Raw genomic sequence first — 144,179 nt, forward strand, 5'->3', positions numbered from 1 at the left:
GTCATGCTGTTTCTGTCAAGTCAAACTATAACCTAGAGTGGCCTTTGCAAAATTTTACTTTTTGAGCCTGAAGCAAAACACATTTTCATATTTTTTCATGGCTATTTTTTAATTAAATATTGACAAACGAGGGCAAAGTCAGTCACTGACAATAAGACTTTAGTCACTTAAATGTTTTTGTAATTTTGTTTTCATTCTATTATTTTTATACTTTCTTAAAAGACAGTTATTATTGATGGGTGTTCATGTTCATACAGAATGGGGTATGGGCAGGTAGGGGGAGTGTATATGCACTTTGTATGTGTTTGTGTTTGTGTACGATTGTGTGTGACCTACTACGGGGTGTGTTTTAATTTTCTGTTATATACTTTGGTGTGTGAAGGCTTTTAAATTTTGTTTTTAATGTGCATAATTAGTTTTTATTATGTAAGCACTTTGTGTTGCTTCGTGCATGAAAAGTAAATAAAATTGATTTGATTTGATTTAATTACAGATGTATTGTAAACTAATTGCAGTCAAAGAAGCTGTTTTTCTGAATTAAAGAGGTAACTAAAAAAAATCAATTCAGTTTTTCTCAATCATTGTGAATAACTTTCAATGAAAAGTAATTATCTTGTCATAAATTATCATTATTTATTTTTCTATGTTTGACTAAGCAAGGTCCACCTTGATGAGTAGGGGGTATTTCGCAGTTCTGGCAGCTGATGCTTCTGGATAGTGGTATTACTAATCTGATTTTTTTTACAAAAACTACTTCGTAGGACTACAAACTAAAAGGTTGACACTACTTACTGTGAGAGAATGACAGCCCCTGTACTTTTACCTTAACATTAACCATTTTGATATGTTACCAAGTTGAAAGTTGCAAATGTTTTTAACTGATATCTCAAGAATGTCAGAAGGTGAAAAAAAGGTCCCAAAAATGTGTCTGTGGTCTTTAACTCCCCACTCTGCCCTGCTACTCGTCCTGTCTTATCTGAGCTTCCCTCTGCATTTCTGTTTTAAATCTAAACTATGCTGAACCATGGATCTGATCAGCTGGTCTCTCAATGAAATTGACCAAATTGCTTGTCCTGGTGGAACGTTAGCGGCTGGATATGTGATGGATTCCTGGGGGGGTGTGGAAGGGCAAGTGTCTGTCGATTCTTTTTGTTGAGGATGCAGAGGACATCTATACATTTGGATTTATGATAACTGAGTTTCTGCTGTTTGGAGCGGGCGATTCCCTGGTGTATCGCAAAATTCGGACACTGGCAAGCTGCTGGATTTCTGTGCCGGTGTGTGTCGAGCTATGAACAATCAGAATATGCAGGAGCTCAATCGTAAATTGGATGCTATTCTAGCTCAGAATGGCAAACTGGTCACGGTTCCGGAGCTTGTATGTGGGGTGGACACCAACTTGGAGAAGTTGTCGGCTTGGTTGGGGGGAAACTGATCCCAAAATTCGAACGAATTGGAGGCGCCATGAGACCACTGAGAGACTTAAGGCAGACAAAACATGCTCTAGCCTGAACCAAAACAAATGCTGTTATCTTAATCGGGCTCCCAATACTGACCTTGGATGGCTGGTTCTCAAGTTCCCCTGGAAATGCTATGCAAATGGACGCTCCACCTCCCCCATGATTTCACTGCCTTGGTTGGTACCAATGTAGGGAAACGGGGATATTTCTGTTTCTTTTTGCGTCTGTGTAATTGCCGTAGGCTCAGCGTAGCTTCGCAGAGGCTCAATGCGCACCTTTTCCAGACCTGACGTGCACCCCCTGCTTCGCAGATGGTTACGCAGAGGTATGATGTGATTGGTCAGTTTGGGAACACGTGTTGCCAGATATCTGGATCTTCTCACTGAATTTGTATGGTAACCACCGTTTTTAAAAACGATGACCAGTGGATCAAGTTGATGAGAGGCTGATTGAATTATTTCTTTGTTTTCTGCCACAAGCTAATAAAGAACTGAACCATACTGGACACCATTGTTGTTTTAAAACAGAAAATACCTACCGAACTGAAGTTAACCATCAAAATAAGTCTGACCTGGTGAGTTTACCGGCCAATACCACCTCTGCTGCCACCTTCGGATTAGGAGGAGAAAATGCAACACAACACCAAAACTACGTGTACCCCTTACACTCGAGTTTGAAAGCAAACTCACTAGCGTAACCTACGTCGTGAACGACCGCACTCAGACGTTGTGCGAGCAGAAATCCAGCTTAAGGTGCTGTGGAAACTTGATTGGTGATCATTTCTTGCTGCATAGTTGAGCTGTAAGTCGACTAGCTTTTATTCACACAGGTAAGAGCATGCAGAGAGAATTTGTCTTATTAAATTCAGAACTCAAAAAGCTGATTTTTGAACTCATGAAATTATCTTCTTAATTCAGAAAAAAACAGGATTTTTAAATGTTAAATGAGAAAGAGGCTGAGAAATTAAAAAAAAATGTTTGTGGACAGTTTTCGTGAAAACCATCATTTTTTCAATAATGAAGTGAAATTATTTGAACTTTGTCAGCAAACAATACGTGTTTTACCTCCAGCACCAGAAGGGAATAAAGAAGCGAGCAATGTGGACAGCACACATGGGACATGCAAGAGCTGCAATTTTATGCATTGTGGTGAATAAGGGTTATTTCATATTTACTGTTTGCTCACTTGCATCTTCCTTTTCTTCCGGGTAAGACCATGTCCACACTCTTATTAATAATAATAATAATAATAATAATAATAATAATAATAATAATAAAACTTTATTTGCAGACACAGGTCCATAAAACACACATACAGGATAAAATAATAAGAAAAGAGAAAACCAAACATGATTAGTGCACATTAATACAGGCAGTTAACCCAATGCTGTCTCAATTTAGAAGTGAATCGACAGCAGCTTTTCAAAGGGCTAGCTAGGGCTTGTATAATACAGTTTTCTGACTTATCCAGTCGACACACAGCTGCCTCAAGAGTGCCTCAATAGATAGACCCTTGTGGCCATAAACAACTGACTGGCACTATGCCACCTAGGGACACCAATTACCAACCTCATTGCATCATTGTAGGCTACCTTTAGCCTCTGCATACTCTTTTTCCTGTAGTTTGACCATAGCTGACCAGTATAAAACATTGTGACAAATGTTCTGAACAAGGAACACTTCACAGAATTAGAGCACATAGAGAATTTCCTTATCAGTGTGTTAGCTTGAGCATAAATTTTACAACGCTGACGATGGATGTCTTTGTCATCCCTCCAGTCATCAGATGACATGACCTAAGTACTTAATTTCCTCACACACAGACTGTTAGACAGATAAAAGAAAGGAAACAAAAATGATCAAATCCCAGTTTTTTCCTCACAAATTAGCTGCAGAGCAGTAAACTCATGAACACCGGCATTATTCCAAAACTGCTTCTAATGAGGCCTTGCCATCTTTCTGCCACTGCTTTACAGCTAATAATCAACTTTAGATTATCTAAAACCAAAAAAATCCACAAGATGAGTTTTGAGAAACTCAGACTTTAGATACAGAAACGAACCATCATGAGTGAGTGAATGAAGAGGATAATTAGGTCAGATGGCATTTGTCTCCCTTAATGCTGCTTTATCTAATTTGTAATTGGGTTTTAACCGTAAACCACCAGAAGTCAATACACATCACACACTTGTCAAAAGCAGGCAGAAAACCACAGCAGCACAAAAGGGGAAAAAAGTGGACTCCATTTCAATTCAACTGTGTGAATTAGACTGACAACATAAAGACTTGTTTTGATATGAAAATCTCTTCTGCATCTGCTGAAGCTGGCTCTTACATTCAGAGTTTCTCATCCACCATGGAACATTTATTCCAATAAAATCTTAAATATTGGATTTGATTTGCATCCCCATGTGCACAGCATGTATAGATCACTCTGCGTGGCATCTTGCATTTCACACATCTCTTCTCTATGGAGGAGAGAGACAGTGCCTGCGGTGAGAAGCAGCAGCTCCTTCCAGGATGCCGCTCTCCCCCATGATATAAATAAATACACAAATACACAAACACACATTCGCTCAGTCATGCTGACAGACTTAGAGCTGACTGTCAGTACACGGCTGAGAGAGAAAAAAAAAGGCAATACACGCTTTTCTTTTTGCTTGCTGAGTGACAGGTTATTGCACATCAGGTTTGCCGGGCTGACAGCTGAACATCAGGTGACTAACTGTAGAATCATGTTGTGATCAAACCTGCTCAACTTCCGCTGGTATCACATCTCATCAGGAGCGATGATTCTCCCCAGAATCCTCAGAGCCGTCACCTTCGGAACAGTGCGAGGATCCTCTGTTTGCACCAATGAGCTGCTCGTCGTCCTCATTTTTCATCACACCAACAGTACAATACACACAGGAAAACGGAAACCAGGAGAATGGTTGCTAACTGTCATAAAAGAAATTGGTCGAGTCTTTTTGTTTCCTCTCCCCTGCTGGTTCAGGATGCTGGGAAAAAACAACAACAACAAAAAACAAATACAAAAAACAAAACAAAACAAACAAACAATAAAAGAACCATCAATCTTGCATGTGCTGTTGACAGATTCCAGACACCTTTTAAGGAAGACTTTTTTTCTTTTACATCATTTTCCACAAATATCTACATCCCTAATAAGAAAGTCTGTTTATCCTCTTTTTATAAAGGTTTATGTTTTTCTTTATTTTAAAACTTAAAAATGGAAATAAAAATGTGGTTCTTCAAAAAATAACAAACATCCTATGGTGGCTCTTCATTAAAAATATATTTTAACTTGCCTTTTTTAAGGTCTTGTAACATTTGCATCTATAAAGGAGTTTTATTTAGCTGGCTGAAGGAAAAATGGCTCTTTGGACTGGAAAGGCTGCAGACCTCTGCACTAAACACATAAACAGGTTTAGCAGCACTTTTCTCTTTAAACAGCAACAGTTAAAATATTTCTTAATATTTATTTTTAAAATCAAATATTTATGAGAAAGTAGGATGAAATGTTCAGGATTCACTAACTATAAAGGATAAAATCAGCAGAATGAATTTAAAGCTGCGAACCTGCTTCTAAACACAGAAGGAACAATATGTGATGAATATCAGCATCAGGTAAACAGACAGAAAGCAGGATTAGAATCTCACAGCTACTAGATGGTGAGGAGAGAGAAATATTCACAATAACTTCCATCCATGCAGCTTCAGTGCTTCATTATCCAGATTTCTGGCCTATAATTTCTCTAACCTTTCATTCTTGACTGTTTAAAGTCCGAACACACACTGTAAACACGGATGGTGTCTCCCCCTGAACATGAACAAACGGCTACTTTCCTGAAAGCTCACATCTCACAGATTCCACAGCTGGAAGTTTCATCTCGCTAAGAGCAAGATTCACCCAACCAGAGGCAGAAGAAGGCCCGATTTATGCTTCACATTTGTTCAAGTCAGAAAGCATGTCTTACCTTTGCTGTCTTGTCTTAATTAAAACTGCATTTATTAAAAAAATAATAATAATAAATAAATAAAATGTTTGTCATTGTCTTTTGGGAGCAGCTTCCCATCCAAAAATCCTAATATTCTGCCACCTGTATGGGTTTAGACAAAGAGAAACATTGGTTCTTCTTCTTTCTTAAATTCCAGATAGAAATCATCTCTTCATGTTCATGAACCCCTCTTTCCTGATTACATCAGACACGCCACTGCAACAGGGAATAGAGACACGGACGCCATGTTTCTGTCATCAAAACCAGCGGCCAGCAAAAAAAAAACTTAACCCACAGTTAAAAATGTTATTGGCGTTGTTGGGCATGTTAACGTGCGATATATATATATATATATATATATATATATATATATATATATATATATATATATATATATATATATATATATATATAACTATTAACACATACTCAGGACAAGATACTCAATTTGCAGAGACACTATAGTGTGAGACAAAAAATGAGAGACAACAAAATGTGTCAGTGTTGTGTGAAGGACCCAAAATGCAAATATGCTCAAAAGTCAAGCAGACAAAGGAAGAAAACTTTGATTAAATTTGCTAATTGCTAATGAAAGGCATTAAAAGGGTAGAAGGTACAAAAGATGTCCAAACAAAATCAAACTGTGTTTCGTCTTCGTCAGATAACCACACACTCCACATTCAAATAAAGAATGGAAAAAAACTTTACATAAGAAAACATGAAAATAAATGCTTAGATGGATGATAGGAAGGGACATGTCAGTGTCTGCTTTGTTCATTTTGCAATGCAAAAGCAAGCGTCAGTGTAGTTGTGGCTGTAGCTTGGTTTATATCAGAACTGGAAATCACTTATCACTGAAATAAGACCCAAAGGCCAACATTATTTGATATTACCAATTATCTCCACTCTGCTGATCTAACTGGTTGAGTTAGTTGATGGAAGATGGTGATAATCCATCCATCCGATCACCTGACAGCGCCTGCCCTTTTTCAAACGATTCCCAACAGGCATTTAAAGTGACATAAAACAAATACACAGAAAAAATATAAAAGAGCAACTATGTTAAGCCTGTGTGTTTGTAAGAAAGACATTTAGAGTAAGAGGAATATCGTCATTGTAGCACACCCACTTTCTAAACCTGTTTGAACATTTCTTTTAATGTAATCAGTTCTGCAGTCTAAAATTATCAATGTTGAAGTGCCACCTCCCTTTTATCATTACACACTTAACTCTGGTCTTCTCAGAGTAAAAGTCTTATCAGGTATATGTGAAGCTTTATTTGACAGCTCCTCCATAGATGTGTTTTTTTTTACAGTAACAAGAAGCTGAATCATAACTTAGACAGCCAGCACCAGCAGCCACTGCACATGTCCGTTACCAGGCAAAAGGCAACTGGCTTTACTGCAGCCCAAAAACCACAAAACTGCCAGCAAAAATGGACACTGTCATGACGAGAGAGATTCAGCTGACAATTAGGAAGCTGTTGACGTTTTTCACTCTCAAATCACTCACATATGAAATTGAGCAGTGGTCCAGAAACAGAGGGCTGACTTTAGCCAGTTGTTTTCTCTCATTAGGCCGAGTTGATGCTTCACAGAAACTTTGGCCACCTGTCAATTCTTGCCATTGGGCACAACATGCAGAGGATGTCTGGCATGTTACAAGTTCTTCCTCCATATGACTTCCAGTAACACTGCCATGTTCGTGCAAACAGAAGCAGAGCAGCTGAAACAACAATTAGGAAGAAGGAAGAATATAAAAATACCTTTCCTCACGATGCTTGGATTTCAGCACATTTGTATCAGCTCAGAGGGTGAGAGAGACTTCTAATTAGGTTCCTGCTGAAACATGAATGAAGAGAAAAAAATGAAAATGCAAAACTGGTCAGAACTGATGCCTCAAAGAAAAATGTGGTTATTAGAAAGAAAACGTCTGAAACATGTTTTATTTAACAACCATTAACAGCCTAGCGGCTGAACAGATTTGCACTTTTATTAATGACTCAGGTAATTCTCAAACCCCTCACCTTAATTTCTAGTTAATTTCTAGGTAATATTCTCTAAGAGCAGCTAACCTGACTCTAACCATGCCTTTGTTTGTCATGTGTGTTTCAAGTCTAGCTGAAAGTAAACTGAAATTTGCAGTCTTTGTAGATGACTGAGAAAGAATTATGCTGTTAAAAGAGGAAAACTGTTGATCCCACATGGAAAATCTCCATGTCACCATGGAGATTAATCCAAGCAGGGGAACAACTACTAATAAATTTGTGGCTTTGAATTAAGGCATGTTTCTAGAGTTCCACCACAAATAGACACAACCAATAAAAACTGATTCAGATTTGTGCAAAAAAAAACCTTTAATGTTCGGGAGTTTGTTTTTCTACATTGTGTTTTAATGTGGCATTTTCTGCACATTTTAAAAACACAATGAAGCAAAGATCCTAGCAGAAGTAGCTCCACAGCTGAAAGGAAAATTAGAAAGATTTGAAGTTCAAACTGGTGTTCACGAACTGTATGTTCAAAATGTTTTAATGAGTTATTGCAAAAGGCTTAAATGGACAATGTTTAAGAATTATTACCATCTAATGTTGGAACTGTGTATCACATTCTAACGTATAGTGCATGCTAGCATCTCACTTTCTCAAACTTGTATTGCAACAATGGTAGCTACCGTTTCTCAAAAAGCCTTGACTACACCGATGAAAGCATGTCATCCAATAGTTAAGTGTTCACTCTGTTACACACACAGAACTCACTTCTGAAGTTGAAAGTAAACTTAACGTTCATATTCACAACATTTTCACAACAGCGCAGGTGAAGAGGTTCTCTCTGGATCGTAATTGCTCAGGGTGAAAACATCTAATGGATGGAAATTTATTGTCAGATATCGTTCCTCTGCGTTTAGAAGAATGGTTCTCACAGGGAAACTGGCCTTGACATAGCACGAACCTCCTGTCAGAGTAAAAGCCAGGTTATAAAGCCATCCCACCAGTTTTTAGACCTGCTTCACCGCAACTGAAAGCCGGCGTTTAATGTGACAATGAAAGCGACTGAAACCACATAAACATACACTTCTGAACCAACGAGGCTAATGTATTTTAGCAGAAACTACTTATGCTGCCCATGGTAACCATGGTAATGATTAAGTAAGTTGCTCTCCTTAATCTTCTCCTACCGTGTCCCAATCTCTGCAAGCTGTCTTGCAGAGAAAATGCGTACCTGGTGCTATTTGTCCGTTGCTGGCGGCTGTAGTTTCAAGATGGCAGACCATCATGGTGCTGCCTTATCAGCTTACCCGTCATATGCATGAATAAATCTAAAGTTCTTATTCACTTATGTTACGACCCCTTTCGAAAACTAGAACAAAAAAAATACAAAATACAACAAATGTCTCCTATTGAGAAAACCAAAACTCTATACAAACAAACTCAAATCACTACTCAAAAATGAGAGTGTCTCTTCTGTGCAAACAACAAAAAGGGAATCTAAAGCTTACAGAGCCACACAGGGTATTCACAAACCACAACCAGCGTCTTTCTCAATCCCAAATTGGCGAACTGTGAGTCTATGCAACACAGCTGCCTCGAATGATTGCAGTTCCTCCTTCCTAAAGACTTCTGATAGGCCCCTTTCAACGGAGGCGCGGAGCTGGCAGGTTCCAATCACAGAGGTGGCCAACAAGGTTGGTCCGGACTTAGGTAGAGCTGAACTGCCGCGGACCAATCCCAGTGGTGCAAGAGGAGGATGGTTCCAGCCCGATCTGCAGCCAATCACTATGTAGCAACCAAGCAGCAGAATTTACATACATATTCACAGGCGGTAGGCCTGGGGATGGGACAGCTTACGACAATGTGCCAGATCATTAGCATCATTAGGTCATAATACACCAATAATAACACATATATACATGCAGACATCTTTTTTGGCCAGTAAACAACAGAAAATGTTACAAAATGTCCCTTTAATGGCAAGTATCAGTGATGTATGAGACACGAACAAACCATTCAAAACTCGAGAATCATATTACTGACTCATCATGTCAGTAATCACGTCACGTCATGATTCTTAGTCTCAATTACCTTGTTCGCCGGCTTGTCCCTGGAACTGGTAGCTAACTAATTGCAAACAAAACAACATATACAATATCATTAATGTATTACTTATATTCTAGCAAGCCGGCTCTAAGAGATGATTCTTTGTACCCAGCCAGAAGAGCTAAATCCCACTGGAGAGTGTCAAAGCTTAAAAAGGGGCGGGACTTTACTTTGATTGGCATAAATTGTCGCCAGTCTAGTGAGAGAAAATTCCAGAGTCAAACCTTTATGTGTGCAAGTGACGTGATACAAGTCAGGTACACAGAAGAACAGAGAGAGATAGGGAGTTGAATTTAAATTCCAAGTGCATCGCAGAAAAGTGGCGAAATTAGTGATTCTAAAGTGTTATAAGATTGACCTTTATTTATTTGATTTGTTTTAAATTGTTCAGTTGTTGATTTAAAGCTTTGATTAACATATTAAATAGTAACTGTATCTTTTCACAAAAAAGTATTAAAATAAGGCCTATGTAAAAAAAAAACTAAATTACCCACATACACAGTTCATAACTGCTAATACTGATATTTAATGTAGTCGTTTGAGTGTTGAAAAGTTATCAAGGGAGCCGAGCTAAAAGAGCCAAATGTCCCATCACTATGAAAAGCAACAGTTCTGGTTTGTTGTTCCAGCTCTTCTCCTTTCCCTGGTCATCACTGTTTCGCTCCCTGCTATGAGGTGTGAATAAATTAATCACTCAGTTGCTCACAGTCGCACCCTAGTCCCACCCACAAAATAAAAAATTTATCCACTTCAGTTCACCAAGAGCGCACTGGTACTCTTTATTGCTAGGGGAGCCACTCCACCACCTGAGATGAAAGTCTGCTGAGAAAGTGAGAGTAAGTGCAGCTTGTGTGTGCATTTGGACTGCTGCACACTGGGTGTCTGACTCAGTGACTCAAATGACTGAAGAGCATGATTCTCTTTGGCAAGTTACAACAAACTGGACTTAGTATCAAGTTACTCATCACTAGTAAGCAGTGAAATTGAAAAAAACTAAAAATGTGATGAGAATAAAACTCTGACGAATTACAATGCACATGCCTGCACACACATCTGTGTGGCTCATTAAAGATAAACTAACAAGCTGAGCAGCCTAATGAACTCCACAAAGAAAGTGCTACTGTTTTCAATACACCCTTGCACACAGCAATACACCACCTATTTAAAAGTGGTGGACTTCTTAATAGGACAAGTGCTTGCTCTTAGTCTGGAAGTCACTGACCATCCAAGCATCCTCACGGTGCAACCTGGGTACCATGCTGCTCCATCCACAAATAACAATTCAACATTTCTCCAATCATTTTTAGTGCCCCTATTTTAAAAATGTAGAAATATCATATCATATAAACTGTGAACATGTTGAAACGAAGGATAGAAAACAAAACAATTTACCAAAGAGCTTAAAGTTTTCATTTTTATTTTCTACCATAACTGTACAATATGCTCATTAAGAAGGTTTTTGATTATGCCTGCACTCGTAAAGCTTGTTACATACTGTGGGAGAAGTGAGAAGTTTGTTCTCGTTCTTGAGGTGGCAAGAACAAGAAAAAAGTTTGTTTTGGTCCGGTCAATTCATACTCCACGATTTTACTGCGGGGGGGGGGGGGGATTACAGCTCAGCATTGATCAGTACATGGCCAGACTGGTGCCTCTCAGCAGCCAGGGTGAAAGGTTCCTCAGATCGGCGCACCTCCCGTTGTGTAGCTGCACCGGAGATGTTAGCCTCGTCAGTCTCCAACACTTATCTATAGCTGTAGATGTTGTGTCCATGATTCTGCGCTTAGTTTTCAAATTTTCTATGATGGTAGGGTGTCAGAAAGTTTCTCTGATGATGGAGTCCACTTGTGGGGTTATCACCGTCATGTCTGGGTCTCCACCTGAGGCAGCAAAACTCTACTCATATGCATCATTCCTGCTCTTTACATTGACTTTGATGTTGGACCATTTTTTCTTTATTTTGGCTGTGGTCTGATTCTGATTCTGCTACATTAGTGTGTGTGTGTGAGAGGCGATTCAAAGTAGATGTTAATAGTTAGCGACTGATTTGCACTCATAGTGTGACCAAATCCCTGCCCACAAATTTGATGTTGTCTGCTTTAAAGTTCTATAAAATGCTCAATCATTTCAAAACTATCAACGTTCACAAAAGTATTTGAACCTATCCCAGCAATAAGATTAACGTTTTGACATTTGGACTATTAAAGTGTGGAGGGGTAGTTAAGTGCCAGTGTTTTTCCAAAGTTTCTAAAGTTTATTGATGACGAATAATATTTCAGGAATATTCCTACAAATATTTGATTTATTAATTTCCTGAAAGATAATCAGCTTTAGCTGATTTAGCTTTAGCTTAATCAATAATTTTGTTTTGTAGCCTTACTTTTACAGAAGTGAAAATGCTAATATTTTTATTTTTCTCTTCTACTATTAGTTTGTTGCATGTATATAGATCTATGGCCTGAGGCGCAAATCTGTCTGCAGTCATGCTGAAAACCCTAGAATGGTTTTCTTTCTATGTGCTCCACACAATCCACAATATTCCTATAAATCTGAAGGGAATTTGATTTAAATATTTATCTCTTTATGCAAAGTTACAATAATCTGGCTTGCCTTAATTTCCTTGAAACTTTATCTCACAGTGAGGAAAAAAAAGTCTGTAAAACACTACCTGTTTCATTTTTGTATTTACAATCCATACACATCTTTCCTGACTCAATGACAACAGCTTAAACAATGGAAGATTCTTGCTGCAGAAGCTACTGATCAAGATTTGGGTCTATTAAAAAATCTGCAAAAACTCCAAAATCCACACAAATGTGTCCTTTATAACTTGACTCTCCGCCATCTTCTTTTTCCTGTTTGTTTATCTCACATCAAGTTTGTGGGCGTGCTCCATGTATTATTCTCTGTTGTTGGTGTTTTTCTGCAGCAACATTAAAGTACCACTTACAGACCTGGCATATGAACTATAACATTTTCATTGGTTTTATTTGGATGCACACATTTCTTGAAACAATACCATCTAAGAAAAGTTTTTCAAAAACAAAACTGTTTCTGTCTCCAGCTGCACAAAGCATTAATGTGACATGTTTGTGTTTGTGTTTCGGTAAAGACAAAGCAGACTGTGTCCTTTGTGTAGCCCGTAGTGCACCAAAATCAGCATGCACACCTGGCTGCCATGTTACCATCAATGCAAGTTGGAGTTGATGAATACCCAAGACTCCTGCAGAATCTTTCAACATTTAATTTTGTTAAAACATTTTCCATCTGCAGTCAAAAGTCAGATGTTAGGTGGTATAAGTGTTTTTTTTAGCTATGCAAAACAGCTCTAGGCTGGCTCACAACTCTTAAATAGAAGTGTCAAAAATAATTGTTTTATAGATCAGACACTTGGGGGAAACACAATTTTATATGTACCCTTATAAAACCTTTATGTCTCCCAAGACAAGAATGTGAGTTCAGGAACAACTTTACCCAGAGGGCTTAGTTGTAGTGCAAAATAAAATGTTTTTTAAAAAGAAATTCAAAAGAAAAACTGAAGTCTCAACTGGTCAGAAGTGATCTAGATGAAAATCCACAGATTCTGCTACCTTCCCAATTACTCTGTACATCCCAATCAGTAATGGTTTGCTTAGTTTCTCCGTGAAACCTGTCCTCCACTAGTTCTCCTCACATTATAAGTTACTTTTCCAGATACTCATAAACACGGGTGTTTTTCCTAATCCTCATTCTTTCTTGATTTCGTTGACACTTCTCAATTTTCAACAATGATAATGTTGTGGTCTGTTATGTGGATTCACTTTTCAGTATCTCCAACATCAAAACTCCTGTGTGAATTTCATTCATCTTGTACTATATTTGTCTTACAGAATTACTATGTAAATTACTATACTCATAGCATTACAGTTGTTATAAGAAACATATTTGGTGTTAAACCGAAAGCAAGATATCTACCCTCTTTCATTCCAGTTACCTATTTCTCCATATCTCTCTCTTTCTTTTCTCCCTTTGATTTGTTTAGTAAACCCTGATCTCTGGGCTGCAGTTCTTCTTCTTTATATTTTTTGGAGGTTGGCAAAAAGGAATTGGTGCATTACTGCCACCAAGTGCTCTGGAGTGTGGACCAAAATGTTTTTAAGCTCCCAAGTTGTCAAAACATCAGTTTGTCTGTTGCATTTTCCCAATCCCATGCACCCCCTCTGTCATGTTGCCGTGACCCGCCAGGGAGGCCCGCCCACCAGTTTGAGAACCACCGTTCTAACATATAAATCAACCCAGGGTCAGATGATCTGTCTAATTCATGCTGTGGCTGTTTGACAGTATCTATAACTGGTTGTAAATTCCTCTGTTCCATTAATGGTACAGTAAAATGATATGCATAAAACACAGATATGGAAAGTGAGTCTTTTAATATTTTCATTCAAAAATCAATTTCTGTAACAGCCACACCCTTAAAGTGAGCAGCTGAAGCATTAAGTCAGAAAAAGATATCCATTTGTGATATAGCCATTCATTAGGTTTAGACTGAATACACAAACTGTACTCTATGGTTGAGTTTCAGTTCAGCTGCAGTTCAGTACAATTCAGTTTACTTCATATAAAGACAAATTTCCTATATAGTGGTAACTTCCTAATTTCCTCCTTTATTATCTAACCATATTTATCTGTTACGGTTTCACTTTAGTACACAAAAACTTGAAGTTGTAATATCGGGATGCCTGTTAAAACATGATCATTGAAACTGAGTCAGTATGACTACTGTACATTCCTAGATGATCTGTAAACAATCCCGCATTATCACAAACATGGAGGCAAAGTACCCTGAGCCACATCATGACTTCAGGAAATCAGAAAAATACGAGGAGCTGGAACAAGGAAATGTAATGTCTATACAGACCTCATAATCAGGGCAATGTGTGAGTTATATATATATATATCTATATATATATAGATATATATATAGTGATGTTGTATTCATCATCATGGTACCCTGGTTGGAGACCAAATCCTTGCCTGTAGGCAGCTTTTAATTACCTCAATCTAAAACTCCAGCCTGTGTCCACAGCTGTGAGGCAGAGCAGCTCTGAGTAGGACAAGGACTGAAAAAAATCTCTGGGCAACTACAATACAGTTTAATGCCTCACAAGGCTAAGTCTTGCACCTGAAAGGCAATTTAATAATACACAGATGTGAAAATAATTTACAACCTTTTCAAATGTCAGTTTGTCACATTTGGGGGCATAACAAAAAAAAAAAAAAAAAAAAAAAAAACTGGGATAACATATGCCTTTCTATCAGTTGTTTGTAAAAAACTTTTTCAACCCTTATTGTTCCCATAAAAAAGGAAAGGGGTTAAGCTGGGCACACACTAAGATTATCGGGCTGTTTTTGACCCGATTTTGCACCTTTTGCCACCTGATTATCTTAAGTCTTATAAAATTATCCTATAAGATTATTCTACTGCCTGAAGTGTGTTAAAAAAAATTTGTCCCAACAGTCGGCTCCAAAACAGGTCGTGGCCAACAATTGCAGGTAATAAATATGTTCAGGATTTACGACCAGAAAAATCATCACGTGTGTGAGGAAAGCTGACGACTCCTGAACTGTGACTCTGTGGATTGTGACGTGGAACAGAATGTAGCCAATCAGAGAGCAAGTTGCCTTGAGAGCAAGGAAGGATATAAAGTCTGTGTTCACGTTGTCTCCAGTGTGTTTGTTTTATTTCAGTTCTGGATTTTTCTGTTAACAATAATGTCGAAACTACCATCATTACTTCATTATGTATGTCTTTTGCCATGCTGGGTGTTGTGTTTTCTGGTTGTTGCTGTTTCTTTTTCGTTTTTGTTAGATCACGTTTGCTCACACAAGATTTCTGGCTCAGAAGACTACATTCTAGATCGGTTGCGGATCGTTATGTGTGTGTTGTTCTGAGCTGTGATTATCGGACCACACTCTAAATCTCTTCAGATTTAGAAAATCCATATGTGTGTACCCACTTTTAGGATCAGCCAGATCCTGCAAATCATATACACTTGGTTAATTGATCATTAGCAATGATCTTATTGCTGCTCATCAATCTGGGATGATATTTAAATGCATTTCGAAACCATTTGGAGTCCAATATTCTTTAGTAACAAAGATTATTCACAAGTGGAAAACATCAAAGACTGCTGACAATCTTTCAAGGTGTGGATGAATCAGCAAGTTCAGTCCAAAGTCAGACCATTTAATGCTCAGATAAAAGGGCAAAAAACCCACAACATACATCTCTGAGTCTACAGGACTCAGTTAAAATGTTATGGTTCATGACAGAATAATTGGAAGACTGAACAAGTATGGTTTGTTTTGGAGGGGCTGGGGATGAAAGTCTCCTCTCTTTAAAAAGAGCACGACAGCACGGCTTAGGTTTGTAAGTTGCAACAAATCCCAAGACCTCTGGAACAATGGCCTTTGGGCAGATGGGACCAAAGTGGAGATATTTGGTCATAATGCTTAGCAGCATCTTTGGAGAGAACTAAACTCAGCAAATCAACACAAACATCTCATATCAACAATCAAGCTCAGTTGTGGAGGACTGTTGAGTTGGGCTTGTTTTGCAGCCACATGACCTGAACACATTGAAGTTACTGAGTGGACCATTAACGCCTCTGTATACTAAAGTATTACAGAATGAAATGTTAGGCCATTTGTGCAGCTAAAGCTTGGCTGGAACTGGGTCATGCTACAGGAAAATTATCCTGAAGGCAGCAGCAAATCTACAACAGAATGGCTAAAGAAAAAAAGACTCAAGGTGGTGCAATGATTCAGTCAATATCCAGAAGTCCGTATGAGTGAAATGATGTGTTGGGACCTCAAGAGAACTATGCATAAACAAATGCTGCGAAACTCAAAGAACAAAGGAAATGTGAATAAGAGTAGACCAAATTCCTCACAGTTATATGAGATTAATAACACTGATAACATCAGAAAACAATTACTTCAAGTTATTGCTGCTTCAAGTGATTCAGCAAGCTGTTAAATTGTGGGATGGACTAATTTATTCACATAATCCTTCAGTGTTTTATGTAGTTAATGATATGTAATAAGACAATAATGTCATATGTCTATGTTTTTACTAACTTGTAAGAACCATATGTTTTTTTTAATGTCCAGACACATGAAACCTTGGGTTTCTGCAAGAAATTACAATCAGCACAGGGTCAGGCTTTGAGGGGATTTAAACAAACCTTTTCTCCAGATGAGTTGCCATATCCTTAGTCCTTGTCTGTCACATCAGTCTGAAGACCTGCCACAGCCCCCCAAGCAAATATGAACAAAATGAAGAATAGATACCACAAAGCCTGAAAAAACATACCTACAAAACAGACAGCAGGAAAGCCTAGCGAGATTACCTGTACTGAAAAAAACACTGGTTCATGCCAGTGGCTCCAACTCCAAGTCCTCATCTACGACCTTTAAAATCAAGCAAAACCTATCTTTTTTCAACAGCCAGATCTTTAGCTGGGCTCATAGTAGTCCTCACTGGTCTCACAATGTTTTTTCTTTTCTTTAATTCTGCTTAATTCTGCATTAAGCAACATATTGCAGGTTAAAATCATCACGTTGCAATAAGTAGGAGATGAACATGGTCACATAGTGAAAATTTAGGTATATGTTGAGTGTGTATGTAAGCATGTAAGCTTGGCAGAAAGCATCTTAATGGAACAGTTTTTAAGCCTCTTCTGCAAAACTGTCACATTTTGTGCTTGATGGCCAACGTAGTTTTTTTTTTTTTTATATTTGTTGTCATGTTATTGTGTTGACAAAGGAGGTGATTGTGGGGGGTAAATATGAACCAAAAACGTACTTACATCTTTCAGTAATATTTGGAGTTGGAGCAGAGCTAGTGATAGCGAGATGTTGAACTGGGCAAGAGACAACAGACTGACAGAAATGTACCACTTAGGCTCTTTACAAGACGATACTGAACAGACCCTTTTTCCTGAAGAAGGTTAGGCCATTCAGCATATGCAGTAAGATTAGAAATCTGCTTTGGAGCCATCTGTTAAGCCAGCAGCATTAGAACCAGTGACTCTAAGAAACTGATTGAACTGATGAAGAAGGCTGGCTCTGTGCTGGAGACAACTCTGGAACCCCTGGAGCTGATTCTCTAATAATAACTTTTTAAAATAACTTTAACTAGGGGAGGTGGGGCAAGGTTAGTCATTGGGATTGGAAGTGGGGCTTTTTAGTCACAGGATCACAGGATGTTTTACGTTGATTGTCATTAGTACATGGACTTTTGGATACTTTTGTTTGTTTATATGATCAACGATTCCTTTGTTGGATATTAACAGATATTGTGAATAAACATAATATGCGTTTTTCCCAGGATTCCGTAGGGGTTGTTACCCCTTATTTCTACCTTGTGCATTACACCACGTTTTGTTCCGACCTCCATGGCGTGGCAATCTTCCCTGGGAGTGTGTCAGGTGTGGAGCGCCTGTGAGTGCAGTCCACCTAGCAGCATCCACGAGATCGCAAAATCACAGGAGAATTTTGTGATTCTCCACTTCCAGGATAAACCTCTCGTTGTCCATGATAAAAAAGAAAAAAAAAAAAACACACAGAGACCCCCTGACCGGTTGAACACATAATGTTTTCATGGTTCAGCAGCACACATCTGCACAAGAGCTTTAATTTAAAAAAAAATACCGGAAGCTTTTACACTGTTCCCTTGTCTGATTTCATGTCTTGCCCTATCTGAACTGCAGAATTAGATACAATCTGGGTTAATGCCATGTCAAAAATAGAATTAAATAGGCATAAATTTAGTGGAGCGCTACAACAAGGAGCTTCTGAGATGCTTCTGATACACACTGCAAAACACCCGGTGGAAACCAAACCAGTGATTGAAATGGCTGCGAATAGCAGCGGAGGACGCGGCGCAGCAGTAACATGGCTAAAATGCACCCGGTGGAAATCAGGGGTAACATGTGGTCATCCAGGTGGCGGGCTGGCTGGGATACGTGCTGGTAGGGGGTGGCTGGTCTTCTGGGTCCTTGGGCCCCCTGGGATGGCTCTGATCTTTCTGGCGGCCCGGTCGCATTTGCACAATCACTGATGACTTTTCATTCCTGTTATTTACCAACTGTGTCATGTTGCGGGTTTAATCACCAAAACTACAGTTTAGGTCATGTTTTTCTTTGTATTGCTGATGTTTTTGTTGTTGTGCTGTTTTATTTATTTTGTTTTTTTCTACAGCTTGTCTGTATTTTTTTAGGTGCTTCTGATGATTTTTAGTTTTGTTTTCTTAAATATGTTGCAGGTGTTTTTTTTTTTTTTTTTTTTTTTTTTTTGCTTACAGGTGTAGCGGTTACTTGTTGTTACCTTTATATCTGGTGTATCCTAGTCTTTTGTTCACTTTCTCTTTTCTTACCCCCTAACCCTCTTCTCAGGTCCAGCATAAATATGAAAATTTTAGACAAATTGAAAAATAAAGAATGATGCTTAAATTATCAAGAGGGGCCTTATATCCATAAAGCTTCTCTTGGCAAAGCAATTTTGTTCAGCACGACACAGGGCAAGGTAGAAGAAAAATAAATAAATAACTTTACACATAGACTGGGAACTTCTTGTAAGCGAAAGTGTTGTTCATTAATGTCTGATAATTTTGGGGGATTTTTATTTACACTACAACAATTTCATTTAAGTGAAGTTTAATTTATTTTTAGGATCAATATAGCATATTTAGTTTGATTATTAAAAACAAAACAAAATGGTTGTAAAATATTTTTTATGGGGAAACTTTTAAAATTTTGTGCTTTACAAAGTGTATTTACTGACCATGTCCTATCCATAGTACACTAGCATATGATATCTCAAACAGAGTCCACAGGTCAGAATATAGAGGTCAAGGTTACAGAAAAATGCCAGCAGCATTGCTAGCATTTTTGAGTAAGAAAGACTTCTATAAGAAAATAACCTATTCTGACCAATATTTATGGCTCCTTTCCCCTGACCCTTTATGTATCTGTAGCTCTTGCAACTCTCAGCTACCATGGTACACATTTTATCCATCCTTTTTGCTATCTACCTAACTATCTACCCATCTATGTCTTAACTGAGTTTTATCGATCTGTGTGTCTACCACGCTTGTTTAATTGTTTTCTCATCTCACTCTCTGGTGACATGTCGGCACGTCCTTATTATCACAAATGATCAATGTGATTTATAGGTTTAATGAGTGAGACATGCAAACTTTCTCATCTTTTGAGGATAAATCAGAGAAATCAATCACATTCTCTCGCTTTGTGAGAGCCAATCCAAACCTGATTACTTTCTCATTGTAGAAGCTCTTCAAATTTAGATACTGCATCATGGTGGTTCTTTGTCTCTTCAAATACCCAATTTAAGCCTTATACCTCAGTATTTGTGTGGATACTAAAAATCTACTTTTTTATCATCATGTTTTCATGAGTTTGTATTTTGTCTTTATCTGTAGTTTTTCTGATTGTTTTGCCATTTTGCTGTGCTCTAATGTTCCAAGGTGCTGATAGTCTCCTTGTTAACATGATCACATAACCATTGAGACAATTCTCACAAAGATTTCTTGGTTTTTGTTGTCTTTTTTTTTTTTTGTCTAAAGACCCCTGTTTTTGTTTTTGAATAGAATTTATTTCTTGAAGCAAATGGACTAAAATGCATTTGAAGATGATTTACTATATACTCACAGGTTGTTAATATTGATCTTACATGTGATTCTGGCTGTCTGATAAAGACACAAGGACAATAAGAGCCTTTCGCAGACGATCGGATTAACGTTGTTCTGATTTCTTTTTAAGTATCCTCCTACCCTTCATAATTCATTATACTCTACACATGCCATGCAGGTGTGTGACATTAAATAAACAAAAAATAAGTTGCACTGGTAACAGCATGGCTCAGACTGGATTGATACCAAACAGTTAGGCATTTAATATCAGCCTTTAGGCTCAATAGCTGAAGTGTGATGGGTAATGCATGCGGTTGGGTGGAAGCTGGCACGTCTGGTCGCCGCTACCCACCGGTAAAAGTTTTTAAAAGTTTTTAAGTGTTTTCTCTTAATTCCTCCATTCTTTTCGGATTTTAATCTTGTGATTTTTAAGCGTGGTCGATGGTGCGATCGATTTTAACACCGGTTATTTAAGTTTTGCTGTTGGCGCGATTGCACTTTATTACCTGCCCTGTCACCTCGGTGTCTACTGGTCCACCTGGCTATCTTGGCAGAAATGTGGGCCAGCAAGCTGTATGTCTGCCTTGTGCTCACCTGGTCGCTCCTGTTGTACTGCCTTCATCCAGTGGCTGGACTATACCGCTAAACAGCAGCTGAGTTACTCTGGTTCCACCGACATCAGCCTACTCTACTACCACCGGCCGAGCTTCACTTCCACCCGGACATCACTTTCCTTCCCCGCCGGAGATACATCCACAGTGGGTGTCGCCGCACTGTTCATAACAGCAGCTCCTCCACTGCAATTAAATCCATCTGGTCCACTTCTCGTCGTCCTCCTAGAAACACCAGCAGGGCTGCTAATCACGGGGTGTTAGCAAGCTCAACAACTCCACTGTCACTTCGGTCTGCTCAACATCCGTTCTCTCACGAACAAGGGTCATCTCATCCAGGATCTCCTCCCAGACCGTAAGCTTGACTTTCTTTGCTTGACAGAAACTTGGCAGTCATCAAACGACTTCTCTCAGCTAAATGAATCTACACCACCAGGGTTTGTTTACATCTGTCATCCTCGCAGTTGTGGGCGTGGCGGTGGTCTCGCGGTACTTCACTGCAAGAACTGGAAAGTCATGCCAGTCTCGGTACCCGCTTTCAGCTCCTTCGAGTGTACTGTTTTTACTGACCCCCACCACCGTCACCACAATATATCGCCCCCCAAAGCCGCATAAGGACTTTCTGGATAATTTCACCACTCTACTCACTCAGCTTTCCACTCTCTCTCCGAACATAATGCTCCTGGGGGATTTCAACATTCATGTTGACAATATCAATCTTCCCCTCACTCGGGATTTCCTCTCATGCCTGGACAGTTTTGGACTACAACAACACATCCACTTCCCAACACACACAAAAGGTCACACTCTGGATTTACTCATCTGCTCTGGCATCTCCCCCTTCAACCTCTCATCCACTGTTGTCCTTGAAACCGATCATTTACTGCTCACCTTTGACACTGCCCTCACTCTCACTTCCGTAAAGTCCCCTCGCCTCATTTCATTTAGGAATGTAAAGGACATTAATATCAACACTTGTTCCCGCGCCAAAAGAATCGAGGTGGAAAGGTTCGCCCATCACTTCGCGACTGGAGTCTCACTGGTCGTTAAAGATCCAAGAGAGGAAGCAACAGGACGTGAGCCTGAAAGGTCGGTCAAAGAACTGACAATAGGGTAAATATTCGTCAGCGGCTTTGACAATACAAACAATCAAAATTCTTTTCAATTATGTTAAAACAGCTTTAACCAAGCAGGAATTACCAGCAGCTTCTGAATTTGATTGTGTTGGTGTTGAAATCAAACTGTCCAATGAAATGTCTTTTACTTTTGTGTACATCATTCCCCAAATGCCAAGGCAAGTTTCTAACATGAGTTTAGGATATGCTAAACTCACTCCACCCAAACAAAGACATTTATCCTTGGTGAGTTTGACTTAAATTGGGATGACAAGGAAGAAATACTCTTACAGAAATTTTTAACCTAGAACAGTTAATAGACAAACCAACCAAACTGACAAGTAATTCACAAACAAGAATAGATCTTTTGTTTGCAAATAAACCTTATGGAATTACTAAGACTTACAATTATTCGACTGGCATCTCAGATCATAATTGTATTTTCCTGTCCAAAAAGCTCACGAATTCAAAATTTTCAAGTTCATCCAAAACCTCCCTTCCATGTTAATGCAATACCAAAGAATCAATTACAAAATTTTAGTGAGGCAGTAAACAAAATAAATTGGGAGTAAACTCTTACATCATATACTATAGACACTAGTTGCGATTCCTTTTTTAACAAAATCAAAGATGTAATGTCTTCATTTACTAAAAAAAAAACTTAACTATAGAGCCAAAAAAGGTCAACAACAACTCCTATGGTTAGATCAAACCTGTAAAGAGCTGATCCAGAGACATTCAACTTAAGCTCTATCTGAAAACTCACCTTTTTACAGATAGAATAAAATTCACTCATTTATGCAATAAAGTTACAGACTTTAAGGCAAAAGCAAACTTTTTCATCTCAATTATTGAAGATGCAAAGGGTAATGGGAAGAAGGTTTGGCAGACTTTAAATAAATTACTTGGTAAAAGAAGTAAATATGATAACACCCTTGAGTTAGAGATTAAAAACATCTTAAAGAAGAATCCTGAAAGAATAGCTAATCATTTTAATAATTATTTAAACAGTGTGCTCAATATAACAAAGCAGTTTACTCCCTTCTCTGTCACATCTTGTTTGCTTAACCATGACCTACCCATTTTTCAGTTGGAAAAAATAACAGAAGTAGTATTTAAAATTATTAAGGGCCTTAAATGCTCCAAAGCCAAAGATGTATATAATATTGATACAAATTTGGTTACATCACATACAAATGCATTAATACAACCCATCACCCATTTGGCTAATTTATCAGTTTATCATGAAACAAACAAATTAGGCCTTTCATCTCCAATGATGCTGCAAAAGCATACCTTCATTGCATGATTCTGTCTCATATTGAATATTGTTTTATAATATGGTCTTTTCCAGGCATGCTGCTGACGCTAATGGGGATCTCAATAAACATAAACCTTTGGAGTAATTTATATATATATATATATATATATATATAAATAAAAGCAATCAAAGTGTTTGCAAAGAAGCCAAATTCAACTTACCATTGTGAAATTTTAGAGAAATACCATCTTTTAAGTTTTGACAATTTTAAAAGTTAATATGCTTGCCTCATCTATAAAACTCTTCATGGCCTAGCCCCTTCTACCCTGGACGAATAATATGTAAGAATAGTAATCTTAGGACCAGATCTGCTTCTAGAGGGGACTGTGAGGTGACATTTAGGACAACGGCTACAGGACAAAACACTATTTCCGTTACGGGTTGCATGATGTGGAATAATCTTCCAACAACTGAGGTTTAATGTATATTTTTTTATTGCAAGTCTATTGTGTATTTATTGTAAAGGCTATTGGTTATTCAAAGTCAAAGTCACTTTTGTCAATTCTGCAATATGTACAAGGCATACAGAGGATCAAAATTGTGTTTCACTCAGACCCAAGGTGCAGACAACATTTAACATACATCTTTAAGTAAAAAAAAAAAAAAAAAGTAGACTGAAGAGGCTGTGTGACGGGTGGGTGGGGTCACCAGCGATGCCGAGAGCTTTGCAGGTGAAGTAGATGTCGTAGAGGGAGGGGAGAGGGGCACCGATGATCTTCTCGGCTGTTCTCACAATGCGCTGGAGGGTCTTGCGGCAGGACGCGGTGCAGGAGCGTACCACACTGTGATAGAGCTGGACAGAATGCTTTCCACAGTGCCTCTGTAGAAAGTCTGCATGATGGGGGTCGGGGCTCTAGCTCTTCTCAGCTTGCGGAGGAAGTAGAGGCATTGATGGGCTTTCTTGGTCAGTGCTGTTGTGTTGTTTGTTATGTTTTTAAATGTCTAAGGACCACAGATGGAAGATAGCTTCTAGCTAAATCTAGCATATTTACACAATGCCATGAAAATGTAAAAAGTATTCATTAATGTGTAAACAAATAAAGTAAAAGTAAGTAATTAAAGATCGGGAATGGGATTCTGCCCCAAGGGGAGGAGTTCACGTATCTCGGGGGCTTGTGCCAGGAAAATAAATTAATTCTCTCTGCAGTGTGGTCGAGCTCTCCTTTAAAGATAAGGTGAGAAGCTCAATGATCTGGGAGGGGCTCAGATTAGAGTCCCTGACCCTCCGCATTGAGAAGAGCCAAATGAGGTGGCTCGGGCAACTGGCCAAAATGCCTACCTACTGGATGCCTCCCGGGTAAGATGTTCCTGGCACGTCCCACCAGGAGGAGACCCCAGGGAAGACCCAAGACAAGCTGGAGGGACTACATCTCTTGGCTGGCCTGGGAATGTCTCGGGATCCCCCAGGATGAGCTGACGAATGCGACTGGAGAGAGGGAAGTCTGGGTTTCCCTGCTTAGACAGCTGCCCCTGTGACCAAACCCCAGATAACCAGTAGAAAATGGATGGATGGCTCATGCTATATTGAAATAGAATGGGGGAAGAAAAAAAAAAAAAAAAAAAAAAAAAAAAAAAGTTTAGTCTGAGGCTTCTATATAATGACTTTTAACTTTGAGAACCATATAAGTCACTCTGTTGGCCCTTGGAAAGAATGCAAGTTTCACTTTCAGAACAAGAGGGTACTTTGTTTTCTTTTTTACTGTATATGTGAGAGCTCACTATGAAATACATTTAACACAGGTGCCTATCAAGATCTGTGATACATTCAATGTTAATTAAATTGCTGGGGCCAGCAAGCACAGTCTGGACTAAAAAAAAGGGTGGGGTAAAGACTTTCTGTAACAATGCACTCCAGAAGACCCGGGAAATAAGCAGCACACTAGAATAAAAGGTAAGACCAAAAATAGGGTTTATTGAGCAACAGGGATGCAGATGCAGTCTTGTAGTGGTTACGCAAGGAGGGGGAAGTAGAGTCCTGTCAGTACTGGAGGGCAAGGAATCCAGAATCAGGGGGATCCCAGGAGGAAACAGTGGTGTTCCACAATCCACAGAAAGGCGAGGGTCAGACAGGCAATTGTCATAACAGCAAGATGAGAGGCAGATACTTATCGGGGCAGGCAGGGTGCAGTAGTCAGTCCGAAACAGAGGTCATATCCAAATAAGAAGCAGGCAAAAAGATCCAACAGGGGAACAGGCAGCAGGGGGTCCAAGGTACATATCAGGGTCGGCAACAGGAATCTAGAACAAAACAAGAGGAAGGCTGGATATCAATAGGAGAAGAGTAGTTGACCATCTGGCAAGGAAGCCTGAACAGGAGAGGGTTTAACAGGAGTGGGGAACAGGTGACAATGGTTTGGCAATCAGGGCGGCTCCAGGTGGAGCAGATGAGCCTGATTAGGAAATTGCAGGCAGCAACCATGACACTTTCTTTCTCAATAAGGTGCAAAAACTGGAAACAGTGACTTAAAGAACAAATTTGCACTCCAGACTGAAAAGATTTAAGAATGTGCTGCTAACATTTTGATACCAAACACCTCCTACAGGTCTTGAAAGTCAAGGTGTAAAAGGAACTTTTTGAGTGACATCAAGTATTGTTGTGCTCAAAGTTTTGCCTAATTAGTTTATCCTGAATGCTATTAATAATCAGGTTTCCTTGCAAATGTTTAACTCATGAGTTATTTTGGTTCTGTATCCTGAAAGGAAAATATTTAGAAGTAATCATGTTTTGACCATGTCCAACATTCAGTTACATAAGAAACCACTTAGCATTCATCTCAGTAGATTCAAAGCTTGTGAATGTCCTTTTTTCTTGCAGTGTTTCTCTTGAGCTGACAGCCTTGTTACATATATGAAGGCACAAGCAACCAACAAAGGCACATTTTTTGTCATCCTTACTTTGTTGTTTTTGGATTGTTGTGGGGTGCAACTGTAGTTATTGAGTATTTTGTTTTCTAACCACACCACAGTACTGTCATCATAGTACAATATGCGTTGAATCTAAAAAGACCTTTAGTGAGGATCAATGTTTGTCTATATCAATGTATATAAAAAAACTATACCTAAACATTTTGGAACAATTTGCATTCCTTAAAATTGCAAAGGCTTTTAATATTGTCTACTGAAGCTAACATCATTAAAAAAACTAGAGGACATAGCCATATCTCTGGTCACAGGGAACACAGCTGAAAATCTAGCTGTCAAATCAGGTGAGTTGCACCAGGAAAATGTCTAAAACCTGCAGGGGGTGCATGGAATTGGGAAAATGTAGCAGAGGAACTAATGTTTTGACAACTAGGGCTCTTGGAAACATACCTAAACAAATCAAACCATCTCGTACTGACCCAGACCAGCTGGTTTAAGGTTTAAATGATGTTTAAGGTACTGCTCAAACTCTTTTTGGGCTACAAACAACAAATCGTGATTGACGAGAAGGAGAAGGATGAGAGAGAGAGAGTGAGAGAAAGACAGAGAGAGAGGTGAATGAAACAGGTAACTGGGATAAAAGAAGGTTGATATCGCCTTCTTGGTTTTACAGCAAATCTGTTTAAAAACATTTCCTTTTTGAATTCCCCTCACGACACTCCAGTGTTTTTAAGATAAACTTTTAAGATGAAACATGAAATCCTGCTTGGTTTCCAGCAGCAGGAAATGCAGCTAAATAAAAAGATATAATAGCCCTGAGCTGGGAAAGATTATGAATGATATTAAACTGGCCCATCTCAGCCATGTAGTTGGTAAGATGAATGTATTACATTTTCAGCTTCGAACAGAGACCTACATGAACTATTTTTTCAACCCAAACTTGCGCCACGTGCCACTTATGTTAGGTAATATACTATGAGTCGACATCCGAGGTTATATATCCCAGCCAAATCTGGATGCAACCTGCTGACAACCTGCGACCTGAACCATTTCCGCACATGGAGGAAGTTTATTATCAGCTGAACTTGCTATGTATATTGGCGGAGGCCCTGGGAATGATTTTACCTCCAAAAGGGGGGCATGGTTGGTAAAGGTTTCAGAATCACTGATCTACAGGTTTTCTGAATTCAGCAAAGCAAAGAAATTTACCAGAGGAGGCTAGAGCATTTGTCATTTTAAGCTAAAGATCAGTGCTGGTACAGAATGCTGGTAGATAAACGATGAGTACAGATTTTAAATACCTTGGATTATAATGCAGTCTTCTATTCTGACCAGACAAATGGTGTCGCTAACTAAAAATGACTAACACGTTCCCTCTACAACCAGATGTGGTCGTGACGTGGGTCAGACCCAATACTGCTCAGGGCAAAGCAGATAGAGGCTGTTTCAGCCGGTTGCAATCAAGCAAAGCGTGATCAGCTGTGTCAGCTCCAGGTACTTTACCACACATCACATGGTGCGCTGAAGCGTCAACCATTGTGTAGCCCACTTCGGATGAAGACCACATAGGGTAACTACCTGCGAGTCCACTGAGCAAGGGCACGAGCTTAAACCCCCTCACTACTAAAGCAACGCACAATGTGCTTCAAACCCATACTTGTCAGACACGGGTACAGACCTAGACGTGTCACCCATAGACACCGCAATCCGCAAAACCTGTCCTTTCCAATGGCATGCATGTCTGCCACATCCTCTGTTACCTTCGGTCTCTGGAACTGTCAGTCCGCAGTGAACAAAACAGAATTTATCAGCTCATTGATAAATCTCAACATTCAGGTCCTAGCCCTGACTGAGACCTGAGGCCCTCTTCTCTTTTCACTATATCACTCGGTGCAGTCATTAGCTCTCATGGCTTCTCCTACCACTGCTATGCAGATGACACTCAGCTTTTCCTTTCTTTCCCACCTGAGGACACAACCTCTGCAGATTATCCAGAATGCAGCAGCACATCTTCAACCAGCCCAAAAGAGCTCATGTCACTCCGCTGCTAATCGCTCTTCACTGGCTTTTCGCCTCTGTTGTTCCCCAGCGGTGGAACAATCTTCCAAACTTCGTCCGATCCGCAGAGTCCTTATCCACTTTTAAGAGCAAGCTAAAGACTCGGTTGTTTAAGGAGCATTTCCACACTTAGCTCAACTCTTCTACTCAGAATGAGTTAGAAAGATTTGTCCAGCTCTTTGGCTCAACTAAGTACTGAATAAGCTGCGGGCACTTATGCCCAAGATGATATTGTTCAATAAAAACATAATCTTATATTTAAACAAAATTACTTACAAAAAACTAATATATATATATATATATATATATGTACTGCCTCTAGCACTACATGACAGCACTCACAGCAGTCTGACTACCACTTAATTATGATGTCCCATCTTGCTTGAATTCTTGCTTGTGCTGTTCTTACTTTCAAATGTAAGTCGCTTGGGATAAAAGAGTCTGCTAAATGACTGTTGAATAGAATAGAATAGAATAGAATAGAATAGAATAGAAAGTAACCATGGCCCTCTTACCAACCACATTTGTAATGAGCTGATACTTTCCTAATAGATTACTTTAAAATAGTACATTTTCTCACTTTGTCTTTGTCTTTGTTAAAATGTTTGGTTGGTGAGACTTGCAAATCATTGCATTATTAACTTTTACACAGTGTCAAAAGTCTTTGTTTTTTGAGGAAGTGGAGAATTTGTTTTGATTTTGAACAATACATTACAGATGGTTTCTAAATGCAATGAATTTGTCAAACTTAGTGGTTTGGTTTGTTATTTTGGGCTTTTCTTTTTCTTTTTGTTCAGCCAGGCAGAGGTTGTGAGGATGCAGCTGCAGGGATATACTGTAGTGGTGAAAACAAAACAAAAACAGTTTGAAGAAGGATTCACATCACCTGCTTTTAAAAGATGCACCATTTATTGCAGAATTGTTAAGGGATTAAATGCTTAATGTTGCACTTAAATCCCCATTACTTCATATAACTTGATTTGACCAGCTCCAATGACATCAAATAAGCTCAAAGGAATCATATCAGTCCATTGATTAAGGATAGTTAATTATTAATTTGCCAAGGGAAGGGGCATCTAAACATTTACTTATTCATCATACACACTTTTTTTTTTTTTTTTTTTTTTTTTGCCCATTATTATTTTATGAGCCAATTTTCAAATGTGTGCTCATGTGTACAGCATGCAATATGACCATCTGATTGCACATTCATAGTGGTTGTAAGTCCATAATCCTTTATCATAGCTTCAGATAGCTTGTTGATGAAATCCAGTAAAGTGCAAGGACCACAAAGTTAATAGACTATCACCCCCCCTAAAAAGAACTGATTGTACGACTGAGTAGTGTCACATACACAGTGAGAGGGGTCGCAGCCAACGGGGAACAAAAGAAAAACTGGGGAAAAGTGAGTGGAGCGAAAGAGTGTATTTTGAGTCCTGGGTTAATTCAGAGCCTTTCAGCTTCAATTGCCTTGTCTAAACATTCATGAGCTGTGCAGGGATGGAAGGAGGGAGGGAGGCAGAGATACGAGGGGAATGGATGAAGCAACAGCACAGCGCTCTGACACGAGAGCGAGAGCTGCTGCGTGAGCTCGTTCACATCGCTTTCAGCAGGTAGAGCGTGCACAGACACCAGAGGGAGAGGCGGAGGAAAGAGGTCTGCTTTTTCACCTGAAGATTACTTTGTCTCACTTCACTCAGCCCGAGTGCTGGAAGGAGCAGCGAGGAAGGAGCCGAGTTGATCAGGAGAGGTGTCAGCTCTTGTTGCTCTCTGTTCCCTTTTTTTTTATTTTTATTTTTTTTTTTTACCCTTTCTTCACTTCACAGAGGTCAGGTGGAGTTCTCTGTTCGAAACTGGTGTGATCAGACCCCACTGGAAAGATTGAGAGACAAAAAGTGAGAAAACCAAAGTGAATGTCATTGGCTACAAGAGGAAAGAAGTTGTGAGCGTCTCACTGAAAATCTACTTCAGAAAGGTAAGAACAGATTCAGTCCAAGGGAATCAGGGCAGAAGCAGCTATTTGTAGTTGTTTAATTTAAGTGAACCACATGTGGTGACAAGAAGTTGCAGGTACAGGTTAGAAGGGGATGAACACTGTATCTTTTTAATAATAACACAAGTAAAAACAGAGGGACGGATTAAACAAGAGATCGGAGGAAAGTGTAAATGAGCAGCAGGAGGCGGAGAAAGAAATACATGAGTCTTAAGGATAGTTGGACTGAGAAAGACTGATAGAGGAATAGGAAGAGGAGGAGGTATGGAGGGCTGGAGTGGCAGGGGCTTGCTGGCAGCCAACTCAGTAACCAAGGCAGCTGACATGAGGGAGAGCCAACAGGGGACAGTGGGATTTCTATTTTTCACCCTCGCCGTGATACACCAGGGCTGTGCCAAGTCCCCTGCCTCTTCCCCCACGGATAAAGATTTCATTGTGTGCCGCTGTGACCGAATTCATTAATGTACTCTCCCCTGGCTGCTCTACTCTCTTACGCTCCTTTCCTCCTCCTGAACTCCCTCCCCTGCTAATACTCTGTGTCTGCTCCTTCCCCTCTCGCTTTCATTACGCTCTCTATTGGCCCTGTAATCAGCTCAACTCGTGTTGCATCAAGAGTCCTCCTTTTTTAAAGCTTTGCAGTAAATGATAAACACACTCAAAAAGATTCTGGAGGGACACTTTATATCAGAAGGGACCATTCTGTCAAGACTTGCCCCGAAGTTTATCAAGCTTGCTTTCAGGATGCCACTTGGGGTCGCTGTACACACAGATGGAGTTCACAAGAGATTTATGACATGGCAGCTTGGCAACTTTCCTTCCATTGTGGGTATTTGGGGAGATTTTAAAAGCTAGAAAATGCTGTGAAATCCTGTTGGCTGAGACAAATGAACAGACTGAAGAGCTGTAAATGCAGGAGGAAACGCAACATTTATCAAGAACTACTCAAACTCATTACCGCTAGACACAACGGATTATATTATTATATATATAGTATATATTATTATTATATATTATAGTATATATATTAACAACCATCAATATTTTTGCCTTTTTGTGATTACATGCTTCAAGGATCTTTTTAGTGTCTTTTAGCTCATTGTTTTGCTTTTACTTTCCATTAAATTACTGTTTTAAGCCAGTGTTAGTGGTTTTTAGTTAAGACTGTATAAAATGTTGCTTCAACTGTGCTCAGAAAAGCCTGGTGAACATATTTTAGTGTTTAAAGCTATAAAACGTTATACAATTTCCATCAGAGGTAGTGGTTTTGAAAAAAGGCTGTGTCACTCAGACTGAATGATATTGCCACTCTTGCCCTGAATATGTGTAAATTTGAAAACCTAAATGACTGATACAAATGTTAGTTTAATAGTTTGTTTAACAATTGGGGCTTTTAACTAGTGGATGCAAATTTGTTTCAACATCTGTTGTGTCTTGTTGGATTTTATCTGGCACTCTACAGAGGCAGCAGTGGAAATGCCGTTATGTAGTTGATTGTAAGGAGATAAATCAGTCTTTTTATGCTATATTACGATTGCGATTTGCAATTTAACCTTTTAAATTCCAGCATCTGTTCAATGTTTACACAGAAATATATTTTCTTTATGAGATGGAGAATTACATCAATATAAACTGCTCTAAATTCTAACAAGGAGGCAAAGTTGGGAAATGAATGGCTTCACTTGCCAACTGCAAGATGCAACCTGTGGCCAAAACACTGAAGTTTCCTCTAGAACAGGTTTGTGCTTTGTCCTAATATTACAAGCTAAACAGCTAATTAGCTAATTTACACAAAAGTGCTTCATTTTGCTCTACATGTTTTTGGTACTGCACACGAAGGAGTTTCACCTCGATGCTACACACATGCCAGGCATATGTGTGTTTGATTTAACAACGATTTTTGTGAGCATAATTAGGTTTATTTTATCCTTAAAAAGGATTTTGAAGTGTTTCAATGCCTTTCTACCTCTGGTAAAAATGCACCCTTCATAGCTGCTTAGTTGGAATTTACCAGATATTGAAGTTGCTTGACGTTTCTTGTTTACTAACCCTTATTCCTTGGGTTTTTATGTTTAGTGTCATAGTCTACATCATTTCCATCCTATCTTGAAATCAGTTTACCATCTGCAATGTTGTTAGTGACTTCTATTTGTGCTCCATGCCAAGACAAGTTTTGCATTCTTACATTCAGTGTGTGTGAATTTTAATGTGAGGACCCAGACACAGAATCACCAACAGCAGGTAGGTGGAGATAAAAAAAGCACAAAAAACAAAAAGCTCCTTCTCATCCAAATCAAAAACAACCCCCCAAAAAATGCAGGACCAGAAAGACCTAGCACCTGGCTTGGCATCAAGTCAAAAAGGACATGAGGACAGAAAAAACCTTGAAGTACAGTTATTGGAGGATGAGATGTTTGACTATCCATCAGCAGTGGAAACTTTGGGTCAAATAGTACAAAAAGTGATTTTTCTTATTAACTTTTGTTAACCCCTTTAATAATGTCTTATTACATTTCTACCTTAAAATGCACACATGTGGTTCATGCAGACAGATATGGCTCATTATCACATTAAAAGAATATGCAACCTCCACTGGCCATGAAAGTAACTACTTTGAAGAATAAAAATGGTGTTCTTAAAGATGACAGTTGCTTTATAAAAATGAAAAAAAAAGAATATATTTTAGACAACACCAGAATGCATTTCTGTTCCTAATAAAATAAATTTACAGTTTAAAGCTCCAGCCAGGAAATGTCAACATCTTGTTGTAATGGGTTGGATTTGCATCTCTTCTTCCTCCTCCTACTTTGTGTCTTTGTTTAATGACTTGCCAATGGCATCTGTTCCAGTTTGGAAAAATGATTATTAAGCATCTTCCTCATGCTGCTTGTAGGGTGCATACTTTTATGGCACACCATTATGCATCAAATTTAGGGTTTGAAGAAACATCACATAGGACTAGTATAATTGAAGGAATTGTTGAATGTGACAGAAAATATCTCTTAATTATCAAAAGTTTTTTCTGTTAGCGTTTAAAGAACTCAGCCTGCTATTATCATGGCTGGAAACCAGATACTTCCAAGTCACTTTCACATTGGCAAAGAGTGAAATAAGTAACCTGCTGTTGTCATTTTCTAAGCTCTTTTCCTTGACCTTGTTGGAGAACAGAATGGGCTTAAGGAATAGATTGTAGAAGAAATTTAGAAGGTCTTAGGAAAAGGCGACTGCACTGAAACAAGAATCCGACCTCACTTACACTGAGCTGTGACGCAGGTCTGTAGCACTGAAACTACAGATGCTTAATGAATATTTGACAGCAAGTGCTTTAGATGCTTTATCTAATGCAATGTTATTACGGTGTTACAGACGCACTATGTGTCTTATTAGCGTGTAAAGACATTACGTTAAATATGAATTATCACCCTTAAGAAAGGAAAGCAAAAGGCAGAAAAGTTTAACATGTTGTCAAAGGCTGCTTATACTTCTCTGTTTTCATATTTATCCCCACAAATCATATTACAACTGGAGAAACATGCTCAATGTGATGATACAATAAGCATGGAGGTTGTTTAATTACTAATTGGAAAATTCATAGCTGCTGCTTATACTTTTTGGTCATTTCAAAATATATCATTTGACTGTACCATTAGTAAGGAAATTATTCATAAATATTCCCCCAAGGCAAATAGTTTTCTGCTACCCTGTGTAGATCTGCAGAAAAAAGAAAAAAAGTCCTATTCTTAGATTTCCCATGTTGTCAGTCTCTCTGTTAATTTTAAAGTTTCCCATAAAACCCTTTAAACATTAATAAAATTGTTTTTCTTGTAATTATCATTATTGTTTTAACTCTTGAAAGCCCCCCCCCCCAAAAAAAAACAACAAAGAAAAAAAAATGAGGAAAAAAGTCTTTAAAAAAAATCTGATATCTTTATTTAGTCTTTAAAAAAATCTCTTTTGTATATTTAAGCTTTAGTATGAGCAAATGGTAAATATTGTAGTGCATTATTGTATTATTATTGTATCCACCAAGGGGCAGAAGGCAAGAATCTAATCATGTAAAAGAGGGTTTTGAGCAAAGCTTTTACCATAAAATGTTGTAAAAGGTCTCAGAAACTCTCTATATAAAACATGATACATATGGTATCATAGGGTTAAAAGTGGGAGCTGAATTATAACCCCCCCCCCCAAAAAAAAGTAAAATTGAAAAAAAAAAACTGAATTCAGATTTTTTGTGTGTTCGCTAGCTTTAGTCTTTTAATGCCGCTCTCCACACCGAAGACCAAGTTATCACCCCTTTAGGTAACAGGCTGTTTTAGCCTTTATGGGCTTCTTATTGTTTCCAAGATGTGAGACACTACCCTTGTTGTGAAATCAATAGCCCAGTAAATTCTTAATTGAATGGCTGCAGGGCTTAGTGCCTGATGGGGCTTTATGGTCTACCAGAAGGCGCTTTTGAGAGGCTGCAGAACAACAAGCACCCTGCTGGTATTGTTGTGATGTGGGAAAGAACGTGATGTCAGTCAGCAAGGTCTGGCAGGCGATAGGGCGGTCGTGCTAGCACTTGTACACCTGCCATGTTATGCTCCAGTTGGAGCGGGTATCGCATTACGTAGAATTCGCTCTTCTTCCTTTTGAACACGGTTTGGCTCATTCGACCCTCATACAGCGAAGTGTTACTGGACACCTGGGAGCTGTGTGACAGGTGTCATAGAGATGGAAAACCTGCTTCAGGGTTTATGAGTAGAAACACAAAAAGATGTGTGTGTTTTTGCTCTGGCATTGTGTAGCAGAGCAAATTCTTTTGTTTGAGCTGTTTAAATCATCTGTCTGAGCTGATGATGGATTGACTGACCTCGGGGCTCTTGTAGCCACTTCAGAGGCAGGAGACTACAATACATTCTTTTGGTCAATTTGTATATGTCGCACGGTTTACACTGTAGAATCTCACACATCAATTTGTTAACCAGCTTATCCCAATAGAAAGCACATAATCTATAAAAGGTACCATGTCACTAATTTCTAGTTGGTCTTAAAGTGTAAAAATGGACTTTTATATTTGGACAATTTGGAGGATGATCACTTTCTATTGTTGTCAGGTGAAAAAACTCAACACCTGCAGCCACATGCAGCACTTTGCCAGGAGCACTGGTGGAAGAAGCAGTTAAAAATACAGCTGCTGCTAAAACTGACAGGACCAACATAGCTAACACAGCTCCAAGTAATCAGTATACTGCCTCGGGCAAGTTTAATTTAAAGACAAAAAAACAACTCCCTACCTTCCACAGTGGTTGTAAACTGCAGTAAAATTTAAAATCTGTGTTAGAATATAATCAACAGTGGCTGATCCTGATCATGCATCAGTTGATACTGCTTCATTCAAACAGTTATTTCAGTCTCTTCTGGTTTAAAGAAAGCAATCATGGTCATTTCTGAGATGATTCAGTGGGTTTATTCAAAACAAGAGTCACTTACAGAAACAGACACTTTACAGAGAAATTAATTTAAATTGATTCTCTATAGGGGTCTTTGCTCCTACCCTGCCAATGTTTTATAAGGGAAATTCAAACATTTAAGACAATATGTCAAAAAATATCAATAAAACTCTGCTGATCCGACTAATGAACTGTCTCTCAGCATGGCTCACACTTCTTTCCTTCAACAGTCCTACATGTGAAGCAAAGTACCTTTAGAAATTTTAATAATCTATTGCTCCTCTTTCTTCTGTAAAATTTAAATGAATTTTCTGGTAATATCTTCTCTAATTTATCATCCAGTCTTTAATTTTACCTGCTATCAGCTCTTTCTCCAGCTAAGACCTAGATTTTTGGTTACTCTGTATCTGGTGCACACCCCATTTTGGTGTTAAAGAGTTACTGTCAGTAATTTCTATCCAGACAAAGTAAGCTTGCGAAAAGTGCGGAGAGAGACGTTGTTTTTTTGTGCCTGGTTGTGCTTGTACATGTATTTATGGATGTTTCCCTCTCAAAATGCAAAGTGTTTCCCTGATGGCCACCAAGATTTTAGCTTTTGTACATCAGAAAATCATCTCATTCTTCACACAGATGCTGTCTGACTGCAATTTGCTGCACATAGGACACTAACAACTGATAAGAAACCCACTTCAAATAGCCCCATCTTAGAAAATAAATAAATGAACATTCCTTTGAAATGATTCCAAACCTCTGCAAAATTTCATGCCCTCTATTTGGTGACGGCAGCTTTCTACATAAGCTCTGCATGGGGTTGTTTTCTAAAGGCTGCTCCCACCTGCTGCTGTTGGATTTCTGACCACAACCCCCTTTCATGCACATTGTGAATGTTCACACAGTAGTCCCATTGATTTTGGGCTTCCTCACGATTACAACAGTGAAAACTCCAGATATGAGACATGCTACAGCTTTGTGTTTGTGCAGTAAAGTCTTGCTTAAATTTTCACCTTAAATTCATTTGTTGACTCACCACTTTGGTTCAAACTAGCTGAATACCAAAGCCAGTGTCTCAAATGAAATGGAAATGGAAGTGAATGATTAGGATTGAAGGATTTGCCAGCTGTAAGAGCCAATGGGTTGTTGCAAGCAAGTAAATACCTAGATAGCCAAAAAATGTTGGGCCCAAATATGTGTTTTTGTTTGGCCCAAATTTGGCCTCAACTTATGGTGTTGACTAAATGTGAGCATGGCTGCCAAACCTCAGTCACATGATCACCACATGTGGCCCAAAAGGAAATTACCATAATCTATCTTCAGGCAAGCGTCCTATATTAGGACCAATTCTGGCTCACAAATACTTGCCATTATCCACATCCAGCCCAACAAATGACATCTGGACCACGTGTGGTCTTCAGCCTCTCCTTCTCAGCTCTGCAGAGAATCCATGCAGGTGGGGGCGGGACCTTGGTTTGAAGGGCACATCACGTGCCCAATCACATGCAAGGACAGACTAAGATCACACCATTTTGGAAAAGAAGGAAGGGGTAGACACTCCAGAGACGGGGGTTGTAGTGGTTAACAGTGAGACTGAGAGACTGGGGAACAAGACTTAAAGTGAAATACATTGGAGGCAAAGTGAAGAAATAAACAAAAAACCAAAACAGAAGCAGCACCTGGCTGCATATTGATTGTACTGGAGACTGCAGAGCAGAGTGCAGAATTTGTAGTGAGGATCTTCAATGCAAAATTTGAGACTGAAAAAAACAAAAACCAAGTCAATTGATAATATTGTGGTAATAAAAATAAAAGCATAAAAGTGTGAGAACTTAAGTATTTTGGGGTTTGCAAAAACACTGAATAAAAAATTGCTTACCAACAAACAAACCATTAATAATTTCCAATTTAGAATCAATAGAGGGCTCAGAGGGATACTGAATAAAGAGCCATTTGGGAACCATTTCAGAGCCGTAAGAGCCAAATAGTCTAATGTTTGAAAAGAGTCTGACCCCATGTTACTAATGTTGGATATCATGCAGTGAATGACAGATACTACTCCTTTCCTTAAAGTCTAAAAAGTATGACTCAGAACAAAGACTTTATAACATGAACTGTCCACACAGTTATGGTTTGGTTACAACATGATGATATCAGGGTTTTCAGGCTGCCACATTAGTGAAATATCTACAAGCTTAAATCATGCAACAGCAAAATGTTCACAGTCCACCTATTCAAACACCTACCTACCCCGCTGTCACACTTTGGATTTAACCCTGTCAAAAAACACCTCAAATAAAACGTGACCTGCAATTAAATTAAAATTAAACATCGCCTAACCAATCAATCTCAAAGACATTGGCAAAAAATAAACAGCTCATCGACCTTCAGTGAAGGCCAAAATGATCATCACAATGCATAAGAAAAACAGGTCGACCTTGGTCCTGGCAGGCAGTGATTGCATTTATTGGGCCAAAAAAGAAGCCAAATACTCACGGATGTACTCTGCTGAATAAAATGAAGGGAGACGGGGAATGAATTATGGTGTCTGGAGCCGGTGCGCTCCAGTCAACTTTTTCTATCACATACCAGCGTTGGGGATGAGCTGCCATAAATCTGACCCAGAGATCCATTAGGGTTCTGTGCACTGCAGCTTCCAGCAGGATTCTGATCTCCCTGTTCATTTAATGGTGTATTTTTAAGCTATATATGCAGTGTGTAGTGTACTTGCATGCATGCCAATTCTAGCAATTAACAGTTTGAACTGCTGCTCTTCAATCTGTGCATGAATTTATACTATATAAATTCATGCAAGGGGATCCAAGGACAGTCAAATCCCTTCCAAAAGTAGAAGTGGCTAGATCTGAATCAAATAGCACGATACCTTAAATGAGAAAAATAGAAAGAGAACCCTGGCACCAGCAAGGCTGAGATGCACCACCAATTAGCAGGCAGCTGCCATCAAAAAGACTGATTGTTCCTTACGATTGGTTACACCATGCATTCGAAACTGTTTCAAGCCAGAAAAACCTGGAGGCTATTTCAACAATTTTAAAATATTCAAACTGTTGTTTGCAACTTGGGATGATTTATAAATGCTTTAAGCTTGAATACTTAACTTTCTGAAACAAACTGGAAAACTGCAGCCATTTAAGAGCTTTTAAGAACCTTGTAGGACTCTTTATGTGTGATTCCAATTTGTGAATGATACAATCTGTGTACAAATAAAGTTAGTAAAAGTGTGACTGAACCTGCAAGCTACAGTGGATAATTTGGGCATTCATGTGAGCAGATATTTAGATAACAAAAAGCAGACCTCCACTCAAAGAGTTCTATTCTATTAAACCATTCAAAAAACTTCTTAAAAAGTCACTTTCAAAATGTTGCCCCAATTCAGATGGATAACATTTGGATAAATTGGGAACTAAAATTTTATTTCAATTATAATTTTAAGTTAGCAAAAGTTTAATCCCTCATTTGCTGTGCTGACTCAGAGTACAGAGTATACACTGCCCTCATGTGATGTGTTCACACTGAGCCAAATGAGCTTATTGTGGACTGACACATCAAATAAGTAATGGATTTCTACAAGCAAAGCTTTGATGTTTGTCTGTATAATTTTACCTGTCAAAGAAGGAAAGCAATTAATAAGGCAGCTCAATTCTAAACAATGAACACTGTAGAGCGAGTGAATTGGTGGACAGTCTGAACACAGCCCCAGTGTGAATCAGGAATGGCAAGTGATCTCAACAGAATGCACAAAGAGAAGAAGTCCTCTAAAAAGTAAGGCTGAGTATAGTACCTAGAAATAATAAAAACAGACTGTTTAAAAAAATAAACCTCACCACAGAACAGAGCAGAAAACTAATAAGTAATCCTAACCCATAAACCATAACAGAAAAACCATGGATTATTACAGGAATAATGACTGACAATGCCTCCGATTTTTCAGGGAGGCTTTGCTCAAACGTACAGGTAAAATGATGTATGAACATTTCAGTCCCATCATTTTCTGTAGTGACTTACAGAGTTTATACTGTAGATTCAAACTTATTAATCAAACTTGGTTAGGGCTGCATTAAATTTTTCAGTTAGGATAAAGGATAAGGTGCAAACATTCTTGATTTCTGGTGGAAATTTGAAAGGAATTCAATCATGATGAACAGAAAATATGGAGTATCTTGAGTAAGGGGTTCTTTGTGGTGATATGTGCACCAGAAACTACCCACATCCTGGCTCATAACCACACATCCTATTAAAAACCAGGGAAAAAGACAGATTATGTACTTCCCCCTGTCGTCTTTGCAGGAACTGAAGCCTGTTTCAGTTCTTCTTCATGTCTTGGCTTGAAATGAAACCTACTACTACAGTACAGTCCTGCACACATGCATGTTTGTGTATAATACTTGGTCCGTAACTTGTAAGTAGGTATGTACGTGGGCATATGCGTGTGTTTGCATCAGCACAGATTGCTCATGAAATATGACCTCTGGAAAAGTTTCCTGTCCATGTTCTCCTCTTTGAACTCCAATCCATTATCTTCAGATATCAAATTCACCCCAACAGGTGTATTGTGGTAAATGATATGGGCTCATGGCAGCCTGCCACAGATGCAGGGATGAAAGAGAAGATCAGGAGCCGAGGCTGCCGGCTGCTCTGCTTACACACACACAAACACACTTGTATACCTTGGGTATTTTGCAGGGGCATGATGCTGCAATTATCATCAGCATCATCTGCAGCTGTTAGCGAAGTGAGAGGCAATCATCTGATGGAAGTGAAGGAGCTTTTCTTCTTTGAAGGAGATATGACAAGAGAAGATAGAGTTTGGTCTTTGGCTGGCAGGAAAGCTTCTATCTGAGCCGCCCTCCAACATCATTGTTTCTGTTTCATATCCTGAGGCGTTCAATCAATAATGTGAGAGACATGGAGACAATGAAAACAAAGTAAAAGAAAAAAAAAGTCAAACTTGCTTTTGCTTCATGCTGTTAGCTGAGACTGGCTAGGAATAGTGCTTGTATGAGATGAAACAATAAATCATTGTCTTTACTTTTTGCCTCACAAAGCTGGGTTAATCCACTGTGGACAAACCCAAGTCTACCACGATCAATTAAAATCTGATCAGTGTTGATCTGTGGACCTCCTTCAGACGTGGAGTGTGAAGCACTGCTGTTTTTTGGTTTTTCTTAAGACTTTTTGGATATTTAACACAGCTTTAACATCTGAATAAGTAGATGAAGAGTCAGACCTTTTTTGTTTAAAACTTTATGGAGGAGCACAACTACCCCCAACAGTTGTCTTATCAGAGCCCAACTTAAACAAATAGTCAGAATGGGAGTCTTACACTCCCCCAGGCCGCCCCAATGCATGCACATATGTTCACACACAGGCTGAGTATTTACTAAAGCTCAATATTCTATATAGACTGACATTCACACACAACTATAGTCCAGAGCTTTTCTCCCTCTTGCTTTCATAAAAGACTCAATACAACAGTCACAGCAGGACTCCATTATTCATATCATGATATTATGTTAACCTGAAACAACAAGATTGTGTCATTTTGTCAGCAAACAATTTAGATGCCAGTTTACCATAAATATATGTTAACATCAATATTCACTGCAACAGTAAAAACAAGAAGTGGTCAACAGCAGCTTGACCTGATCTGATTCAACTAAGATTATAAAATGAAAAAGTCAACTTCAACTGTAAAAGCAGCAACACATCTGTGGCGGTATGTTTGGTCCAGCAGGACCCAGCAAATATTTCATAAAGTAAAATAAGCCAACAAGCATAAAATGGTAAATGGTCCGTTTTTATATAGCGCTTTACTGTACCTAGAATGATACCCAAAGCACTTTATATTATACATCACACTCATGCAAGGCACTAACCACGACCCATCAGGAGCAATTTGGGGTTCAGTGTCTTGCTTAGGGACACCTTGACATGAGCTCAACAGGCTGAGGATTGAACCGGCAACCCTCAGGCTACAAGATGACCACTCTGCTCATTGAACCACACCGCCCCACGGATAAAAGGCTGCAAGCACATAATTTACAACCAGATAAACACACTGGACCTGGACTAATAAAATGTTCCTCATTGGCTCAGATTACAGCTGTTTCTGAGTTGGAGAAGGACAGATGTGGAGCCTATGTGTACAGACTAGTTGAGCTGAGCAGCTCTAGTACTGAAATATACACCTGTCACTTTAACACAGCACATAAAGTTAGGCTAATAGTTTATCTAGGAACCTCTGTATATCCAAGGTTGGAATAACCAGTAGCTTTTAAGTTTGGGCTCATGAGAGATGTAACGGTACAGCAACAAACCACAGCAGCATTACCAACAGAAAGAAGTTTTGATAAGTAGTACCAAGATCATTATTACAGCAAGTAGTACCAGAGTCATCATGACAGTTAAATATAAAGTACCATGAAGAATCTTAACTAGTGCTCATTATATTATGTTTAGATAAAAGTTAGCAGATTGTAACACACCAGCTGTCTCTCCTCTATCATTTATTAAATGTCGCTGGTGATTTGAAAATAACCAAAATTTTCACACTCTTGCCGTCTCCTCCTCAACTGTGTTCCCCCTTCCATCTTTGTATTCCGAGTCCATTTTGCCACCACGTTTCTCTGCATCTCAACTGTTCCACCTCCTCATGCTTTGCTCGTATTGATCATTTAAAGAAAATATTACCATCGTTTTGATCAGTTGCCATTATTAATGACAACTGATGAGCACAAATGATTTTATCTGTGTTGGGTGCCAGTGCCAGGCAGACCAATCAACCACACCAATGTAACGCACCATAGTTTATTTATTTATATGTTTTTTGTCAAGCAGGTCATTCAGGCAACTTTCACAGCTTGTTCCACTAAAAAGCTGCTGGGTTGTCTGTAATTGCTCATATCTTTACATAGAAGTGAAGTAAAAAAAAATATATATAAATATTTATATATATATATATATATATATATATATATATATGTAGCATGACTGGCAACTGGTCCAGGGTGTACCCTGTCTTTTATACTTGGGATAGACTCCAGTCTCTCCATGACTGAATTGGAATAAGGAAGAATAGTTAATGAATGAATGGAAGATTAGTCCATCCACAGTGACAGTTATTTTAAATCAGAATATTGAATTGGTCATATCATATCTTAAAACCAATTTAACCTTGTATGTATGTCATACGAATGGCATTTAAAGGATAAATTCTTTCTTCATTTTATTTGTCATTATTATACTTATTTTTGGCTCCATGAATCCAGCAAACTTTAATTCTCCAACCTCCACCACATAGATATTTTTGGAAAAAAGAAAGTCCTAACATAGTCTAATCAATTCAGTCTGTGAATAAACTGAAAATCAACTGATTTTTGTCAGCATTTTTTTTTTCTTTCTGTTTTTTACGTGCTACCAGACATATAAATAGCTCCTTAGATGAAGACTGTAGCACAGTGTTTTCTGAAACATCAAAATAGCTTTTGCTTTATACTCAAAAGTAAAAAAGTCTCCATTCGAAGGATGAAGGTGTTAACTGGTGTTATTGCATTTATACCTGTCAAGCTGTAAAGGTAAGAGCTGACTCCTGCCATGGACATAGCAGCTCTCAGTTCAGATAGATCATTTGCATCTGTACAGAAACTGTCAGAAATTGCTTTAACCTTTTGTTCTAAATTATGCAATTTCTTTCTTTTTCTATGTGACGAGTATGAGATGAATTTTCCTCTGATAAGAAGTTGGCCTGGATTTTCCAAAGATTTGGCGTGTTGTTCTATGGTTAATGTTAAGGATAGCATAATCACAGATTATAATTGGGTGTATTGTGGTTTCACAAAGACTGATGATGTGTTATTTAGAGAACAAGAAAATAGTCCAATCAGGAGAATAATTGTGTATCTTCAGTCTGTTGGGTGCGATGCTCTCCAACTACGCCCAAGGCCAAAATCCTTCATATACTGATTTATTATGTCTGTTGTCAGGTTTTATATCTTAAAGTAGACTGATCTGTCTCTGGATTCCATAGCTGGAGTCCTGTGCTTTCATCTGGGATTAATTTTCTCAAAATTTAACAATTAGTTTGACATAACTTTAGTATCCTAATGACATGCACTTTTCTCCAGTTTCGCAGAACCAAGTGTGAAAAGAATGCAAAGGCTCATGGGAAATTAATATTCAGCAGAAATTGAATCTTTTGTGATTTTTACCCTATAAATTTGAGTGATGTGCTTCACTGTCTGTGTTATGTTGACATTTAGACAATGTTGCCTGGATGTTCAGTTCTATCTGAATGAGTTTAGTGGGCAGTACAGGAAGTAACACCCACTACCACCACTGGTTCTAACATATGTGTTAGACTGGGAGTAGAAATTATGCTGGATAGGAACTTAAAAAACAATGTTGGATGAAATTAATTCAATCACTTGTTACCAATTGAAGTGAATTATTTAATTTGTTTCAGATATTCCGTTCGGTCAGTGTGGTGTTACCCCATGAATGAAAAGGGCATGGACGTACAGAATTTTCTATTTTTTGAACTAATGGAACTTTCCGTACAGTTAACAGTTAAATTGTCCTGATAATTTTCTGCCAAGACATTATATGATTTTTTTACCAACATTTTCTTAGAATGTATCCTGCTGAAAAAACCTGCAGCTCTGAATGTAACTTTGAGAAGACAAGTATTTAAGAATGTTTGAGAAGCCATGATGTTTGTCCACAACCAGGTATGCATGCTTTGTTTTGTTTTTTTTCTTAGTCTTTGTTTTTTCTCAAACATTTGTTTATTTATTTATTTATTTATTTTTAATTTAGGATATTAGTCATTGAGTTTGTAAGAGTCATTTTGTATTTATTAGTCATATTATTATATTTATTTATGAGAAGGGCTTCAGGTTATTGTTGTAATGATCTACATGTGAACTGAATACATATCCACTACAATCCAGTACAATGTATTTGGTAAATGAACTTGTACTTATATAGCACTTTTTCAGTCAGTTTGACCCCTTTACAGCTTTACACTACATATCACATTCATCCATTCACACACACATTCGTGCCCCGATAGACACATCAGAAGCAACATGGGGTTAAGTGTCTTGCCCAAGGACACTTTGACATGTAGTCAGTGGAAGCCTGGAATTGATCCGCCTACCTTCAGGTGGAGGACGGCTGATGAATAATAACATTCATATATATGCTATATTTCTTTTGAAATCATTTGCTTTTCTTTCTTTGGAGTTTCTTTCCAGTTTCTTTGAATTGAAACCGCTTGTGAAAAGATGTATTTTCCACCAGCTGAGTAATTCTTGTTGCTTAGTTCCAATGAGAAAACATTGTTCAAACTCAGCCCAAGTCTCCTGTGTTCATGCTGTTTGATGGGGTCGACATCATCGCTGCCTTGTTGCAGTGATGGGTGGGAGTGGAGGGGCGGAGCATCCACCATTTCCCCCCTTTACACACCAACATGGATGAGTTATTTGATCTCACTCTACCCAGGTTCAAAAGAGATCAGCCTCAGCCACAACCCTCTCCTGAAGACTGAACACCTGTCACCCCTCTCTCCCTTCTCCACACATCCTTATTCTTCCGTTTGAAATAAAATTACCTGCGTCCTCTTTGTGAGCCAAGAAGTCTGTAGCAGTAGATGAGACAGAATGCAAAATGTAGAGAAATAAAAAGAGGAAGAAGCCACACCAAGGGTTCATTATCACGTGTCTACAGAAACTTCCAGTCAGTTTCTCTTTTTGTTGGATTTAAAGTCTTGAATATTTCCTGAGGAAATTTATGTGTTTCATGTGCAAACCAAAAAATTAGACTTGAAGGAAAACTTTTCAACATTAATGTCACCCATTGGTTTGTAGATTTCTGTTTCCAACAAGGTGGCAAAATATTCTTAATAATAATAAAAGAAACATCACTGACAGCTATATTTTAATAATCTTTTGCTAATATAAATAATAAATTAAAGTAAACCCCATACAAACATTGACATTTAGGAAAAGTGAGAATATGTTGATTTAAATGCTACAATTTCTGATAGTATAATGTGAAAGGTTGAAGTAAAGGATTCATGTTATAACTGGTATTGATGAGCTTTTGGGTTTCTTGTTGGACCATGTAGATGTCTTGCAAATAAAAAGTAATTGTACACATAATGTGTGATTGTTTGGCAGGGTTTCAATGTTAGTGGAGGACAGAGCAACAGTGGTTTGGCATCCCTTCCCAGCATCAGCAGCCAGCCCTTTGTGACCATATGTTTGGGTAAATGCTTGTCTTGTGCAACAACCTGTCTCATCACATCGAGTGTTTGCTGTCACTTTTAATTTTAAAGTTCTAACTTTAAATATTTGAAGAGCCAGACACAAATTAAAAGCAAGTAGAAGAGAGGCAATATGGTACATATGCAAGGGTAAGAGGGCATTCATAATGAATGCACCTCTGTTCCCGCCTTTGATTTCAAGGCGAATGAACAGAACAGAATTTACCTGTATTATTCATTTAACATGTAATGTCAATGGACATTGTTAATTTATTTATTTATTTTTCTTTTTTTTTTTTGGTGTGTTGTTGTTTTTCTTGTTTATGTCTTGTTTGTTTTTGTGGGCTGCTTTAAGAATGCAAGGACTGCATGTCATGATTCTTCAAAGAGAAAATAATTGTCTTTTCTTTGGAGGTTAAACACTCAATGAGTTCAGGGTTTTTACCTAGCATTTTTTTTTCTTTTTTTTGCCTTTTATTATATAGGCCTACACTTTTTTCCTCCCCCATCTTGTGAATGTCAACCTCAGTTTGCTGTTTCTGACATTTCCCAGACTGCTTCTGGAAAGTGCTTGTCTACTTTTTGTATACAGCTGTAGGTTAGATGTGAACTATGACATTCGTCGCAGTCTATCATTTTTTTTTTTTTCTTTTTTGTCTTTTTATTCTTTGTTATGCTTAAAATGACTAAAAATACTGTCTGAGACTCTCAATGACACTTGGGTTGGGACAGTTTTATAGTTCACATGGTAGTTATCTCTTATTACTGAAGGAAATATCAGGATACTAACACAAATACATGCAAACAGGTGTTATTAAGTAAGTTATACTGTGTAATTTTCTGTAGACAATAGCAAATTACTACAAAGAACAGATTTATCATTTTCAGTGGTTGAAAATTCTGAAGCATGCCTCCCTTCCTCCCTGTCCACTGTCTGGTAAGTTAATTAGACAAAACTGCTCTAATAATGCATATTCCCCATAATATGTGCCTTTTTTTCATGAGCACAGTCATTGGATAATTACAATTTGAAAAGCAATTTAAAACTTCAAGGTCATGTTTGACTAGTCTGATGAAAGCTTTCATTTCTGGATGAACTTGATGCTTATTAGAGCAAATAGAGTAAATTACTTTAAGAAATGTATTACAAAGCAGAATGTGCAACACTTTTTAACTTGAATACCTTTGTTAAATCATAAACTGTAATTTTATGCAACGACTAGCATTTAAACACAAGATAATGGAAGACTGGGCATCCTTGCAAATGTGCCAAACTGAAGTGAAAAAAAATGTCAAAACACTGAGATCATGTAAAAAGTGAAAGTAATACACAGACTGACACAAGTAAACAAAGCAGGCAGAGAAAAAAAAACAGTTGGACACCTGCTGAGTGTCGGGCTGTAGATTTGTCTCCTCAGCTGCTGGCTAAGTCTGTCATCTGCTCAGTGGTTGAGTCTACATCTGGTTAAGTCGCATAAACACAGCTCTCCAAGCCACCAGGAGAGGCAGCGAGCGAGAGGGGGAAGCTTAGACACTCAACTGGATGTCATTGTTGTGATGCACCTATAGAGAGAGCAACACACTGGAGAAGTGCTAATGTATTTTCAGCACATCATAGTCTATTCTGGTGAAACTAATGGAATACAGAGCAGGTACCCTGCTGTAATCACATTACTGCTTCCTGTAATTGAGTAATATATTAAAGGTGTACTTTTATCATCACATTACATCTACTGATCCTATCAACAGGTCAGGACTCATATTACACATACAGCATTGTAAATAACCATGAAAGATCATACCTATCTAAATCTCATTCATTTAGGTTTCTTGGCTCTGTCCAAGAAGCCTAAATGAGAGTACACAGGAAGAAGATGCTTGTATGGAAGATAATAGGCAAGATTAGCCACTTTTTAGTTGTGCTTATTGGTTTAATTGACATTTTAGACATTTGCTGGGGTTGAGAGTGTTGTAAATGGACCTATGAAACTGTACAAGTCTTTAGCAGCACTAAGTTTCTTTATATATTACAAGAAAATAAGACAAGGATTTTTCTAAACAAATGCAAATATTAATAAAAATTTAGTTTGTATTATTGTAATGAGCTCTAAAATCATTATTTGGTTTGACAAGCTTTATTCTTCAACACAGCATGAACCCTCTTAGACAATCTTCCCTGTAATTTCTTTAAATAATCTTAAGGACTTGACAAACTTTTCAAAGCTCATATTTGAATGGTAGTTGCTTTTTCCTGTTCTCTGTCAAAATTATCCCATAATTATGTTGTAGTCCAGGCTCTGAGAAGGATTAAATCACCCATAAGACCTGTTGCCACTAATGTTTAGCACAGTTCTTGTGTCATTTAGCCTTTTCTTCCTGTCCCCCTTTCTTAAGTTGTAAAGGACGTCTTTCACAAACAAAAGATAAATGTAATTTTAAGCACTAATTGGTATGTATTTGACATGTACTTTACAAAAAACAAACAAACAAACAAGAAAAAAACATTTGCAATAGTTGCAAATTATTGATTTTGAAACATCATACAGATGTCTATACAGACATACCTACTTGCACATTCCTCCCTCTAACTCATCTCATTTAACTCACAAGTTAGAAAAACCAGGACATGCAAAACTGACTCAAAGCCTTCTCCAGCACATCCCAAAGATTCTTTATGGTGGTTCAGGTCTGGACACTGTGGTTAAATCCATGTTTGAAAATGATGTCTTATGCTTCCTAAACCACTCTTTCACAATCTGAACCCCACAAATCTGTGTTTTGTCATCTTGGAATATGCCTGTGCCATCAGGGAAGAAAAAATCCATTGATGGAATAAGCGGCTCATTCAGTATATTCAGGTAGTCAGCTGAACTCATTCTTTGGACACATAATGCAGTTGAACCTAGACCTGACCAACTGCAGCAACCCCAGGTCATAACACTCCCTCTTCTCTTCTTGCATTGATGTGTCCATCATGCTGAAACAGGGTGAATCTGGATGCATCAGACCACATGACCTGCATGACCACATACTCTTGTTTTCACTTTGAAATTTAGCTGAGTTCTACTGTTCTTTACCCAATTTTAGCTATTTCAACTCCCAAGATATTTTATTTTCTTGATTCCAATAATTTGAGCCTTCTGGAACAGATAAACATCTGACCACAGGATGTGTTTTCTGACATAGGTGTTAAGAAATGAGAAGCTACTGAGAAGCATCAGTTAGGGTTAAATAATGTGTTACCAGGAAAAATAAGGGAGTAGATAATAGTAGGAGTAGATAAAAGCTCCACTAACGTAGTTTGATCAAAGTGTTGTGCAGAACCAATGATGGTGTCAAAGTTGAGAGAAAAAAGTCACAGATTACCTCTTCAAATAAGTGTGCAGACAGTGTTTCATTCAGCCATCACTGGCCATCCTCAATGCATCAAGCTGTCGTTTCTATTTCTGGACAGCGGGAGAGAAAGACGTTCTATATCAGCGCCTGTTCAGGCTAGCTTTATGGGAGTGCTCCTCCTCCTGCAGTTCAAGTCAATTGTCAACATGATTTATGGAGATGTGAGCTATCTCTAGAACAGCTCCTCAATCTTCCACTGACGAATTGCTACCATCGGCCCATGTAACTGTCGTTTGTTTTCCTCGCTGGCCAATTTTCATCCAAGCTGACAAATTAAATCTGCCATGTTTTGAGGAAGCTATTTTCCCTCCCTTCTCCTCTTTTACATGTATGACCTGTTCGACAATTATCAGAGATATGAGACTGTCACCACAGAATGAACTTCTCTGAGTGGTTTAAGAGTCTAATATTCACAGCGTATCGTAACTGTTAATGTGGTTTGGACGGCATGTATTTCTCACTGATCATGTCGTGTAGCCCACTATCAATAATACAACTTGATTGATGTGACTGGCTTTTACGAGAAGGATAAAAGGCTGTGGAAAAGGCAATTATAAAACTGAATTATACTTTTCAAAAAACAATAGAAAGCAATTAACATAAGTGGTGATAACTTTTAAAAGTTTGGCTGTTTAAGTTTAGCTAACTCTTCTTCAGCACTCCTACAAAGGAAATATTAGTCCAATGAGCACTCAGCCACAACTTTTTCCAGGAAGTTTGCTAATGTGCTGCCCTGTCTGCAGATTTAAGGGGAATAAATTGCAGGTGGCAAAGTGGATTAAAGGTTGGAGAAAACTGAAAAGACAACAGGTTTGGCCCTGTAGTAATGTGGACATGTGGTTTACAGGTTACCGTTAGGGGTGCTGTTCGTGTGTTTGTGTCGACAGATCGACAAGCTGAAGAAGAGAAAGAATGAATGAATGAATGCACAACATCGTAACATTGTAAGTTACAGCAGTGTTGGCCAAGTTACTACAGACCCCCCTGCATTGGTCCCAGTTTCTGTCTGCAGCTTGTGAAAGCAAACAAATGTCAAATCCTGAACAGTCAACACAGCTAAACCACATGGTTTATACAGAATTGTAATCACAAAGTACACTTGTAAGAAAGTTGCTGTATGATATGAGAAGAACACAAACAAGCTGATATTTTCATTTAGTAATTTTCACATTTTTTGCTTATTGCTTGAATTTCTGATATGATGATGGCACCAAGTGGAGAATCGAGAGGTTAGGGGTAAGTTTAATGAGAGTAAAAAACATTATGATCCAAGTTTCAGCTAAGTTGTTGTTTCTGTTTAATTTTTATGCAATCCAAGGAACTGCACTTCAGACATGACAGGAGGATTTCAAAGTAAATGTGGACACCATGGGTGTTTGCACCAGTTTTCATTGAAAAACCTCTCATAATTTGTTGAATTATTCCATTCTTGACCATAGAAGTGACCTCACTGACAGATTAAATTACCTAGAATTATATTAATATCAGCTCGTAAGTACTGACTGTTGGAGTCTAGATTAATCCGTCGCCATCAATTTTTTAAATGATGTGTTGTCGAAATAGAGAGCAAAACTTTCAGTGTGCCAAAGGTAATTCAATAAAATTACAGTAAAGTTATTAAAAAGATTTTTTTCATATGTTATTGTTCAAAGTTACGTTCCGTGAACACATAAATACATGTTGAGACTTCGTGGTTGTGTCAAGTATTTCTGTAAGATTAGATCATTCAGAGAAGTGGGAAAAGTCTAAAGGTTAAAAATTTCCAAATACGTCATCTGTGAAAGGATCGTAGCACATTTTATATGCTATTCCAAAATACGGGACTCTCTTCTTGTCACTTACCAACGTTTAGGGAGCTTGATAACATTCAGTGAGCCTGTAAGTCAATTAATGGCGAGAGGGGGGCATCCGACGCCTGAGTATGAAATGCAGAGGGAGACTAAACAAGCATCCATATACGATGAGTAAGGAGTGAGAAGTTGCCAACGTTTGGTACTGCTACTTTCTTGTTTTTCTGTTGTCTTCCGAGCAGATGAGACACTTTGGTGACTTATGATAATGATAAAAAGGTGTTACAGTTTTTTTCTATTTTTTGCCATTTAACATAATGGGTAATGCATTTGTCCTATTCTGTTAATACATGTAGCTGCATTTTTAATGTTTTAAATGTTTCATTTTCAACACTGAAGACATAAAACACAGAGGAATAGACTCACTGAATAACCCAAAGTGTATGTGACAGATTTTATAGTTTGAAAATGTACATTTTCATGGTCATGTCAAGTTGTACCATGAATCTTAATAGAGGTGCACCTCACTGCTAAGAACAGTTCAGGTGTAAAGACATGGCTTAGACCTATTGTATGTTATCTTAATGGGATTTTGTCAATGTTCATTAAAATCTCAGGGAAATTTATCAAATTACTTGAATTTTACGTAGCTAATCTCCAACCAAATCTCCAAATGAATTAAGAATCAAAAATGAACATGTTTTCATATATTCTGGTTGAAACTTTCCACTTTCACACAAGCATGTAAACACATCAAAGTCCACTTATAAACCCTCTTATGAGCTTCACCGCCACTACTGCCAGCTGAGAGAGATGGATGAGGGCGGCAGTGGTTCCTGATTTAGTCCACACAATGCAGCTGAGTGATTTTCTCTGTGGAGCACGTCTAGATTCTCAAAAGCCATCAGGGAGGAAACTTACCCCACCACCCAGCCCCAGCCCTCATCTCCCCAACTGCTCAGACGATTAGCCCTTTTTTCTTCTGTGATTGGAGTGATAGCCTCTAATGAATACAGAGCCTTGAGTGCATTTAGGAGGAGAAACGCTAGCAAAGTTTGTGTTAAAGGTGTAACAGTCAGGAAATGCTGTTATACATGTCAATCCTAGGATCTCTATTGGCAAAGGAAGATTTTAAAATTTGCTCATTTTTATTTTATTATACCTTCTATTTCTCTTGCGATACATCATTCATTCTGTATTATTTCTCACTGGTGGGATAAAAGAGGGCTCATCAAATATAAAACAAAGATACATGATCATACATTTGTATATGCAGACACAAACAAATGTGTGCAAACAGTGGCATCTTTTAGCTCGCCTGAGGTTAGGGAACCCTCTTTGCTGTCTTGAACAAATGTCCCTTCAAAGCTGCTCTTTAAAGATGGGATGTGTCACAAGGGGGCATGTAAGAAGCCTGTCTGCCTGGAGGCAACATGGACGAATGGTCTGGAACAGAAGGAAGGGAGGAGGAAGTAAACACAACAGGCAGCAGGGACAATTCCTGACATTTCGCTACGAGCACTTATCTTAGCTTCAGCAGAATATATCATCAGAGCGGTAGAGGAATGATAAATAACCTGACAGGTGAGGTGGGGGGGTTACCCAGACCTCCAGGGGTAACTGTTACTGTGTCTGTTGGACTTTTCTCATTCAGAGAAGAATCAGATGATTGTTTTATGGTCTGAGTTACTAGAGCAAAAAAATAACCACATAAAAAATGTTAATTTGATCATGAAAACTCTGCCTCGGGGGCCTGAGGGTGATCTTAGAGCTCATTGTGCTTGGATTTCATGAACGTGTCAGGGATAGCGAGAAACTGGTTAAAATCAATGTCATATTTCTCCAAATTATCTGTTTTTTGTTTCTTTTAATTCCTATATGAAGGGGGCTCGTAATACCTTTTTAATAAATCCAAAATTTGATTTGATGACTTTAGCTTCGCAGTTTTAGCCATAATTCCTAACTTTTTCTCGTTTTGACCATTAGTTGATACCACAAAGCTGTGAGACGGTGGCAGCATGAGCTCCTTTTTGACTATAGAAACTTGTTCCCAGTTCCTGTAACTGTCAGAGGAAATGTACCCTTATATTTGTGTGCATACTGCAAAATTTGGGAATAATTATCAGAGCTTCTATCTGTGTATCTTTTTTTTTTTTTTTTTTTTGCGAGCAGTTAGATACGACAAAAAACAACGGTAAATTACTGATATGGTATAATGATTGATATAGACTGCATAAAGGCACATTTACCCCTCGACCCTGAATTGGAAAATTGCCTATATAGTCTTGTGTGTTTAATGTTGCTTTTATTGTTAAGCAATACATCCACTAGAGGACAGTGAAACGTTCAGAGTTCATTTATATCAAACATGGTGAAAGTGGAAGCGATCATGATAATGCACATTCTTAGAAAGATATGTAAAGCGAGGCAGTGCAGTAGCAGCAGCCATCTTTACACTTCTTGCAACTTCTTTGATGTTTTTGCCAGTCAAATGTAAAATGGTGAATGGCTGGTGTTTAATTAGTGCTTTTCTCTACCTGGAATGATGCCCAAAGCGCTTTAGATTATATATCACATTCACCCATTCACACACTGATGGCGGAAGCCGCCATGCACGGCGCGAACCACGACCCATCAGGAGCAATTTGGGGTTTTGCTCAGGGACACCTCGACGTGAGCTTGACAGGCTGAGGATCAAACCGGCAGCCCTCAGGGTACCAGACAACCACTCTACCCACTGAGCCACACTGCCCCCAATATAAAACATTTTAAGTTTGTGTGTGTGTGTGTGTGTGTGTGTGTGTGTGTGTGTGTGTGTGTGTGTGTGTGTGTGTTACACTTTTGTGCCACTTTTAAACATACAACATAAAAAAGGCACATTTTCAAGTTGATTCAAGTACATTTAAATCCAGGTTTAAAACTGGCACATTGAGCTGGATTTCAGTTCTATCACTCCTCCTGGAGAAAAGGTGAATAGAAAAAAGGGAAGTGAGCTTCTGAAAGTTTTCAGCTGTTGAGATTTATTTGTAAAACTTGTAAAGACTCTTAGGTCATGATATAAAACAGAAAAGGAGAAATCAATGCTTTTTGCTACCTTTATTTTTATCTTCTCTTGGTAAACTCCATATTTGCACAAGCAAATTTTCATATTTTATTTTTTTCCCTGATTTTGAAACGCTGAAACCCATGTTTCAAAGGTATCTTCTATCTAATTAAATATGCCTTTCATGAACAACCAGATAAAACCAAAAACAGCCATCTTAAGCTGGTAATTTGCCAGTTTTGATTTTCTTTTCATTTCTCTCAATTTAAGCAAAAATGTTTATTTTTTTTAATTTAGAGTGCATCTTTTTCATTTGTTTTAAAGTATGCTTGATTTTATGTATAAACCTGCCCAGCAATCTAAGGATCAATACTTTTATTTTAACGTTAAATAATCTGGAGACAACTGTAAAATGGCATTGGGTTTTATTTGTATTTTGTCTTGAAAATGAAAGCTTGGTGACATCTGTTTCAGTACAAATCATCTGCTCACATCGGTAAACACTTGAGAAAGCAAGAAGGACAGTATTGAGTCAATCTGTGCACCTGGCAGAGTAAGTGTTGGTTAATTTAAGAGTCGTTTTGTGAAATCTGACAGCATTGACAGCTGTATCAGCTTAAAATGAGTCAAACTAGTTTAGAAAGCAGCTGCATTTGTTTTCTTAAAACAAAAGAAATAATCTTCTATCATTTCTTTCTCATCAAACCATTTAGTGGTTTACTTTAAATAAAGCAATGTTTTATTTCTCCTTTTTCCAGAAGAATTAGAGGACTACGTGATTGAACTGTTTATATTTTTTATTGTTTTTATTCCTTCTCTCGATTTCATCTGTATAACGGGTTGCCTCAGAGGGCTGCCATGCTTTAATAGGTGAACATGCACCTATGGAGCTTCTTAAATGGTCAAACAGTAGCAGTGTAGTCAATTCAAGGTTTGGAGCTGGACACACGACCAGTGTGGCCAATTATTTCTCTCCTCTGCTCTACGTCCATTTCTGTTCCCTTTCTTTTTCACATGTACCAACACACTGATAAGTCCTGTATTGAAGCAGAAAATAAGTTTCTCTTGTTAGAGGCTTTAGAAAACGTGTTGGAGGAAGCGGAAATGTATGTTAGCAAGCTGGAAAGGTGTGGGTGGACAGCTTTCCATGTCTACATATCAGTTTTAACCATACTGACAAGCATCCTGGCTATTCTGTCAAATGCCTTAGCATTGGAGGAGGAAACCAACTCGTGCTGGCTTCAGTGAGAACATCTGAAAAATCAATGATGTTTAGATAAGTTGGCTATCACTTCTGACATCTGCTCTGCCTCCTCTTCATCATTTTCCTCTACGGAGTACAACCATGAAAACAAGCTTTTCGAGAAACTGTGCTGTGGAAAGCTTAATACTGGAGACGTTTGCATGGAAAGTTGCAGGCAGGGAACAACCACAATGGATTATGCTAATTTCACTCTAATCTGGCGCAGCACACCAATATTGGTGAGAATGGGTTGAGATCTGGACTTCTATTTGAAGCATTTGGGCAGGCTGAGCATATAAATATAGAAGTGTCAACAATCACATTGCTGCTACTTTTTTAAGTTCATGATTATTTTTATTATCTTATTTTGTTAGATATTCATTTAAAATCTTCATTTCTAATGACACTTTTTTAATTTCTTAATTGTTTTACTATTCTTTTTCCTTTTAATAATTTCTCTATTACAAAGGGAAGATAACGGTGTTTAAACTAGATTAAATTTAAGTGTATTTCTATAGTTTATAATACGTTTTTTCATAACTAATAAATATTGTTATTTCTTGTCCAATAAATCATTATATAGCTGTTTATTCTTCTTACGCCTTACACTAAATAATGTCTGCTGATTGTGGAAGTCACAAAAGATGAGGATCAGAAAACTTAGAACACAACAGTCGAGCCCAACTCCCTTTTATTCATTCATCTCCTATCAGCCTTACTTCAGATTTCAGACGTGCTTAGAGGGGATCCAAACCCAATATTCTCTCCCCACAGTTTCCCAGTCTGCTTTCCTCTATTTATGGAGGAACATAAGATGTGGCAGGAGATGGAAGATTCGGCTTCTGTGTAATAGAGTGGACCTCAAATTACTAGATAGTTTAGAAACCACATCTGAGGGACACAACAGGCTTCTTAGGGATCGGAAAAACCTGGTTTAAAGAGGTGCATGTCAGTGTTAGTGTGCTTGAGAACCTCAGCTGCACACGAGCCCAGTTGTCAGTGGCAGATGTGGAAGTGCTTGTTATAAGGGAGAAGGAGCACTTGGTGCTGGCTGGATGACTGGCTCCAGGAGTGATGGTCACTGATCACAACACGAGAAGCAAAGCAGTGCTCCCATGTGCAATTCAGAGTTTTGCAAAATCTAAGTATTTTGGATCAAACTCCCTCACCCCCACTCAACCCCAAAACATGGAAATCTCAGTCATTACATGGTTGAGTGGAGGGAGGTAGACAGAGGTCTACAGGACGAGTGAATGTAATCATGGCTGAAAAGCTGTGAAGAATATGAAGAGGCTGATGACAATCCAGCTGCACTGTCACAGCACTTCAGCATCAGTTCTTCAGTTTTTGTTTACTGGTTTTCAATTTAACAACTTTTTCTCAGACACAAAGCTGCTTATGAGGACAGAAATATTTTTTTTTGTTTTTCTTACTTTTTTCTTTTCTATTAATTGATTTGGAGACAGTTTTGTGTGTAAGCAGGCCAGTTAAGCTTATACTCTGTATGTTTAAAGCAAAGCTTTAAGAAGTCAAGCAGAATGAGGTTTGACGTTGTCCTTTTGAAAAAACCACAAATCCCAGGAAAAGATGTAATCTTGATCGTATTATTTAACTTCTAAAAAAATTCAAAGAGCGCCTCTGCACATCTGAAGTCATCATTGCAGTAAATGCCGATGCATGCGGGGATGCAACCTGAATGGTCGTTGCTAATGTTTCCAAAAGCAGCTGAAACATGGACTCATCTGACCACAGAGTACGTCTACTGTCCTTACAGAGAACTTAGTTGTGTTTCTGCACAGAATTGATAAATGGCTTTCTCCTTGTGTAGTACAGTTTCTGGTTACAATTCTGTGACAATTGATCTGAAGATGTTGAAAGACCAAAGTTCTTGGTAATGTTGCATTGGAAAAATTAGTTATGGAACTACAGAATCTCTACTGATCTACTGATATACTACCAATCTAATGATGAAGCTTGGCACAAAATAAATAAGTCATAACCCATCCTTGGCTGAAAATCTAAGCATTTAAAGGATATATTTTTATTTTATTATTTTATATCTAATCATGACACCCTCACCTGTCACCAGTTAATTTGTTGATTGAAAAACCTGTCAGAATGTTGATACTCTTTATTCAATAAAGTTTTTCTGTTTTTTTTATCACAACTTTCTTTTTAGTGTATTGATGACATTACATTTAACATTTTTTGGCTATCTATGCAATGAAATTGATAAATGAACAGCAGGAAATACATTATTGGACCCTTGTCAAGGTTTCAAACAAAGTAAGCAAAAAAAAATTATGGTTTTTGTTACTTTTGGAAATATTTCCAAACTCTTCTATAAATAGTTTGTCATCAAAGTCTTTAAAACAATTTTTGTGGCAAATCTGTAGACATAAATGAAAGTTTGACAGCAGTTGTATCACAGATTGACCAAAGCTAAACTTGGCGAACAGGCTGAACATATCGACACTGCCTCCAAACTTATTTACATAAGAACAGCCGTGAATCAAAGTTTGTTTTATGTGGTGAAGCTTAAACCCATTTTAAATAGTTAAGACTTCCATGTTCAAAATTTAAATAAATGATTTGACCTGGCAAGAAAATGAAGTGAACGTGTAATAGTTCTGCTTGGAGCAGAAGTAGAAATTGCAAGAAGAAAGTCATGGCACCCTACGAGCTTGTGGTTGTTATTTTGTTTAAACCCTGCTTCACACCAGTCTTTGTTCTCTTCAGGCTCTGTTTCACCAACACTTTCTGCCCAGCCAGATTTAAACATAATCCCTCTGTAGCATTGCAAAGCCAGAAGCTCAGGGTAAGGAGCATGTTTAACATCTCGGTTCTTCTTGTGCTACTATGGGGGAAGTGGTCTTGGCAACATTGTGCTCCAAGATCATCACAAGGTTGGCGGCCATCTGGTCTACAGCAAAGAAAAATCCTCAGATGGCCAATACCACCCACAGCTGTGGCTCTGCCTCTCCAACACAGCAATAGCCGCAATCACTCAAGCAGGCCGGCAGCCCCAGACTAAACTAGGGAGATCAGATCAAACAAACGATCCTGTGTGTGGGAAGGTGGTACGTCTCTTTAAACAGAGAGGTGATTGGACTTTGTGTTCTTTTATTTATGTCAGCGTTTATCTTTAGAAGAAATAGACTTTATGAAGGCCAGGAGGCTCAGTCATTTGAAGGAGTAGGGTTTGTGAGCCAGTCAAGGTTTTCCATGCTGGATGGAAAGGAGCTGCAAGCTAGAGTGCCATTATCCTCCTTCACTATAGTTATAACATGCCCTCTCTGGATCATCATGTCCACCAGAGTTGCTATAAATCATTTTTACTGCAATGGATACATCTATTGTGATTGCTTGCCCTTCTATTGCCAAATGTCATTGTCCTAATAATACCTGGGAGGGTTCGCTTTACTGTGAATATGAGTGCCACGCTGATGTGGCTAGATAGGGGCACCAAATAATCTGAATGAAGAACATCCTGAGGGGGCAGTTGACTTATACAGCAGCAACAAGCTGGGGAGCTGTTTATGAAAAGCTCTTTGAAACACTCGCCATAAACTGGAAGACGAGCAGCTCTGTAATAAATCTGATATGCATTTTCTTGATCATAAGCAATTCATTTTATTATTTTTCTCAATGTACTGAGCTATTTTTTGACATCCCGTCAGGACTTTTGTAATGTTTGAATCCAAATAGTGCTCTGGAGTTAAATATAAGGCCTGGCAGCAAAAGCTTGACTTAGTTTAGGTTATTGAGGAGGATGACTGAAAAGGAAAAGAAATGAGGCGTTACAATGGTCCACTCAAAGTCTGGAGCTAAAACTGATTGAAATGATGGGGAGGAGAGCTGAAGCAGCTTTGTAAAGCAGCGTGGGACAAATTTTCTCCATGTGAGAGACTGGTAGCAACATACAAAGGATGGTTTCACCAGGTTATTGTTGCTAAAGGTTATTTTATAAGCTGTGAATCATAGAGTGGACTTGATTTATTTAGTCACTGCTTCTACATTTTGGTTCATTTTTTTTTCTTTTTCTTTTAGTAATTAATGTAGTAACATTTTATATCATGTGTTATTCATGAGATTTTTACATAATATGAAGACCTACTAAGGAGCATAACATATTTTTGTAATTATGTTCTGACATAAAATTGTAAAAGGGCTTGTTTTTCAACTTTTCTTTAGAGCTTCTATCTTTTTGACTTCAGAGAGTTTTTCTCAGGCTGGGTCAGGCCATGTTTGTCAGTTAAATTTATTGCTCAGATCTGTTATGCACTGTAGAATCAAGGCACATACAAGCTGGTATTTGATTAAGTGTAATAGGCCACATCAAACAGGCAAATCTTATGAGCTTTATGCAAAAGAGAGAAATGTTCAAAGTTTAAACTGTGCAGCATGCAGACAGCTTCAAGCAGCTCTTTGTAAACTATCTTCCAGGAAACTAGCTGTCAAACATTAGCGTTTCTGCAACTGACAAGCACACAATGGAATTCTGTTGTTTGGGACCTGGGATGCATCATCCTGAGTTGAGGACATGTCAGCTATGAGGGTGTCTTCCTGCTCCCCCCCCAGACTTTTCACAATACCTCTGTAAAGTACTGTTTTTTTCTTCCGTTTTCAAGCGTTACAACCACATATCACATTGCATTTACTTGCCATCCTGAAACTCACAATCTGTTTCATCTCTCAGGTTGGCTGCTTGTAGATCAATCCTCTGCCTGTTTAGCTAATTGTTGGCAATTGTGAGTGGTGTGTAATTCATCCCTGGTTGTGATCCATCAGTGGGTCGATTGTATTGATGTGCAAAAGTCTCTTCGTCTCGACACGTGTTCATCACTGTGCTGTGGAGAACACATGCAGAGAGCGGCTGATGGATGTTTTTCATGTTGATGAATATGGAACAAAGTGAAGCCAAGGAGAACTTAACATGATTGTGACTTACAGGGTACTCAGTAGAATATTAACGATTACATTGGTTTTAGTCAGAATAAGGTTATCCTGGTGAATGTGAGGATCAACCTAACAATTATCCAAAAATAAAAACCAATGCTAAAACTTATTTATGGAAAAAAAAAAACAATGCAATTTTGATTAATTAAAGAAGAAACACCAAGACTGACCTTTAATCAGACAAAAACAGGCAAGATGAGGTCATTGATTTAGCTGGGCATACAGACATATTTATGACAGATTTACCATTTCTTTTAGTTAAAACATAAAATACAATCATTTGGTATCTAGACAGTGCTGAAATTTGGTAAATGTGTCAGCTAGTGTCTTCATGTTGCCATGTCTTCATGTAGGTGTATTTATGTTTATTGTATGCAGCGTGGTAGCTATGGAACCATAGGTAGCATGACCACATATAACACTGGCAAATAAATAGTATAAAAACTCTTATGGACTTTGCATATGCACCAAATGACGTGATACCAATTCTACAACCAAAAGTATGTAAAGCATAAATGAACATAGATATTGATCGATAATGGAAACAGCCTCTGTGGTGTGACTTACTGGTTTGTGAGTTGTTTTTTTGGAGTTGTTACCAAGATCAGCTGTTGGGTTCAGCATTTGGCCAAAATGATTTTACATCACAAAATAACCATGTTTGGGTATTACCTTTGGAATTTTATTCAGAAGGACCACACCGACTAGATGGAGTAAATCTTGCAAATGAGATTAGAATGACTTTATGGAAAATGTATTAACTTATTCATTACCATAGGAAGTTTATGGGTTTTGAATGGTAGCCTATTAGAGTCAGAGGTGTGTTTCAGCCAGTCATTAGCTGCCTTTAAAGCTATTACAATTTAAAGAATCGACTTCATGTCTGATAGTGAATGAATACCATTCATCCTGTGCTTGTGAATTATACCAGATTAATTTGAAACATCTGCATGAATAATTTATGGGTCTTTTCACTGTGCGAAAATATTATTTTTCAAATATGTTGTAAAACAATGTTGTGCAAGTACATTCTTCATTTTAACTTGTTCACAGTTCAGTTCCAGTTGGTTCACATTCATAGTTTGCCATTTAAATTTTGAACAAGCTTAAAGTTCAGTTCATTTCCATTTTTAGGTTAGATGTGAGAGCAAAAGACTGGACTTGAGAAAGAAAAGAATTCATAAGACATCTCCTCACATTGGACATATGCTTCAACTCCACGCTTTTTCTAATTAGAAGTTGACAAAGCTGATATTCTGACTTTTTTTTTTTTATTGCATAGAAATGTTTGATTTTGTTGATGATTCAAATAATAATGAGACGAAGCGATTGATGTGCTTGCAGCTCCCCTCTTTTTACCTGCACTTGCTGTATAGAGGAAGACTACACAGGTATTGCCACAAAGCATTGCTGGTTTGTTATTCTGAAGTGCGCAGTGCATCGCAAGTAATGTGGTGTGAAGTAGGTGTAGCTCAGGTTCAGGCTCTTTATTTATAAATATGTTTCACTCAGTTCAGCGTTCAGAGAAAAACTAATGTGTTCAATGAATGTGTCCTTTTGAACTCGTTTGCGCACAACACTGTTGCAATGACAGCTGTTGTAATAATGTTTTGTAACAATATTCACACAAGCAAATATTATCTTGTTTACAATGTGGTAACATTAGCTCATAAATCACTATGTTTGACCAGGTATTGGGGCTGGACTCATGCTGGTCAGCTTCAAACCCTCCTAAGAACTACTTTAAGTGTCATTATGTCTCTTTAAAAGTCTCTTATAAATGCAGAACTGTGTTTATGAACAGGACAGCAAACAGGATTCAACACATACTGTGTCAAGCGGCAGCTTGAAACACCAGCAAAAGATAGTTTAACACCTAACTATATTACACAGTTATTAAATCTAGTTGAAATTGACATTTGTGAATGCTACTCTTCGAGGCGCATTGGGCAACATTCACAGACATTACTGGTATATTTAAATATGAATCATGAGAGGAACACCAAGCTCATATTTTGTCCTTCATGCTTTGACTCAACAATCAATTTCAGTTTTTATTGTTCTCATTATAAATAAGCTGACTACAAGCTACACTGGCTCTGGGTTTTTAAATGTGTCAGTCATGACATATTAATTGGTGTGGTTGATCGTCATAGCCTCACCCTCTGCTCCTAACATCAACTATTCTTTCTGGACCTGCAAAGATTTGATGCTACTTTAGAACCAGTTTTTCAGCACTGGAGTCAATCAAAATGAAAATAACCATTTCTAATTTCTGTACCAGCACTGAAGCCAGTTTGGTGGAAAGAGCCTAATGTTAGCCAGACATTGCCATGGAAGTAGACTCTCACATGCCAAAGCCATTATCTTGCACTCGATAGACTTGATTTGGACAAGATTTTTCCAAGTTTGAAATGTTGACAGTGCTAAAATCCCTGCATCACATGTAAATCAGGGCATGAGTGCTAGTGAGAACGCATCTGATTCGTGGTTCTATCATCTGTTACCAAATTACTTGTACTGGGACATCTATTTTCTGTATTTTATGTCAATTTTTTGTTTTTGTGAAAAGTAATTAAGCAGAAAAAACATTGTGTATAAGCACACAATTAATCAAAACTTCTTATGCTTGTTTGTAATGACAGAAACTTAATCATATTAACAAAGCCAGGTGGGCCTTTCCTCTCCTGACCACCATATCAGGCTATAGAAAACCTGAAATTGTTCCCACAAATCATTATGTGAGTAATGAATACCAGGCCTAGGACTTTTTTTTTTTTTTTTTCATGGCGATGAATTACTGAAAAAGAAATAGAACGGAGCACCCCTCCATCCCCACCTACCCATATAAAAATAAATAAATGTATATAGAAAACATTTGCTCTTACACACACCAACTGATAAAACAGCCTCAGTGCTCAGGTCTCAAAGTCCAAGTCTGACAACAGAGTGGCAGTGTCTGCATTGGGTGACAAGTCTGATCCATTTGGCTCAGCGGCGAAGACACAACACCAGCTGTCTAAAGGGAGTAAGGTAGACTTCAATCAGCTAAAAGGTGATAAAACATAATTAATTCAATCACCCACACAGTCTCACTCCCCCTTCTCCCCTCCCTATCCACCGACAGGAAAGCTTTTCCTCCAGTGGGGATGCATTCACAAAGGCAAGTTAATGGGAAACTGTGCTTAGTTTCTTTCAAAGCCTCCTCTCACTATTTATCAGATACTCAATAACAAGCTCGCATCTGATTCTGTGTGGTATCACAATACAGCCCATGCCATTAAACTTGCAGTTACTCACACACCCACTATTACATCCACCAGATGAAAAGATGGATCTGTATTCATGCACAGCATGTTGAAACACCTTCACTCATTAACTGTAAGACCTGGAAGATAATAAATGGCTGGCGCGTGAGAGATAAAAGACTGCAGCATGAACAATCCTTTGTGTACTGCCCTCACACTGTCTTAGAGACCAGTAACACCCCAACCAGCTCAGCTTTTGTACATCAGGGTCAAGTAGGCCACAATTAGTCGACTGCACCACATCTCCTCAAAAGAGATGGAGAAACAGGCTGAGAGGGAGTAAAGAGTGGGGGAGGTGCGGACTTTAAAAATGAGCTAGCATCATATTTCTTGTTGGGTTGGTGTGAAATAGACACTGAGAAAATGGGTTGTTTGTCTGATCATGATGGCCTGAAGGTAGATGTGGAGAGATGAGAGGAGTGTGATCTTTAAGTATGAGTGGTGTGTGAGCAGGTAAAGTGTACGAGTGAGTCTGAGTGAGAGAGTTGATGTTCATTTGAGGAAGTATATCCCTGAGAACTGGTGCACCGGTGAAAGTAGAATCTACTTCCCCAAGGCACTTGTTTCCCACTGGAGCAAGGCGTGAGGAATGAGAACAATAGCTTTTGAAGGCAGAATTGTGTTTCAGCACAATTGCTGCCCACTGTAATGCAAGGCCACTGCATCCTGTCTCCCATGACAACTAAGCTTGACACTGTAGGGAGTGGATGGTAACACAGGAGAGGTTTGTCCTCCCTATTGTAACCAGACTACAGTAGATTACCAAAGTAAAGACAACGAGCTACCATAGCCAAGAAAGAAGAATACAGCAAATTAAAACATTCACTTGCTTTTTCACAGCTTTTATCATTCTGACTGTGTTTACTTAGATTTTGGTTGATATGGTTTTTTAAGTCTTGTTATTTCTGCAGCATGGCTTCTAGTTCGGTTTTGATCTATTTTTAAAGCTCCACAAATCAATATTCATGTACTGAACAAGTACTTCATATTAACAATAAATCAAATCACTACATATAGTGATATATAGAATAGAGTAGAATAGAATATGCTTTAAAGGAGGTATCATGCAGCTAATGAACCTGCAGATAATTGGGTTTAGACCGGGATATTACTTTTGTTTTAGTTTTCTAGAAAAGTAATATGTCTTCTGTTTATTTTTTTCAATACTGATGGTAAGCAACAAGCTTCAGTTTAGCCAAATATATTTATTGGGAGTTGGTAGGAAATAAAACAGAATGCTAATGCATCTACATGTCTGCTTGTTGAGGTTTTGCAAACATATTAGCTTAAATAGATCAACAATTGGTCAATAGTTCAAAACTTCACCAAATAATGCACATTTTATTCACAGTGAACTCGTTAAGGGCAGAAATTGGTTTCGTTAGCAGTTGATGAAGTAGCAGTCTTAACAGTTGAGAAGCTAGCAGTGACCAGATTAGCTTAAATGTAAACAGGTGTCTAATAGGAGGTTATTGTCCCGTGTAAAGTACTGTTCAAAAGTTAGCAAACCTCCATTTTATACACTGACTGAAAAACAGGACATATCAGCAGAGATTTTTTAAACATGTGTTAATGCAGTAAATAAGGCAAAAACAGTGTGACTGTATAGTCCTAACAAGTATTAAAGTGAATATCTGGTATGGCCACCTTTATTCTTCAACACAGTCTCTTCTTAGACAAGCTTTCCTGAAATTTTTTTAGCTAGCCTCCTTTGGAATAGTTTTTCTAGCTTTTTGAAGGATTTTCTAAAATTCTTGCTCCATTGTCTGTCAAGATGATCTCACACTGCGTAAATAATGTTGAAATGTGGGTTCTGTGGAGCCCACATTGGACTCTGTGGAGAATCATATGATTCATCTCATATGACCTGCTGTCACTGATTTTCAGTCCAGTTCTTGTCGCATTTGACTCTGTTTCCCTTCCTTAACAATAGCTTCTTAATGAAGGTTTAAAATTATGCACACATTTCACTCTAAAATAACTTGACAAATCAGTGTTGGTTTTTCTTTCATATATAACTAAAGTTATATTTAAATGGATTTTAAATGCCCTTTCTCTCCACCCAGTGAAAGATTACCTAATAAGCCGAGTCTGTGTCCAACACATCACATTTTATTCCCATTACAAGTTAAATCATTTAACACATATTCAGTCTTTTACCTAATTATGTTCTATTGAAACTGGACAAAATACCTGCTGGTCCTGATAATAAATATCTCCAGCTTTGGTACTGCAACACATCCAAAATGTCTGCGGTACTGAAGCTGTTTTTTCTTGTTATTTTTCTTGAGCATTCCTAAGCTCTGATAAATTGATTTAAAAGAGGTAATAAAAAAGTAATTGTAAACCTGTTTCAAAAACAAATTATATGATGATATTGATGCTTTCCACATTTAGAATCCAGCTCTTTTCCCATTGTTTTATTTTCCTTTGCACTAGTTGGTAATGTTTCTCATCAAGAAAAGAAGGGCACTGAAAATTATGGTTAAAAAACAGACACAATGACACAGTGGAGGGAAACACAGAGAGGTTTCTGTCTCAATGTGGATAATTACATTTCTACCTTTCTCTGGCAGTTGCATAGCTTTAATGCTCATAATTAATTTCATTATTTTTGGCCCTGGCTGTTGAGTGCAGATTAGTTTGCAGCGAGTTGTGGGGATAAAAACACGGTAATTGCTTATTGCTCTCAGAGCCTACATTAGATTATACTAAAGCCAACGAATTAGAAAATATCCAATCACCTGTAGCTAAAATTTTAAATCTGCCACTGTTATTGTCATTGTTTATTTGCATTTGTTCAATACATCCTCCAGTGTGTGCAAAACACTGGGGGTCAGTCTGCTTTCTAGTTTTGCCTTTGTTGTTTTAATGTTTGTGTTTTTCTCAAGACAAGACAAGACTATCTGCAGGCAATGCCTCAATGTACAAGAGCAGAAACTTACCAAAAGTTATTTTGATGATGAGCAAATGCCCTTTTTTTTTTTTAAATAACAAAATAAGACAGCCTTCCAATGGGCAACTATAATAATAATTTTTAAAGAAAAAAATAATCTTTTCTTTATTTCTTTGAAAGGCACATATTTCATTAGCTAAACAGAAATATGAATTAACCTGTTTACTGAGCTAAAATATATATGTTTTGTACAACTTTCCATCATGGATGCGAAAAGAAGAAGAACATATGCAAGCGCAGATCAGATCAAATCTACAAGTACAGTTAAATTCAGCCGTTTATCCTAACAGCTATTCATTGAGGATGGAGGTAAGCTCTGTTTACCATGTTGAAAAGTACAGCTGAAGCTGAAGGTCAGATGGTATTTGGTTAGAAGTGAGATGAATATGATCATTAAGTCAAACTGAGCATTCCCAGTAGGGCTTAGGCATACATGTGAGGCAAAAGCTGTGCAGTTATATAACTGACTTGTATTTTCAAACTTCCTGAGTTGGTCCAAACTCAAAGGTTTTATTTTGAGATTTTACAATTAACTCATAATTTGATCTGAGATTTGATTTTTTTTTTCATACATTCAAATCTAGTGATACATTACAAAACATATGTATAGGTTTATAAAAGCATATAACTTCTCTAATACAGGTGAGAATACTTACACTTACCTGAGATCTGGTGACTGTGGAGTGAACTCATTGTCATGTTAAAGAAACCAGCTGGAGATGATTTGAGCTTTGTGACATGCATGAAGGTGGATATACTGTGGTCATGAAGGGATGGACATAGTCAGCAATAACACTCAGGTAGGATGTGGGAATTTATAGTGATGCTCAGTTGCAACTAAGAGGCCAAAAGTGTGCCAGGAAAATATCCCTCACACCATTATAGCACCAGCAGCCTTAACTACTGATACAAGGCAGAATGGATCTATATTTTCATGCTGTTTTCACCAAATTCTGAGCCTAGCATCTTAATGTGGCAGCTGAAATGGAGACTCGTCAGATCAGGCAACATTGTTTCAAACTTCAGTTTTGGTGAGTCCGTGTGAATTGTAGCTTCAATTTCCTGTTCTTAGCTGACAGGTGTGGCACCTGGAGTAGTCCACCGCTGCTGTAGCCCATCTGCCTCAAGGTTGGACATGTTGTACATTCAGGAATGGTATTCTGCATAGCTTGGTTGTAACCAGTAGTTATTTGAGTCTGCATTCTCCAACCAGTCTGTCCAGTCTCCTCTGACCTCTGACGTTAACAAGACACTTTCATCCAGCTGCTGCTTACTGGATAATTTCTCTTCTTTAGACCCATTCTCTGTAAACCCTAGAGATGGTTGTCTTTAAAATTTCTGTAGATAAAACAGTCTTTCTAGTACCAACAACCATGCCACATTCAAAGTCACTTAAATCCCCCTTTTCCCTCATTCTGATGCTCAGTTTGAACTTCAGCAAGTCACCTTGACCATGCCTACATGACTAAATTAATTGAGTTCATACCATGTAATCGACTGATTGGCTCTTTGTGTTAACAAGTAACTTAACATGTGTAACTTTTAAAGTAGCCAGTGAGTGCTGTGGTATTTTATTTCCTTGGCATACAGAAGCAGTGTTTTTACTTTAAATACTGTATATATACAGTATTTAAAGTCCTCAAATCTGACATCACATTCTTTTTCTGTGATGAGCATCTCTCAGACTTAGGCCTTCGTATGTGGTTTACTTGTGCTCAAAGGCAGAAACACATTTATCTGTCAGCCATAGCAAAAAATCTCCCTGCAGCCTTTTATGAATAGGTCATAAAGGTAGCAACATGATCTTCACACAGACACCTTGTGCTCCATCAGGAAGGATGACAATGAGGGTAGGACAGCTGCCAATGCTTCTTTGTATGCAGCTATTTTCTCATGTGGGTCAGAAAAAATGTAACATAACTGAACTAAAAAGAAAGAATCACTGTGGCAACAAAAAACCTATACTGTAATTACAAAAGTATTTTTACAGTCTCTTTGCATTTACTTGTTGTAGATACATAAACTCGGTTGTAATGAAAATAATAAATCTCAAATCATTTTAATCATAAAAACATAGAAAAACATCCATTCCCTGTTGTCAGTCACTAGCATTGATAGTTAATCATTTTGCCCCGGAAGATATTCTAAATATGCACTGGTAAACACTGACAGGGAATTTTAACCATGCAAGTGCTGGACTTGCATAATGAAACATGACTCCATACATTTCTGATGTACACTATTTTCATGATGTGTAAACATCCCACTATTTGTCATGGATGAGCAGAGATCTATTGCAGGTGTATAGTTTGACAAAAACTGACATATTAAACAAGTTTTAAACAAGGTCTCTCTATGTTAAAATGTAGTTGAAATTCAATTACATATAAAACCTTGGGCAAGGTTGCATTCCATAGCTGAAAAATTACACAGAGTAGGAGTAATGGGGAGTTAATAGAAGAACTAGCAGCTCATTTTCGCCCTGGGGGCTCTCTGGCATATTAAAGCAGACTTCTTTCATATTCATTTTCAAGTTGTTTTGAGCATGTAAGAAAATAAAAACAAAGAAATTCATTCATCTGCATTACATTGTGATGGCTGGATAATCCTTGAAATGCTGGGCAAACAAATCCTTTAAAATATACTCTATTTTTAGGAAGTTGTCTACCTCTGTGCAATTAACTGTAAATTGTGGGGACATTTTGCTAACATATGGATCTTGATGAGGAAAAAATAAACATCAACTATTTCATGTAACCAAACTCTCTGCGCAGATAAAATCTAAACGCTCAATTCCTTGCTGTTAAGTCCACATATGTGTCCAAATGCAGGCTGAGTTGAGCGAGCTGAGATGCAGCGCATGTTAAAAGCCTCACTAAATTTTTTTCTGAAGAATCAGAGGAGCTCTCCTGGGATGCAGCAACCTGGCTCTGCCACAAAAGGTAATAGAGCCAGACAGCTGCGTATTAGCTGTGGATCATCTCCTTTGACACAGCCGCTGATCTCAGTGGCGGCAGCAGCAGCGCAGCATCCATACCTGTACCTGCCAGGCATATCTGTACCTGCTGCAGAGAGGGGACAGTGAGTGCAACCCCCTTTCCCTCTTTTTCCAGATACACGTTACTCCCCCTAGAGTCTCTGCATGGTGCTCGCCTCTTAAGACTTTATGCATGTTAGAGATGGCAGGAATGTGTCAGGCTTGTGGACACATAAAAAATTCTAAAAATACACCCCCCCCCTTAATCATTTGCTGTGTTAAAGGAGTACAGCTCTGTAGGACAGGCTTTAGGTTTTACATACACAGAAAATCAGACTGAGAGAGCTCAGCTCCCAAAGGGTCCTCATTTGAACAAGACAAACACAAGGTTTCTAATTAAAGATGTAACAAAAGGTCTGTCAATTGTTTCTCTTCTCATCTCCGGTGTGTCGCCCTGAGTTATGGCACAGGCTCAGTCTTGCGTGCTCCTGGACACGATGCTGTGGTCTAAGGCTCGGCTGTCTATGCATCCACAATAAAAAAGAACAAAATAGCAAAGCGTCCCCTGCATCTTTACCAGAAAAAACTGGTCTTCAGTTTCAGTGTTATTTTGTTTTGAGCTTCAGAATACCACGGGTGCAGATAATGAATTCCGCCATAGCTCATAGTGATTCATATTGCATGACTGAGCAGTTTGGGATTTGGTGTTTCGCTCAAGGACACTTTGACAGCACACGTGGCTGTTGATGGACATATAGGCTGGCTGTAGAGGGAATTGAACCTGTAAGCAGAGTAGTTTTTTGCTACAGACATTTGTCAGAAGATGGGGTTGCTTCAGAGGCAGACAGAATCTCATATAGAGGAAGTTAAAACTCAGTGATCAGAACCAAAAAATGGGCTTTACTTGTTTTGCATTGTTTTGTTTTATCACTTTGAAACTGGTAACAAACACTTAAATTCCTTAACTATCCCTTACTGTTTTGCTGTCTGTAGTGCTCATTTGAATTTTGTTCAATTATTTATGGTTTAAACAAACTCAAACAATAAAACACCCCATTTTTTCATATTTCCTTCCATCAGCTAGACTTTCCTGTAATGTTTGAACAAGGTCTTTACCAGTATTTTTTCAGGCTTTCTGAGGCTGCTCTTTTTTTTTCTTTTTTTTTTAACTCATTTTCAGTCCAGTCCTTTTAGCTGACCATTTTCATTTTAAGCTACTCAACACTGACCAAAGAAAATATGGTCCTAACACAAGAGATGAACTCACATAACAGACAATAACATCCTGTCACTAAGACATATAAATTGTTCAATTTAGTTGTGCCTACAAAAAAGGCCAAATATAACATAGTATGACAGACAGAAAATGGTGATCACCAAAGATCTAGAAGTGGATGAACAGCACCTAAAAGTGATGTCTTTAGGAAAGAGGAAAAAAATCCAGCAAATACCCGACACAGAACCTGAGAGCTGCATCTGGACCTTCAGTTGAACCATCTACCGCTGGCAGAAATCTCATCAGAAATAGTCTACACAGCTGTCATGACGCCATCACTAACAAAAGAAAATGAGGAGTTAAATATTTTCTTTCTTCTCTGCTCCTAGATTTTACTGTCATTACGAAACAATCACCAAAGACTAAAAATTTAAACCACACTTGTGATAAACTAAAAAAATCATGTGACAGTGGGGTTATAGCGTCCTGACTTCACCTTGGAGTAAATTTCACTGCAGCTGTGAAAAACTTCTTATAGTTAGCTATTACAGCAGAAGGTCAGTTGTCCAATTGTAACATTTCCAACCATGAAAACTGTCCATTATTAGATGATATTATGCCCTAAATATTCATGTCACACTGACTCTCTGGCTAAATTTGCAGATGTCACTTCAGTGAATGCGGAGGTGTCACATTTTCCATTTTTGTGCATAGAGGATGAATTATGGATTAATTTTGCTGCAGATAATGCTCAGATCAGTCCCAAAAGTGTCACATCTTCAAATACTCATTCAGTGAAGCAGCAGCAGCAGTGATGGCAATTAATTCTGACTTTAGGAGATTTGGCCTGCTTTCTTCTGTGTTCGTCAGTACCAAATGTTTCCACATTGTTGAAATAGTTTTTGTCAGCTTTGTAAATGAGGTATTAAAATTCTCCTTTGCTTTCTGGAGCTGTCTATCCAGCACAATAAAAGGGCTATCCTTTAGAAATAAATGACGGTGACGTTTCTCCGACGCCTCCAGATTCAGCAGCCCAGAATCCTGCTTCACTGTGGAGCCAAGCACAGCAGTAGAGTCATTAGAGCAGTCAGAGAGAGGATTTCAGATCAGTCTGCCACCAACTCCTGTGCTGCTACCCCAGTGTTGCTTTAATAGGAACATTATTAAATCAGCTAGAAAAACAGATGCCAGAATTTACAGTGAATCAAGCTGCCACTTAAACCTTTGTTTCATCCCACTCCTCCACCTTATGCTGCTTTCTCCCTGGTTTCTTATTTGATACAACTCCCTCTACTTGCAATGGTAACAGGAAATGCATCATTTAGTAAGGTACAAGATAAAAGGTTCATACTTCAACACACTTCAGATGACATGTCAGATTGAAAACAAACTTCTTAAACATTTATTTGTTTATCCTGAGGCAAAATGTAAATATGAAGTTCCAGCTTAGTGATTTTTTAAAAGCTTGGTTGTAAAATAGCCCAATCTCATAAATAGAAAGACAAAGGCAGGTATCAGCCTGAACCTAAAATGGAAAAGGTCTAAGATTAACGCATCCATCTTGGAACAGATATTTGTGTTCTTATTGGGTAAATGTTTAGGGTTGTCAATTTTTCTTCAAAGTTATTTGAACATAGGGTAACTCAATTCAAAGGAAAAAAAAAAAAAGATGGATATAGATGGATGCATCAGACCATTATAGGTAGTTTATCTTGTGATGTATGGAGCAGTAAATGGGCCAAAAATAGGACTTGCAATTTTACTGTGAATTTACAAGAATCTTGTATTGGAAGAATTGAGCACTCAACAGAGGCTTTGTACATATAGCAAAGCTATACAGTATATGCCTGCCAAAGCTAACTACTAATTACCAATAGCCAATGAGCTCTGTTATTAAGTGATGGCAAAGAAAATGAGAGGGTGAGCCAATCTGGGCAGTAACTCATGCTTCTAATGCAGCTATGCACTGTCTCATCTACTGTCCTAGTCGTGAATGAGAAGCGAGTGACTGTCATCTTTAAGCTGCTGACCTCCTGCGTTAGATACTCATTTGATTAAGCATCAGCATGGAGACCATTGACTGGATCAATAGGTGGTATCGACAGAGATAAAGCCTATTTCAAATGTTCAAATGTTCAATTATTCAAATATATTCAGTTGAATTAAACACAATTCTCTCTTTGCTCAAAATAAAACACTATAAATTAATTCATTCATTAACATTTTCTGACAGCTTGATAAATGATCCCTTAATTTTTTCTCTGATTCTAGAAAAAGATAAAGTCTGAAAATAGATATCAGCATGTGGGTAACGAAATAAAAGCAACGCTTTGATTGGTTGTGCTACTTTTGTGGTTGTTTTATGGTTACCACATGTATCATGATAAACTTGCAGCTTACTTGTTAGCAATTACTAGCTTGTCTTGTAAGTTTCTTACATCTTTATGGCAGCTGTTGCATTTTTAAGACTTTTGATGACCTAGTTTTATTTATTTAAGTATTTTTTGGTTCTTTTATGCAGCCATTTTGGATTAGAATACCATGAACATACTATATTATTCCCCAAACCATAGTTACCTTTGGACGTTATGTAAAATACACCATTCATTTGATTATCATTGCTTACTTTAAAATTGCATTTACAGTTTGAGGTGAAATATCTCTGTCTCAAAAGGATAGACTTATCTTAGCTAAAGTCAAACTGAAGAAGTTTATGAATGCTGACATGAAATAATAATTACAACATGCCAATTTGGAGAACCCCTTCCATTTTTCTCTTGAACATGACCACGGCAACTGGTTTTGTTGCTACAGATTATTGCCAAGAGGTTTTTACACGTATAATTTAATTAGCATCAAAGTCAAATTAATACATTTATAAACAAGGGCCATTTAAAAAGAAAAGCAAAGAAAAGAAAAGAAAAGAAAAGAAAAGTAAAAACATCATTAAGTTAAAAATTAATAGGCTTCAAACCACAATACAAGATGTGAACATTATCTCTGCAAAAGCAAAGCATCAACACAATTAGAGGTCCTACAGAAAGTACAGAAAGGTCTCTAAAATGGCCATTTGGGCACAGTTTGGCACCATCTGTTCACAAAGTCCCCGAATTAGGGGCCTCAGATTTTAAAAGGTTAATGTTTCAGCTTAAATCGAGGAGTATAATGTTACATTTCCTTAAAAGAAATATCTCTGTTATTTCTGATTTTTCACCTCATTGAAGCATACCAAAGAGCTTATTTTAAGTCTCTTTACTTCTGCCTTTTTTTTATTTAATCCCAACTATTTAGAGCTCATATAGGATATTTGATAGGAAGGCTTTCTTGTTTTATGCTGGGATGAGGGTGCACAGTGCACAAGGGCTGGCTGTTGTTTGAAAAACTACACAAACACACACAAACAACAAACACATATTATCTTTTATCCAGTAGTACCTTGTAAAGTATCATGGTTTCCACATAGTGTGCATCAATGCAAGAGTCATGCTCTTTGGTAAACAGGTTTACTGCAAAAGTCCAAGTATCTCTGACCACCAGTTTGTGGGGTTTTAAAAGTGAAACAGTGGCACAGCACAGATTTAGTGGATCCAAGCCCTTCTGAGATTAGCAGGTCTTTTGAAGCTTTTAGTTGCCAGGTGACAGAGAAACACACACACACACACACAATGTGACTGAGTATGCTGTTACAGATATCAGGAGTTAGACTGCAGGTGGAGGGAGGACTTCATAACTAACCTAATTGATTTTTTCATGCATCGGTAGTTACCAGCGACCGAGCGACAGCTTCATCTCCAGCCCAGCACAAGTTTTAGGAGATTATTATAATGGAACAAACAAAGTGCCCTGCTGCTGTTAACTCCTGCTCGGTCAGGTGTTATTGTGTTTAGCTGTAAAGAGAAAACTTCTCACACATGTAGCTTTCAAATGAACTAATGATATTTTTTTCCACTTTGATAAGCTAGGTTTGTTTCAAAGTGCAAAGAGAGTGGTGGTGGTGTTTAAACCCCCACTGTAGTATTTCTTCCTCTGATCACTGGATCAGTGTGGAACTACAAACACAGAAACCAACAGAGGAAACATTTACCCTGGGTGTGTTTGTTTCTGGTTAGCTGTGGCTGCCTGTGCATACACCTCCTTGCATACCAAATGGAGCATGCATACTCCCCCCTAGTTCTTGTTCTATTGATTTTGAAAAGTAGGGTTAAGGACTCAGCTAAACCTGATGATATGAGACATGTACAAATTTTACCAATCCTGAGCCATTTTAACAAGCAGTATCTATCAATTAAATTAAAGAAATTAGGAAGAAAATTTCTGAAAGTTGCCAATTACATAGTTTAAAATGCTCTAGACAGAAATGCTATTTTTCATTTGCAGAAACATGTTTTTCTTTCTTCTCTCTAAATTCATTGTGTTGGCTGCATGTAAATAATTGAGTGGGAATAACTTAGCAGCAGGAGTAATTCATAATTCAAACATCTCATGTTCTGTGTTCATCTTTGTTTGTTGCTTGCATCAGTCACAATGTATGCACTCATCCTTAATTTCTACTTCAAAAGTTACTCCAGTCTTTCATTTCAGATTCAACTGCAGGGTCGCAGGGATGAAGCAGAGTAGGGGATATAAGGAATGACAGAACAGGGAGGGGCAAATATCAGAGCAAGACAAGCTGTTCCTGAGGTTTGTGGTCCTGTGGCTTCAAGGCCCCATGTCTCCACCGCTCCTGTCAGCTCATCAAGGCCCGTCTCTGCCTATCCCCTCTGGAATACCGCATCAAACAGCCTGGGGAGCCTTTTATCCTAAACAGAATGCCGCCTCTTGTCACAGCCGAGGCTCTGCAACCAGCCGCACGCGGATGGCAAAGTTTAACACACAGAGTGAAAGTCAATACCCTGCTGAGGTGGTAAAGCTCAGACATGAGAGGGGGGAAATGGTGAAAAGGTCACAAGGAAAATAGGATCTTGAAAGATGCTGCTTGTCTGAGACAAGAGCACAAGAAGCAGCAAGCCAGTTGAAGCCAGGCAGGCACTTAATCTCACGGTTCACTCTTTTGACCCTGTGCCGATTTTGATGTCTCACAATTAAGGCCAAACATGTTATATTTGTCTTTCCACCAATTACTGTAAAGGTTACAGCAACTTGCCTTGTTTATACAAATACTTATTCCCATGTGTGCTTCCATCAACAAAGACAGGATGACTTCCCCGTCTAATTTCCCTTTGTTTCAACCTGTAGCCAAAATCAGACATGAAAAGGCTTGACTATGCACCCCAAAGACACAGAGGAGCTCTTTGTACTCAGGCTTGTTCTGCTCCATGCCATTTTTAATCTTAGGCAGAAGGGGAGAGAGCTTCTCCTCTTATCTTAGATGGCATGGAGGCTTTGCTCCCTCTGTCTGGAGTTCTCTCATCTTGTTTTTCTGAAACCAAACCCTCTTTCATTCTCTCCCCTAGTGGTGGCTGTGGTGGCAAAAAGATATGCTGAATGAGACTGGCTAATTTTTGTTTAGGTTATTCCATCTGAAGGCAGTTACATGATAAGTGATAGGGGAAGAGGCTGGGTGTTACTCTCCTAGTGTGTGTTTTCATTAGGTCTGGTGCACTTCACTGTTACCTTTTTGCTGGTTTAGCCAAATTGTGCAGATTTAGACGGAGCAGGCCATCTGAATTGTAAATCTGAGCTCAGACTGTGCTTAGTGAGTGTTTAACTCAAGTCCATCTGGAACTTTCCATTGCTCTGAAGTTCAAAGTCCAACAACACAAGAGAAATGCCATCAACATCTCACAAAACATGTTTCATTTTTACAGAAAAGGCAGGGACAACAGATCAGTCAAGTCACCCAAGTACAATGCAACAGGTCAATGTCATTTTCTGTTTCTAGTCTGTACCACTGTCACCAGCCACCTTAAACCAAGAGCATTTCCTTAAACTGTTTTCTTTGGTTTTTCATCTTTTCAAATCAAATCAAAATGATCTTTTGAAAATCTACAATAAAGAAATATATATATGATGTGTTTCTATCGACAAACTTAGAGGGAAATACACCAGAAGGTGGTGGTATAGACTATGTTGCTGTTGGTTGTAATTCAAAAGTAGAAGTAAAAGTAGCTGGAAGGTAGAAAAAAAAACTGCTGTAGTGGACATTCACAAGACCAACATAGAGGGCTCGTCTTCAGCTATTATTTTAATTTTGGGTAATATCTGAGATATCATTTCAAATCACATCATTTTAATCTTTGCAAGGTCAGGCAAAGGTTGTCTCCATTTCCTCGAATCAAAGTCTGATTGGAAACAGGCAAAAAACACTGTAAGCGAGTGTATCAGCTACTTTTCTCTTTTGTTATTCAGAGCGAGGGAGAGAAATAAAGTTTTTATTTTTTATTTTTACTATATTCATTCACCCTTTCTTATTCACATCTTCTAAACACAAATAAGCTTCAGAAGTTTGGCTGTTATTATCTTCATTTTCTTGAATAAGGTCACCTTGTTCTGCTTTTGGAGTGTATACCCGCTTATTGTAACAATGATAATGGAAACTAACATTAGAGCAGGTGAAAACTAAAATCACAAAAGACTGATGGGATTTGAAAAAAAACAACCAATTACATGACAATGTGAGACTGATTAATAGTAACAAAACAATAAAGTTCTGTGTAGGTCTAACAACCATGTAATCTGCTTTTCTCATGAAAGCGCTCAACAGTTTGCTTTTAAGTCGTGGTGAAAACTACTCTGAGGTAATGGAACAAGTCATGGCCTTTATAAACTTATTGCCCCCAGCCTTAAGAGGAGGTGTACCTAATCCGCTGTGTGAAAGCACCGTGTCCATATAACATCCAGCGTATTACCACAAAACCAAAGTCCAGCAACATCCAGAACACAACTGTATCCAATCTATTTCAATGGCAGATTTCGGCCTTTGTGAAGGGAGCCCAAAGGGACTTGTTTTCCAGACATCCACCATCATAAGGGACTCAAGAGGCAGAGGTCCCTCCATCAGTCCTATAGGTCCAATTTGTTCTGCCAATTATTATCCGCTGCTCTGCCACAGTGATGGAAGGTGCTGTTCAATGAGCCCGAATGCCACCCTTTCAATGTCCAGCCACAACAAAAAGGGAGCCCCTGCCTATTTTTGTCTTCTTCTTTTTTTTTCTGGGGTCCAGTCAAGCATTCGCTAACAGATTGGTAACCAGTCAGGTCTTCAAAGGGACAAAGACGACGGGCAGGGCAGCAGGGAGAGGAGACGGGGGGGAGTGGATGATTGTGAAGAAGAATGACCTGCCAAATGAGAAAGAAGACATATTGAAAAGGACAGAGTGGGAGAAAGAAAAAACATATTGAACCAATGGAGAAGTACAACCTTTTGACCATCTGCCTCAGTGGGTGACAACAGCCTTCATCTGTATTTTTAGGGCTGTACAACACACCAAATTACTCTGTCAGGAAGATTAAGGAGAGTTAAAGGGCTGAGTGGCAAAAAAGGACAGCAGGCTACCAATAGTGGAGAAACTTTGTACACTTGAGGTTGAAACTTCAGAACTTTATTTTATGCAAAAATGTATGGAAAGAATTCAGAAAAAAACACAAAACAGAAGCCCAAGAGCAGCACTGAAAACTTTCTGTATAATATATTCTCATTTCTGTTTAAACATGGTCGATTACATTTCCAATATGATTTCACTCCCCTCCTTCTCCTCTGAAGGTGAAATATGCAAGAGACTTGACTCTTTTTGCTGCATTAATTCCATGATTGCTTAAATGAAACACTGCTATTTTCTCACTCTGTACTAAACGAGGACCAGATCTCCATGACCATGACTAATCTTTTCCTGTTCTTATTGTGTGACTTGGTGTGTGCTTCATTTTTGTGGTTCTTTTCGCCAATTTGGAAAATTAATTGCTTTGAGCCTGACTGGGAAAGAATCGGAATATAATGCAAGTGAAAGCTTCGTCTTTTATTCCCATAAATCTCTCTTCATATCCAGGCGTATACAACACTGGCTGATTAAAATGCATTAGGGCAGGTTCATGGGTGTGAGGGGGGGTGTTATTTTTTTCCCTTACTCCTCATCCTTTTCAACTTCACTGGCCAGCAATCCTGCACCCCCGGCAATCTCTGCACTCCTTGCCAAGCTTTTTCTCCACGACGCTGGTTGCTTTATTCACTTGCAAATATCCCAAGATGAAATGGTTTGCCTTTGTGGTGCATGCAGGAGCACTTCCCTCCGCTACTCACCATCTACCACCTCATGCCTCTGTCCTCTCATTCCTCCATGCCATGCTTGCCTGATTTTTGCACCCACCCCCCTCTTGCTATAATTTCACCCCTATCCTGCTGTCAGTCCGCCCCCTCCTCCTCTACTTTCTCCACCTCCTTTCTGTCCACTGCTCGAGGTGGGAGATTGCTGGATTACGCCGGAGCCAGGAGGGAAGGTCGTCCCACTGATTGTAAAGAAGGAGAGAATTGGTCCTTTAGACTGATTGGGTCCCCAGATTGGAAACACCCAGGATGAGAGTGTGCAGACAGCCGTGAAACAGAGCAGAGGCAGCATGAGAAGATACATATTTATTTATATACAGATGGAGAAAGGGGAAACTTTACAAAGAGGCTAGTAAGGGAGAGCGTGGACTTAAAGTGACTTTAAACTGATGCACAGCTGGCAGAAGCTTTCACAACTTTTAGCAAGTGTGCAGGGAAAAGCATAAGAAAGAGATAATAGCAGAATAAAACAAGAATTTTCTCACAGAAGATCTGGGGGTGGTGGAGCTGAAACGAAAACAGGTAAGGCAGTGACTTTAATTTGGACTTTCTCCAGTCACGTTTTGAATACAGTCAATAATGTTTAAAAGATGAAAACTGTGAGGTATGAATAAGACATGAGGTGGGAACAAGTGACAGTTGAGTCTTGTGTTAATTAATATAAAGTATTTACAGAGACAAATATTAGCTTCTTAAAAGTAGGTCACAATGACTTTTTGCAGAAAAGGAAGGGTTTGACGGCACTTTAAAAAGTTTCTGAGGCTCCAATTCTCAGCACGTCTGCTGTCGCTACTTCAAAAAAGCCATGCTGAAGGGGTGGAATACCTATCTGCTTTTCACGGACCTTGGTTTGGCATTCAGACCTCATTCTACAATCTGAGCCAAGGCTCTACTTTCTCAAGATGAGGATTTTTTTTTTTTTTTGCTACTATCAAACCCATTAAACTATCGCCTGTCTTGTAAGGCCAGCAAATAAGATACTAGATTGGCATGTGCATTCTTGCCAAAGCACAGACATTTTCTTGCTGTTGCTAGGGAGAGGCAGTAAAGGACTCTGAAAGATGAGCTTTGTGCCTCCATATTAACAACACCTTTCAAGTTTCTGTGATGGTGCTTGAGGTTGAGATTCCTTCAATTACATTTTCAGCACATGAGAATGGGCAATGAGGGGGCAGGATTTTCCTTCCAGACAAAATTCAAAGGAGATTATAGGTTGAAAATTAATCTAAAAGGATCTGTCCCCAAGACGCTGCTGTGTAATTTGTGACACTGATTGCAAACTTTTCCAGATGATGCTTATGCAGGGTGACATCATTTCCATGCACCAGTGCCTGGGATGAATGCCAGTTTGTGTGATTTAATTTCTCCATAAATGACAAGGCTCCTTTTATGGCTTTCACCAAGCAATAAGTGAACTAAATGTGCAGTGAGGAAGAGAGTGACACAGATGTTTAAATGACGAAAAAGTGAATAAATTATTTTAGAAAAACAGGAGGAGAAGCCTCTGAAGCTCAGCCAGCACACAAAGGCAGATAAAGAGAGGAGGGAGGGATGAGTAATTAAAAACACCTTACGGTAAATGAGCCACAGGGAGGGAGACGCTCGTCGCTGCTCAGCGGTGGCAGCGTGCACAGCTGCATTGAGGCCCCAGAAGCACCCTGCAATTAGAGAGGCAGGTTCAAAGTCTGCCCCATGCCAGTGCCTCTGTCCTGATGGGGGGCTGAGTTAAAGCAATGAGGACAAATACAGAGTCAGAGCCCAACACACAAAGAGGCATGTTGTGAACAGCTGTGTGGTGATAGTATAGACCCCTTAGTTATAATATCACAAGACCTAGTCATTTTTATCCACAGATACACACCAGAGGCTACGCTGGTATACAGGACTGCTTATTAAAAGTTAAAAGCAGTAGAGCTTCAATTTAATTAAGTATAAAAAAATAAATAGACATTAGCTTTCAGAAAGAAAAAGTATAGATAATGCATGAGGCTCATCACGCACAGAAATTAGAAGTAAAATTCTATTCAGAAAACTTCTACAATGTGCATCTGCAACTGCTCAGCCTATTGTACTCTGCTTATTGAGAGACGGTTTCTTATGCTGGAACTCCTGCATCTAAAAAGTGCATCGATCGCCTTGGTTGGAGATACGTAGCCTCCCCTCAGCCATCACTTTCCACCATGCAAAATCAATTGTGGTTAACAAATTGGCCGTGACGTTTCGCCCTGCTAGGGTGGGTGGAACCAGTTTCATGGATCCACCCAGTTTTTAAGAATCCTTTCCACAGCCTGGGAGGCCTGTTTTAAAAGCTGAGGTGACTTGAGTATAGACATGGCTAGTGTGAAATTAACACTTAATAATGCTGCACATTGATCTTACACTGGGCAAACCATACTAATGTGCCACACATTGAGCTGACCCTTGGTAACCTCACTTGGTGAATGGAAGTTAAGTGGACACAGGTCATCTCAGAGTAACTTTTATTTCCTTTATCCATCGTGTTCTTTTTTTCTGTAAAATGTAGTAATACAAAAATGGTTATTACAATTCATGATGTGCTTGTTCATGTTCAAAGAACAATCTCGACTTTAAATATATCTTACTGCAAAATCACCACAAGTGTAAAAATTCATAAATTTGAATTATTTAAGTGAATGATGGTATGCACTAAGTTACTTTTTGAGTTACTTTTAATTAGATGCAAGGAACCTGTCGCATTTTTTGTCATTAAAACTCAACTAAAACTTTTATTAAACATTTGATTATGTTTATATTAATACAACCAGCAGTTGTGGACAGAGAGCATCTCTAAAATACTGCCAAAAACTTTCCACTACAGATTTAGGGCCAAGATTCAGATTCAAGTCTTTCATAAATTACACTCTTCATACTGTCTCATGGCATGCATACATTTAATCCTGTTAGGTTAGATCAGACCTACTCTGATCCATCAATGGCAGTGGCTCCTATGAGCTGTTTGTAAGGAGGCTGTAGACTGTGTCAGAAAAGGCTTATGATCATCTCTTGCTTCAAACTTTCTCCCCAGGAGATCATCAAATAGTAAAAAAAAAAATATTTGGATGGTTTTGTTGAAAAAAAACACTACTATTATACATTCAGGATTTCATTAAAAGTAGTCTGAATTGGCCACTTTTCAGACACAAGTTCAGACTTGTTTTGGAAGGAAAAGAAAATACAAACAGAGAAGCAGGAAATCAGCTGTATTAGTGCACAGTATGTGTAAGAAAGATACCCAGCTACCCCGAGCGGGGTTTTGAGCATCACAGAGCCATAGTTACTCTTTAATCTGAACAGGTGGAGTTGGTCAGATCCTGTCAATCAGTCATACTGCAGCAGTTGCTTGCAGTTTGTTTTTCTCCATTTGAAGGAAAAAGCTTACCACGTTTCCCTCATGTAGGACCAGTTTGATATAGCCTGCTGTTGTCAGATCGCAGCTAATGGAGCAGCAGGTGGACTTGGAGTATGATGATACAACAATATGGCCCATCAGTTTGTCATGCCAGCTGCTCCCCCTGACAATCACAGTATCTTCTACTGTCAGTCAATTTCCCCTTTAACAAACACCTCTCCCATCAGGGGTTTCTCGTATTTCAAAACACAAGATGGACAAATTGGATATTTCTGTGCCTTCTTTACGATTTTGACTTCCCTTTTTCTTTTATTGCTTCTGGATAACAACTTGAAATTGTGTTGTTTTTCTTCTGAAGACAAAGGCATAATTTTCAGCTGAGAGGAATGTTTCAGCCCGGTGGGAAAATACCTCTTTACCTTAAGTTTGGCAAAGCTTTTTCATATGATTGCTCCTCCACCCTATGCTTTTGCTCCTTGTCTCTTCATCTGCCCGTCCCTTCTGTCCTCTGGTGTGGCAGCCTGTGTGGCAGACACCAGCAGCTGTTTCCTTAACCAAGTGGACTGCCATAAGATTAACAGAAGAAAGATGTGTGAAATGTTTTGCAAGCACAATTACTTAGCATGCCACCTCATTAGGCACAACAAAATAGAGCAAAATGGCTCGGGTGCAGGTTGTGACCTTAGAGGGGAGGAGCTGAGAGGGGAGGCTGAGGGTTTGTGAGCACAGAACAGGGAGCTAATTTTACTTCATAATGGAAAACAGGCGCCTTGAATGAACTGAAAAGAGGAGAGCTACCAGGTCAAGTGTCAGCCGTCCTGCTAAGCGGCCCTCACAAAGTTTTCTTAACAAACCACACAATCATGCACACACACACTTGGGGCCAGCCTCCCACTGACAATGCAGCCACGCCTCCCAGCCTTCCCGGCTTTTTGTGCCTCTTCAACAATGATTAACTGAGTTTGGTGATTCAGAGCACAATGCTCTCTCTTTCAAAACATAATGAAGTCAATCCATGAGTCAAACAATCTGTCTTTCTGCCAATGGATTGTTTTTTTTTTTTTTCTGCAGCCAAACTTTCTTTCTCCCCTTGCTTACAGCTTTTTCCTTTTGCTTTCACTCCTTTCTTTCTGCTTCCTGTTCACATATACCCCCCCCCCCCACACACACACACACACACACACACACCCCTCCCCTCCATCTCATTGATGCAAAAAGAGCCACCCTTCTAATACATAAAGACAAGATGCAGATGGAAAGAAGTAGCATATGCTGTGCACTGCATGTGAAAACATATTGATCAGCTCAAATCAATACTTTGAAAAAATTCACTTAATTGCCCTTACTGATCCTAAAGAAAACTTTCACATTAAAAAGAGTAATGCCAAAGGAGATCATGTTTAAAGGCATGAAATTCCCAGAAGTGCCATGCAGACCTTCGGAATCTGTGATACGGAGGGAAAAATAAGACACAGCATATTTCTAATGAGTGACAAGCAGCACTGAAGGGAGCTTGTAGAACATGGTGTAAGTAAAGCTGAACAGGAGTGTTGACAGAAACACTAGAATCTCAGAACATCACACCCTCGGGCCAATTACAGGAGGTGTGAAGAAGATCACCTCTCCTCATGACAGGACGAGAAGCAAGAACGGGAAGATGTAGTTACACTTCTTTTTTTTTTTTGACCGATGTGACATGTTGTCCCAAACTGGAGGGGGAGGAGCATCTTCATCAGCTCTTTTTTCTCTTTTGGGCTCTTAAAACATGATATATGTGTCTTATAAATATTTATGGAAAATTGGTGAATTTTCATCTGTAGAGTTTACATTTAATCAACTTAAAACAATAGAAGTATTTTCAGATTATATGTAAGCCAAACTTGCAAAACACTGGAGAGAGCTATGCTTCTTTCCTCTGCTTTCAAAGTTTAATATTTTAATTTAACATCTAATGTATGCAAATTTATTTTACTGCATCAAAACTTAAAACTAACAGTGACAAGGTTTTTGATGTAGCAGGTGGCAATATTTACTTTAGGGTTGTTTTTTTGTTATGTTTTGTTTTAAATCTTTCTTCTCTGTCATGGCATATTATAAGTCCATCTGCTGAATGAATTACTTGCCATTGCCTCTGCAGGGTTTATGTGAAATCTCTGTGTGAAGGGAGCTACTGTGGCAAAGATGACCTTTTTCCTCAGTTGTCCGCCCCCTTATATCCAACCCATTCTCTATTCATTCCCATCTCATCACTAGCCTGGTTAGGATCCAGCACAGAATACCCCAAAACACCAAAGTGGGCTTTCTGAACTGGTAAAGTAACAGTTGTGGCACTTGGCATCATGGCAACAAGGAAAATATCAGTTAATTATTTTGCTATAAAATCATGATTTTTCTTTCTAACCTTAACCAAATACTTTGCCCAAGTTCACAGAAGTACTTACATAAATACTTTTACTTAGCATTAAAGTAGTACAGTAGTAATGTAAAGAAAGTCAACAGTAGTTTCTGTGGTACCATATAAGTATATATAGCAATTTACATTCCCTGTATAATCACAAAGTGATGAGAAAGGGGAGGTCCGTGTATAAAACTCATGTGAAGGGTTCAACCAATTGTTAAATTGGTGATGATAGTAGAGGTAGACAGGTGTTACCACTTTAAGAGGGTAAAATAAATATAAGTAATTAAACCCCTTTTTTTTCCCTTTTTTTCAAAATGCAAATCCATTGGTATCTGAGAAAATAAGCTTTGCATTCATCCAGGATAAGGTAGTCATATATTTCATTACAATTCAACAAAAATTCTGTAGTAGGGAATCAGTCTGGAGGCAGGAAAATAGACTGAATGTGTCAACCACAGATTTCCAGCAGAGCTACAGTAGCCTATACAACAAAAAATGATGGAGTCCAAAAGGACATACAATAAACATCACACTCATCTGTCCTCTCCTTTTATCTCTCCCTAGAACTTCTGCAGCACGAAAGACAGGAATCTGTAAAGACAGGAAGTCTTTTCAGATACTACTTTTTTCTACTCTTCAAAATGGGAGTCCAACTGAATCTTCCAGCCGTTGCCAGCACCTTGATCCTTCTGACCCTTGGTATTTTGGCCCTTCTGCCTCACAGCCTTCTGGGTAAACCAGCAGTTGAGGAAAACATTGGAAGCTCTGCTTTGCTGCAGAGGGTGAAACGAGGCTGGGTGTGGAATCAGTTCTTTGTTCTGGAGGAGTACACGGGACTGGAACCGCTTTATATTGGAAAGGTCGGTGTTGATTACATTACAGGACTGTACAGACATGCAAAACAAGCTTCACTCTTTCTCTATCACCATGTCATGTAATGTTGCTGATGTGACAAGAACCTTAGTATGGACGTTGCAAAATGGTTTTCCTTCCTAAATTCACTGAAAACTCTGCAAAGTAAAATAGTGTTTAGTGGAGCTCAACAGCCGGAAGGTCATCTGCGACTTTGCTACAGATGAATGGATCCGTGCAAAAGCATGGATGGGCAAAGGCCAGCTTCAGAGAATTGAAAAAAAGAAATTTCATTTAATCTCTAGATGAACTTAGTTCATACTAAGGCAGCCTGTCTTATGTCCACTTTAAACAGAGCCAGGCAGCAGCGGTTAATGTAACTGACTTCAGCCAAATCTTCAGTCTCTGCTCCACAGAGGTGGATGGCACATCTGCAACACCACTGACATGCTGTGAAGAGAGAAGACAAGAAATAATAACAAAGGAGTACTTTGATCACTTTGTTGCCATAGTCAACTGAACACATAATCAATAGATGTATTTCCATTCATCATCAGCAGAAAAACATGCAAATTATACAAACTAAAACCAAATATTGCATGTTTGACAGCAGAAAATGTGTGTTGTTTTTTTGTTGTTTGTTTTTTTTATTTTGCCATGTGGACAGTGACCTCCAAAGTTACAAAATGATTGTTATTAGAGCAGTTACTTTTTTTTCTGGCACTTGTTAGTCATATAAGGTTGTTTTCCTAGCCGATTTTGTTTGATTAAATGAGATAATCTTTAGTTCCAATTCAGACATAAGTAAAAAAAAAAAAAAAAGTTAAAATACTTGTTCATTCTTACTATTAACACTAATTCCTGGTGATCATATTTAAAGAGTGTTACAGTTTCTTCAACCCCCAACTATTGAAAATCCAGGCCCCTTTCCTTCATTCAGTCATGTTGAAAATTCATAACTTGCCAGCACTAATACTGTGGCGTCGTTCACATACGAAGCGGGGACCAAAGTGGCGTCCACTCAGATGTCTATGCATATGGAGACCAACAAAAGAAAAACAGAGCAACTTACTGTACCTTTAATGCCATGTCCTAATCAGTTTTGTATGTTATAATTAGAGAAGCAACTCATTTACAGCTAATGCTAGCTAATAATAATAACCAACAACCCTTATTCAACCATAAATTAGTCTTACCATTATGAACTTGCTTTGTTATTTTTTGGCAACAGGTTGTCACTGTGCAAAAACCACATTACTAGCTAACATAAAATTAGCTTAGCAGCTTGAGGTAACTACCATTAGCTTAGCACCGGTAGCATAATGTTAGCCTTGGCTCAGTTAATAGTTAATAGTCGATATCATTAATGTTAATTGGCAAAATTTCTCTATTTTAATAGAAAAAGAAAATAAATAGTGACAAAATATCCTGTTTATATAAATACAAAAATTGCTATAATGAAACATATAGCATTAAATATAATAATATAACAAAGCCAAAGATTCAAAATACTGAGGAAAGTAATAACTAACACAGGTGTGTGACAGAAACCAGGTAGGAAACAAGGACGTTGAATGTGAATACACATGGGAACAAAGAACATGATTAAACCCATATACCATGACAGTTGTTTGAAATGTCAAACATCCATTCTCAAATTCATGGAGAAGGGGTAGCCTTTTAAATGTCCACCTAAAAAAATGTACCTGTAAAATCTGATTTGATAGAAATACTTGATTTCTAAAGTTCCACTGCCTCAGTATTTCTCATTAGTTTCTAAAACAGTGCAGTTCTAACAGCTTATCCTCTCAAATTTCCCTTTTGGGAATGATGTAAACCTACTTAATTAGAGTTCCAAAATAATTTAACTGCCTCCACTCGGGAATACTGACAAAAATGCAGTATTCCTAAAAGCAACATGTTCTGATCTGAAAGAGAGGTCCTGAGAGGGCTTATGTGCTATGAAAACTCCTCACAGTTGCTGTAGAATATTCATTCCCATCTTATCTCTTCTTTCCAATTAAGCATCCCTTTATGGATTCTTTCCAACCTAATTTTCCAAGCTGAATGGAATAAGTGATTCTGACAGGTTAGGCTACTACCCAGAGAGTCACTCAAGGCAGAAAGGCACTATAGAGTATAACAAAGCAAAAGAGAAATGTGCTACAGCCTTTCTCTTTAGTGTTTTCCCTTTAGCTCAACCGGCTTTCCCTTTCGTCTGTTGATGGGTCTGGTATTCAGAGCCATTGGCATGTTGGACGTTTGGGCTTTCGGCTGGAGATGGATCAGGTAATTGATAGCCTGGGTGTCAAACTCCCCTTTTTTTCAAAGGCCACAGAGGAAAGGGAGGGATTAGCGCAGGAGGATGTGAATCAGACAAAGGAAAATCTGCGGCCAGAGAAATATCATTGTGAGACATGAGCATGAGGCCCACATGGGCATGTTTGCTGAAAAAAAAAATCCATCTGAGGGTGACCTGGGTATTGCAGGAATGAGGTGCAGGTATGTATGTTGTCTGAAAAAGAAAAGGGGCTCTTGAGTGATAAGTATTGTAAGGAGACCAGTTGAAAAAAAGTCACTGACATAACAACGAGTTATATAGCTACAGACTTTAAGCAGCTCAACAGCTTTGCCTTGGTCATTTCACCCAGAGCTCACAGAGGATGAAATATCTTGAAAGTGTGTGTTTCCAGATACAGTGCTGAGCTTTTATGTACAAGACAGGCACCAATGGGAGCATTTAATTCCACCATGCCAATGTGATGACAGTGAATGCTCATCATACCTCTTTGTACAAAGTAAAGGCTGATTGCACATCAACAAGCTGGCGTTTGCTCTTACAGGCCACAAAAGACTTATGATTGCACTACTTGGTCCAAAGCAACAAACAAACAGGCTAAAAGCTGTGATTACATGTACACTTGCTATGCTGTACAGTGTTAAGTTATGCACATGACCACACATCACCCCTGGGTTCTACAACTAATTTACAGTCAGGTCAAATTAAGAAGGAATATTTGGAGTTTTGCCACATACTGTATGTGCAATTTAACTATACTTTTATTTAATATAAATGTTTCCTAACAGAAAGTATTAAAACAGCTACAGCTATTTATTAAGCTAACTTGGAATTAAATGTAAATGAGTTATGTTTGACTGGGGTTTTGGGGCAGACTGTCAGCTGTATGATTGGATAGAATAATACAAAGTCACATATGCTCCATGATCTACATTACTGATGTACTTTGTAAGTCTTGCAGTGTAAATATGTGCATTTATGTGGGTGCACTCCCTGAAATTTGAAGTAAATTTCTTGAAAGGGCAGCAGTTGTTGTCTACCAGCTTTTCTAACAGGTTTAATTGTGTAGCCCACTTTTCTCAATAAAATATGCTTTACTGAACAATTTAAATGGCCCTTTAGCTAACACTGTTAGCTAATTCATCTAACTATCATACAGAGCTCACGTGAAATTCACCTTTCCTGTGAATTTCATGAAAGATGAAAACTTATTCTTACCAACTCTCCCACAGTATTGTGTACTAGTCTTGAGAAACCTATGGTTTTCTTTAAATATAAAAAAACAGATAATTGGTGCAGCAGTTTATTGATTAAGGCTTCATTTCTGATATTTGATATGCCAATAGGTTTCCAACTAATTTTGATACACTCCCAGAATACATATTTTTTAAGGATGTCATGGATGGCATACTGGCCTCTGTAGACTTAAAATAGTGTTTTCCAGATTTACATAATAACTGGGTTAAATAAAAAAGATGCTTCTACTTCTACAACCAATTTAAATTTAAACTTATCTGCAAATGAGTGTAAATTTAACACAATGCTGATTTCATATAAATGCTCTTTTCAGCTGATACAGATGATGGCAGATATCACTGTGCAACCCAGACTTTTACAAATAACTGATGATTGTTTCCTGTTAAAATCAGCTCATGCTCATCTCTAGAGTGTCCCCTCTCACTTGGATAGAGATCATGTGGCTGATTTGGACAGAAAACTCATTTGGTTGTCTTGTTTGGATGTTTGGGACTACAGCACAGCTGCATTGTTCTAAAACTGGGAGATATGACCTAATTAAACTTCCTCAAAAACTTGTCACTGTCCAACATTTTTGGCTTATGGTTGCTGTCATATTTGCAGGTTTTAAGATATTCTCATACAGCTTCTGAATATAGGCAAAAGCAAATTCATTACAGATTTGACCATGTGTGTCAAGTACTTCCAAAATCCCTTAACAGCTGGATTTTAACACTTCTGTGAACCATTTAGCTTCACTCAGACATGGATAAAGGAGACGGCTCCATAAAGTACATCCTGACAGGCGAGGGTGCAGGCACTACATTCACCATTGATGACAGCACTGGGGACATCCACGCTATTCAGCGGCTGGACCGGGAGGTGAAGGCGCAGTACATCCTCCGCGCTCAAGCCCGCAACCGCCTGACGGACAGGCCTCTGGAGCCTGAGTCTGAGTTCATCGTCAAGATCCAGGACATCAATGACAATGAGCCAAAGTTTCTAGATGGTCCCTACCAGGCAACTGTACCAGAAATGTCCAAAATAGGTAAGCAGAAAGAGAAGTAGTAATCAATGTAAAGTCTTTCTTATACATGTTAAGAAAATGCACCAAAGCTGCATGTCTTGTTCTACAGCCTTGTGCCTGTCTTCTCCATTCATAAAGCTACTTTTAAACTGAAAAGGTCTATTAATAATTCTTGGCCACACATGGAAAAACTCCACCCAAATTTATGCTTATGTTCAACAACTGACACCTTCTCATTCTAACCTTTGCCTCCGTGTTTACCCAGGAACATCTGTGATCCAGCTGACTGCGACAGATGCTGACGATCCCACGTATGGAAACAGTGCTCGTGTGGTCTACAGCATCCTGGAGGGCCAGCCTTACTTCTCGGTGGATGCCAAGACTGGTATGGCTGCACACAAGCTAGAAACCTCCCGTTTTGTAACCACAGCAAACAGAGTTTTTATGCATAACATGTGGAAACTAAAAACTTAAAACTACAGGCCCTGTTACTATTTTTTGAGCTCAGTAAGAAATTCTAATACGCATGAATGATGCTAGATAGCCTGACAGTCAATTTACAAACACTTGGCTGACAGCCACTGTTATTTCCCAACCTTTCAACACTATTCCACGCTGTAAGTGCTGTATTCTGATTTTAGCAGTCCACCTTTTATGCCTTTGTGTAAACCAACCAGCTGTGAGTGTGAGTGGCTCAGTATGGCTCCCATTGTTGCTATGAGACTTCCGAGCAATTGTCTGAGACTTGCCACTCTTTTGTTGCAACTTGCAGCATCTAAAACTCCTGGCACTCGACAAAAAATATGTGCTAAGCTCAAAGTGTGACTTTTCTTGTAGATAATGAGGACAGGCGGCGCCTTGTAGTCTGGTGAGTGACTGGTGGGAGAAAAGTTTGGAGCAAATGAAGTATAGCCTACATAGCATTAGCTTTGACCAAGCCATGCTTGGTTAATTTTCAATTATTTATGTACTATTCTGTCATTCCTGGAGGCAGTTGTGTCGCATTCATGTGTGCCTTTTAAAGAGCTAGAATATATGCAATCCCTCACAGTGATATATAATCTTATCTGCAGTCATTTATTTCAAACCTACTAAACTTTTTTTGAATGAAAGTGCCACTGAAAAGAATAAATCCCCTAGAAAACTTACACATATGCGGGGCAGACTGGGACAAAACATCAGCCGTGGCATTTTGGTCTAGACCAGCCCATTAACAGTCAAGCACAACAGAAATCTTTGTGCTCCCTTAATTGTAAATATATGCAATGTAACTCCTTACAAACACTAAAACCATGCAGTGTGTTAGCAGGAATCAGTTAGAGGAGACATGTTAAATACTTCCAAAAATGTAATTTGTTAATAAAATATGAATCTATAATCGAGCACAGTGATGAAAATTAGAGCAGCATTCATCCTACTTTGTGTTTGAGGGAGAAAGAAAATAGAACACACATGAGAAATGATGGACCAGATGAAACAGGGTCTCTGTGTCTGGTGCCTGCTTTTCTCTTCTCCTCTGGAGATGGTATCTCAACTTTCAACAAAAGACTGAATGGAGATTTTTTTTTGTTTGTTTGTTTGTTTGTTTGTTTAATAATGATTCAGTCAGGTCCAGAATAACTGGATTCACTGGTAAAGAGACAAACAGCTGCATCAGTATAACATATGGAGAAAAGTGTAGGCTAAACACATAAACAATCTTTAAAAAAGTTTTATTTCTTTATGTTGTCAATAAACACCAAACAGTATCCGACTATCAGCCTAAAAACAATAACAAATGAGAAAAATCAGAAAGCTGCTGACTCACTGCTAATGTTTATTAATGAAGACTCACTTTCAATAAGGGGATTTAGTTCAGGAAGACATAAAAAACTAAATTTAGAATCAGCTGTTTTAACCTGTGAAAAGAACCAGTTAACCAGTGAATACAACCAGTTAAGCAGCTACCCTCCTGGTGGAAACACTGACATCCTCAACTAATTTCATACTTGTAAAATTACAAGCTAACATGATAGTAAAACCGCTGTTTTATTGACATGTTATCACTTCATCATAACTTTGTATAAAGCTAGGCTGTTCACCGCTAACTGGCTCGCAAAGATCAGACTTACTGGTTTTAAAGGGTTTCTTTACTCAGAACAGAACCTCAGTGATGTGAGAGCAGTGCAGCTTACCATGGCTTCTACCATCATCATCATCCATGGCAGCTGATGAAGGCTCTGCTGTGGCATGTGTCAATCATTTTTGGACATTTGGCAGTTTTTTTTTGTTTTTTTGTCAAACTATAAAAAAAAAGAAAAGTGCAGGCCTCCTCTTTATTTCCTCTCCTCGGTTCTGACAGGAAGCTGAATCCTCCGGTACAGAACCAAGAGGGCTAGCTTCTAATTGGTTCAGCCTAGTGTGAGTAAAGAACCAATGGGCAGTAAATCAACGTGCTTCATGGGCCAGTGGTCAGGAAAGAAAGTTCTGTGCTGACTATTTAGACAAAGGAATTACTCAGGCACAGGGACCACACCAGAGGGGGTGGTGTTTAAAATTTTAAGCGGGCCAGCCCACTGTTAAGTTGGGCCGCTGATTTCCTGAGTTTTATGGACCAATAAATAAACTGTGTTGGCTCAAAACACATGTCAACCCACCAGGAAAATGCTGCATTCCTCATGTTGTTGAGGATTCTCAAATAAGAACAAGTAAAGAATAAGAACAAGTTAAAGGAAATTGTTAAAACCTCAGAAACTTCTGCTTACTTCCAAAGATGTTGAAGTGGTAAACCATTTGAGGTGGTAAACGATAAATTCATGTGAATGACCAATGTTTGCCCGGATATGGTATCCCAGATATTTCCAAAGATTAAAGTAATTCCTAAATGTGAAATTTTCCTCTTGCAGTTGTTATTTTCCCCCTCATTCCCTTCAAACCCGCCAGTGTAAATGTATCTGATTTTCATTTGCTGTTTTTAGTAAATGGAAACCCAACCTGTAGCACAAAACTCAAACAGTTTTTCCCGTGTTCCAGTGTGTATGCTAAAAATAACAGAACAAGCCAACAAAAACAGCAGCCTTCTGGTCATCTAATGACATTATGATGAGAACCTCGGCATCTGTATGTATTTTTTGTCTTGACAAAGATGTTTTGGAAAACAAAGCTGATATGGATGAATTTTTTTTTTTTTTTTTTATCAATTAATTTATTTAAAAAACTTCCATTTTAAAAATGTTTCTGGAGAAGTCCAGTTGAAGCCTAAATCTGGGCAAAAGAAAAGTGTGTATTTACACACTGAGATGGCATTTGGTTTTTAGCTGGAATCAATATACTCTTAATTACAAAATTTATTTTCTTTGTGTATCTCGTTTCCATTTTTTTTATTATTATTTATTTATTTTTTTGTCCTCATGCATTTTTACTTTTGGACTTGCTTCACTGTAAACATCTGTGTCTATTTATTCTATCTGTAATTATGGTCTTGTGTGTACCCTTGTCACACTTTGTTCACCTTTTTTCCTGCATGTTTGCCCTTCGCTTCACTCTCCAGTCCTTGGATGAACATGCTTCATAGTGCTCTCTTCTCAATGCTTCGGCCGCTACAGTTTTTACCCTGCATCCTCAATTCTCATCTACTCTGAATGTTTCAGTTGTTTGGTTTATTTTGTTTCATCTTGCTTGTCTGGTGTTTCTGGATTTAGGTAAACATCACTGAACTATTCTCTAAAAATATCCTTATTTTCAGTACAAATCAGGATGTATTATTCAGTAAATGCAATTTATTAAGAAAAAGATGTCAGGTATTTTTCCTAATGCTGTACCTGTGTTGTCACATCAGTAGAGATGTTTTTCTTTTGTTTTTGTTTTTTATTAGCTTGTGCTTATTCCATTTGCATGTATTTTTCTCCAGATGCATTGCTTTTAGCTCTTGAGGTCACCATAGAAACTTAACTCTACTATGCAAACAGGTATTTGGGTAAATTTTATACTCACTAGTCTGTCATTTTCAACACTATCATGTATCTTTTCAAAGATCGGACAGCAACCGCATTCAACACCTTCAACAAAAACTTAGTTTTCAACCTCTGTCGGTGCAAGACCTCCATTCAGCCTGCCCCCCCAAAAGAAAAAAAAAACAAAATAGAGGCTGTCAGGTGTCCACATAGTGCAATAAAGCAACCAAGTAAAGCAACAAAAAAAAGTGTATTTTCAAAAAAGTGAATTTCAAAAACTAGAGTACTCAAGATTTGTGATTAACAAACTGAAAGTTTCCATCTTTATAATTTTAACTTCAGTTTTACAGCCTGTGGGGCAGCTTTCATAATTCAACTTCTACTTTAGTTATCCATAAGCCTCCCTGACTCAACTGTGAGAGCAGCAGTGAGGCTTTTATCGATGCAGACACAATGTAAAACTTATAAACACGCAGCTCGGAGCTTCAAAGCTGCCATACGTGCTGCTTTTTCTTCTCTGCAACACAAAGCATATCACTTGACCCTGACTGAGGTCTGCAGCACATTTTTCTGGCTATGTAGGGATTTAATTAGATGTTTAAAAAAAAGTACAGATGGAGCCCAGGCAAAAGAGCAAATACTAAAATTTAGTCAAGTTTCAGAGTGAAGGCCAGTTTCATGCACATTGTTGCTGTAAAATTTCCCTTATTCACAAACGTATTTTTCTACTAATTCCAAGCTATTACATGTCAATGCTTTATTAAATTCTTCATATATTTTTGAGAGTGTACTTTTATGCAGCACAAATATCTACAATATTACCAATAACAAAGTGGAGCCACTTATTTAATTCTATATAAAAGACTCTACAAAGCAACTTTTCTATTTTCAATTTAATTTTGAATGTAAAGAATAGTTTCTGGACCTTTGTGGCCACAAGAGTAAGCAGTGATGAGCAGAAGAGCATCTCATCTTGAACTGTTAAGTGGATTAGTTATAAAAACTGAGGTTAGGGACTTGAATGTAATCCTAAATCTCTGGACTGTGGTTGAAGAGAAGACTTTTAGTATGAATTTGCTGACGCTGTTTGAGAGGGAAGAAAGTTCTGACCTAGAGCAAGTATGCTGTTCCTAAAAAAGTGCTCGGTGATTCAAGGTTTTTAAGTCCTAAGAGCTACAGCCTTTCATAAACAGAGGAACCTGAAGAGATGCGCCATTTGGAGCTTTGGCATTCTTGGACGCCATCACTTGGACACATGACCCTAATCTGTGTCAGCAGTCCTCTGTCGCTGACCTTTAGTTCACCATGTGATCTCCCTCTTACCTCCCTCCTTCCGCTGCTTTCCCTCCTCAGGTGTGGTCCGTGTGTCCTTGGCAGACATGGACCGGGAGACCAGGGAAAACTACACAGTTGTCATCCAGGCTAAAGACATGGGTGGACAGCTAGGGGGGCTCGCTGGCACCACCACTGTCAACATCACGCTGAGTGACGTCAATGACAACCCGCCCATGTTTGACCAGAGTAAGCAGCACATTACGCTTTTGTTTGTCTTCTCTTTCCTGAAGCTGAAAAGAATCAACAATGTATATCAGCTGATGTACAGTACCATAGCAGCAGCAAAGCTTTATACAAACTCCAGTTCTATCTCTCCAAGGTTTATAAGAACTGCAAAAAGTCTTTATTGTCATAAACTGTTATTAAATATTCTTCCACTGCCTTGATTTGTCCAATCTGTGTTTCAAGACATTCCGTTTACAGTAAATATGAAGCATAAAAAACAAAAAATGAATAGCAAATACTTGCATATGTGAAGCTGCCGTTCTCATGATTGCAGCTTTTTAGGCTTTTTAGGGGATTTGTTTCCTTTCAGACAGTTAAATGGCTTTTTGTTGATATAATATTTTATGTTTGCAGTTATAAAGACCAATTCACAACAAAGGTATTTTGTCTATCCATCAGAAATTAACAGCTCCTGAACTGGTTTCCTTAATTAACTTAGTAACATCACTATAAAAATCATTTGGAAAAAAATCATCACTATAAAAATCATTTGAAAAAAATCAGCCAAGAGTCTAATTTGGTACTTCTTAAACAAAAAATAAGCTGTTGCCCTCCAGCCAGCTTTGATTAGTCAGCTGACCAGTCAGAGTAAACTGGACCTTCTGCATGAGGAGCCTTAAAGAAACAAGAACCAACACAGGGCATTTCACAGAGAACTGGATCAGGAGGACCTGTAGCAATTGTTTTCTTTTTCAGCTTATCACATTTTTGTAGTAGAGCCACAATACAAGCTTCTGTAGCAATCTCGTTGAGATATACGGCTACAGCACTGTGTAAACATCTGAAGCCTACATATATTTCTATATATTTTACTTCCATGGAGCTAGACTTTCTTGAGCAATAGGTTTCCAGGATTTCTGAAGGTCTTTACATTTTTTTCTTTGGACATTGGCTGTTTTTTTGGCTCATGTTTAGTTCAGTCCTTGTAACATTTTTATAAGAATGTGTTTTCTGTTTGTTAAGCCTCCTGACACTGATTTAGACGTCATTCAAGTATGAACAGGAAGGAACTTAAAAAATAACACATTTTAAATGGGATTTTAGGCACTCTGTTACTAGCAAACCATCCCCACAAAGCTTCCATTGTTGCCTTTTACTAGCTGCATCTATGAAACATGACAGAGATTAAAATATAGACTTGGACATAGATACATAAAGATAAAGATCATAGACCAAAAGAGATATTAGCTAAAAAGAAATTATGTTGGTAGTTATGTTTAACTGCAGATATGCATGGTCTCAGAAAGTGATGAATCCCCGGCATTGTCCAAGCAGTGAAGCAGTGTGGGATCATCTTGACATGAAACAGAAAGCCAACATTCAAATAACAGCTTTAAAAAGTCATTCAATAAGCCTGGAGAAGTATTCCTGAAGATCTAATCTCTCTAAAAAGAACTGGACTGTGTGAATAGAATAAAGGTGATCATCCCAAGTATTGACTTTTAAGCTCCTTAAAATTGTAATTTCCCTACAACACTGTATTTCCATTCATCTTAATGTTTTAATAAATTGCTGGACCTAAACCTATAAAAAAGAAAAAAAATTCTATGTGGTGGCTAAAACAGATGAATGGCTCAAGATTTCTGTACTCTGTTCATTGGCATCATGTGTTATGCACAAAGTTTAGCTCATGAAGTGTTACAGCAATCTCTGCTCATTTTTCATTGTTAAAATCTCTGACTGTAGATGTCTCTGTGGCCTAAATGCATCATAAACCACCATCTCAGACCTCTAAAATGACCTGGTGCTTCAGTGAAATTCAGAAAACATACTGTTTATTTATGGTTGATAATTCTCCCTGCATCTGTTTGTTTCCTGAGTTTGGTTGTGTTTATTTATTTATTTATATTTTCACTGGGCTCCAGTTAATATCCCCCCCAAAAAAACACCTCATTCCCTTGAGAATCCAGGTCATTAGCCTCACTGTCCACTTCTGGCTACCAGTCTCAAGTCATTTACCCCCTGGCCTCATTCCTCCTTCTCCTCCACCTCCTCTCCCTCTTGGTCACCATACACCTCATGCTGTCTCTTTGATTATCCCCATTTCTGCCTCTCATTACCGTCCTTCTGAGGTCAGGGGTTGTCTCGTTGTCTGTGGTCATCTCCGCTTGGCCGACTGGTGGCTTCAGTCCAAGACAAAGAAAACACCCGCCGCCCACTTCCACCTCCATCACTATTCCCTCACCAATTAGCGCCATCACTTCTAGCAAACTTTGATCGGCTGTGAAGAGCTTCAGGGAATCCCCAGCGTCGAACACAATGTGCAGGCATTTCACGTCAGACCTCAGGGAACTCCACAAATTGGGCAGATGTCACCCCCTCTTTGAGGTTAAACAGTAGATGGAATTCAAGCCAGCCCACGAGACAGTATACAACCCAATACTGAGGCGTTTATGGATCCATTTATTTTATCCAGCAGAAGATGTGATTTGGTGAGCCAAGGAGCAGCCCTGCAGGTGATGGAAGAGGTTTGGCTCCCTCTAGAGGATAGAGGAAGGAAATAGTTTGAAATGATCACTGTTGAATTATGTCCTCAGGACTCTATCAGATGAGCGTGCCCGAGTCGGCTCCTGTGGGTTCAGTGGTGGGTCGGATCTGGGCGAAGGACAGGGATGTCGGGGTCAACGCTGAGATGAAGTACAGCATCATAGATGGAGATGGGAGGGACACCTTTGACATCCGCACAGATCCCACAAACCTCTTCGGCATCATTACAGTGAAAAAGGTAGATGTGCAAGCTGGATTTATAATATATAAATGATTTCCTAAAAAAAGATTTAATATTTTGTTTCTAAAAATCCAAAATTAGAAAAAGCTGGAATGATGCAACATGTTTTTCCTTTTTTAATGTTTTTTTATTCTCAAAAACTTTAGTTTGAATTTAGGATGATGTTGGGATGATGGAAAAAGAGATTTATAATGATGTTATTGCAAACAGGTAGGGACAAAAGATGATAATATTCATTAGTGGGTTAAAAAATGCAGAGATAGAATCGCTGGTTTTCAGTAAATATGTGAAAAATCTTTGAACTGTTTGCAAGCACAGTTCTTTGAAGAAAGATTGGGAGGGATTTGCATATTTCTTCCTCTCCACAGAGAAATATCATTAAATCATTCCAGCAATCTGGAGGAATTACAGAGTCTTAAAGATAAAAGTTTGAAGTAGAAGGAGGATAATGATCTCTGATCCCTCAGATAGTCCTGAATTAAGAGATGTTATACATCAACAACTGATGTAAACACACAAACAACAGATTACAGTGTCAAACGCTACAATACATTCACAAACACCATTTAGTACTTCACTGTGATTTAAAAGAAATAGATTATGTTTGCTCCAGAGCAAAAACCAAAAGGAGCATCCAGACTGTTAACAGCAACAAGTCCAAAAGCCTGGAGGGTTGAATCACAGCTCTTGGCAAAGATCTTTTCCACTTCTGTGATGGCAAAATTCATGCAGGAAAGTTCTGAGATTTTACAGCAACATACTTCAAGACCAGACCTTTTCTAGGGATGTCTATGCATTTTTCATCAGGACAATATAACCACTTTCTGTGCACATTACAAAGGCATGGCTGAGAAACAAGAGGGTAAAGACACTGGACTGGCCAACCTGTAGTCCTCATCTGTCACTAATCGCAAACATGGATAAAAACGTGAGGATGATAACTCTGCAGTGATCCATGTCTTATCATTTATTTGAAGAATGCAGAATAAATAAAAGATTTGAAACTCTTCAAAACGTTGTGTCCTTAATACCAGAACATGATTTAAGTGTGGTGAGAAGGCAAAACATGAAATGTCCTTCATTTATGCTGTCTACAGTTTTATCTGCATATATTTTTTTGTCACACAAAGAGAATCTTATTCACTTGCAATTTGCTTTGCTCAGGTTCTTTAATTGTTGTTCTGTGGCCAAAATGCAGCAACATTTCAGTAATAATAAAAGGGTCATTTCTGCATTTTTCCATCAGCCACTGGACTTTGAAAACAAGCCCAGCTACACTCTGAAGGTGGAAGGAGCCAATACCTACCTAGACCCGGCCTTTCGCCACCGTGGACCATTTAAGGATGTAACCATTGTGCACGTGAGCGTGGAGGATGTAGACGAGCCCCCACTGTTTGACTCACCGTCATATTACATTGAGGTGCCAGAAGATGCAGAAATCGGGACAGTGGTGAAGATTGTGTCAGCACGAGATCCAGATGCTGCCAACAACACTGTGAGGTGAGGAGAAGAAAACAGCTGGGTTAATGAGTTTGACTTTTAATCTGATTTAATCTACATTTTCTGTTTGTTTCTATTCATCATTACTGATTCTCTGAAGCTGCTCTTGTTCAAATGTCAGTTCTTTCAGTAAAATACTGAAGGAAAATCAAATCTAACTCAATTTTTGTAAACAATTGTGATGGATGTATTATATTTTACTGTTACAAAGAAGGAAAGAGTCACAAATACATTTGTTTTTTCTTCTTCACGAAGACAGCATCAGATTTTCTGGAGGGAAGAAGTAGGACTAAAGAAGAAGATATTAACTCTTAGTGCAGATGTGAATAGTTTTCTATTAAAACAGAATATTTGCATCAGCAGAGGATGCACTCGCTAACTGACCTTCTTGTTTATTAGGAAAATAGATAAAAACAAAATACTTAAAATTACTCACAGTTACATTACATTGAAATGCAGCTGAGAAGCTTATATGGCAGGCTAGAAGACAGAGCATTTTAGCTGCTCTTCGTATTTTCTATTAGAATGATGAGTAATTGCAGCATGTCTAGATGAAACTCATTAATTGTGCTAGCAAACACATCAAACAAGCTGCCCTGGAGAACTTTCAAGTACCTAACTTCATAATGTTAATGCATGTGATAAAATTATCTGTAGTAGTAACGTTCAGTTGGATTTACTGGTTTTAGAGAGAATTATTATAAGATTTTGCTCAGTTTTACCGAGAAAACCTGTAGTATCCCTTGTACACCAGCAGAGGGCAGCATCACAGTACAGTTTACAGCACAACTGAGAAACCCACTGATATGAATGTGAGGACAGCAGCAGACACAGACAGATGAGGACAAACATTATAGCCTGTGTAACAGCTAAGAACCCCACAGAGAAGAAAAACAGAGGCCTGATCTTGCATTGTACTTTAGCAGGACAGATGTTGTCTGCTGGGTTTGCTAACAAGGCTGCAACTCTAATTTGAAATAGTATAATTTAATTAGACTATTAATCATCTGAAGGATCAGCAGCACTACGTCCCAGCTGTTCACTTTACACCCTTGATTAAGACTAAAAGCAGCACATAGGGAGGTGAATTTATCTGTAAACACCAACATGAGTCATCTTCATCTCCTCCCTATCTCAAGTGCTGTGTCAAAGGTTTTTTTCTTCATTCAGTCATCTTATTGTGTCAAATAAATTTAAAATATCCATCTAAAAAGCATAACTGTATCACAGCAGCTGCTTTGTGTCACTTTGTTATTAAATCTTTCGAGGAATAAAAGCAACAGCAGACCAAACAAGTATTGCAATGTGGATTAGTTTCCAAAATGTGCACAAAAACCCAAACTGAAGGAAGAGCTAGAGGGAGTCAGAAAGGCAACAGTAGTGCCCTTTGCCATCAGAGCACTGGGGACAGTGGCGCGAACAGATAGCTGGAGAAACTTCTGACATGTCAGTCCAGAAAAGCACATACCTAGAAATGTTTAAGGTACTGTGCAGGACCCTCAGGCTCCCAGGACTCTGGTAGAGGACTCGAGCTTGACATGAATGGCCGACCACCCCACCTAAAGAAGAAAACGGGATAAATGAGAGAATAGTCTTTTGTTTTTGTTGCTTTTTTTCCCCCATATTTATATTATATTTATATATATATATATATATATATATATGTATATATATATATATATATATATGTGTGTGTGTGTGTGTGTGTGCGTGTGTGTGTGTGTGTGTGTAACTTTTTTGTATATTATAAATAATTTATTATGTAGATATAATTATAATTTTAAATGAAAAGATTAATTTAGCATCTCCAGATGGCAGTGTAAGTGTCCACACTTTGTTGCACAGAGTTCAGAATTATGGTGCAGACAACCAAAAATGTGATGTTTTTGTGATATTTGATATATTTACCAACTAATTTAATCAGAACAGTGAAGACTCCCCAATTTGTACAAAGAGTGGACACACCTTCCTGTTTTTATTTTTTTTTAACTAAAGCATTGATTGATTTATGTCTCATAAAATATACTAAAATTTTTAATAATCTTTTAAACACATTTCTAGAAAATATTACCTGGATCCCTTGTAAATAAGAGAACGTGTAAATTAACTTTTATTTTGGAGGGAATGATGCCAAAAATAAACAAAACAAGAGTTTGTTCAACTCCTACTTAAAAATCACTAAGAAATAAAGCAGTTAAGGAGCATCAGTGAAGATTTTTTTAAAACATTTTCTTTTATTTAAAACATTTTGAGGATGAGGATGTTGTGGCGTGAGCAGGAGACGGCTGAAGAATCAGTCACTGTAACAACAACAGATGACAGATAACAACAAGCAGCAGGTGACCTTCAGTTCCTCTGTCAGCCCCATTTCCATTTCCCATCTTTCTGTCCTTTACCGCCTGCAGCATGACTGGCAGATATATCTAAACCCACACACACACACACACACACACACACACACACTGTTTTTCACCTGCTTCTTGACACACACACAAACTCAGCAGCTTCCCGTCCTCACGACTGTGGACGAGTGATATTAATAGAGATCCTTCAGGGAGGCCCTCACCAGCAGCGGATGTGCCAGTCACGACTGTCCTGAGCACACACTGCTAACAAGCCAGCAAACACACACATTCAGATGCTCAGCTGCTAAGATGACTTAAATAGGCCAGTTTTCCAACATCATTCTTCTATTAAACACTGGATATGTAAGATTCATAGTGAGATAAAATATTCTTTTTTTACCATTACTTAACCCGCTTAGGGCTTTATGATGGTTTTAATGATGTTTTAGATGTTTCTAGACAGATAAATGTAGGTGTATTAATTGGAATTGAGCTCTAAATCAACACACGTCCACTTTAAAAAATAAGCCAAAAGCAATTCAGACAAAACTTTTTAAAGGGTGTATTTCTTTCATATTAAAGTGCTCATGGGGCAGCATGAGACATGAAGGCATTAAACTATGCATATAACAGAGAATAACACTGACATAATATAGCACTTATCACAGGAATTCAAATTTTTGTTGACTTGGAGACAAGCTTCCATCTTCTGCATATATCTATATCCTGTTAGTTAAACATGGTTATTTTACAGTTCATGCTTATTGCCGGTGGAAATGACAACATTTGTCATACCTGGTAAATTCATTGTCCTGTGCAATATTTCCACCACCATCATGATTTGAATTAGTATCTTAAAGGGGGTCCAATTGCATTATAATCTTTTGTTATCCAGTAACCAAAAACCAATTACTTTACAGTCTGCACCTCTTATCAGTTTTTAGTTTCCCAATCTCCCCTAGAAATATTCAGCATTAAAAGTCATTAATGAAAATGTCCATCTATTTACCTTTTGTTTCTTTGGGTGAGTGTTTACTGGTTTATGTTTCTCAACTTTAATGTTAAAGGTTGCAAACTAGTTAATTATGTCATTAATATTTGCATTAGTATATTAGTGTCTTTCTTATCAAAACTTCATGTACAGTATGTGTACTATTGAAGCTAGAGATGTTTGAAACAAGCATTGAGTGGCCATTAGATGTACTGCACTTCCTTATTTGCCAGGTTTCTATTTGCCATTAAAGCATAGCTGAAGTTATCTTTTGAAAAAGCACACAAAAAAAGAACAATAATCAGACATTCCTCCATTAGATGGTCTAAAGCAAATAAACAAGCATAGTGTCACCAGAGGGGGGTGCTATAGGCCAATCCTAAGTGGAAACAACTGCGGCAGACGGCCACAAGAAGAAAATAAAGAGTGTAGCTTCAATAATTTCCCCAATTTCAGAAATATCTGGGAAAATGCCTATCAGTCATGTGAGTTCATTTTTTTTGTTGGCACCGGCAGGAAATACTGTAGTTTGTCAGTGAAATCATTTTATTATTTGTGAATGTAAAATGCATTTCCACCCTGTGTAATAACTCATACGGGCATAAAATCTTCTTGAAAACAAAGAGAACCACTTTTTTTTTTATTATTTCTTTCATCCTTTTTTAGTCTCAACAGAATCACGGATGGAGCTGGGACTATGTTCATTTTCTACATTTCTACACTGATATATATATATATATATATATATATTTTTTTTTTTTTTTTTTTCGTCACTTCATGATGTTTGCTCCAAAAGCTGTGTTATACCTTCAGTTTGTTTATTTAGTCAAAGCATAAAATGGTGCTACTTTTTTGGAAAAGTCGCTGTAGATCTGAAAATCACTGTCAATATCAAAGTAATGTTGAACATGTTGGTCAGCCATTTCTATGATATGGAAAATAATACCTGTGATCCTCAAAAACACTAAAACTTTTGCCTGCTCTCCACCTCTTGTATGTGAGGTAGCTGCAGGTGAGCACAACCAAAGGTGTGAAAGCAGGACACCTCGTGGTTGCTTAAATCAGGTTCTGCTCCACATCCTGGAAGAGAATGTGCTCTACATCTTTCTCCTCCCTGTGTAAGTGTGGTGGTTGTCTCTCAGATGAGTACTTTGGAAACCAGCCTGCAGCAGTAGGAAGTGAGCCAAGGTGGCGCGCTGTAGGTTGGTGTGTCTCCAGCATCTGTTTGGCAGAAGCAGCAGAAACTCTGATTAAGCCTCATATCAGGAGCTTCTTCTCACGACACCTACAGGAGCTGCCAGCCTGACATCTTATCACACAAACACACACATGCACACACATACTAGGCTGCACGTATGTGCATGCGTGGCCCTCGGAAACGATTACAAGCAGCCAAAAACTCACAAAGGTGGACTTTACTCATGTTACATCAACATAACGTGTCATTTTGTGCCATCAGGTACTCCATCGAGAGAAGCAGTGACCCTGAGAAATTCTTCTACATAGAGCTCACCACCGGGTCGCTGATGACGGTGCATTCGCTAGACCGTGAAGAGATCGGCTGGCACAACATCACTGTCCTCGCCATGGAGATGAGTAAGTTTCACACAGATCAGGTCATGTCATTTAAAAGTCTAGTGTTTTCCAATTTCATTTAAAAGCTGTGAGAATATTCAAACCTGTTTTCAGCTGAATAATTTTTTTGAAACTGTATTTAAATTCTGCCAATGTATAGTGTATAAATGGTTGCCTGAAATTTGATGAATCCAAAGCATTTTACGACATCATGAATATATTCAGTTCAATCATTACCAATAACATTAAAGAAAAATAAATTAAAAAAAAAAAAATATGAGCATTGAGGCAAAAAAAAAAAAAAATCTTTTTAACCCAATCACCAATATTTTAGCTAAGCATAAATGTTTCAAAACATAGCATAGCCCATTAGATTATCATTGGCATCCTACTTAAGAGTATAAGAGCTTCGACAACCTGTTCATAGTCTCCAAGTGGGGGGTGTTTTTTAATTTTTAAGTAATTCAGTTTTGATGTGTAAAGCCTTATTTTGTTTTTAATATGCATGAATTGAATTGTGCTTAAATTTTTTTAATCTTGTAAAGCACTTTGTATTGCCTTTGGTATGAAAAGGGCTTTATAAATAAAGTTTGATTTAATTTAAAACTGAACAAACACTAACAAAAAAAAAAAAATCAATAACTGTTTCAGCTCTATGTACCCATCACTTTCTGTGTCAGTAACTAATAAGGTCTTTAATGACAGACAGACTTGATAAGAGGAAGATTTGTGCAGCAGGCTAGCCGCAGATAGGCAGAAATGCAGAACCAAGGACTCTGCAAAACACATCCTGCAGTTATGTAATTCACAACCAAAGATGCCCCGCAGATCTCACACAGCTGGCGATGCCCAAAGTCACCTTCATCCTCCCTCCGTTAGCTGTGTTTATCCATTTGTGTCTTTGTTTAGTCGACACACCTTAAAGGAGGCGGTAATGGAATTAATGAGTAAATAACTTCCCACATGGTGGCTAATTAAAGATGCTATGGAGATGGAGAGGGCACAGGTAGGGAAGCAGGGAGAGGCAGAGCATGGCGGGGCAGAAGAAATGATCAAGAGGAAGCATGGAAAATTAAAGTAAGCCAGAACGAATCAAAGCTGATTGATTTGCAGAAGTAAATAAACAAAAGTTTTCCTTCTAACTTAAGTTAAATTTAATTTATCTCTTCTTTAATTATTTTATCAGCTGAACGCTTTAACGTGATATTGCTGTGTATTGTGGTTCAACTTGACATTTTTTAAACATGGCTACAGTTCCATCATACTTCCCTGGAAACTATATTCAAACAATACTGATCGGATGCATATCTGTATTTATTTCCACTAGCTTGTTTGTAATTGTACAAAACTGAAGGTCAAAACTGTTCTGAGACACTGAGATAACGCAGCTGGAGGTTGAATAGCTCCTCCATGTATGCTCAACAAGGCTAAAATGCACATGCACCCAGGTTTCATCTTTTGTAATAATTGTAAAGTATATGTGACTATTCAAACAGCTTGGATTCCCAATTAAGATGCTTAAGAGTTTTTTTTTTTAATGATGATTTTATAACCATTTCCATCATTTAACAACAGTCTGAGCAGAGTATTCATCTACATACATACATTGTTCTCCCCCAAAGAAGCAGAATGTCTTGAATTTTAATTGCTTATATTTTTTATAAACCTGTCATTTAAATGCATATTTTTTGGAAATTTTATGTACATTCTATCCAGAAAGAAAAAAAGGTCCACATTGGTTAAGTAAACTTAAAATAAAAAGGACAACATTCATATGTACTTCGACCTCAAACACAATTAATTCTTGTGTTTCGGTAAAAAGCTGATGTTTAAGTGAGGTGGCTTTAGCTGGATATTAAAATAACACAAGACAGCACAGAGCTTCGACCTCTAGAACCAAAGTCACACCGTTGATTGATCGATCATGTGATGAAACCTGAGAAAGTAGTTACTGCCCTCTAATTGTGTTTCTACAGCCCATTACACAGCTGGTTAAAGTATGCAAATTACTGGCTGTAATGAAGAATAATAGAATAGAGATGCGAGCGTGAGACGCCCTGATGTGCCGCAGGCTTGTAGTAAATGAGGGAGAGATTAAGGAGGTAACAAAAGGAGCTCAGCAGGAGCTTTAAAAAGTCATTTATTTGCTTGCATCACTGCATCCTGACCGCTGTGTTGTTTCCCTGCAGATAACCCCATGCAGATCGCTAGTGTGTCTGTGGCTGTGAGAGTCCTGGATGTGAATGACAATCCTCCTTCATTGACACACTACTTGGAGACATATGTGTGTGAAAATGCCAAAGCAGGACAGGTAACATAGACAAGAAATACTGTGTCTGTAGTTCTGTCAAGGTGGAAAATAAAATGAATACTTCTTCCACTATTGTATGAAACTGTGTTACTTTATTCTAAAAACTACTTAAGAATCTAACTGGCCGTTTATATAAGGTTTGTAGTTTTCTACTGGATTTTTTTTTTGCCATGTGAACTTTGCAACCACGCATACTTTAAATCTGTTGAAACGCTTCATTAGAAAGATAATTAAATAACAGAAACCTATTCTTTAATCATTGCTAAGTTCAGATCAGAAGGGTGCAGGCACTGATGCAAATACTATTCACTATCATCATCCATAGTTAATCCTATTTATTGTTTCCTTATTTGTTTTTAAATGTGTCATAATTAGCTCCAGATCAAAATAAATCCATGCAGTTTTGTAAAGTAGTCACAGATATGAAACCTGAGTTTGTCTCTCAATGTATTCCAGCTGATTCAGACAGTAACGGCGGTGGATCCAGATGAGCCCCTTGGTGGACAACACTTCTACTACAGTTTGGCTCCAGAAGCGGCTAACAACCCCAACTTCACACTGAGAGACAACCAAGGTAAGCACTGACAAATGTGATAACGCCAGCTGCCTGGATTCAAAATTTACATGTCACTTAAAGCAAAATTGACATCTGAGTTAAGATACAAAAACATGAATCCCAAATTCAAGCCATGAGGAGAGATTTTGTTTGATCATTGTCATGTCAATATTGTTATGCTAAACTGTAACAAAGAAAAATGAGTAATGAGCCACTTATGAATTGTTTCCAAGCAGACAGACTTTTTCTAGACATCTTGAAAAGTGGTCTCAAGCAAAAGTTTTACAGGCCTTCTGGGGGTTTTTGCGCATTTTCTGCTTTCCCTCATTTTCAGTCTAGTTCTTGTACCTGAACATTTTCAGAGCATTTGCTTTTCCATGTGTCCAAAAAAGTGTTGAATTTGAAGGAGTCCTCCTGCAGTTTTACATCATCATTAAAAGAATAAATATCCCTTCTCAGCATAAACCATCATGTATTCATTAGCGCGAGCTGTCCTGTAGTCACACTCTTTCCCCTCCAGAAAACAACAGTCGCTTTATATACCCATGCAGAAGTTGTAAATTCAACACATTGTTTCCACTGCTAATTGTATTTATTGAGATATTTTAACTATTAATAACTCTAGTTTAACTGACAACTTACGAAAGAACCCATTTCATATGGGATGTTTAGGCTTTTTCATGCTCACAGAATATGGATGTAACCTCATACTTTCAATTTGATTCAGCTTTATTCATGTAGCGCTACTTCACAACAAAGTCATCTCATGGCACTTTACAGACATATTCAGTTCAAGCCAGTTCATTGTGAAAAAATGCACATTAGTCCAGTTCATAATAACTGTATATGTAGACAAGCCAATTCATAAAAAAATCAATAGCCTATCCAAGCATGCCAATGCATTGCATCAAATCTTGTATTCGACTCCTGAGCGTGCATGTGTGTGTCCATGTGTGGCAGCGGGCCACAGAAAAATAGAAAAAAAAAGTACTTTTAACAGGAAGTAAAAACCTCAATAACCCAGATCGGGGAGGGTGGCCATTTGCCTCAAGATGGAAAACGAGATCAAAAAGCACTTTTAGCCAGACCTGATGAGAGAAAAGAAATACAAGACTAGGTGCTCAGACCAAATATTGACTATAAACCTTGTTAGAATGGTACAAACTTTGTTTTTGGCTCATATTTCTACTCATATTTGAACATTTTAATAAGTTGGTCTACAGATTTTTTTCTTTCCTGGACAAAAACATTCTGTCTCAAGATTCTATTTGTTTATTTATTTATTTTGCTACCACTAAATTAACACCTGTCTGTTAGCTGCAATATAAGCGGTATAAAACTGACAGATTTTTTAAACGAGCCCCTGTACAGCGCAGCGAGACCGTCTTGTGTGTCAACAGTACTAATGTCTCAGAACACCATCAGTGACTAAGTGGTGTTAAATTGCTGTGTATACTTCATCCTCACAGCTGTGCAGCTCTTCATTTCTCACCACTGTCCCATGACTCTGCACTTGTTACTTCACATACATGCAGCATCAGTTGCTGAATGATTCTGAGCTCAGCACTCGCCTATATCATCTCTGCACACCAGCTCAACCTCCCCCTGACCTCTTTGTGCCTAGACAACACAGCCTGGATCCTGACGCGGCGCAGCGGCTGGTCACAGCATGACCAGACCCTCTTCTACCTGCCCATCTTTGTCTCCGACGGCGATCAGCCGGTTCAGACCAGCACCACCACACTGACTATCCGAGTGTGCAGCTGTGACCAGGAGGGGAATGTCATGTCATGCAACGCTGAGGCCTACAGCCTGCCAGCCAGCCTCAGCAAAGGAGCACTCATTGCCATCCTGGCCTGCATCTTCGTCCTGCTGGGTGAGTACAAAACTGCAACAGATTACAGAGGGAAGTCAGAAGGCATTGAATCATCATGGATTAGACAGATGGATTAGTTTTAAAGGGGAAATTCTTGATAATTCTTTTGAGAAGCAACTTCTGTCTGTCAAATAGACCTTATATTTCAGCAAAAAGACAAATTCATTATTTTAGTGTCCCCTACATGAAATTTCAGCTGGAAAATATTTTGATTTTTAAATGCACTCCTCTTCTAGTCATATCTTAAAACCACTTTAAAAAGCCAACCACAAGCAGTATTTTCAACAAATTTTTGCCTTTAAAAAAAGTAACTGAAATACATTTTAAAATGATTTAAAAAAAAAATGTTGGTGACCGGCTTGAAAAGAGCTGCTGCTTTCAGCCATATCTGTCTGGGGAAGGGAAGAAACTAAATGGGTTACCCTGAAGAGAAAAAGCTTCATAAGTGGTCTCTGTTTTTTGGCTTTAGCCTTAGATTTTCAACTATAGGTCAAGCAATTTGAAGCTGGAGATTCTCGGTTAATAACATTTGAATTATGACAGCTATCCTTTGGTCTGAGGAACAAAAATGTCACATTGGAAAGCCAAATAGCTTTTTTCTGTTCAAAGAGATGCTCATCTCTGTCTTGTCTCTCTTATCTGCACAAATGCCAGATCATCAGGTCAAAGATGATGGTGCGTGACTGCAGACAGACGAAACATAAATGTCTGACTGACAGGAAAACATTTTTCTGAACTTCTGCTGTAGACATGAAAACTCTGACTGAGGGTAAGCAGATCAAAAATCACTGCAGTTCGTTGGCTTACACTCTTTTTTATTTATTTCTGATGCCAACCTTGAACATGAAATAGAAAAATAACCAAAAATTGTAGGCTGTTGACACTTAGAGTTAGTGCTTGAGTTTCTGTCTTGGTTTCGGGTTGTTTGCATTGCTAGTGTTGGGTTCTGTCATTAACACTTTCTCTCTATGATCTAACTACAGGCCATGACGTAGGTCACACCCACTGTTTACTGCTCAGGGTAAAGCAGAAAGAGGTGGTGATTTTAAGAAAAATCCTGTATAAAGGAGAGTATTTGTTCAACTTCAGTAGAACAAGCACTGATTTCAGTCGTGGGTGGCACACTCAGTTTAGGTGAGTTACTGCTTGAGTATTTGAGTGTGTCTCAAACCGCACACTTAAGTGAGTGCACTGGAAGGTAGTGTGTAGTGCGCACTAAGCACCACACACTGTAGTGCACACTATCATGGGTAAGTGCTGACCCAAATGGAGCACTAACGTTTTGCACTTACTGGTAGTGACGTACCAGCATTTGACGGCGATTCTTCTGCCTGCTTTAATTTACAGAATGAATTTCCAACTCTTGATTTTACTTTCTTTTGTTTACTCCTTAATTAACCCCACCTATAAACTACGGTGCACCTAACACCAACGCAGGATCCTCCTCCGACTTGCTGAACATAAGTTAGATCATATGCTTATTAATTAATTTATTTTAAGGTATGACCGTCCTACATGATGCCTAATGGCAAAGCCATTTTTTTTAGGGCAATCCATCCATATTCTTCCAAAATCCAAAATCACTTTCACATACTTGTTTGCATGTCATCATACTTTATGCTCTTAAATGCCTTTAAACGGCCTCATTTGTGTATCAAAGTACCTTTGCCTACACTGTATTAGTCTACCTCAGTAGATAATAAAAGACCTCAGTAGATAACAATAGAAACCATCAGCACACGTTTATGTGACTCTGCATGTCTCCCCCATACCTGTTAGTAAAACAGCTTTTAAATGTGCAAAGATATCTTCACCTAATTAAAGTACTTTACATCTGTTTTCATTAGTGTTTTCACTGATACAGTTCACACCTGGCAACAGGAAACCGGTTATACTAGAAATCATCATTTAAAATATGAAATGTAGTAATAAAGAGGCTAAAACAGGGATGCAGAAAACTTTTTATTAAAACGTTTCTCCGCCTCCTCTTCTCCACAGCAGCGTGCTAGCCCCAGTTGGTAAATGCCTCAGTGCCACTGCTGGTTCAGTGGTTTGATGCCACAGTGACCTATGGTAAAAATACATTGGCAGTTTATATGAAAGCAAACATTATTTATGTTTATATGTACTGTAGTACATGTATGTGTATGTACAATCAGCTACGGCTTAGTCTGTGGTACCATGGAAACTGGCCGGTTATCTAAAAAGTGGTGTTTCCTAATCAGTTTCCTAATCAAAGATCTTTTGATTTACAGACACCGCAATGCTTAATCCAGAGGTTCAACAACAATGAATAAACATACGGAACCTATATCATTAATCATTTCTAACACCTATAACCTATCTACGTCCACGAAACCGCCTAAAAAACAGTTAACATTTACGTGCGCTAACTCTGCTGAGTCGGTATAACCACACCGGCCATACACCTCCCACAAATGATCAGATCCATAGCTGTCATCAAGGACAGAAGAGATAGGGAGCTGCTGCCGTTTATATATGTAACTTCATACTTATTTCTGTACAAAACAGCCTCTGCCTACATCGGTACCGCTGAGTCGATGGCCGCCATTATTCAACTCTGGAAAACCGGTTGAAAGTCCCTCCTCTTCTGCTACATCCGCAAAATTTAGTGCATGTAGTGTTCATCGTTTCACACTAGATTTTTTCCCAAGTTTAGGGCATTCGGGTACTTTCAGTGCATTGAGTTTTTACTGAAATTTCTGTGTCAGCACACTATGCACTCAAATGTAGTGTTCGAAGTATAGAAGTGCGCGGATTGGGACATACCCTCTGTCTTGGATTCGGGTTATTGTTTGTATCGCTAATGTCAGGTTCTGTCGTTAGCATTTCTCTTTACAATCTTACTACAGTTGAGGCCATGACGCAGGTCACATTTACTGTTTACTGCTCATGGCAAAGCGGAAAGAGGTGGTTTCAGCCGTTTGCAATCAGGCAAAATTAAATCAGCTGTGTCAGCTTCAGGTACCTTACTATGATGGTGCGCTGAAGTGTCAGAGAGGTGTCAGGCATTGTATCAGCCCACGCTGGGTTAGGACCACATAGGGTTAAAACCTGCGAGTCTATCTGCACGAGTCCACCGAGCAAAGGCACAAACTAGAACCTCCTTACAACCAAATCAACAATGTGCTTCAAACCTATCCCTGTTAGATATGGGTACAGACCAAGATGAGTAACCCATATACAACGCAGTCTGCAAAACCGGTCCTTTCCAATGGGATGCACGTCGGCCACATCCTCTGTTACCTTCAGTCTCTGGAACTGTCAGTCTGCAGTGAACAAAACAGAATTTATCAGTTCAAAGGCTCCAAAAATGGTGTCCTACCACAGAAACTTGAGATCCCTCAGACCTACACAGCTGTCTGATGAGGTTTAATCTACCCTCTCTTCCCATTCAGACTTCTCCTTACTGTCTGTTAATGAGGCTACAGAAACACTCTGCTCCTCTCTTGCCTCCTCTCTGGACAAACTCTGTCCTCTGGTTTCCTCAAAACCAGCTAGAGAAAATCCTCCTAGTCCATGGCTCACCGAGGTTCTAAGGGATCACAGAGCAGGACTCGGGGCAGCAGAAAGAATTGCCCTCCTGCAATTTGACATTATCATTCCAGGATTGAATATTTCTTTTCACCATAAAGCATCTGGTTTTCATTAGCACCAGCTGCCCTGTAGTCACACTGCCTTTGCCCTCCAGAGAACGATACAGAGTCGCTTCATCTACCCCGGCAGACCTGGAACAGCAGGTTAAGTCACGCTGCTCCTCTAAGAGCCAAGAATTAAAGTTTTGAATTCAACACATTGTTACCACCACTAATACAATTTGAGATATGTGAGACATTAAAAGTTGTCACTGGAATGCTGACACTTTCTGGTTCTGGCTAATTAAAACAACACTGATGGATTTAGTAACTACAGTGTTACAGCTATACTAGCTTTGATTTGATATTTAATTAATTTGCATTAGAGATGTAACAATCCATTAATTTTGGGTTCTGATCTGACTGACTCATCTGCCTGTAATGCCTTACTAAGTCTGTGGTACCATGGAAACTGGTCGGTTTTAATAATACTGGCAGGCTGGTAGCTCTGGTACAACAATTTGTTTATATCACTGATAGTGTACAAAACCATTCTTGACTTGAAGATTTTCTAAGCAGCTGCAAAATCCAGCATTTTCCATAACAGACAGGGGATGTTGATTCAGTTTGATGAAACAGAGAAACTTTTCTGTGATCCATTTACCGTTCTTAGTCGGAACAAGTTCATCACTCCTCTGAAAAGTCTCAGTGAATGTCTGATGTCTGAAATTTCTCTTTGGTTATTCATTATGGGGAGTGCAACCCAACTTCCAGCCCTCTGAATGTTTGTCTTACACATCAGACATATTACTGGCTCTCTGGTTCTCCACTAAAATATCTACAAAGAGACCAGCGAAGCTATTAGGTTTGTCACTCTATAGTAAGCAGGTTGTCTAGCTGGAAGTGGGTTAATGGTAGCGAGCTCCACCTGTGTACATGCATTTACGCCACCTATAAAAAAAAAAAAAATAGTCACCTCCTGGATGTGATTAAATGAACATGTAAGAGCATCCCATTGGAAAAGTACCTCAACAATAAATATGTGTCTCACTAACAGACACTTCCTAAGGTCACTTCCGATGATGATGATAAAGAGGTTCCTCTGTTTCAAAAGGGTCCAAAAAAAAAAAAAAAAAAAAAAAAAAAAACAAAGAAACACAACTTATGAAACTGCTTAAATTGGTTTAAAGAACAATCACGTGTGTAAATAAATATGAAAGGATAGTGGTGTGATGGCCACATCTAGGAAGATTTGTGGTTGAAGAAGAATCTTGAATGATAGGAATAGGGGATTACTTGGATTTTGGGAAGACCAAATGGAAGAAAATTAATAGAAATCACAGCATAGTTTAAAATCAAAGAAAAGACTGTTTGTATATCCACAAAGACAAGTCAAGGTGTTGGGCCCTAACAGCTGTGTAGACTGTACAGTTTTTGCATTACTTTGGGCTTGTACTGTTTCTGTACTCTTATTTTTCATTTTTCTTTCCAACAGTTATGATCCTGCTCATGCTTTCTCTGCGGACTCATCGTAAAAAGCCTTATCTGTGTGATGAGGAGGAAAACGTGCATGAGAACATTGTGCGCTATGACGATGAAGGTGGGGGTGAGGAGGACACTGAGGCCTTCGACATCGCCGCCATGTGGAATCCCCGTGAGGTGCACCACCACCTGGGAAAGATGCGACAAGACATGCTGCCGGAGATTGAGAGTCTGTCTCGTTATGTGCCACAGGTGTGCGTCATGGGCGGTGGCAGTGGGGACAGTAATGTTCACGGTTATGTGCTGGCAAAGCTCCTGGAGGCCGACATGGACCCGTGTGCCCCACCTTATGACTCTCTGCAAACCTACGCATATGAGGGAGAAGGCTCGGTTGCAGAGTCACTCAGTTCGCTCCAATCGGGAATGTCGAACACCGACCACGAGTATGACTATCTGAATGAATGGGGGCCTCGCTTTAAAAAACTTGCCGAGATGTATGGTGTGCTTGAGTCAGACAGCCCTCCAATGTGGTAGGAAAAAAAACTCTTAACCTGAAAAACACACAAAAATAAAAAGACATTTAAAAAAAAGACATGAGAGGTGACACAAACAGGCAAAGCCAGGATGTGCTCATGCTTAGCATACATGACTGTTAGAATTTCTGCAGAAGCCTTGAAGGTTCAAGCCCGCAGCAGCAGCTGGTTTTAAATCTCCCCTTTGAGATGGGCTTCAGAGATGAGCTGGACTTAGTGGCCACATGGGGGCCATGCAGAGAAACGGCTTCAAAGCACATGATAACTCCCCTGCCTGACCCAGCCACAGGCAGAACCCGTTCGGTTCAAAGTGTTTCAAAGAGATTCATGCTGGAGAAGAACGGAGGCAAGACAGTGTGATCCATGCTTAACAATCTATGCGTTGTGCTGTTACACTGAGGTAAAAATGAAAGTGAGAAGCTGCTGCTGCATTTGTGTTTTTGGTCTTAATTTATTTCTTTGTTTCATGTGCTGTATTTATGTTTTCCTAACTTATTTGGGTACTTCAGAGCAGCCGTTATGTGGAAATCTTTGAGGAAATTGCGTATATGTTGTAACATACATGATGTAAACACCCTTAATTGTGAGAAAGAGGAGCTTTCAGTGCTTCTCTAAGTGTCACATGACATGCACATGAGATACTGTAACCCCCTGTGGGATTTCAAAGTGTTTATTGTATTATTGTTTATCCTTTTTGAGCTCTTTGTAAAACTGTAACTCCCAATGTTTGTGCAAAAACATAAGACAGTTCATTCAAGATAGTTCCATTCATAAAGTTTGAAGGATGTGTCTCTGTGGACATCTTACCTGAGATGTGCAGCACAGTGGGAAAATCTGCACATGGACGAGCACACAAACGCATCGCCTTTCATTTCAGATTCCACCGCCGTGCCAACCGGAGTCCGACAGCAGAGAGGTTCGATCTGTCCAGTTTGAGGTACCGTGCTGCTTTTCTGCCGCTACTCAAATGGGACCTAATCCTCCAATTCTGTGGACTACAGAGAAATTGATAATCTATGTTAAGTGCCAAATGTAAAAAGGACAGGACATTTTGAAAAAAATCAAAACAGCAAAAAATACAGAAACACCAAACGAGGAAAAAAGGATTTTAAAAACTGAGTGAAGTAGAAATGCATTTTGATAATAAATTGAGTGAAGCTACTTGAAATCAGTGTAATCAGCCATACTGCAGTAAGTAGTATGTGAATGTAGATAGTTTTTGTATTCTTGATAATAAAGTTTTTTTAAAAAAAAAAAAAAAAAAAAGGTTCTTGTCTTTTTGTCTTTAAAGGACGATTTCAGTCATAAACCTGTTAAAAACTCTATTTCCAGAAAAGTTGTGAAAGTTTTAAATATGAATAAATACATAACTTTATTTAAAAGTTATTTGATGTTAAAAATTAAAATTAAATGACTGCAATATACTCTAAAATGAAAAAAATTAAGAAAGAAACTGAAAGAGTTCTTATACAATCAGTAGATAATGACAGGTGAGGGTGTCAGAATTGGATATAAAAGGATGATTTACCAAAAAGTCTTTGCAAACAAGGATGGGCCATGGGCATGTAGTCAGATGGGCCCATGTTTCATCTGCTTTTGGTAATAATGTTTCCAGAGAAAGACATAAAAGCCACTATCTATGATGGTATGGAGGTGCATCAGTGTCTATGGCATGGATGAGTAATGTGTGATGGTACCATTGTTGAAAGTGTGAGGTGAAATTTTTGAGAGGCATATGCTACCATCAGGGTGACGTCTTTTCCTGGAAGGCCTGTGGTTATTATTCTATGACAAAGCATGAGCAACAATGTTTTCCTGACCCTTCTTGTGACAAATGCCAAAATTGTAGTTTTGGACAATGTTGGCCTAATGCATTAACTTCTGATTGCTGTTTTACAGGTGATAGAGAAACACTACAAGGTTATGGTCATTGTGAAAGGCCACAGGCTGTAAAAAGGATCCAACATATACTAAAAAATACAGAGCTCATAATAGGGCAAAGACTTCTTTTTCAGTAGTGCTGTATTTCCTCTTTGGCCCTGAAAACCTTTTAGAAAAATAGTACACAGAGTGGTCAACACAGGTTAAGTCTTCCCGAACTAAGAATCCAGCACCCGTACCACTACACCAACCTCAAGTTCAAATAGCCCAGCAAAACTGGTAGCAGCATTCACTGATGAACTGCCCAACAAAGCCTTTACTGCTTGGAAAGCTTGGTCACACACCAGCTCCAGCTATACAATAATAGCAATGTTATGACAGAATATGCTAAAGAAACCAGCCAACCCTAGGAAACAACACAGCTGATTTTTATGGTAGGGCCTGGGTAATCAATAATGGCGGTGATCTTGGCTGAGATGGGGCAACTTGTCCTTGACCCACCTCCTTACCCAGATATGTGATTGTTGTTTTTGCAAACTCACACTTACCAAGGTTCAAGGTGGGTGAAACCTGTTCAAAAACACTGCAGCACTTCCCAACAGTGACTCTTCCAATCACTGTGTATACTAGACTTCACAGTTAGCCACACCAGACAACACTTTCCACACAAGACACTGGAAAGTGGTACTAGCATTGTGCTTCTGGGAGCAGATCCTGGGGTGATTTATTGTAAAACACACAAAAAACTTTCTCTAAACATCTGGGTGGAAGAAATCTCTAAGTACTTTTGAATTACAAAGAACCTCTTTGAACAGTGACGAGCATAATGTAGCACCCTGAAGCATGACAGAAACGCAAGTCCTTTAAAAGATAAAGCAGCTATTTAAAATTGCAATCATATGCTAAATTCTCCTCTGAAGTGTTATTGCAGGGGATTCACTTTCATTACAGTTTCCCTCAAAGTGCTTAATTTGGTTGACTTATTTTGTTTTGCAGTAATAATGTTCAGCATTGATTAAAAGCTCTTCCCACTCACCGCCTGCTGTACCTGAACCTCCAGCTGCAGTACCAAAAATCCCTCAGTCTGATTGCTTTTCTCTGTATCGTTTACATGAGCATGAAATGGAATAATTGCCTTTGGGAACCAAAAGTAAAAAAAAAAAAAATGAATAAATACTTAATTGCTTATGTCAATCAAAACTATACCAATGAAATGCAGCAAAATAAAGTAGAAGGAAAATAGATGAAGGGATAGGGATGACGTTGAAATGTGCAGAGAGGAGGTGATAATCTACCCCACAAGGTATTTTTCAGGACTTTGAATTTCCACTTTCATTGTCATAACAAATAATGAAGAAATAACTGTGAAATCAGTGACTCTAGCCTACATGCTGGGTGGCATTCAACAGTGAAATTGCACAGTGGATGAGCCTGCAACACTTAAATTTTCACTTAAATGGATTCATAGCTTCTGCATGCAGAGCAGAGCTCTTCAACTGCACACCAGGGATTTCTCTCTTTGTTTCAGAATTCACTGCACAGCAAAGGTATTTTGCATCTGCATTTTCCATCATGTTTAAGTTTCAGACTCAGTATTTAAAATTTCCAACACTATTTAAGTCAAGATACCAGCTTCTTAAAAAAGAAAGAAAGAAAGAAAGAAAGAAAGAAAGAAAGAAAGAAAGAAAGAAAGAAAGAAAGAAAGAAAGAAAGAGAAATATAACTTTAGCTCAAAAATAGGCTACATGTTGAGCCCTCCAATGCATCTTTCTCCTACTCTTTATTATATTTTTTATTTATATATTTTCTTAGTTATTGACAGACACTGTCACTGTCTCTCAGTGGACGGTTGCATTCATGTTTCCCATCCTGCATCCAGGAGTTGTTGCTTTATTGTTGACAGCTATGAGTAGAGGAACTCTCGACCCGTGAGTGATTATATTTACAAGTGACTTCACAGAAAAACCCAACAAGCAGACTTTGCAACACTGCGCATGTCCTGCTGCATCACCCCTGTAATCAGGAATAGCTTGCAGTCAATGATGAATACCTCTGTATTCCCCAAAATATCTAGAGTCAAATGCATTCTTCTGACAGATTTGAAACTTCAGGACAGTGAAAACATTTTTCTACTTCATAAAATATAAATATTTGGAAAACATTTTGTATGGATCACAAAAAAATCATGTTGATTTGCTTATCAGTGGTGAAACATGAAGGTGTTTGGTAATCTACAGCTTTTTTCTTGAAACTGAATTGCTTTACTTGTTTTTTATTTAAAATTCTTATGATACATGTTGATTACATAATGCTTCCACATATTTACATATTTCAGTGGATCTCAAACTGAGGGGCTTGCCCCTAAGAAGGGACCCAGAGTTATGACAGGGAGGGGCCAGCTAGGCTAAATAAACATGTGATTTTTGTATGTTAGGAAAACAAATATGTGAAAGTACAAATGATGATAAATAAACATGGGACATGTCTTGCCCTGGCTTGACCAGTAAACTGGTGGGTAATGAAGAGAGACTACAGTGTGTTGTATGTCTCAAAATTTAAAAAGCTGACAGTGTGAAGCTAAAAAGGTTCCAACACCACTGGGAAAAGTCTGTTTATCACTTCAGAAAAAAAACAAAACATTTTTTTTGCAGTATCTGTTTTCTTTGATCAAAGTCATGGAGTCTTTCCTCATAAAATACTCTGAAATATTTTCTTTTACACAGAGATCTGGTTTAATTATCCTGTGGATGTTTTTTAGTGGATTAGTAAACTCTCCTCCAAGACAAGAAAGGTTTGCACCCACTTTGGTTATATTTCCATCACTTCTTAACATAAATCTCATCAAAAGCATTTGTCAGCATTTAGACCGGATGTCCCCCAGCCTACTTATTCCTCAGTTCCTTGCTCTACCTGATCTCGCTGTATAACTTTAATAGCCCCTCCGACCTCTCATTTACACAGATGTCCCTCACAGCCTCCATTTCCTTCCCATTTGCCCCGCTGCCAACCTTTCCTGCAGCCATTTCCAGGCGGGAGCTGTGCCACCAGAAAGGCTCTGAGGGGGTAATTTCTCTTAAGCTCCACTGCTCTTCCTAACAGAGGATGGAGCTCAAACGGTAGAAGATAATAAGAAGCCTTCCAGCTCTAATCCTGCTGAGGGTAAACCGTGGCAGGCCCACTGAATCATCCTCTAATGCGAAGTAGAAAAACACACTCCGCTCAACTGGAAATTAAGGGGCGGAAAGAAAGGAAAACTCCAGGCCCCCAGAGAGAAGAGCAGGTCAAACCCATTTGACATGTGGAGTTAGAGAGCGAAACATATACACAAACCAAATAGATGCCAGGCTTCTATCCTCTGATCCTTCCTTCTGTCTTTCTAGCTCCTTTACTCAACTTGTCTTTCAACTTGCCCTACTCATCTGTTCTTCTTCTTCTTTTCTTTCTCCTACATCTCTGTCTCTGTCCCCGGCCTGGCTCATGAACACTTTATCTCTTTAGCTGCAGCAGAACATGAGCTTTTGCCGTCAGGGAGTTTTGTTCCTGAGTGGCGCATCATCAGGTTCTCAAAGGTTTAGAGTAACTTCACTCTCAGCTGCAGATGCTTGTGTATAGCTTGACTTTAAACTGCAGTTGAATTTTTTTGTTCTTCCCCCTGTTAAATCTTGTGTACATAAGCACTGCTGCAGGATTAGTGTCATATCAGTCACACAGTAGAAAACTTTTCTTTTGCATAATTAGGGAAACTTAATTCAAACACTAAAGAAATGTTTCCCTACAACTATAAACTGAAATGTTATTGCAAAGTTGATAATATATTTTTAAAATTAGAATAGGTTTTCGGCCTTATTGAAGGCAAACCAAGTCATATTAAACCAATGTTTACTTGCAGCTTAACACTTTACAAGTATTTCTGTTGGATGACCATTAAATCTGTCCATGAATCCTTCAGATGTCATGGATATCAAACAAGAGAAAACTTATGCAAAAAATACACCGCATGTGTAACCTTGCCTAAAGTTCCTCTTTGCAAGCTTCCTCTTCCATTTCTCTTGCCTCCATATATGTTTTAGAGTTTGAAGTGTCCCTTGTTTTATTTATTTATTTGTTGTTGTTTCGAGGGTTACAAAAAGGAGTACGGAGAAGTGAGTAGGTGTGTGCAGCATACTACACCAGGCATCCTGTGAGTGCTTGGGAAAGGGGAGGGGTCTACGGCAGCACTGATTCCTATTGAGAAGAAAAGGAACAATACTTGCTTCCATAATTCTCCAATAAGACCCCAAAAAGTTGCTGAATTTGTCGCTACTTGTGTTTTTAAAGACTGGCTGGAAGGGTCTGAATACTTGTTTAATACAGCGATAGAGTTGCGAGGTTGGAACCATTGGATAGCAATGACTGTGTGTCTACTTCCAGTATTTGCCCAAATTCAACTTCAGGAGCTACAACGGACTTGGCTTCTGTTCAATCTTAAGCAAGAAATATTAATTCTTTAAAGAAAAGGGGAGAAAATCTTTCAATTTTTGTCATATGTCATATCCTTTTTTGCTGTTTTGCTGCATTTCAGAGCCACCATATGTAACCAAGTGCAAGTGAAGGTAATTTGAGTTGTGTCGGACACAACTGTTATGTGATTCCACACGCTTCTGCTTCCAAATGCTGACATCTTCAAGCTTCATGTTCCTTTTGAGACATTTTAACGACATCCGTGTCCCATCCTGGTAAATATGGCCTGTTTGTTAGTGGAATAGCAATCAAAATTTGGCTGCTTAAAGTTTGCTAGTAATTTAATTTTTAAAAGTGTCAACCCCTTTCCAAATAATATTTGTAAAAAAAAAAAAAGAAAAAAAGAAAATTGGGTTTGCTCTTCAAGTTCGAACATTGATATAAAAGCCCTGATTGACTGTCACACAAAACAACATGACTTTGATTTTAAATGTTTTTTGAGAAAAGCTAAAAAATTGTGCATCTTTTCAGATTTGCCTTTAAAAAAAGTATATCTAATTTAGAAAGTGGGGACATGTTTAGCAGTATTGGACCTGGCAGCAGAGAAGCTGTTGTTCAAATATAGGATAAGCAAATATGCACATGCTGGTATAATGGGCCTGTAGGAGGTCAGTCTCTCATAACAGAAGGGAGCATTACAGTATATGTTGTATTTTAAACCATACTGCAACAATTTCCTACAAATAACCAAGTAGTTGTTATTTTTTAGCCTAAGACAAGGCAACAATGTCAAGGTGCATGGTATGATTGCCATCTGGGTATTTATAGTTATGAGCTCTCATAGTAAACAAATAGCTTTAAGTGATACTGATCAGCTACCTGGGCTAAACAAGCTATCTTGTGTTAACTGTTAGTGCCTGTTAAACTAAGAAATAGTAATACATTTACCTTAGTGGAAGCAACTTCATTAATCATCTTTGATTCCATGTGCATTGAAAGTACCAGTAAACTAGTACCCGATGCATTCAGAGCTGCCAGAAACGCTCTCAACCAGCAGTAATTATGTAACCAGATGGCAATGAGAATGTATTGTCAAATATATTTTCTTGACTAGATTTTGGTGCTTAACTAGCATATTAGGTGGTAAAAACTAACATTAAATAAGAACCAAATATCACAATCCAAGAAAACACAAGTACCAAAAGAAAAGAGTACTGTGTTATCACTCTGTTTTTTTAACAAAAATACCTCTGCAGCAATGCAGCATTCATCCACAAAAGTATATACAAGACATGGCAGTGATGGAAAGGTGTTCTCTAGGAGGAGATGTAAGACATGACAGAGGAACACTTCCTCTCCCTTTAAATAAAAAAAAAGAAATCGAGACAGGAGCAGCATTTTTTCTTGACACATCAACTGTTGGATCATGTTAGATTTCTCTTTCCATTCACTTCTGTCTGCTTTGCACATTTCCCAGTTAAAGAATCAGAAACTCTCATTTAATTTTGGGAAGTCATTGGAGGAAGAAGTTTGCGGTGACCTGGGAGATGTTAACTATGGCAGTGAAAGGCAGTAGATTAAATGGAGGAGCAATATTACCTGATATATTCTCCTTAAACTACTTTGCAGTAATCAATACATTTCTTCCAGAGGTAAACTACTTTGAAGCAAAAGAAAAGGTGAATCCTGGGAACGCAAACTAGGTATCTGGGATGTTTGCGATAAATGCCATTTTGTACAAATAGAAAAAAAAATGTGGAGAGACACTGAAGGTAAAGTGATGTGAGCAAGACGTTAGATTGGCATGTGCTACTGGTTGTCACTGTGATAGTGTTCTATTAGTGCTGCCAGTCCAATAAATCCCAGTAAACTGGGAGTGAGAGTGTTTGTCTACCACCCTTCTTTATTCTGTCAGACTGTAGGGATTAACTACATATGGGTGAGACTATCCATGCTGGGGCTGAAGCTCAGTCTGCTTCTGTGTTACATTTGCCATATTACGTAATTTTAAAATCTTTCTCCTCCTTCTGTTTTCCTCAATTTTCAGGCTGAATTAAAAATACAGAATATTCAATTTACTGCTGAAGTCATCTTTGGCAGGAGAAGCTGGAGTTATGATGATACTACTTCATTACTGCTATATTTTTGTCCACAGGATCTGCTTGAATCCTGAAAGTAAGAGCCGACCGATTGATCAGCCAGCCAATTATAGCCCTTTGAAAAAACAAATCATAATCGTTCTGCAGATTTTTTTGCATATTAAACGTCAATATTTTAATTACTCATAAAACCGTCAATGTTGTCCAGTGTCGGAGTTGTGCCAAATTATGTTGTTGCACCGTTTCTCCACTAGATGGAGTTCTGACTCCATTCAATCCTCTGTCCTCACCGCTATTAGTAACTGCAGCAGTAGCAACAGCCAGGCAACACTACAGGGGTGGGCTTAGCGGAGCCTGATGACGTACATTTATATCGATGTCAAGAAATTAAGAATGACTCAACATGTCTCTAGTTTCATTTTACCTTTGTTTGTCATGTGTCATGATAGTGACCCTGTGCTTTGTTGCGTAGGTCATGCTTTCCATTTACTTTGCATAGCTAAGGTTGTGCTAACCTAGCGTAAGTTACTCCCTGTTTATGTTAGCAATAGCATCGCTGTGGTTATGCCAACCTAGCATCATGTTAGCTAACAGCTTAAAGGTCCCATATTATACACTTTATTCCCAATCTGAGACCATTCATTAATATCTAAATGAAATATTTCCGCCATGGTATGGACAAATCGACCCTCAGTTTGAGTGCAGCGGCTTCTCTTCACCTCCCTCTTTTTAGCAGCTTCAGAAATGTGCCGTTTATGGTGGGCGGAACCCTGGTGGAGCAGCTCAGCTGTTGGCTCCGCCCATCGCATCGCCCGTCATGAGGTGATTGACAGGTTAGGCCTTAGCGGTTACTAGACGCTGATTACAGCGTAGTGAAGGATAAACAAACGCCGGAACACCGGAACCCATTCCTGAAGAAGTTCGAGCAAGAAGACTAACAGTACTGCTCTTACCTCTCCAGCTGTGTCACGGACAGTTGGTATTGAACCTGGCTTCAGCTTCAAACGGTTGGCGAAGCCTGCTTTCCATGCACCCATGTTGTGGAAACAGTCCTCTTTGAAATGCTGGCCACAGACATGCAAAACCTTTGGAAGTTTTCCGGGTACATTTCCTCCAAAAATAAAATTAATCCACTCAGTCCTCGTGGGTTCAGTGGATGGAAGTAAAAAAACGTTTTCGTGTTCATTTATGCAGCCACAAACAGAACAGTGCTTCTGTCGCTTAGCCATGCCCGCTAACGAGGGTTGCCGAAGAGGGAAAAACACTGGGCGCTAGGTGATTTTTAGAGGGCGGGCTTTGAGAGCCGGTAGACGGGTCCATCGCTCTGTGGGGAGTGGTTATTGTCCCTTATGACGTCATAACGTACACGCTTTCAAACAAGCTCATTTCAGCGCTTACTTCCCTAGAGGTGGAGCAGGGGGGAGAGAGAGCGCCTGAAAGAGTTTCACACTTACGGGTCTCCTACACATGCGGGGGGACCAGTATGACTGTTCCAAAACCATTAAAAAGTGAATTTTGCATAATATGGGACCTTTAAAAACCAGTAAGTAACTGCAGAAATAACGTAAGTACAAAGAGAGTACATGAGCTTTCATCACTCTGTCAGCTGCGTGCTGAGACGCATTTAAGGGGGAGCGATGTGAGGAGGGGAAAAAGTTAAAATGATAAACATTAAAGTCAGTCTTCAGCAACTGTCATGATGTAATGTCACTTTTAGGGCTGGGATATTCTTGCTGTGAGAGCGAGTGTACACGTCAGCGTTTTACTACATTTGTGGATACTTGTGTGTACTTGTTCCAAACAACAGAAGCATGACACTCATTACTGGAGGTCACTGTAAGAGGAGAACACAGCACTTGGACTTTGAAATAGTGAAAAGGTCAATATACTTGTCATATTATATTTACAGGATATCAACCCCCAAAACGCTTCCAATTTGTTGCCAAATCTTAAGGCACGAGTGTTTATTGCTGTGTAATGGGTTGGAAAAATTATATAGATGTCGTTAGTTTCTGAGAAAGTCCAAAATGACGGTCTTCAAAACTGTACACCACTGTGTTTACCTCAGACCTATTGTGTTCATGCTCTTATTCACATGAGCGGCACTCACGTTCAAGTTAGTATTGCAACTTGCGCACGTGACACGTTTTCTCGCATCAGTGTGAGCGGCCTACATGCCAATCATGTGCTAGGCAGCCATGATATGTACACGGATACGTTGCTAACAGCAAGTATATTCCAGCCCTAAGTTTTACTTCATTAGAAAATACAATAACGTAACACAGGCTGTATCAGCAACTTATTGTGTGTGTTGTTGTGGAATAACATAAGTGCCAGACTATTTGTGACCAATTGAAGAGATCGATTTTTTAAAAGTAGAACAATCATGGCAGGGCAAGGCAATACAACATCACTGAAAGCACCCTCAAGTTTGAAGGTAGATGTGTGGCTTTATTTTGGATTTAAAGCCCTTGAAAGCAACATAGAGGAGCTAGACAAAACCAAAGCTGTCTGTCAGCTTTTCACCATGGAGGTAAAATAAAAAGCAAGCAAAAGAAAGCAAGCAACCAAAAACAAACCCAGCTGGAAAAGGCGTTTGTGTGCAAGATGTCTTCAAGCTTGCCACAGGCCCAGAAAGCAATCACGGTATGTATGTAAAAATATAAGACCATTTAGTGTGGTTCAAAATGACGGGTTCCAAACCCTCATTAAATTACTAGAGCCACGCTATGTGTTGCAGACACGCAAACATTTCAGCAAGGTGGCCATACCTACACTCTATATAGAGGTGAAAAATGTCATGCAACTTCGTTAAAGTAGGTGACAAGGATTGCCCTAACTCAATGGTTCTCAAACATTTCTGCCACCCCTTTGGAGGAATAAACATTATATATGTATATTATATATATATATATATATATATATATATATATATATATATATATATATATATATATGTATATATATATATATATATATATATGTATAGAGAGAGAGAGAGAGGAATGTAACATCACAGACATGAGGAAGATGTTATAAGAAACACATTAACTGTTAAACCAAGAGGAAGATATCTGCCCTCTTTCATCCCAGTTACCTGTTTCTCCATATCTCTTTATTTTCTCCCTTTGATGCATTCAGTAAACCCTGATCTCTGTTCTTCTTCTTCTTCTTCTTCTTATTCTTCTTCTTCTTCTTCTTCTTCTTCTTCTTCTTCTTTATATTTTTTGGTGGTTGGCAAAATCAAATTGGCGCATTACTGCCACTAAGTGGTCTGGAGTGTGGACCAGAAAGGTTTCAAGAGCCAAGTTGTCAAAACATTATTATTATTTTGTCTGCTTCAATTTCCCAAACCTATGCATCCCCCCTGTCATGTTGCTGCCCCCCCCCCCCCTCCCAGTTTTAGAACCACTGTCCTAACTTGTGACAGCTGGGCACTGAGGTCCACTGATTCATATCTGACAATAACCTGCCACTATATAGATGAGGAGTGGCTACTATTGTCTCATGTTTTACAAATCAAGCAAATTCAAATGAGTCACATGGCAAAAAAGCTGGCAGACCTTCTGTCTAATGCTTTACAGGAGTGGGAACTAACAGACAAAGACCCTGTCATCGTGACAGACAATGGTGCTAACATAGTCCGAGCTGTGGAGTTAATATCTCTGTTGCATGTTGGGTGTTTTGCTCATACTCTAAACTTGGATTTACAAGCAACTCTTAAGATCCCAGCTGTTGCATGCCTGCTCGGGAGAGTGAGGCAGTTTACTTGTATCATTCTTTCATCATAATGCTATAGCTAAGCACAAGCTATATCACCTGAAGTTCACAGGAAGGAGAGTGATATCTGCACTTTGAGGCAGACATAATGGCAGAGGAGACGGTGAAGGCTCTTTAGCCCCTGAAAGCAGCCGCACTGGTTATGTTTGAAGAGAAGATTCCCACTCTGTCAGTGGTGGCACCTCTGCATGCACAGCTGCTGCTGGCGATGAGTGGTGCAACCCCTGACACAGCTGTCACCAAAGACCTTAAGGCTGCTGTATACAACAACTTGAACTCAAGGTCAGCTAACTAAATATACATTATAAAATCTTAGAATGCATGCTGTATATTAGTATGTTAATGCATGCATGCATATATGTGTAATGTGTACAGTACATCTAAATGATTACACAATATCAATTGCAGATGTAATGATGTAGAAGTTATTCACATAATATGTGTAATATTTCTAAGGTATTTGGCCCTGAAGGACAGCTGTACGTAGCATCAGCATTAGATTTTTGCTTCAAGACTCTGTCTTCTTGTCCAGTGAGACCCATGATAACACCTTCTCTCACCTGGTGACAGAAGCTGCAGGCCCTGAGCAAATGGACACATCTAATGTGAATTACAGAAAAAAAAGACTGTTTTACATTAACAACAACAAAAGGCTGATGTTATTTATTTTTCCTAAGTCATTATTTTCATATTTTAGCAGCAAGCTGATGGTGGTGCAAAGGAGAAAGGCATCTCTCCTGGTCCTGTTAGGGATGCCACCCCTCCTTCACCAAAGAGATTCAGGGAATCAGCCTTAATGACCCTCCCTGGATTGGCCTACGCATCTTAACCTGCATCATGACAGAAGACTCCAGCCGAAGAGGCACAGGAAGAAGTTTGCAGATATAGGAAGGAAAAACTGGTCCTACTCTCTGAAAAGCCACTGACCTGGTGCAAAGCACATGCAGGGGAGTATCCCTTTTTGCAGTGTTGTGCATGAACATGCTCAAGAGCAATCGTTCATGAACTCGCTCATATTTTGGGTGAACGTAAACTGAAAATACCCTGCCTGATGAACATTATTGTGAGAGTTCTCATTCTGGCGTTTGTGAACGGCGTTCTCTCACAGTTGAACTTTGTTCAAGAGAGTGTCAGATTACCATGGAGCCTTCCAGAAAAAATCCCTGCTAAAATACATCATAAACAGGCCTTAATATATAGGTGGAAAAACACCAAATCTGGCAACGCAAGCCAATACGGAGCTGCACTGCGAATGCGTCATCAAATTGCGAAACATGGAGGCAAAATCCAATAAAGGCGGCAGCACCTCTGCCTCAGTGATCACTGCAGTTTTTTTGTATTAACACTTAAAATAATTTAATTTGAAAAGGTCAGTGATGATCCAGGAGGGAGAAATCTTGCCTTTTTATGTAAACTTTGCCCGCCAGGTGTCAAGAAGCAACTCAACAGCGTCAACGGAAATCTGAAACAGCATATTGAAATAAAGCACCCATCTCGCCTTCCAAGGTATGTGAACAAAATATCACTAAAAAGAATCTAAAGACTTGGCAACAGCGTGCAAAAGTAGATCCTGTACAAACCAAAATTAAATAACGGCGTACAGTAGCAGCAGCTCAGTAGCTGTCTTCATCTCCAAACGCAGCTGGAAAAACTTGTGCGTTATATTGTCAGAGACCTGCAGCCTTTGAGGAAAGAGGAACCCTCAACTTTCATGAACTTGTCAAATGCAAGACATATGGTCTTGCATGTATTTTTTTGTTTTGTTTTTACTTCTTTATTTGGCCTAAATATTGCATTTTTATGACCCAAGTTCTAGAACTTTTCTTTGGATAAACAAGTCAGGAAAAAAATAGATTCACAAAAAAATAAAAGTGACTTAATGAAAAGATAAACAATGTTTAAATGGTTTGCACTTTCAATATTGCACTTTGAGGATCATTATTTGTTTCATACCTCAGTCTGGTTCCTACATCACGTAGTTTAATAATTCCTCATTAAAAAAGACCATTCAAGCAAGTTTTTCCTCATGTTTTTATACTGTAGTGAAAGCTGCAGCTGGCTACGAGCATGGACTGAATGGGTGGCAACAATAGGAAAATGCCAGTATTTTGAAGATAATAGCTTGCAGCAACATATTGGGGTAAAAGAACTACGAACTAGTTCATTTTTAGAACTATGAACTTAGTTAAAAAACAATTAATTATGAACTATGAACCTGATTTAGTTCATTTTAAAATGTGTGAACTGAACTTTGAACTAGTTCATGTAGAAAATTAACTTTCCCAACATTGCCCTTTTGGCTCATCTAGAAAGGCGGTACCTCTGTGACCTGGGACCAGTGTCCCCTCAATGTGTGTTTTTTCAATAGCTCGGGACAATTGTAACAGCACAAAGGAGCTGCCTTACTCCACCACATGTAGACCAGCTCCTTTTCTTGCAGAAAAATCTTGCAATCTTTAAATTGTCTGTAGTTGTTAGATAATACCCTCCCTTTGTTTTGATAAATTTTAAATCAAGTTCAGAGCTTTTCCAATTCTGATATTGTTCTGTCTATATTCTTCTCAGGTGCCTTGAGGCAGATATGAGTGGGTGTCCCAGTAAATTCACTAGATAGCAGAAAAATTGTGTAAAAAAAAGAAAAAAAAAAGGTAACGTATGTTCTTCCTCAGGCACACTTGTTTGTAGTTACTTTATCTTCACTAGCTGTCTAATCATGATTTAATTTAAGAGCTCACTTTATTTTTCAGACACCTTTTTTGCTGTTTTTTCAAACAGAAGAAGAACCTGTCCAGCTTTCCAGATATCATCATTTACAATAAGTAACCTTCACAACTAATTCACAGGTAATACAATTGCACTTAAGGTGTACAGTTTGCTCACGTAATTTAATTTGGTCATTGTTGTTGACTGTAATATTTGTGTAATACTGTGTTGTGTTAAACATTTAATGTTTTATTTTCACAAATAAACCTTGGTCGTGTCACATGTTGCTGCTTCTGGACATTTTTTCGATGTAAACTTAAAAGTTTTTAAAATGTATTCATAATTGAAAAGTTGCCTCAGTGTATCTGAGAATGTCTGTGATTCAAGAGAAATTTGTGTTGTTACAAAAATATCTGTAAATGAATCGATATCAAATCGGATTTAATCGAAATCGAATCCATTCAGGCTCTTGAGAATCTAATCGAATTGATTCTGGAAATTTATGACGATACCCAGCCCTAACGTTAACATTGTCTCTGTAAAGGGCAACTCTGATGAAGCAAAGCAGAACTAAACTTGAGAAGTTTCAGTACAGACAGTTCAGGCAAGGTCTCCTGAATGTCCATTTCGGTACAGTTAGCCATTGTGTTCCCAAAGTCCCCAAATAGGGATCTCTGGTTTTAAAATGTTAAAAAAAAAATATTAACATATACCAACATTTAGATAAAAAAAATATAGAAAGCTTTTTTTTTATAATTTTATTTGGCTTAACTTATCCTGATACGTCCAAGTTAATGAAAATTAATTAGAATGTGGAAAAATGGACAAAGAACTGATACAATGTTGGATATGGAGCAGGAGAATTATTGTTAAAGATGCACCAAAGAACTTTTGCAGGTTTCTCAGGGATGCGCCCCCTATATCAAAGGTTAATTCAGCATCCATCTTTCATTCCACCTGCACAGTGAGCCCCATCCAGACAGTAAAATACAATAGTATGTTTTTTTGTTTGTTTGTTTTTTTTATTTTTATTTTATTTTTTTTTTTGTTTTGTTTTGTTTTGTCTTTTTTGGCTTGGTACACTGCTGGGCATCAAGAAATTCACATAATAAACATCCCTGTGTCATCAAACGAGTCCAGAGTTTTAAAGGTTGGAAAGTTGTGTAACGCATCAGAGCATAGCCCAACTTAGAAGTGATTAAGTTTTGATGGCTATTCACAGCCAGGAATTTTTAAAGATTTGTTAAAAACAAGTGCTTCTACTGTTTGTTTGAACCACACAACATGGAACTACAAAAGAAAATATGATGCATGAACTGACAATGAACTCCACATCCCGTTAAGCATTTATTATCTCATAAGTATGTAGCTGCTTTGTAATGTCGCAAAACACTACAGAACACCTGGGGGAAGTTTTAATTTCTGCGTATTTCAACCTGACAGCAAGCATTTAAGGGACTTCTGCAGGTCCTACATTTCTCAGCGATGACAATTAACCCCAATAATGTGACAGGTGGGAGCTCCTCTTCCGCTAAAAAAACCAGCCAACAGTTTGCACCTCGAACTGGTGATGCTACCAAAGGTAGTTTCTATTTTAAGAGGTGTGCTATTCAGTGAAATAAGATGCTTAAATGAAATTCTGCAGATTCATAGCTCTCTATACCAATGATTGTCAATCCCCAGAGGTTGAGGCCACTGAGCACTGCAGTCTAAACATCAGATGGGTGGAAGACATGCAGCTTGTGCACTTTTGGTCACGCATACATGCAAACAGCAGCTGTGTGAACACAGGCTGCAGTAAAAGCAACACAGTGCATTTAGCGATCAGCACAAATTGCTCGCACAAACATGCAGTTGTACTTTTATGCATTAGCTGTAAATGGAAATACAAACATTTTTTAATCATGAAACTTAACTTCTAAAAAATAACTTTGAATCTCAGTTTCACTTAATTAAATCCAATGAAGCAGCTTTTTACATGTGTAGGACATGTGACACTACTGGCCCGACAGCACAGACCTTTTGACCAAAAACATGGTCCACACTGGGACTCTTTTTATTTATTTATTTATTTAATACATACCATAACTTTAGTTTGGCTTTGAACACAATAATCCCACACAAAGTTGAAAAACTGAGTAACTTGGACTTTAGCAGTTCTTAGTGCATTTAAGACCCAGTCCCAGGAATGGTCCTGCTCTTCCTGTGGGCCAGACTGGAACTGGGATACTTTGTGTGTTAGCACAGGACATGTGGAGCACTGTGGAGCCACATGGGCTGAATTGTGTCTGAAGCTGCAAGATCTGTGGTGTTTGGTAAGGAAAAAAACTGGGCTAGAAAATGAAGGGTTCAAATCCACCCATGATATTTTGGCTCCACTTTTGGTCCTCCAAACAATTTCAGTGCCATAACTGAGCTATAAATGCCTAAAGCTGCTCAGATCTGGCCCAAAAGTGGACTAAATTCAGAATTCTTGTGCATAATAGCGGGTTTTAATCATAACTAAAACACTAAAAATTTCGACCACAGCATATAATTAGTTTTAAAACTGACTTTTCAGAAGTCAGGAGATCACACCATCAACAGAAAAGTTGGACTTTTATTTGTAAAACGTACTTTTCTTTGTTTTTCAGTTAGGTATCAGTAAACTGACTGCCTGTTAGTTTGCATTGTCTAAACAGAAAATTCTCCAGAAAGTTCTCCAAAGTTTGACTCATTACCTCATCATTCAGCTTCAACATTAAGTCATAAAAATGGCAATAAAGCAAGGGTAATCAATGTAAATCCCACTCCCAGGTATTTTTGCTGCAGTCATGTTTGACCCACATAGACTGAATATTTTGGGCCACACCTGGGCAGGTCTGGTGGATAGCTGAATTTAATACTCATACTCAGTCAAGGCCATTATTCAAAGCTGAATGTGTGCCAAAAGAAATAGCAGATACTTGGGCCAAACTTTATATATATATTTTTTTTTTTTATTATTATTATTTTTTTTTTAATTCTTAACCATGTTGCTTTAACCGTGCAGATTCTGTTTGGCTATATTGATTTTAAACCAATAAGGTTTAAAAGGTAATCGAATCATTATTTCGATCAGTTGCTGAGTCTCTTTTTGTTTAGTGTCTCTGGATGACTTTTTGTTGTGAAATGATGCCATTAAATTTAAATATAATTGAGATATGTTGCTTTATTTTGTATGTATGTAGCTTTTTGTGTTTTTATCCTGACTTTTTCAGAACATTAGAACATATATGATTCAGGTAAGGCAGTGAAAGCATTGCCCTGCAGCTGTTTTCTACAAGTATAAATCCCATCTTGTCTGATTACATGGACATTTAAGGACATAATTAGACCAGTCTGAGCTCTAAAGAAAAAATGATTTTATAAACTACCAGAGGACATATGTGAGGAGGCTTCCAGGGCAGAAAGTTGACAAACCATCTCTTTTTCATGCAGAACGTCAGAGGTCAGTCGTGACAAGTCCTGGCATCCACATTCTCAGGTGGGGGACATGAAAGGGGAAGTGAAGGACGAGCAGCAAAGGGTGGGTTTTAGGCTATGCCATGAAAGGCATGAGTGGAAAGCAATGGCTGTCATCATCAGTCCTGGATTACAGGATACATCACCAGAACTGCCAACACACATCAATCATCAACACATTTTACAGAGATGCAGCCATGTGAGTGGAGGGTTGCAAGATCCGTCTGCACCTACCTGCCGAATGGTTCACTGGCTGAAAGCTGCTTTGTATGTCTCCATTCATGTGTAAATAGATTGTGTAAAAGAGCTCTCCATTAAGAAATGCCTTCAAAAAAAAATCTTTAGGTTGATACAAGATTCTTCTTCTTTGGATTTTTTTTCATTTGCTCACAAACAAATTTATTGTTTTCAGTCAACTCAATAAGATCATGAAACAAACACTTTTGTTATGCCCAGCAAAACTGTCAGAGTAAATGGCCTGTATTTATGTAGCGCTTTTACCCAAAGCACTTTACAATATACATCACATTCACCCATTCACACACACATTCACACACTGATGGCGGAAGCTGCCATGCAAGCCTCTCAACCATGACCCATCAGGAGCAATCTGGGGTTTGGTGTCTTGCTCAGGGACACCAAGACATGAACTCCACAGGCTGAGGATCGAACTGGCACTCTACCGACCCCTTTACCCACTGAGCCGAGCCACCCATCAGAGTAATCTATTACCCTAATGCGTCCTTCTAACTAGAGAATAAGTTTGATTTTTTAAACTGATAAGGACATAAAGTGTTCCTTGGAAGACAAATTTGTCTCTATTAATTTCTCTTTATTTATTATGTTTATTTGTAGAATCATATAATTGAGTGGATAAAACATCTAAACAAGCTGAAGTTTGTAAGTCAAAATATTCTAAACTGACAAGACTGACAAGATACTTTTTGTGTTGCTAAACTGAACAATTATTTTACTATTTATTTCTTTGATTTTATGAGATGAAGACATCTGTTGGCAAATTTGATCAGTATTGTTCATGCAGGAAAATACTTGACACCATGATGCAAAGTACTTAATATGTGTCATGGAATACAGCAGATAGAGATGAATGGATGGGACCCAAACATAGAATTGACTACATCAGAGGCAATTGAAGGAAGTAAGAAGATTTAATAGAAATAAAAAGAAAAAGAAAACACAACTAAAGAGTACCAGAAGACTGACTAAAGTAGAAGACGGACATAACAAGATTAACTGGCAACTAACACATACAGGATTAACTGGCAATGGACAAAAGAAACCAGGGGGTAAATATACACTGAGAATCAACTAAACAACAAGCAGGTGAAGCAAATTAGCAAATGAAACCAGTTACAGGAAGTAAATTGAACAGAATACAGAAGGGAATAAACCTCCAAAATAAAACAGGAAATAAGGACAAGCAGCTTAAACAGCAACAGTAAAGCCAACAAAACCTCAAACCAAAACCCATATTATTATGTTAAAATTATTATGCTCCATTTCTCTGCAAGGATCTGTACCAAACAACGATGTATTTTTTAGTCTATATCACGATCAGCTAAACACTTCAGTGTGATTTTAAATAATTATGCAGAGCAAGTCACAACATTGAAGCTCGCCTGCCTCAGCCTCTCCTCCTGCCTCAGCCTCTCCTCCTGCCTCAGCATCTCCTCCTGCCTCAGCCTCTCCTCCTGCCTCAGCCTCTCCTCCTGCCTCAGCATCTCCTCCTGCCTCAGCCTCTCCTCCTGCCTCAGCCTCTCCTCCTGCCTCAGCATCTCCTCCTGCCTCAGCATCTCCTCCTGCCTCAGCCTCTCCTCCTGCCTCAGCATCTCCTCCTGCCTCAGCCTCTCCTCCTGCCTCAGCATCTCCTCCTGCTTCAGCATCTCCTCCTCTTTGAACTGCAGCTTTGATTTTGTTACCTGACAAAACCCTGAGCCATGCTAATGAAACACGTTTTTGGCTTAGTAACTGCTATCATCATTATTTATAACACAATGACCTATGGAAAACAATTTCTATGTGACTTAAACTTTTATGTTGACTCACTCCAAAATAACTCCTGACATTCTCCTTTCTTTTCTTTACTTCTGAAGTTCTGACTGAAGACTCTGAACACAGTGAGTGACAGAGGGGACAACCAATCATGTAGCAAGAAAAGCAAGCACAGAGCCAATCAGAACAGTTTAAATAGTTACAAAAGAAGACAGATTAGTTGTTCCACCGAGGCATGAAGTTTGTCTTTGGTGTCACCAACAGCAATAAAAACATAGGAGTTAGTACATACGATACACTCTACAATACAAATGTTAATCATTGTGCAAACACAGATCAGACACAGAAACACAATCAACCAGCTACACCCAGCGTGCACTCTAAATCTACTAGCTACCATAACTTGCTAACTACAGTGACCGCATTGGGAATAAAAGAACTTTTATAAATCTTTTTCTTTGCCAAAGGTGCTCTATAGCGCCGCCCTGAGGGAGTAACTCAAACTCTCTCTGAAGGGGGTGTGTTTTATGAACTTTCCTTTGGAAGGAGACAGAGCTGTAAAGTTCACCTGAGGTCTTGTTATCAGCCAAGTATCTTTCCCACCATTTTCCCCAACCTGTTCAATTTGTTTCTGTTTATTACATTCAGATGCCCACAGAGATATGCTAAAAACCTAACCCTAAACCAAGCTGAAAAACTTAAACCATTGCAACTAATGTATTTCTTTTTCTTTAGGTGGTTAATGCTTTTGTGTGTGTGTGTGTGTGTGTGTGTGTGCGTGCGTGCGTGCGTGTGTGTGTGTGTGTGCCCAAGATTAAAACAGGGTTTCAGTTTATGAAAACTGACTAAAAACATGCAAATCAAAAGAGAGACACTGAAGGGCATCAAGTACTTTGCATTAAAGTGGATTATAGGGAATAAGCAAATATGACATGCACAGTGAAGTGCTTCTCTAAGGTGAACTGTTGAGGGGTATAATTAACAGAAGCAGCTGCACAAAGCTTTTGATTTATTGCCTCGGGAACAGTTAAGAAGTTTTCATTTACAAACCAATGTTATTATATTTACATTTGAGTGGGCTTGAACCTTCAAACAAGTCAATTCAAAGTCATAGCCGTTGTTGTCACTGTATGACAGCAAAGTCAGGAGCGCTGCTCCAACTGGTGCTTTTATTTAGTGAGTGATTGTGTTCAGAACATTGATGGCTCTAGGGGAAAAGCTGTCCACGATTCTGTTTGTCCAGGCTTTGTGAGACCTGTAGCACCGGCCAGAGGGCAACAAATGGCCAGACTAATGCAAAAGATTGCATGAATCATAAATATTAAAAAAACAAAAGCAAACAAATGTGTTTGCAGAACTACAAATTGTGCTCAAGTCAGTGTCTTACATCTCATATGCCTGATGTCATTTTGTGCACTTCTCCTTCCCCGTTGTGTACTTACAGGAAGACAAAAACTCATTGACCCTGCTCTTAAAGTATAATGAGTGAAACAAAGCACCTCTTCACCTTCACATGTTGAGTCTCCAGTGAAAATGCAAGTTGAAATTTTCCATTTTAAGCAGCAATTTGTGATCTTTTATTTCCAGTCACCACAGAGACTGACCTCTGCACCTATCCAGTATCATTCTCTAAACAGCAGCAGCTTACACAGCTGGATAACCTTGAAAGTCCAGTGCAATGTCAGGATGAAGGTTAATTTGGGTCAACAGAATTCTGGAATGTGAAGAAGCATCTTGTCAAAGCACAACATACTCAGCTGTATGATGCATATTCCCAAGATTACACATTTGTTTTAAGTTGAGTTATGGCCTCCTTTAATCCATCATGCTGCCTCTGCAGCATCCCCGGTGCATTCATTAAGGCCATGAGGTGTAAACAGATCGATGGCTCTAGAACAGGTAGAGATGGAGCATTAAATTGGGTCAAAAGCAGCCGCCGCTGATCACAAATATGAGCCAAACATCACAAACATCAACACTGTAAATGAACTGCAGCACAAGTAGGAAGGATTTATATTATTAAAGTAAATTTGAGCAGAAAAAAAAGAAAAACTCCTTCAGGAAATTTAGAAGCTTTCCTAAGACAATCTAACGCTAATGTTAGTCTGGAATAGCTCATTTTTCACCATTTAAATTGACTCAAAGAAAAGTGTGGTGTTCATTTAAAAAGCCGTGAAATTATTTAGGTAAAAGTTGTTTTATTTAGGGCACAGTTTTTCTGGTGGCTCTGTTCTTGATAGCTTTCAGCTTGAGGTCGCCCATCATAAAACCATCTGATTATTTTTCTGACAGAGAGCAATAGGAATGCAGTCAGCTGCAAGTAAGACAAAGTACTCATATGCACTACACATAATCACACCAAAAACAACCTGAAATACACCTTAAATATGAGGGAAATAACACTTATGAGTGTTAAACATTCGAGGAAAACCTGCTCTGTTTGAGCTACATTATGATTGGGCTGTATTGCGTAAAGAACTTCTTTTACTTACTAAACATAAATCAGATCAAACAACAGCAAAGACTTCCTACAGTTGCTCTCAGTCTATGTGCCCATGACTATTGGTATTCTTTTGCAAAAATTACAATTGCAAACTCTCATCTCCCCCCTTTTTTTCCTATAAGATAAATATACTTATACTTTTACAATTTCCTGTCATTTCTTTGTTCTTACTTACTGTACATTTCTTTCTGTTTATTATTTTTGTTTATTATTGTTTGGGGGGCAGAAAAGCTGAATTAAAGCTTGTGTTTGTGAGCCACTAGTTGCTGGAAAAAATCTCCTTTCTCTGTCTTTATCTACAAAGGAAGGTGCACAGGCTGTATTAGTCACGTCGTGTCATCAGATCAATGGATCATTGCAAGGTTCTTTGGCTGTCTTATTATTAGTAGTAGTAATACTAATAATACTGTTGCTATAATGTGTCTTTTAAAGTGAAAAAACTCATAAATGTTCGTTTTCTGTATTATCTGTAGTGGAAACAGCTACTTAGTTCCAGAAACAAACACTTAACTTAATGTTTTAATTCAACCTTTAGACTAGCCTACCAGAGCTACTTGATGAGCTGTTTTTGATTTTTGCTGCAGTAGAGATAATTAGTAAAGCATTGCATTTCATACTAGGGGCAAGATTAAATAATTTCTATTTTGTATCAATAGAGTTAAAAATTAAATCCTCTCTGCAGTTGTAGTTTTAGGCCTCTTGGTTTTACAACTCTTTTTAATGTTTAATGACTTTTCTTCACCATGGTGAATGGCTTTAACACTTGTTAAATGAAAACTAAAACTTCTCAGGGAGAGGGAAGTCTGGGCCTCCCTACTTACGCAGCTTCCCCCATGGCCAGACCTTGAATAAGTGTCAGATAATGGATGGAGGGATGGATGAAAGGATGGATGGATGGATGAATGGATGGATGGATGGAGCTGGGAAACTGGACGTCTTTTTCTGTTCAAATGACTTGGACAATTGTCCGGATCCACACAGATGTTGAGTTACGGAGCCATAAATGACAGGAGGTGTCCAGATCCTGTTCAAAGAGGAAAAATACCTAACAAATATAGCTGCTCTTCAGTGTCATTAGTATATGGTACAAAGAAAGAAAATCAGAAAGAAAGAAATGACCTAGCCCAGCAATGAAAGGAAGGTACCATAACAAATAGATGCCAAGATGTAAAATTAATTAAGAGGAAATTTATTGTCCAAAGTAGTGGTTAGAGCTCAAGAACAAACAGAAACAAACATAATTTTTACTATGGTGTCTCTGAATAGACAAACAACTATGTGTATGAAGTGAGAACCCTCTGAGCTTTAAAACTGCAGTACCTGTGTTGTCCATGAGGCACTAGAGCACCATTTGGGATAGGTAACTTTTAAGGAACACAGAGGACAACAGTACAAATGTACACAATTTTGAAGTAGTTACAGGTAGTGCAGTCACTGCTGCGCCTGAGGCCACTGAATCCACTCAGATGAAAACACATTTATGTTTTTTTCCACTCACAGCCACCATCCATTCACAACTGTGCTTGGTATTTGAAGTAATTTTTATGACCATTTTTACTATCTAATCCAATAATCCAATCCAATTTTATTTATAAAACACTTAACACTAAACAACCACAACACGCTGTACAGAAGACTAGATGTCAGTAAATCTTACACACTGTACCTTTAAACTTGATTTAAGTTTGAATAAAGTTTTGTAGGAACCTAATGTGTCATTCTCTTTTTTGCTTGCTTATATTCGTCTTCTTTTCAAAGATCACTTATAATTACTGATTTCATCTGTTTGTTAGTTATAGTTAGGGATCTAAATTAACATCCCCCCACCCACCCATGAAATGCAGGTAGATGTTTGTGTTTTTATGTGCAATAAATAACTAGCCCGGTGATTTCATACCTTACGAGAAACTTCGTCCGTGGCAGGGTGGGTTTGAGCACGCAGCGGTGTTCTTGTATTTATTTACTATGTGTTGTATTCATTTTTGTACATTCTCACCACCTTGATCGGCTGTTAATTAAAGTTATCCATTCAGCCTCCCATCATCGGAAATGTGGAAGTGACAACATTCCGCTTCAAGCTTTTCCGCGTTAACCACACTCACTTCAAATGTCTGACCAATTACACAATAGTACTTGAAGCCCTGTAAGAAGAATGTTCCGCTCAGCTGATGTTTCAAGAACAAGCCGCAAGATGTCCCCAAACACATCCGCAAGAACAAAATGACATCATTTTGTTGTGATGGCAAAGTGGTTGCATATCTCAGTGGAAAGGAGCTCTGGGCTTATCTGTATAGGAGGATTTGTAAGTTTTTTAATCATAGCAAATAGAGTGTGAGAATTGTTGACATTCTTGTTAATTATTTCAGATAAATGCAGCTCTCTGGCCTTGCACAGCTCATTGTTATAGTTTCGCTGGCTTTGTTTGTAGAGCTCATAGTGAATTTGAAGTTTATTTTTCTGTCACTTCCGCTCAGTTTTTCTGCATTCTCTTTTTAGGCTGGTAACCACAGTGGTGTTTCTCCATGGTGTTTTCTGTTTACTCAAGGTGCTCTTGATTCTTATCGGTGCAACAGCATCCATTACATTCAAAATTTTCAGATAGAAATGATCCATCAACTGACTCTGCACTGGTTGTTGGTATCCACAAACTTAGCACTTGTTCTTTCATTAATGTACCTCTTCCTAACCGAGGAGCAGGTTGGTTGAACATTCTGAGTGAGTAAATCAAACAAAATACAAACATGGTCAGACAAGGCCAAATCAGTGGCCGCAACAGAGGAAATATCAACACCTTTTGAAATAACCAGGTCCAGAATGTGACCGTGAATGTGGGTCGGTTCTTTTACATCTTCCCACAAACCAAAAATGTCCAATAGGGAAGAAAATTTCTTGACATTACCATCCGTCATGTTATCTATGTGAATGTTAAAATCCCCAGTTAAGATAAAATGGTTAAAATCATTAGAGATAACCAACAATAATTCAGAAAATTCATCAATAAAATTTACACAGTGTCCTGGACGTCTGTAGATGATTAGAAATAGGATTTTAGAAACACCCCTTAAAATAAAACTAAGATATTCAAAAGAAGTAAAATCACCAAATGAAATCTCTACACTGGAATGAATCTTTTAAAAAGGCAGCTTCCCCTCCCTTGTTTCCCCCCGTTTCAACATTTATTCTAAAAACTAAAATGGAAAAGTAGTCTATGTTTTACCTGATGGGTACTTTCTGTGGAAGTGTTTGGTGAGGAGGCTGTGGCGGGCTTTACTGATCTGAGTAGACACTGAAAAAAGGGCATGAGACAGACATGAAAATGGGTCAGGGGTCAAAGAGGTGAGACGGATACAACCCCTGTAAGGGGGTCCAAAAAAATGTTGGACATTTTATATTTAAAAGCATCAATCTGGTGCGCTTTGAGAAAAATAAAAGAAGTAAAGATACAGGCCAGTATGAATGTATAATCAAGTATCTAACACATCTAAAATGACAGCACTTGTCCTTACTTAAAAAAATCAGATTTAAAAAAACACATTTACGCCAAGTGTAGAAAAAGAGCATTTCACAAGTTCAGAGAAATAAAGCACAGGCCTTCCCTAACCTACAGAGTAAAACTGTAAATTGTTTTACCATAACATTATTCCTACATATGTAGTTAGATTTCAGATTGAAAGGTAAATGTATTTAGTTACAATATAATAGGTGAATAAGTAACATAAAGAAAATTAGTTTTGAATGCCCAGCACCCTGCACACCAATTCCGTACCTTCCACTGACTAACATTACTTATTTGTTAGAAACAGCATGTCCTATTTGCAAGACTTCAGTGCATTTAGGCTTAACAATTGAGGATCCTAGCCAAACCCATTGCTCTGAAATAGGACATAGGCACTTTTTTCAAGAAAAGGTTGATTGCCCTTGTCTGGTTGACTGGGGCCCCGACCTGTAGCCTTATGGCTGTGGTGTGGGCCCTGGTCTGCCCTGTTTGGGGAGGCTGGCTCCTGGTGTGGATGGATCCCCATAATAACATTGTTTACTCACAGCAGCATCAAGCCAGGTATTTATTTATTTATTACTTTTAATATTTGATACCTGCTTTTAGCTTACAGACAGAAGTTAAAGAGTCGGGGGGGGGGGGTATTTTTTGATGTGTAAAGGCTTGTTTTGGTTTTAATATGCATAAATTGAATTGTGCTTTTTTTTTTTTTTTTTTTTTTTTTTCCTTCATGTGTGTGCTTTGATTGAAACTTTGTTGCGACTTAGGTTTTTAAGATGCAAAAGCTGTTGCATTTTTATTATGTGAAGCACTTTGTGCTGCAATCCTGCATGAAAAGTGCTATATAAATAAAGTTTGATTTGATTTGATTTGATTACTTGGTAAACTTTGGTACTGATATATGCATGAAGGACAGACAACTTGAAACTGACAAAAGAATTGACTTGGGCACTTTTAGCAATGGGCTCTACATACAGAAATAAAAAAAAAAAACCTGACATACTTTTTCCCTAAGCACACTGTGGGGTAAGTAGTGGCTATAACTTATGAGAGGTGTGTCCAGAGTCAGACATGCACACACACACACACACACGGGATGCTCACTTCACTTCTTCAGTCATACTGCAAGAATGTGCACGCAAATACCGCTACAAAACCTCCTCACCGGACCAGCAGCTATTTACTACCGTCTCTGGCTGCTGTGCTACAGTAGAGCACATCTGGGCATGTCAGGGCAGTTAGTGCATATATAATAGAACATGTATGCATACCGTGCATTGTTTACGTGCTGCTGACTGCCTGGACAAAGAGAAGCTGAATGAGGAAAAAAAAATTTAAAGAAATCGAACACGAACATGTAGAACTAAAAAGAAAAACTGGACAATGTAAAGAATGAGGCTGGTCACAAGAAAAGAAAGGATTAGGGGAGAAAGTTGATGACAAAAGAGGAGGTGAGACAGAAAACAATAATATTTAAAAGAAACCGGACTGGTTTTCAGATTTTTAATGGTTGGTGCTTGACTGAGAAAAACATGTATTGTACTATCACAATTGCTGCATCTATACAAATGGTTTTAAAAGTGGTCACTTGAATGGCCTGAAGATATAAATTTATCTCTCAAATATGTTAAGAGCAAAAGTGGAGTAAGAGAAGATTTTAAAAATGTTGTTGTTTGGCATTTCCATGAAAATGTATGATTAAATGCATTCAATTGCACTTATTATCTGGCTTATTGTCACTTAAAGAAAATGGTTTGTGGAAATCCTGACTGGCTGGTAACTTCAGGAATCTACTGTTAAGCTATATATTTACTCTGAACTAAAACAGGCAAAGAACAGGTCTGATCATCAGTTGGTGCTTTGCAGAATAAGCTTTCACACCCACACACTTACACACTGATAACCATGAATGTCTCAAGGCTGATCCCACAGTAGCTGCATGTCCTGTCCCTCAGCAAGAGACATTTTGATTTAAAGTAGCTATCCGTTAGTACACATAGTCAGCAGAAGAGACAATCAAGATGGAGTCAGTGTAAGTGTGTTTTCTACATTGTTGTTAGTTATGTTTCTGTCACATTAACCTGAACTGGATTCACACCTTAAACGGTGTAAAAGGTATATTGTTAAGATATATTTAGTCTGAACTAATACGGGGAATGAAAAGGTCAGATCATCAGTTGGTGCTTTGCAGAATAAGCTTTCACACCCACACACTTACACACTGATAACCATGAATGTCTCAAGGCTGATCCCACAGTAGCTGCATGTCCTGTCCCTCAGCAAGAGACATTTTGATTTAAAGTAGCTATCCGTTAGTACACATAGTCAGCAGAAGAGACAATCAAGATGGAGTCAGTGTAAGTGTGTTTTCTACATTGTTGTTAGTTATGTTTCTGTCACATTAACCTGAACTGGATTCACACCTTAAACGGTGTAAAAGGTATATTGTTAAGATATATTTAGTCTGAACTAATACGGGGAATGAAAAGGTCAGATCATCAGTTGGTGCTTTGCAGAGTAAGCTTTCACACCCACACACTGATAAGCAGGAATGTCTC

General features: G+C 38.5%; 1 protein-coding gene across 2 annotated transcripts; it reads left to right on the forward strand.

The window, feature by feature from the left end:
* Positions 1 to 29,761: 29,761 nt before the first annotated feature.
* On the forward strand, positions 29,762 to 116,461 carry LOC121628884 (cadherin-20-like). 2 transcript variants are annotated; one of them, XM_041968265.1, is made up of 12 exons: positions 29,762 to 30,182; positions 85,389 to 85,684; positions 89,965 to 90,259; positions 90,504 to 90,623; positions 95,524 to 95,691; positions 98,268 to 98,455; positions 99,705 to 99,958; positions 104,754 to 104,890; positions 107,059 to 107,180; positions 107,637 to 107,754; positions 109,361 to 109,612; positions 114,704 to 116,461. In XM_041968265.1, exons 2-12 carry the CDS (start codon positions 85,466 to 85,468, stop codon positions 115,222 to 115,224), a joined length of 2,394 nt encoding a protein of 797 aa, XP_041824199.1. In that variant the 5' UTR covers positions 29,762 to 30,182; positions 85,389 to 85,465; the 3' UTR covers positions 115,225 to 116,461. The 2 variants fall into 2 exon arrangements, with proteins under 2 accessions (XP_041824199.1, XP_041824200.1); XM_041968266.1 differs by lacking the exons at positions 29,762 to 30,182; positions 85,389 to 85,684; positions 89,965 to 90,259; ... (2 more) ...; positions 98,268 to 98,455; positions 99,705 to 99,958 and adding an exon at positions 104,453 to 104,496.
* The last annotated feature ends 27,718 nt before the right edge of the window (positions 116,462 to 144,179 follow it).

The sequence above is a fragment of the Melanotaenia boesemani genome, chromosome 18, assembly GCF_017639745.1.
Source record: "Melanotaenia boesemani isolate fMelBoe1 chromosome 18, fMelBoe1.pri, whole genome shotgun sequence".
In the NCBI taxonomy this organism is placed as follows: domain Eukaryota; kingdom Metazoa; phylum Chordata; class Actinopteri; order Atheriniformes; family Melanotaeniidae; genus Melanotaenia; species Melanotaenia boesemani.

What these genes read in the sequence shown, in the direction of transcription:
- LOC121628884 (XM_041968265.1), top strand. Translation starts at nt 85,466, where the DNA reads ATGGGAGTCCAACTGAATCTTCCAGCCGTTGCCAGCACCTTGATCCTT. An exon ending in ACCAGAAATGTCCAAAATAG is followed by an intron (nt 90,260 to 90,503) that starts GTAAGCAGAAAG and finishes GTGTTTACCCAG; the next exon opens with GAACATCTGTGATCCAGCTG. An exon ending in GCATCATTACAGTGAAAAAG is followed by an intron (nt 98,456 to 99,704) that starts GTAGATGTGCAA and finishes TTTTTCCATCAG; the next exon opens with CCACTGGACTTTGAAAACAA.